We start from the raw sequence: 117,216 nt of genomic DNA on the forward strand, positions 1-117,216 counted from the left end.
ACGTTTTTTTTTTAAAATCAATACATAAAGCACATGTATTGATTTGGGAAGGCTAAATACTTATTTTCCACCATAATTTGCAAATAAATTCATTAAAAATCCTACAATGTGATTTTCTGGATTTTTTTTTCTCTCATTTTGCCTGTCATAGTTGAAGTGTATCTATGATGAAAATTACAGGCCTCATCTTTTTAAGTGGGAGAACTTGCACAATTGGTGGCTGACTAAATACTTTTTTGCCCCACTGTACTTACAATTCTAACAGCTTTTTTGTTAGTAGAGCATTTAACCGTCTTAAAATACAGTTCAATTTCTTTTTGTAGGGTACGACAATGTGGTTTTCTGTTTGTAAATTTACATTTGTGTATATGAAATTTGGCCAAAAGAATAATGAAATTAATTACATAAAAATGTTTCAGCTTATTTCTATTGTATGTAAAGAATCCAAACAGTACATCTCTCCACAATAGTATAAAATCTTCATAAATGTGTTCAATTATAAACCTACTGATGTCTTGCCACAGTTTTCTTACATGCATACAATGCCAAAAAAGATGCAACACTGTTTCTGGGTGGTCATTACAAAAGGAGCAATTTGAGTTGGTTTTCCTTAAACTTCTTCATATAGTGGTTGGCAGGATAATATTTATGAATAATTTTAAAGGAAACATCCTTAATTTTGTTAACAAGTAGGTATGTGTGTGGCAACATCCAAACTTTTTTTCCAACAGATATTATCAAAAAATCCATTCCAATAAGGCATGACATAATGTATAGATACAACATCCTGCTGAAACAAGGATCGTATCTCTCTGTTGTTGAATGGACCAAAAGAGAAACAAATCTTTCCTACTGATGAGTCAACAGGGTCGATAGAGGGTAGGCTCTGAGGGTCAGGTCTTGACACGTTCCTGAATAACATAGCAACACCTGTGGGAATGGCATCTAAAACAATTGCAAAATCTTTAGGTGTTACAGGGACCTTGTAAAGTGATAAGAATTCTTTATAACTGAGTAAAAGACCCTCTGCATTTACCAGTTGGCTCACCAATAGGATATTATTTCAGAACCAATATTCTAAAAACAGAGGTATTTTTATACAATATATCCCGATTATTCCATATATAATATCTGTGTGGAGAAAAATTGTGTTTATAAATTAAGGACCATGACAAGAAAACCTGCTGATGAAAAGCAGAAAGTTTCACTGGAACTTTGTCAATATTATAATTGCAAAACAACATGAAGTTAAGGCCACCAAAATTAGAGAAGACATGATGAGGAATACAATTCCAGATAGAAATGGGTCTTCTTAGGAATTGTTTTATCCAATTGATCTTAAAAGTATTATCTAAAGTAGTAAAGTCCAGAAAATTCAGTCCGCCATTCTCACAAGTGTTCATTACAACAGTTTTCCTAATGTAATGGGTACGGTTTCTCCAAAGAAAATTGAAAAGCATCTGGTCTATCTCCTTGCTTATTTTACTGTCAAGATATAAAGATAGAGCACCATATGCTAGTCTAGAGATACCTTCAGCCTTGGTTATTAGGACTCTACATTTTAAAGATAAGTCCCTCTGTAGCCATTATTTAGTTTCTTCTGGGTTTTTTAAATAAGAGGGTTAAAATTTAGTAAGCCTCTAGACTTCTGATCCTTTGTAATGGTTATGCCTAAATATGTAAGTTCTTCTTTTACTGGAATACCATAATATGAAGGTATCACACAATATTTGACAGCTATGAGTTCACATTTATTAATGTTAAGATATAGACCAGACGCTTTGGAAAAGGATTGTAAATCACATTGATCGATATGGGAATTTGGTTAGCGTCTTTCAGAAAACGTGTAGTATCGTCAGCCAGCTGGCTTATAATAATTTCTTTACCAGCTATGGAAATACCTTGTACAGGACTATTATTGAAAGAATTTGAAAGAAGTTGGGTGATTAATAAAAACAGGTATGGAGAGATAGGACAACCTTGCCTAATTCCTCTCTTTAACTCAAACCTAGGTGAGGTATGCCATATTTCAATTTGATAGAGCTGTTACCATTTGCATAGAGAGTCTTAATAGCCTTACAGAAAAATTCCCAAAGCCAAGTGTCTCAAGGGAGTGGAAGAGAAATTGATGCTCTACTGTGTAAAATACTTTATAAAAATAATATGACGCTATCCTCAGATATTAGGTCTGAGTAGTCAAGTATGTCTAATACTAGTCTGACATTGTTAGAAATATGTCTGTTCCTCATGAAGCCAGACTGTGTTTCATCAATGATTGCATCCAGGACTTCTTTAATTATTTTACATTTACATGACATTTAAGTCATTTAGCAGACGCTCTTATCCAGAGCGACTTACAAATTGGTGCATTCACCTTATGACATCCAGTGGAACAGTAGTGCATCTAAATCTTTTAAGGGGGGGGGGGGGGGGTGAGAGGGATTACTTTATCCTATCCTAGGTATTCCTTAAAGAGGTGGGGTTTCAGGTGTCTCCGGAAGGTGGTGATTGACTCCGCTGTCCTGGCGTCGTGAGGGAGTTTGTTCCACCATTGGGGGGCCAGAGCAGCGAACAGTTTTGACTGGGCTGAGCGGGAACTGTACTTCCTCAGTGGTAGGGAGGCGAGCAGGCCAGAGGTGGATGAACGCAGTGCCCTTGTTTGGGTGTAGGGCCTGATCAGAGCCTGGAGGTACTGAGGTGCCGTTCCCCTCACAGCTCCGTAGGCAAGCACCATGGTCTTGTAGCGGATGCGAGCTTCAAGTATTTTTGCAAGTAGTAAGGCTAATATCTTATAGTCATTATTAAGAAGACAAATTGGGCGCCAGTTATCGATGAGCAGCACTTCCTTTTTAGGCTTAGGTGTCAGTGTTATTAACCCCTGACTCATTGTAGGAGGAAGAACATTGTTTTTAATACTCTCGAAAAAGACTTCAAATAGGAAGGGAGCTACTTGTTCAGAAAATAATTTGTAAAATTCTGATGTAATTCCATCAACACCTGGTGATTTATTGTTCTTTAGATGCTTGATAGACTCTATAATCTCTTCAACTTTGATGGGTTCATCACACTGTTTAGATTCTATATCACTGATAGAGTGAACATTATTCAGTGAGTTAAAAAACAACTGTGGATTACTGACAGTACGTAGAGCTATACAATTTTCTGTAAAAATTGCTACAGTATTTAGCGATTAATTTTTGGTCATCTGTAATAACACCATCAATGTTTAACTTATGGTTAGTGTTATTTCTAGAGTGAAATTTCTCAAGTCTAAAGAAATAGGATGAATTCTGTTCTCCCTCATCAATCCATTTTGTCCTAGATCTAATAAAGGCTCCTCCTGCTTTTAATTTATATATATTATCCAGTTTATTTTGTAACTCAATTAGTTCCATCTTCTCCTCCCCCAAGAGGTCAGCTGGAGACCTCTGAGAAAGGGAAGTTATCTTAATGATCACCTTTTCCTCCTCAGCTCTTCTGGTCTTAGCAAGATTACTACCACATTTTCTAAGATATTTGGACACCTCAAATTGAAAGAGCTCCCAGTTCTTGCAATAAGATTTTTCTTCACAAGCCCGTTCCCAAAAGTGTGAGAGCAGATCTTCAACCTCAAATGTAACTATATCATTATTTAATAATGAGCTATTTAGCTTCCAGTAGGATGCTCTACCAAGGTTCGTATCAGGGGTAAATATTTTGATCTCAATGTAAATAGCCCTATGGTCTGTGACAGTAGTACAAATATTTGTAGTAACACACTCACTATCAATACATTTGGATATAAGCCAAAAATCTATTCTGAACTGTCTGGAACCTGTTTTGTTACTCCAAGTGAATGATCTTTCAGCCGGAAACCTCTCTCTCCATATATCAGTAAGATCAAACTTTTCCATAAAAAGTATTAAACCCAAATTCTGATTGGTTGGCCTACCTGGGGGCCATCTATCAGTTGAATTATCTATTGTAATGTTAAAGTCCCCTCCTATCAATAATAGCGAATTGGGAAATTTAGATAACCAATTAAGTATTTCTCTATAGATTCAAGCAACTTATCATTCTCGTGTTTGGTGTTGTACCTGTAGAAGTTTACAGTAATGAGCGTAATGTCATTGTAACTGATCACAAGACAAATAAAGTAACCAAAGGGGTCACATTCCGAGTGTAGAATATTACCACCAAAGGTATTTTTCATTGTAGTGACACCAGCAGAGCGTTCAGATCCATGGGAAAGCCAAATATCGTTGCCCCACTGTGACCTCCAGAAGTTGGCATCAGCCGAAATTGAGTAAGACTCTTGAAAAAAGCAAAAATCTGTTCGAAATTGTTTAGCAAATAAAAATAAGGCCTTGCGCTTCACATTGTTTCGTAACCCCCTAGCGTTAAGAGAAACTATAGACAAAGACAAAACAACAAAGATTATATAAAAGTATAAACTGTAGTAGGATGAGTCAAAGACGTAGGAGCAGTGAACGTAAACGATAAGGAACCGAGATCTGCACCATTTAAGTCAATTTAAAGTGAAAATAGCTTATTCCATAACCTTTGAGCTAGACGTTATCTGGCTTTGAAATTCAACTTAACTGAAAACTATGTTCAAGACCAAACCAAGGGTTCTTGTAGTAAGAGAGACTAAAAACCCTCTTTAGTGTAATCAGGAACTATTCTGAGAAATAAAACAACAAATAATTAATTTAAATAAAAGGGTACCTACTATTTTAAGTACATATGAAAACTGATCATTAAATAATTGAATAAAAAATGTTTTACATATAAACGTTCCTAAGACCTTTTTTGGAAATAAGTATTAATAACTAAATAGAGCAATAATCGTGTAAAGTCAGAGCAGACCTGTATGCCCTTTAAAACAGTATCTTAGTTACTGTATACATAAAAAAGAAATACAGCTTTCAATTTTCTTCGTAAGTTTGTAAACAAAATAGGTCTTCTGGTCAAGAACAAACTAATAAATTGAAGTACCTGAGTATTCCTGAAAAATAGTCACCTGATGCTTGTTCGGTAAACAACATAAGGAAAATGAGAATACCATGGCTGAAACCATCAACCTGTTCCTTCTGGTGAGATTTTAGGGAGGAATATGGATTTCTGAACCGTTGATAATTGACAAACGTTTATTGCGCCTGTGTGCTGCCCCTCTGATGATGTCTAATTTGATAAGGGGCGGTTTCATCCGGAGCTGAAACTGCAACGTTGTCGCAGAGCTTCAACGCAATTGGCTGGTTGCTAATGAATACTAGCTACATTTTATCTGGTTGGTTGGATTCGAACGCCCCCCTGACGTTTAGTGTTGCACAGCTGAGCCTCATTTTAAAGGGAACGCGGGAACTGGGTCAAGATTAAGATATTTTAAAATCAACAGTGGCAGTATTTCAATCTTCTCGATGAGGACTGGAGGCCCTGTGGGGCCCTGTGCTGCACCTTTGGCTTCGGCCTCTACAGCACCCACTGCTGCATCCAGCACAACCTTCCCGGCAACATCAGAGGCTCTGACTCCACCACCTAGGGGGGTGCCTACACTCAGCTGTTCGATGGGAGAGCCCTGTCCACAGCCTCTGACATGTTTTCCTCCTGCTCATCCAAATCCCCCTCGCCCCCGTCTGGACTACCCTTCCCGGTCTGGCCAGACTCGTCGTCTTCCCTGACCACCCTGCTGAACGAACCTGTGGCCCATCATGTATTCACCTTCTCCTGCCAGCTGAACGATCTGCTGCCGGCTTTGGCCCTCAAGCTCCAGCAGCTAGAGAACAGCCAGACCATGACCATGGTCACTGTAGTCAAGACCACAGTATTTCTGTTTTAAAGTATAGTGTATGTAGTGATTTCCTATGAGCTTGGAAGCCATGTGTGCTATGTATTTTCATTGAGGGGGGTGGGCTGAGTGTCGGTTTTGGTGTTCCATGTGTTAATCTTCCATGAGATGTTGGCACTGTCCTGCACTACATTTGTATAGCCTCCATGGATTTTTGACTCGCCCATCTCTTTATGTAAATTTGATCTTTAACTATTTGAATCAGTTATCAATGTTGGATTCATGAATGTCATGTCTAATTTATTTTTTTCATTTAAATTTGTGATACTTCTGCCGCAAAGTAAGCTTTTTTTTTTAAATGCACGTTCCTGTCACTGAACTAGTCTTTCTTTTTTTTTGTTGGTCTGCGTAGGCTTTCTACCTATTCCGGTTTATTTGGCCATCAGGCTTTACTTTAGATTTGTTTCATAAACCATGTTCTCCAATGGCAACTTTTCTATCAATGTGCTTGACCATTTTGGGACGCAACCCTCAGGCTGTGTGGATTCGAATGCACTCCTTTTACTAAAGACATTATTTTATCTTCCTGGCTCTGCTGTTGCAGATGCATATTTAAGGATCTACTTGCAGGTTTCCTCTGAAACTTGGCATTCAACCAAGTCTCTCTGGATAAGCACATCTAAATGAAAATGTCATGTAAATGTATAATTGCATAGGCTCACGCATCTATCAAGACTAGTATAGAACTTACAATGACTATTTGGGCAATTCAAACAGACTGTTTGATTCGAAAATGTGTTTTTAGGCGCCGTATGGATGATGGGACGCAATTGCGGCGCCCCGGGATACGCAGATGCCAAATTGAGCTCATTATTGCTGTGCGCCTCTATTTTTGTAAAGATGTGGATGGCTCTGTATTGATAGGATAATACAGGACCTCCTGTCAACCAAACGCACCCGCCTCTTGATAACTTCCTTCACAACAGCGCTGCTCAGCGGCGCGTAAGAAGTGTGAATGCCCTGACTTCTGCAGAGTCCATATTACCCTTAATACTGCACAGCCAATGCAGACCTAGCCCTGCGTCGTTAGGGTTTGGCAGGGGTACAGTCCAGTTGGTGGAGGTAATACCTTAAAATTGGCTGCCAACCGTAATAAAAAAATAAAATCCACAGATGAAGAATAAGTAGCGGTTGTGGGAGTGACGCACATTTGAGTGACATCGAATTGGACCAATCTTTGGAAGGCTGGCTTTCCGGAAAATGTCGGCGCAACCGAGTGAGGTTCCTGTGTGCGGTTTAGAGCGATAACCTTGCAAATTCATACCGTCCAGTTGCACCAGTTGGTAAGTGATTTTGTCGCATTGAGCTACAGACTGTTGGCATTGTTTTCGTATAAACTTTTAATCGTCGCCTGCACGAATCAAGATAAATTGGCTAGCTAATGCTAACAGATCATATTCGTTAACTAGTAAGCTAACTATACCAGCAAGATACACATGTGTGGTTATTTTGCAGGTCTCTCTCCTCTCTCTGCGGGTCTACCGGGACGCTGCCGTGAGCATGGAGGAGAGGCGCTTCGCTGAAGTCCCCAGAGAGTCTGTCAAACTCATGGCTGAGAGTGCGGGAGTGGAACTCAGCGACGATGTGGCTGCATTGTTGGCTGAAGATGTCTGCTACCGGCTTAGGGAAGCCACACAGGTAAACAATTAAACCGGTGCCAAATCGATGTTGATTGTTCGATGTCGTGAGGGCCAGGAGTTTTCCCTCACCATTTGTTCTGACCAGGATGAACTCTGAGCCCCATTCATAGGTAAAGTATGTAAAGTTGGCTATTTGTAGATATTTGTTTGTCTGATATGACTTTGACCAACACAGAGCAGCTCTCAGTTCATGAGACATGCCAAGAGGAGGAAGCTGACAGTAGAGGACTTCAACAGAGCACTGCGCTGGAGCAATGTGGAGGTGAGAGAGTGCCTACTGTTTTATTGAATGTATACATGCAATTAGTGTACTAATCATTAGGAACACCTTCCTACTATTGAGTTGCACCCCCTTTTTCTCTCAGAACAGTCTCAATTCGTCAGGGCATGGACTCGACAAGGTGTCGAAGGCGTTCCACAGGGATGCTGGCCCATGTTGACTCCAATGCTTCCCACAGTTGTGTCAAGTTGGCTGGATGTCCTTTGGGTGGTGGACCATTCTTGATACACACAGGAAACTGTTGATAGTGGAAAAGCCCAGCAATGTTGCAGTTCTTGACACAATCAAACCGGGTGCGCCTGGTACCTACTACCAAAGGCACTTCAATCTTGTTTTGCCCACCCTCTGAATGGCACACATACACAGTCCATGTGGCAGTTGTCTCAAGGCTTAAAAAACATTATTTAACCTGTCTCCACCCCTTAATCGACACTGATTGAAGTTGATTTAACAAGTGGGGTCATAGTGTTCAGCTAGTCAGCCTGTCATTGAAAGGACAGGTTTTCCTAATGTTTTTACACTCAGTGTACACATTGTGTGAGCCTGTTTCAACTGAATCCTGCTTGCTGGGTGATGTCTGTCTTTATTATTGTTACTCTAACTGAACTCTTATCTGTACTGTCTTCTCTTTTTACCAGGCCATAGCTGGCTACGGTGCGCAAGATGCCCTACCTTTCCGACCGATCAAGGAGGGCGAGCTATTCTTTGTGGATGACCGTGATGTCAACCTGGTTGAACTTGCCCTGGCCACCAACATACCCAAGGGCTGTGCAGAGACCATGGTGCGAGGTATGACCGCCGATGCTTGTTATAGAAATGCGTCTCACTGACTTAGTAGATACTAACCCGCCACCTGCACATCAATAGTCAAATCGATACTCATTCTACTTGTAAGAGATTTAGTAGAATTTATGGTGACTATGATTTGTTCTCCTACTAGTGAACGTGTCTTATCTGGATGGGAAAGGCAACCTGGAGCCTCAAGGTACAGGTAAGGGCTCAGAGTAAATTTGAACGTTGGGTGATATTTACTCCCATGGCTTTTGCAGAGTGGTTGATCCCTCCTTTTACTCTCCTTCACAGTTCCCAGTGCTGTACAAACTCTCTCGGAGGATCTGCTCAAGTACTACCAGCAGATCACCCGGGCCATACTAGGAGAGGACCCACACCTTATGAAGGTACAGTTTTGTCCTGGCGTCGACATATGATAGAATACATTAGATTGGAGAAACTTGAAATCGCTCAAACATTTTAATCCTTTGTGGATTAACTATTTCCTCATCAGGTGGCTTTGCTGGATCTCCAGTCCAACTCCAAGATTGCTGCCCTCCTGCCATATTTTGTATATGTCATCAGTGGGGTATGTTATACTTATTTGAAACACAAAATCTCACGTCATGGATGCATTCAAATCTCCAGTCGTTTAGTGCCTATAGGGCAATGAGTTTTTCCTGACCAGGAGAAACTCTAGAAAAAATAATCATACAGTAGCCTATAACTATGCCCTGGATTTGATCCTCGTCAGGAAAAAGTCCTGACCGTATCTTTACTAAATGTAGCTATCGCTGTACTTCATATCTACCCCTCTCTCCACTCTGCCCACCAGGTGAAGTCTGTGAGCCACGACCTGGAGCAGCTGAACCGTCTGCTGCACATGGTGAAGAGTCTGGTGCAGAATCCCTACCTGTACCTTGGCTCCTACGTGCGTAGCCTGGTGTCCAGCGTCATGTACTGCATCCTGGAGCCGCTGGCCGCCTCCATCAACCCCCTCAACGACCACTGGACTTTAAGGGACTACGCAGCACTTCTGCTCAGCCACATCTTCTGGTATGACTGACCACCCATAAAGATGCACTATATATACCGTACAGATATGTACAGTAGAATGACTAGACTGTGGACAAAGCCCCTCAGACCATGGCAGTTTGACTGATACACTTATTGGTTCATGAGGGGAAAAAAACAAAGGCCTGCACACTAATGCTCCTAATACCACCTTTAAATAATGTTTTGGTCAAAAGTGGACCATCTTAGTCTCTGTGACACTGTAAACAACAGAATCACGGCCATCTTGACGTAATTCTCTCCAAAACATGTCTTTGTCAGGACCCATGGAGACCTGGTCAGTGGTCTGTACCATCAGATTCTGCTGTCTCTGCAGAAGGTTCTGTCAGACCCGGTCCGCCCGCTGTGTTCTCACTATGGAGCTGTCGTGGGGCTACACGCACTCGGGTGGAAGGTAACTACGTTTCCTCTATCTTGATCGTCTTTGAGTGAGAGTGTGTTTTCTTTAGTTTCTGTTGGTTTATTTTTAGGATCTTTGCTGATCACTGTCTGTGTCTTTTGTAGGCTGTTGAGCGGGTGTTATATCCGCACCTGCCAGCCTACTGGGCTAACCTGCAAGCTGTCCTGGATGATTACTCCGTCTCCAACGCCCAGGTGAAAGCAGACGGACACAAGGTCTACGGAGCCATCCTGGTAAGTGCAGCAGACCAGTCATTGAGTCTAATGTGGTAGGTTTTCTGTGACGCGTACTAGAGAATGACCGTTAATCGGCCAGGCCGATATAAATCGGGCCGATATTTGCCTTTTCTAGTCTTTCGGCCCTTCTCTATTGGCTTTGTCGACAATCCCTCTATATAGTAAAGCTGCTGCTATGCCAGCTGCCCCTCACTGCTTGAGCCACGAGAACTGCCCAATGCTGAGGCATGTCTAGCTGGGAAAATCAGCAGCAGCAAGATAGCTCATTCACCAACAGAATGGTGTAGTATTGGTGAATTGACACAGTGGCTCCTGTTGCTAATATTCATTTAGTTAAATAACTTATAATAAGGCCAATGTCTACGTGTCTGGACATGCATGCAAGCAAGCTAAGCAGATAGCAAAAATTACTATAACCAACCCTTTAATTTGTGGTGTTAGCTAGGTGGCTATATGACACTTGACATTGTTGTCATTCAGCAGATACTACGTACTTACATTAGTGACTGCATACATTTTCCATACTAGTCCCCCGTGGGAATTGAACCCACAACCCTGGCATTGCAAGCGCCGGGCTCTACCTACTGAGCTACATGGGACTACTATGCTGGCTAGCTGTACATGGTACTAAGATATCAGATAGGAGATAATAGCCAACGTCAGCTGGTTCTCATTTTGAACATGCACCATTTTCGGCGGCGGAGCCCTCTGACTTGCGTTGTAGCGTTAGCTATTTACTGGTGTGCTGATCTGACCAGCAGCTATCGGATCTGTAAATTGACAGTTGGTAGTCGGATTAGATTGTTATCACAATGGGGAAAGAAGGAAGTGTCTTAAAATGCCCAAATGAAGGTTGTCAATAGGTCTAGCTGCCTAAGAATCTTCCTCCTTGTTTATGGAACAAGAACACTTGCATTGAAAATATGTTTTTTTTTATATTCTCAAACTAACAGCAGTGCCTATGTCCTTCCATACAGACATGACACTCTTTTGAGTGATGCTTTTTGTCAAATGTTGTTCATCAGTAGGCTAATATGAGTCCAAAATGGAAGGCTAACAGATTGTTTGTCATCTGTAGCACCGTACACTCCACCGATCAGCCAAAACAAGCTCAATAACTCAATGCATGCACACGCTCCTATCACCTGTATTGTGAGTAGGCCTATGCCATCTCCATTAACCCAGTTGATCAAGAGATTTACCATTCAAATAAAATTATTGAAATTGTTATGTAATTAGATTGGTAAAAATAACGTCAAATGTATGGTTTGATTTAAAAATGTATGCATTAATGCATACACGGCTGTCTCTGGGAAATGTTGTCATTAAAATGTTATATTGTAATGATATTGAATATCGGCCTAAAATGTTGGCCTCGTTGAGGCCCAAAAAAATCGATATCTGCCGTTCTCTAATGCAATCAAAGCTTTCCAAAGTAATACAAGAGATTCCCAATAATGTATTGTCACGAATTGCATTTATGTTGCGCCTTTCATCCGATCTCAAAGCGCTTTACATTTTTTATGTTGGTAACACACCCTATCAACCTCCACTGTGCCCACTAAGTACCAATCTCCCCTCTGTCCTGCAGGTGGCGGTGGAGCGCCTGCTGAAGATGAAAGCCCTGTCTCTGTCCCAGCCAGCGGAGGGGATCAGCAGCGCCCAGCCGGGCTCTGGGGCGTGATGGGTTTCAGGGTGAGTTCCCCCGGGCTCAGCCCCCCTCCAGAGCCCCTCTCCGAGGCCGCCCTGGGCATCGCCAGCCATCTGCAGGGACCTGGGGGGGCTGGCACCCCCTGGGATGACTGGACCCCCGTCCCCCTGCCCGCCATGTACTGTGAGCTCTACTCCTTCTTCGGCGACAGCCTGGCGGTACGCTTCAGCACGGGCCCCAGCTTGGGAGGTTGCCCCCCGTCAGCCCCCTCCCAGCCCCCTGATACGAGGAAGGAGCCCCCTGGTCCCGCTGCTAACCCAGACACCACGCGCAAGATGCCTCAGCTCACTGCTAACCTCAACATCAGCCCCCGGCAAGACGGGAGCCCTCGCACTGAGCCCGCCCCACCTAGTCTAGCTGCCACTGCTCCAGGAAGGTAATGTAGCATCTGTATAACTAGTTATATTATAGGAGGGTGTGAGAGGCACAGCTCTCACTCATAAAGTAAAAAAATATCCTTTATTTATTTAGATTGCATACATTAACAGTACAATTTACAATGCACTTCTGTGCAAATAAATTATGATTTCTATTGCGTCTTACACATTGTCCACATTGCTTAGTAGTGAAAAAATGCCAATTTTAAGAAGTGATCATGAGTGATGTGATCAGAGCGGGTGTCTCGCAGACCATAAGACAGCCTGTTTTAATCACACCATAGAGAAACCGGAGAAAGAAAGACAACCAGACAGCTGGTCCAGACAGAAAGCTGGTGTCAAACACTCCACACACATTTAGAACAAAAAAAGAAGTTCTTATGTTTTTCTGAAGAATATATACAGGTAACAACCAAAATAAAGGAAACTCAGAAAGTCAGAAAATCTTTGGCGTTGACAGAAATAATGGACAACTGGGTGTTTTTTATACATGATCCACCCTAAGCATGATGGGATGCTGTTTGCTTAATTAAATCAGGAACCACACCTGTGTGGAAGCACCTGCTTTCAATATACTTTGTACCCCTCATTTACTCCAGTGTTTCCTTTATTTTGGCAGTTACGTGTACCTTTTGAAGGCTGAAATGATTTATCTACTATAGCTAACATGTTCCTTTTACCTCTCTATTTCCTTCTCTCAGGTCCCTGGCTCGCTCTTCCTCCTCATCCTCCATCCAGCGCAGAAACTCCTCCTCCCGGCCGGGACAGCGCTCAGCGGGTCCATCCCGCGACGTGTTCACCAAGGCCCGTTTCCCCCCTCCTCAGACCGGACCCCCCACATTCTCCTTCCTCATCGGGGGACGTCAGATGGGCCGGCGCTGCCAGGGTCGCCGCTTCCAGACCAGCTTCAGCTCTCCCCCACCCCTGTCCACCGTACCGCCCCGTGCCTACGCCCACAAGCTGCCCGTCATCGGGAGGGTTGGCAAACCGGTGCGCCGCTGGACCTGCTCCCACTACTCCCTGCACCTGCCCCTCTGAGAGAGAGAAAAGTGAGACTATGGTTGGGGGTCAAGCCCTTGGAACAGGCTGAGGCTACCTCACTGCTCAGTAGTGCAGGTGGAGTTCCCTAAATCCTCCCTCCCTATTCGGCCTATGACATAAGAGGTAGACTAGGACTAGAGGATAGGCACATTAGGTGGGAGGGACCCTACTGGAGTCGCATAAGAGACACTGACTCATGTACACATTGTTCTAGAGCTCCGATTTTTTTTTTTTCCAACCTGAAAATCACTGACGTCATGATTTGACCTCATTTGTTCTTGAGTTCCCAGTTGTCTTGAATGCACCATAAGGACGCTACTAGTTTGACAACTTCAGACTATGGGCCTGGGGTGTGTTGAATAGTGGAATCCATGGGTATGGAAGGAGTATTCGCACCGAGCTGAGAGCTTGACACTGTCTTAAAACATGGACAATATATTTTCTACCATGTACCTGAGTAATTTTACCAACCTGTACATGTATATGGACGATAGCCAATATCCTAAAATAAATATCCTTACAATATTACACATTTTCCACATTTGTTATTTACAGTGAAATTCAAACTTGATATGTTTGACAGCTTTTTCCTATTTAATTTGAGTTAATTCATTTCCAGAATTGACATTCTATGGAGTTCTCAATGAGTGGAATGGTGTTTGAATTGTGTTTTTAAATATTTAAAACAAGTGGCTCACCTGCGTCTGAGTGTTTGGTTACCTCCACTAGCGATACACAGCAAGGTCAGTCCGACAAACAACCATGGTCTGTTGGGTCGACTCGTCCCAGAGGTTCTGTCGGAAGCATGCCTTCTGGTTCCTGCTCCTCAGCTACGTCCTCTTCACACTCTTTGGGGGTCTGGTGCTCATGGCTATTGAGCAGCCCCAGGAAAACAAGCTCAGAGCACAGGTCCTTGAACTCCGAGAGAACTTTCTGAGAGACAACTACTGCGCACCGGAGAGCAGGCTGGATACAATTATCGTGAAAGCGTCCTTTTCTGCTAATCGAAACATTGCTGTCTTAGATGCACACAGAGATGATTGGAGCTGGGATTTTATCTCGTCCGTGTTCTTTGTGATCAATGTTTTGACTGTCCGTGGTAAGAAGAACAAATAAATAAAGCTAGTTGATTCCACAGTTAGATTGATGTACATTTTATGATTTATTGTAAGGGCCAAATAATCACATATTGAACCACTTGAATAGTTCTCTCATGTGCAATGTAGTTTATTGAGGATAGTGTAGGCTACATCCTGTTGCCACAGGGCAAAGTCGGATGCAAAAATTAAAAGATGGCTTTAGGGCCTATGTAGATGTGTGCACACGTCTCACAACTACCCTAGTAAAACATGCTTTACGTTACTTGTTTCACGTGGAAGTCAAAATCCCTGTAAATCCACTTTTTTTATGCCAACTGTTTTCCCCCAGGTTATGGTAACTCCAGTCTCCTTTCTGATGACGGAAAACTTTTCTGCATCTTCTACTGCCTGCTGGGAATCCCCCTCACCCTTTTTGTCCTCTCCTGCCTGTCTGACCTCATGCTGCCCATCCTTACCCACGGCCCTGTGCGCCACCTCCAGACCTACTGGGGCCTGCCCTACGGCCGGGCAGTGCTGCTCCATGCCAGCCTCTTCTCTCTGGTCCTGGTGATACTCTTGTTCCTGCTGCCCGCTACCAGCCTCTGCTACCTGGAGCCAGAGTGGAGCTTCCTGGACACCCTGTTCTTCTGCGTGGTCACCCTCAGCACCATCGGCCAGGGGGACTACCTACTGGGGAAAAGGCACAACAAGGCGACCAAGGAGTGCATGGAATTCCTCACCTCCTGTGAGAGTAGCCATAGCAGAGATGGGGTCAATTCAATTTATACTTTTTTTTTTTTTGCAGATGATTTCAGAATTGGCAGTAATCAAGATGGAAATGGAATTGACCCTAATCCTGCCTGGTCCTCCACACAGGCTTCTGCTTCCCCTCTTGTCCTCACAGCTTTGTGATAATCGGACGTATGAGACGGATACATCCGATTATCACAGTCTGACGTTTTTTTGTCTCTCCACAGGTTATTTAATGGCTGGCATCGTGGCGATTCTGACTTTCCAGGAGACTGCCACGGAGGTGCCACAGGTCCAAGCAGTGTTCCGGCTGTTCTGTGGACCCCAGGACAGAGAAGTGAAGGGAACAGACGGGGATGAGATGGTGCTCAGTGAAGAGGACTCTGGACCCAGAGGAGCTCCAGTACACTCTCCCTGACTCAATTGTCCTCTGGAACCGCCTGCACCCCTGTCTCCTGATCAGCCGAATCCCCATGATCCTGACCCCCAACCTATCCTGTGGTAGCCAGAATACTGTTCCTAACTCCCACCGTTAGCATTCAAAGACGTTGAAATAGATGGGTGAGTGATTTGACTATGTTGCTAATACATTAATGTATTTGTTTTGTATAAGAACTGTAAAAGTTATTTGAATTGGACCTCTAGTCTACATGTTAGCTGCTTAAAGGGATACTTTGGGATTTTGGCAATTTATCTACTTCCCTCGAGTCCGACGAGCTCGTGGACACCAGTTTGAAGAAAGTTGCTGGCTAGCACAATTGCTAGTTACTAGTGCTAGCGCAATGACTGGAAGTCTATTGGTATCTGCTAGCATGGCTTCCAGCCATTGCACTAATGCGAGTTAGCATTGGCTTGCGAAACTACTTCTAACTTCCTCCATACTGGACAGAGACATAAAAATTGTGTCCCCGAGTTCATCTGACTCTGGGGAAGTAAATAAAGGGCTAATTGCCAAAATCCCGAAGTATCCCTTTGAGGTCATTGTTGATTTGTAAATCAAATAATATATTCATATTGCGTAGATGGTATTGATTTTAGACTTCCTATAATAATGTAAATCAGGTGATGAGTTTAAAACATTTTTTTTTAATGATTGTAAACCCCTGATAAAGGGTTGAGTTTGTGTATTCTGGTTATTTGAATTGTACAATACAGTTTAGTGTGTTTTTTGCGAAGATGAAAAGTGATTGTAATATCTGAGAAGCCAGACAGTCTTAAGTACTAATAACAGACATCTGCATCTGCAGGGCCAGTTGTTCTATCTTTTGTCATATAGACCCATTTAGGTAAGGTGTCTTGAGAAACAAAGCATTCCCATTTCTCCCACTCCATACCATGACTTAAAATGAAAATAATTTTATGACGTATTCCAAAAACAATTGTTAGTATCGAAGTCCTACACTTTCCTATTACAAGTGTTCGTCAACTAAATGACTTGCCACACAGTCAGTCCCTGATGAATGTAATGGCTTAAGACTGTCATGATCATGAATGCACTAAACAGGTGAGGTCATTTGTTTTCCTGTGTCGTTTTTACCCACTCTTATACTGGGCATGCTCTGTACATGTTTATTTTTTGGTTGCACCTTTCACTGAATAAAATCGTAAATGTACCATATCTTTTGAGTGGAGCTCTCTGATGATCCTTTGCCATTGACAGCAGCCCAGTTAGTGACAGCAGCCCAGTTAGTGTCAGCCCTGCCCTGCTACGACTCTGTATGAAATAGAGGGGGCCCACGGAACACGATTCAGAGCCTGTGCCTTGTACTGGCACCCTACCAGGCAGCCTTTCAGGCATCCTCTATAAACATATCCACGGTAGTGCTTATTGGGTCATTTAGAGGACCATGAATTGAGGTGGCGGGTGGTGTCTTCCTGGTTGTTGTTGTGCCCCAAATAATCCTATATCCAATCTCTCTCTTGCTAAGATTTGTAACAACAAGCCATGTTTGAGAGCATCAATTCTGCTTAGTAGCTGACGACCAACTGAGCAGACTGACTGATCTACAAATCATAATTAGTAGTTTTGAGGGATGGGAGGTGATCGGTAGATCAGCCAGTCAGACTGATCAGAGTTGATGCTCTCAAACACAGCTACTCTCTTTCATGGATTAACCGTCCCGTCATGTGCCGCCCTTTGCTGCCTGAGTCACAGGTTTGCAATCCCAGTTGTCCCCATTTAGGTTGTGAGATGAACAGGCTGAGGCTGGTATGCACTGGTCAGAAGAACTACGGCGGAGGGATCCCCCCCAACGCACACCCCTGATTGGGTCGCTCTTATGTATGAGCACTGTGCAACTGTGGGTCACGTAGGACCCCCATGACACGGTGGACAATCTGTCACTCCCTCTGACACATACAGTTGAAGTCAGAAGTTTGCATACACCTAAGCCAAATACATTTAAACTCAGTTTTTCACAATTCCTGACATTTAATCCTAACAAATATTCCCTGTTTTAGGTCAGTTAAGATCACCACTCTATTTTAAGAATGTGAAATGTCAGAATAATAGTAGAGTGATTTTATTTAAGCTTTTATTTCTTTCATCACATTCCCAGTGGGTCAGAAGTTTTACATACACTCAATTAGTATTTGGTAGCATTGCCGTTAAACAATTTAACTTGTGTAAAACGTTTAGGGTAGCCTTCCACAAGTTTCCCACAAGTTCGGTGAATTTTGGCCCATTCTTACTGACAGAGCTGGTGTAACTGAATCAGGTTTGTCGGCCCCCTTGCTCGCACACACTTTTTCAGTTCTGCCCACAAATGTTCTATATGATTGAGGTCAGGGCTTTGTGATGGCAACTCCAATACCTTGACTTTGTTGTGCTTAAGCCATTTTGTCACAACTTTGTAAGTATGCTTGGGATCATTGTCCATTTGGATGACCCATTTACGACCAAGCATAAACTTTCTGACTGATGTCTTGAGATGTTGCTTCAATACATCCACCTAATTTTCCATCCTCATGATGCCATCCATTTTGTGAAGTGCACCAGTCCCTCCTGCAGCAAAGCACCCCCACAACATGATGCTGCCACCTCCGTGCTTCACGGTTGGGATGGTGTTCTTCGGCTTGCAAGCCTCGCGCTTTTGGGGAGCCATGACACAATTTTCTGGAATTTTCCAAGCTGTTTTAAGGCACAGTCAACTTCGTGTATGTAAACTTCTGACCCACTGGAATCGTGATACAGTGAAATAATCTGTAAACAATTGTTGGAAAAAATTACTTGTGTCATGCACAAAGTAGATGTCCTAACCGACTTGCGAAATTTGTGGAGTAGTTGAAAAACTAGTTTTAATGACTCCAACATAAGTGTATGTAAACTTCCGACTTCAACTGTACATGCACACACACGTACACAGAGACTGGGGATTCCCAACCAGGTGGTGACATTATCTAACTCCTAGCCTCATGGGACACAGACTGGTGTCTTGCGATTGCTGCTGCATATAATGTAGCTATTGACACAGCATATGTCATAGTGCACTCTCAAAGACCATAGGTAGTTTAGTGCGATATTTAGAGGGGAACACGGTGATCTGACTGTGCAAAATCTGATCTGGTGCCAGGAATATATAGCTGCTCTTTTAATCCAAGAACACTTGATTGTATATATTGCAAAAGCCCTATATGAACCCTTATATCCTATAGGCCTCAATTAGTGTTACGATATTCAGTGACCTTGTTAACATTTTTCCAGTGCGTCTCTGGGTTCTCGCTGTCACCATCCCCTTCATTTTGATGGACAGCCGGCAGGTGTTTGGCCCTGCATGTCTATATTTATCAAGGAGGGGACTATGGGACATCGCTCTGCATGCTGCAGTGGCTCTGATCTCTCCATGACTCATATAACCACCATGTTATTTTCCACCCCTAGAAAGAGAGGGACATTATGGCCTCATCCCTTTTCTCAGTCAACTATTTAGTTGACAACTTTTGGAATTCCTCTCAATTCCAATGTGAACTGCAGTTTCAACTTTGTCACATAGAAAACGTTTGTGACAGGTAATCAACTTGGCCCAGAGTCTAATTAACAGCCTTAACGATTGCTCTGACGACCTCTTGTGGCTGAGACTTCCAGCCTATTCATCCTCTACCAATTATGGCAACTAACCTGGACAGCATCCTTATTTTAAAGGGAGCTAGGTCAATCTCGTCAGAGACATGACACGTTGTACCCCATTTTGGCTCTAAATCCTCCATTTGAAGTCAGCTGTCTGCATACAGTTGCCCTGAAGTACCATTTCTCCCAGCACATCCTGTGGACCCAGGTGGTACTGAATGACACAAGTGGGGCCCTGCAGCTGGAAAATAGGAAGTGCAGCGACCAATAGGTGACCCACCCAACAGGAAAAAGATTGTTGTGGAAACACATTACCTCTAAATAACCTGTCTAGATGAGTTAACAAGGGAGTGGGGTGGGTGGCAATAGCACTGAGCCTTTATCTAAAATGTTTTATGAGATTGGAGAACACATTGGGAGGAAACTTAGACCATTCCTCCATACAGAATCTTTCCAGGTCCATTCCAATGGGTTTCCGAGACTGAAATGGCCATTGCAAAATGTAGATTTTTGTTGTCAATTAACAATTTCTTTCTGGATTTGAATGTGTGCTTGGGGTTATTGTCTTGCTGGAAGATCCACTTCCGGCCAAGTTTCAGCCTCCTGGTAGAGGCAACCAGGTTTTGGGCTAAAATATTCTGGTACCGGGTAAAGTTCATCATGATACCATTGAACTGAACAAGGGCCCCAGTACCAGTGGAAACAAAATAGCCCCATAACATCAAATATTCACCACCACCATATTTTACGGGTAGGGTATGGGGTTATGTTCTGCATTTTCATCCTTATTTTGACGCCAAACCCACCACTGGTGTATGAGGTCAAAGGGCACTATTTTCATGTCATCTGACCACAGCGCAGGTTCCAATCCAAGTTCCAATGCCGTTTAGCAAACTCCTGCCGTTTACATTTGTTGGATGACATGAAAATAGAGCCCTTACACTTTTGTTCTCAGGGCCAGTAATAAACTCCCCAGCTGCCTGTGTCGGTCGGCGTTGCACCACAACTTATAAATAAACACCAGAGTAAACTGAAAAGTCCCCTGCTACTAGGTACAGTGTACTGTAGCCTTTGGTTTGCTGTTTGAAGGGACTAAGCAAGAACATATTGCCCTGACATGTTTCCTGGCCCCCCAAATATCCGGTTCTTACATGTTTTTTTTTTAGGCTATTGGTACCTATTGAATACCTCTTACCACACCTCAGCAAAGCCAGGACCATAGTGGGCTTATTACCATGGGGTTACATTGGCATGTCCCCCTCCCCAACCCCTAAACACAGTGCACCCTTGGACTCAAAAAATATATACATTGCTTCCCACACTCATCTCAAACAATGGACTAGCTAAAGTTGCAATAATGCTTTCCTATTTTTCATACTTGTATTATATTTTTAAACCAGTAGAATATTATTTAAATAACATATTGGTCAAATGTTGTTTTTTAAATAAAGTCATAGGCTACAAGTGAAAATACAATACCTCAATTGATGTTTAATAAAAAGTGTTATTGAATGAGAAATTGTTATATGTTCATATCAACGTTTTTTTTGCTTGGGGTGTCGTCTGTCTCACTGTTCGGATCTGTCGTGGCGTGCGTTTGTTTTGCCTGAATTCTGTGTGTGACATTCGGGACATGTGAACACCAGTCAGACTGTTGAACAGTGAGTGAACATTGACTGTCTTTCTTTCGCAGCAAACGCAAGTGCTGCGGCAACAGACTGGTGTTTCCCCAAGCAGTGAGGGCAGAGGGGAACTGTGGAGAGGATTGAAACCAATGTCCCTTGAGAAAATAACATTATAGTCTCCAAACATGACTTCAGTTTGGAAGAGACTTCAGCGTGTCGGCAAGAAAGCCTCGAAATTCCAGTTTGCGGCGACTTTTCAAGAACTGACGGTAGAATGCACGAAGAAATGGTAAGTGAATATAATTGACATTTTAGTCATTTAGCATACGCTCTTAGTCGTATCTACAGCAAATTACAGGAGCAATTAGGGTAAGTGCCTTGCTCAAGGGCACATCGATAGGATTTTCACGTAGTCCGATCGAGGATTCGAACCAGCGACCTTTCGTTACTGTCCCAACGCTCTTTACAGCTGGGCTACCTACCGCCCTTTACTGGATTTAGCCTTGATAAAGTTGTCATGTCTGAACCGATAAAACAACCTCGTGGGGTTTGAAACTTTTGTCACCTTGTCCTTCATTTCCTTGTCCCCTGCTTGAGATGTAATTTAATCAGGTCATACTTTCAGGTTCACATTTGGTTTGTGTGCAATGCGCAATGATATGTTTGTTGTCCGTTTCTTACCGCTATTACATTGACTCCCCCATTTTTGTTGATCGTACACGTTTATTGCACAGTGCACAATGCATGAATATACTGTAGCCTACAGCTTTCTTCAACAGTCACTTCCGCATTTGTCCTCATGCTGTTTTCCCATTCTAATCATCGTCATGCGACAAGCATCCAAATTGAAATTGTTGTTTGGAGCGTAAGCATAACATATTTTGTCCAAATGTGCCTAAGCTTTGACGTGTCACAGGTGTAAATAGATTATGACGATGTCATGCATATAACAGGCGTAAATAGATGATGTCATAAGTTAGAATATGATAACATCTATTTAGACCTGTTATATGCATGACATCATCATATAGCACCTGTAGTGAATTGTTTTCCCTGTTCCAATCAGGTGATATTATTCTTAGAACCTATGTATGTAATTGTTTTATTTATCCAGGTAAGTTGACTGAGAACACATTCTCATTTACAGCAACAAGGCATGAATGAGCCAATTGTAACTGGGGATGATTAGGAATTTAGCCAGGACACCAGGGTTAATAGCCCTACAATAAGTGCCATGGGATCTTTAGTGACCACAGAGAGTCAGGAGACCTGTTTAACATCCCATCAGAAAGACAGCAACCTACACAGGGCAATGTCCCCAATCTCTACCCTGGGGTATTGGGATATTTGTTTTTTAGACCAGAGGAAAGGGTGCCTCCTACTGGCCCTCAAACAGCACTACCAGCAGTATCTGGTCTCCCATCCAGGGACCAACCCTGCTTAGCTTCAGAAGCAAGCCAGCAGTGTGACACTGGGTGGTATGCTGCAGTGCTGAAAGTCCTCTTTCAATGGTCAGGTGTGTGAGTGTGCACATTCTTGTTCCATGCAGTATAGAGTTAATATGGGTGTCCTTTTCCCCAAAGGTCACATTATACAACAGCAGCTGGGCTGTGTTTCTTTTACACTATTCCACTTTGGCTTTCTGTGTCCTCTCTGTTTTAACTGGGCCAGTTGTCCAAATTCAGAGGAGTGTGTTTATTGAACAGTTAACTTAATCTCCATTTATTATTTAAGTAGTTTTACCTTTTTATATAGGCCTATTTTAGACTGGCATGTTGCCTTAGCTCCAGGAATTCTCGTCATTATAGACAATATAGTCTGTGTGTACTGTACGGTACAGTATTTCAGGGGCGCAACTTTCACTGTGGTCAGGGGGACTTGACCCCCCCCACATTCTGAAATTGTATTTTTGGCCCCCCCCAGTTTCATCATTGCTCTGTGATACAAAAAGTGGCAACGGTGTGCTTTAGGACCATGTGGACACCTCAGTGCGGTCGGGTAGGCTGTTTGGCGATTTGAGCCGGCTGGATTTAGGACTGCGCGGACCCCACAGAGCATGCAAACAGAGGCAGCTCTTGTCTGGACCCCACAGAGCATGCAAACAGAGGCAGCTCTTGTCTGTGTGTGTTATGCTTTTTCTCCGAGTTGTAAAAGCAAGCAGAGCAGAAACTGGCTACTCTTTATTTGACTGTTGTAGCTGGCAAGGTAACTGCTGTTTGGAAGAAGAAGAAAAAAGATTCCTAGTGCTGAGCTAGTAGTGTAACTGACATGTATCTTTAGCTAATGTTTCATCCCCTCTCGATTTAAGTTCTGTCTGAAGTGAATGAACTAGTTAGCTAACGTTAGCTAGTTAGTATCTACCACAGCCAGTTCAGCTCTAGTCTTGAGCTATCTGTCAGGTAGCAGTATCTAACAGCTGTTGTGTGTATGGAAATGTTTTGTCCTGTTTCAACAGAAGTAAATTAACTTGGCTAGTTTTCGCCAGATGATGTAGCTACCATTAGAGAGAGCCAAAAGTTGGCTAATGTTAGCAAGCTAGCTCACAAACTTTAGCTATTATTTTTGGCTCAATAGACCTGAATCAAATGATGAAACCAGCAGCCAAACAATTGAAGACCGATATTATTCTGACGTGCAATGTGAGGTTTTTATTAGAGTCAATATAGCAATGCAATGTTATTTATCTGTCAGTTTCCCGAGGTAATTCCCTACTTTTCACACTGACATGGTATTAACAGCTCTACAGGCTTCGCTGTTATGGTGCACATCACTATGCTCATCATGTCTTAGCAGAATGAGATGGTGACAGGGTCAGACAGCAAGGGAAGACCAGTCCACGGCGCTCAGGTGAATTTTGCACTATATTATAACAATCCGTGAATGGATACAAAGTCCTGTCTTGAGTTGATGGGTAGACTATAGTCAGGGATCTGAGAATAATGGTCATTTCAATTATTGAACCATTGATTCTATTCTTTGATAATACAATGTATAAATGTACACCAAGGTCATCTTTTGTCGTGCTTCATCTGAGCAGCATCAGATGGTGACAGCAGGGTCAGGCAACCAGGGATGGTCAGTCTGTGGCGGCATTGAGGTGAACTTTTGCAAATGCAACTCTTTATTCTCTCTGTGTGGGCAAAAACTGGACAAGCCAGAATCTTCAAAGATTGAAACTATTTAAAGGCAGTCTGACCCCTAAAGTTGATTTCGAAACTGTATTAAGGGTTGATAGTGTCAGTATTGTTGATAATGAATGGATACAGATATGTTTGAAAACCCCAGCCATGTTCATATCATCTCACACATAAATTACTGCAGTTTAAGACCATCCATAGAGCATACTATTATGCCAGTGGAACTGAATATCATGCACTCAGACATGTTATTCCTCTGCTGGAGGTGTAAAACACAAAAGGGGACATATTTGAACATGCTATGCTCTTGTGAAGGCTGGCTGAATTCTGGCAAAGTGTATGTTCTTACTGGAGACTGTCATCAGAAGAAACTGTCACCTAGCATTTATAGGGGCTAAGAAATGCGTTGCCGTTAAATTGGAATGTTGGTTATCTTCCCACAATGTCACAATGGATAGCAAATTTATTTTATTTTATTTAATCAGGTAGGCAAGTTGAGAACAAGTTCTCATTTACAATTGCGACCTGGCCAAGATAAAGCAAAGCAGTGGAGTAAAACAAACATACAGTCAATAATACAGTAGAAACAAGTCTATATACGATGTGAGCAAATGAGGTGAGATAAGGCAAAAAAAGGCTATGGTGGCAAAGTAAATACAATATAGCAAGTAAAACACTGGAATGGTAGATTTGCAGTGGAAGAATGTGCAAAGTAGAAATAAAAATAATGGGGTGCAAAGGAGCAAAATAAATAAAATAAATACAGTAGGGAAAGAGGTAGTTGTTTGGGCTAAATTATAGGTGGGCTATGTACAGGTGCAGTAATATGTGAGCTGCTCTGACAGCTGGTGCTTAAAGCTAGTGAGGGAGATAAGTGTTTCCAGTTTCAGAGATTTTTGTAGTTCGTTCCAGTCATTGGCAGCAGAGAACTGGAAGGAGAGGCGGCCAAAGAAAGAATTGGTTTTGGGGGTGACTAGAGAGATATACCTGCTGGAGCGCGTGCTACAGGTGGGTGATGCTATGTTGACCAGCGAGCTGAGATAAGGGGGGACTTTACCTAGCAGGGTCTTGTAGATGACCTGGAGCCAGTGGGTTTGGCGACGAGTATGAAGCGAGGGCCAGCCAACGAGAGTGTACAGGTCGCAATGGTGGGTAGTATATGGGGCTTTGGTGACAAAAGGGATGGCACTGTTATAGACTGCATCCAATTTGTTGAGTAGGGTATTGGAGGCTATTTTGTAAATGACATCGCCGAAGTCGAGGATTGGTAGGATGGTCAGTTTTACAAGTGTATGTTTGTCAAGTTACATATCACTAGATTTGATTTATTACAAGATTAAGGGTATACTGTGCAACTTTCATAAGGTCTGGATGCCTTTGTGGAATACTGTACAACAAAAGGAGTCTGTTGTGAAAACATGCCCACGTCAGGGGAGATAGCTATTTAGGCAATCCCTAGCTGCTGGGCTGCTCAGTCCTGGCCCTGGGGGTCTTCCATACTGCTGGTTCTCACTCTGGCCTTGGCCGAACACCTGAAACCAATAATACATGTTTTACTAAGATTCTAAAGCTGAGTGGTGTGTGTTAGGTTGGGGGCTCTGCAGGGCCGCGGACCCCTAGGGGCAGGACGGGGCGATCCAGCTGTATTATGTCAAGTAAAGAGAGCTCTACAGCCCTATTAGTCCAATGACATGAGTTTACAGCGCCCTCTGTACTTATTGGGAAAGTGAAGCATATTGTCTTTTGTCTCTATACTCCCAAAAGTTTGATTTGGAAATCAAAACAATGACTTTGAAGTTAAAGTACAGACTGTCCACTTTAATCTGAGGGTGTTTTCATCCATGTCAGGTGAACCGTTTAGAAATTACTGCACTTTTTGTACATTGTCCCCCACCATTTTAGGGGAGCAGAAGTGTTGGGACAACTTCACTTGTATGTTTATTAAAGGAGTAAAAAGTAAGTATTTGGTCCAGCATTCATAGCACGCAATGACTCTACACATTTGTTTAGATGCATTGTCTGTTTGTTTTGGTTGTGTTTCCTATTATTTTGTGTCCAATAGAATTGAATGGTAAATGTATTGTGTCATTGTGGTGTCACTTTGATTGTAAATAAGAATATAATATGTTTCTAAACACTTCTCCATTGATGTGGATGCTTCCATAATTACATAGAATACTGAATGAACCGTAAATAATGATGAGTGATGAAAGTTACAGATGCACAAATATCATACCCCAAAGACATGCTAACCTCTCACCATTACAATAACAGGGGAGGTTAGCATGTCTTTGGGGTATGATATTTGTGCATCTGTAACTTTCTCACTCATCTTTATTCATGATTAATTCAGTATTATATGTAATTATGGAAGCATCCACATTAATGTGGAGGTGTTTAGAAACATATTCTATTCTTATTTACAATAAAAGTGACACCACATATTACATTGTGTAGAAATTCCGCAAATGTGCTTTAGATGCCCTGAAAAATTTCGAATTTTAAGCAGGGACTGTATCTCTTAGTAGAACCTAACCCTAATCTACTCATGTAATCGTTTGCTCACGTGGAGTCAGGCTGGCGAGGCTGCGTGTTTTACAGCCCCACCGATGGCATGATGCTTTCTGCTAATTCAATCAGTGAATCGGATGAAATGCTGCATATGACTGCTCTGCACGGTAGGTGCGCGTACACACTAGAGGTCGACCGATTATGATTTTTCAATACCGATACCGATTATTGGAGGACCAAAAAAGCAGATTACGATTAATCAGCCGATTTTTATTTAATTTATTTGTAATAATGACAATTACAACAATACTGAATGAACACTTATTTTAACTTAATATAATACATAAATAAAATCAATTTAGCCTCAAGTAAATAATGAAACATGTTCCATTTGGTTTAAATAATGCAAAAATAAAGTTTTGGAGAAGAAAGTAAAAGTGCAATATGTGCTATGTAAGAAAGCTAACATTTCAGTTCCTTGCTCAGAACATGAGAACATAGGAAAGCTGGTAGTTCATTTTTCTGCTCTTTTGCACACCAATATCTCTACCTGTACATGACCATCTGATCATTTATCACTCCAGTGTTAATCTGCAAAATTCTAATTATTCGCCTACCTCCTCATGCCTTTTGCACACAATGTATATAGACTCTCCTTTTTTCTACCGTATTATTGACTTGTTAATTGTTTACTCCATGTGTAACTCTGTGTTGTCTGTTCACACTGCTATGCTTTATCTTGGCCAGGTCGCAGTTGCAAATGAGAACTTGTTCTCAACTAGCCTACCTGGTTAAATAAAGGTGAAATAAAAAATAAAAAAATTAAATTAAATTAACATGAGTCTTCAATATTCCCAGGTAAGAAGTTTTAGGTTGTAGTTATTATAGGAATTATAGGACTATTTCCCTCTATACCATTTGTATTTCATTAACCTTTGACTATTAGATGTTCTTATAGGCACTTTAGTATTGCCAGTGTAACAGTATAGCTTCCGTCCCTCTCCTCGCTCCTCCCTGGGCTCGAACCAGCAACACAACAGCCACCATCGAAGCAGCATTACCCATGCAGAGCAAGGGGAACAACTACTAGAAGGCTCAGAGCGAGTGACGTTTGAAACGCTATTAGCGCAGGCTAACTAGCTAGCCATTTCACTTCGGTTAAACAGCGCAATGCTTGACGCACAACGAAGAGCTGCTGGCAAAACGCACGAAAGTGCTGTTTGAATGAATGTTTACGCGCCTGCTACTGCCTACCACCACTCAGTCAGATACTTAGATGCTTGTATGCTCAGTCAGATTATATGCAATGCAAGACACGCTAGATAATATCTAGTAATATCATCAAACATGTGTAGTTAACTTGTGATTATGATTGATTGTTTTTTATAAGATAAATGTAATGCTAGCTAGCAACTTACCTTGGCTTACTGTATTTGCGAAACAGGCAGTCTTCTTGTGGAGTGCAACGAGAGAGAGGCAGGTCGTTATTGCGTTGGACTAGTTAACTGTAAGGTTGCAAGATTGGATCCCGCGAGCTGACAAATTGTCGTTCTGCCCCTGAACGAGGCAGTTAACCCACCGTTCCTAGGCCGTCATTGAAAATAAGAATGTGTAGTTGCCTAGTTAAAAAGGTATAAAAAAAACTTTAATCAGCAAATCGGTGCCCGAAAATACCGATTTCCGATTGTTATGAAAACTTAAAATCGGCCCTAATTAATCTTCCATTCCGATTAATCGGTCGACCTGTAGTACCCACACACACACACACACACACACACACACACACACACACACACACACACACACACACACAGCAATTATGACAGCATGGTTTTAACTTAAGTCAGCTCCTATGCATGCATGTTATGTGCACACAGCCAGTGGTACTGTGGTTCCTGTCTGGGCTCTGGCACTGCAAGAGTTCCATTATTACTCACACCTAGCATGTAGCCTACTTCCAAGCTTTCGCTTGCAGACGAGCCTAGCTCTCTGTCTGTCTCCTCATTGTTGTCGTCTACACCGACTTCACTAGTATCAGCATGTTAGGCCTATGCTCTTGGGATGGCAGTCTATCGAACCGTCCTACACGTATTCAGTTCGATGATAACATCCTTATTTACTGTCTAATTCTAATGATATAATAATCAAGCCTGGTGAGTTTAATAACCTCTTATTCATAGAAGATGACGTGACACTTATGACTGTTTGATTATATGGAATGAACACAAGCATTGTTATGTGTTGGGGGCGGCAGTTAGCCTAGTGGTTCGAGCGTCAGGCCAGTAACCGAAAGGTTGCGCCATCCAATCCCTGATCTGTCAAGGTATTAAGAAATATATATATATGTCGTCGTGAACAATGCAGTTAACCCACTGTTCCTAAGCCGTGTTTGTAACTAAGGATTTGTTCTTAACTGACTTGCCCGTTTTAAATTTTAAAAACTGTCTGCAGGTGATTGTAGTCTGTATGTTTTGAGGATCTGACTCTTAGCTGCATACTGTGGGCCTGCTTGTTCATCAATACTGTCATGTGATGCTATGAAACCACAAACCTCACGTCACATTATTCTCTCACAACGAGCCTCAGCAGCCCAGGTCTGTAACAAGTGTCGGTCATGTGCACATACTATGTTTCGGCCTACTGTGTTCACCAAAGTTCTCCGATAGTTCAGGGGTGTGTTTTTGTTGTAATTCAGACATGTTAAACCTGTTACATTGTGGTTTTGGTGTCTGTTCACATACAGAGTATAGCAGGAACCAGACCATAGTGTTTGGGTGTTCTGGTTGAGGTTACCATGTTACCATTGGTATAGCTACCCATGTAAACACAGTTTCAGTTTCATCAGCATGTTGAGTGACCCAATTCGATGACAGGTCAGTGCCAAGCTCTGGTTGCTTTTCGACCCTTACGCCTCTCATGTATTTCACAAATAGGTACTGTCGTGCAACACATCTGTGCTTGAGTTGGGCCGGGTGCTCACCGCCGCCTCAAATTGTCCACTGCGTGAGTACCGGCACCTCTTCTAGAATATTGGCTCTAGAGAACTACAGGCACCGTGCAATTCATCAAGAGTAGACTGCGGTGTGTAACTATGCTAGAGCGCGTGGCTGGCAGGTATATGGGGTAGGCGGATATTTGGCTGGCGGTGGGTGAACTGAAGCAGCAGTTACCTAATGGTTTAGACCAACCATTCTACAGGTCTATTTCTGTGCCACCCCACCTCCCCACCTTTCCCCCAGCCCCTTCCCTTCCACTGTGCCCTTTCTCTTCAATCCTTCCGTCTTCTATAACTGGCCTGCAACACGAGAACGAGGCCCTGTCAGACTGTTCACACTCTGCCCTTACTCTCTCTCCTCTCTATATGTTTTCTATTCTCTTTCCCTCTGACAACAGAAATACAATGCTGTGAAAAATGATATGCTCCCTTTCAGATTTTCTAAATACTTGCATATTTTTTGACACTGAATGTTGTCAGATCTTCAACCAAACCCTAATATTAGATAAAGGCAACATGAGTGAACAAATTACACTAAATGCCGATACTCAATTCATTTATTTCATAAACTCAATTATACAACACCCAATGCACCTGTGTGAAAAAGGGGCGGCAGGGTAGCCTAGTGGTTAGAGCGTTGGACTAGTAACCGGAAGGTTGCAAGTTCAAATCCCCGAGCTGACAATGTACAAATCTGTCGTTCTGCCCCTGAACAGGCAGTTAACCCACTGTTCCTAGGCCGTCATTGAAAATAAGAATTTTTTCTTAACTGACTTGCCTAGTAAAATAAAGGTAAAATAAAAAAAATTGCCCCCTTACACGACTGGTTGCAACCAAATGCTTCCTGTAGTTGTTGATCAGTCTCTCATGTCTCAAATGTTGGGCTCCTGAATGGCACAGCGGTCTAAGGTACTGCATTTCAGTGCTAGAGGTGTCACTACAGACACCCTGGTTTGAATCTGTGATTGGGAGTCCCATAGGGTGGGTCACAATTGGCACAGGTTTGGCCGTAAATAAGAATTTGTTCTTAACTGACTTGCCTAGTTAAATAAAGATAAAATAAATGTCGCCATGGAGGAATTTTGGCCCACTCAGTGACATTTGTGGGTTTTCGAGCATTTCAGGTCCTGCCACAACTTCTCAATCGGGTTTCGGTCTGGACTTTGACTAGGCCATTCCAAAACTTTTAGCAGTGTTGCTTTTCAGACATTCTGATTTAGACATGCTTGTGTGTTTTTGGATCATCGTCTTGCTGCATGACCCAGCTGCACTTCAGCTCACAGACGGATGGCCTGACGTTCTCCTTTAGAATTCTCCGATACAGATCAGAATTGATGGTTCCTTCAATGATGGCAAGTCATCCAGGTCCTGAGGCAGCAAAGCATCCCCAAACCATCACACTACCACCACCATGCTTGACCTTTGTTGGTATGAGGTTATTGCTGTGGAATGCAGTGTTTGGTTTTTGCAAGACATAACGGGACTCGTGTTGTCCAAAAAGTTCCACTTTTGACTCATCTGTCCATAGAACATTCTTCCAGGAATCTTGATGATCATCCAGGTGCTTCCAGGTGCTTTTTTGACAAACTTGAGTCAACTTTTTGGATGACATAGGTCCCGTTATGTCTGGCGAAAACCAAACACGGCATTCCACAGTGAGGACCTCGCACAACGGTCAAGCGTGGTGGTGGTAGTGTGGTGGTCAGAAAGGGGGGGAAATACTTTTTCAGGGCACTGTATAGTTTTATTCATGGGCAGCTAGACTTTTATGTAACTATGTTCATTTTAGCATACTTCAAGACGTATCAGTGCATTCTGTTTCACTTCAACATGCAATTAGCCTGTTGCTTGTTTACCTTTTCGGAGTCGCCGGACTGACTGTATGCGAACAGCAATATCTTGCTCACTCACTATTGGTTCTTGTTGTCGGGAGTTGGCAAAGGTAAACAATACAATGCTATTTCACGTCCCTGCAAAGAATATCTTCTAGGATTACATAATTGCTGTTCTAGTCTAGAACAGATCTGTTGAGTGACAACCCTCCTTGTGTGACATACATGTAGGAGGTTGCTGGCTGAGGCTGGAGACAAATTGAAGTATTATGCCCTGTGGTGGTTGCTAGGGCCACACCCTCCATTGATAGGGCCCTGAGGACTGTAAACACAGAAGAAGAAGAAAAATGCCCCAGCTGGGTCATGTTCAGTAAGAGTAAACGTTTTGAAATGGGGATGTACAATCTGAACTTGTCCAATAAGAAATGTTGTAAAACGTTTTGCTATGATATGCCCTACTGAAAATGCCCCAGCTGATGTCTCCCATACTAGAGGAACTATAGGAGGCTGCCACTCAGGTCGTAGCAGGGAAGTTAGTTTGTCGAAGTTGATCCGATTATGGAGCTCATTCTCTTCCTCTGAGATGTCTGTTAGTCAGAGCATTGAACAGAGTCACAAGATGTAGGTTTTTGCCCAAGCTGAAGCCCACCCCCCCCTTCTCTGTTTTTTTTTTCTCACAGCAGTGTGTGTGTGTGTGCTTGTGCGTGCATGCGTGCTTGTTTGTATTTAAGAGAAGGCCAACTGGTCATGTCTTGAGCTTTTATCTTTGTGCCTCTTAAATTCCAACACTACATGGGGGGGGTGTATTTCTGATGGCTCTAAAATATAGCCATGTTCCAGACAGTCTAGCCTATGGACTAAAAGCATTTATCAGTATTAGTATGTGCATCGATACTGTTCATAGTATGTGCTTACATTCAACATGACTGTGCCATGTTATAGCCTGAAGGAACAGGATGCACAGAGAGCTCAGTCCTGTAAACGATCCTGTGCTAAATACCGGTATTTTCCTATGTAAAGAATACCTCAGACTCCAGTTGCGGCCTATTTCGGTCCTATTATACGGGTTAGGAAACCAAATACTGCATTATCAATGGAAACACTGGTCGACACTGAAGTCCCTATGTACTTATGTAGTGTTTATATACGTCTGTACAGTCATTATATGTTGTCCTTTCTCTACTTACAGGCAACCAGACAAACTGAGAGTGGTATGGACCAGGAGAAACAGACGAAACTGCACCAAGGTAATATGGGGAAAGCTACTTCGTTCAGCAAGTAGAGGAGTGGCATGTGTAGCCTATTTGTCTAACACTTGTCATCATGATGAAGTCTGAGAAGGCACCAAATGTATGTAGCCTACCTGAGGGTGTGTAGCCTGTAAGGGGAATGGTCAGATTTGCTTGTGTCTGAGGAAATGGAACCATCTAGATGCAGAAGTGTATAGCTATGAGATTTGAGCCAAGCCATAGATACATCTGCCTTTATTCATCACAGTTATAGCTTTATTAATCCCATCACATGAACTTCTAGTAACATTCAGCACTCTATGAGACACACGTGGCTCATTCAATATAAAATGCATATGGTCAGCACATGCTCTGGTCCTTTCCCTGACCTGGGCTTTCCAATCCTCAGCTGCATGGATGGCAGCCGGGCATCAAGAACCCCTACAGGGGCACGGTGGTATGGCAGGTGCCCGAAAACCTGGACATCAATGTCACCCTTTTCAAGGTATGGCATCTCAACCCTAGGAAGATGTGTGTGAATGATTGGGAAATCATTTAGATGAATCTGCATTTGAATTGTCAAAACATTGTTTCCTTATTCTCAAAATCTCTCACATTTAGGAGCCGACTGCAGACGAATTTGAAGACAAGGACTGGACGTTCATCATTGAGAATGTGAGTGAATGAATGTTTCCATCAATTCTGAATTCCATTTTTAGTCAAGGCGGATTCATGGAATACGTTTGACAGAGCTGTCAAGGATGACATGGTACATGCTACCCAAAAATGTCCTGAATTAAAGCATCTTATATACTGTGAAGTGAAATACATTGGATTAAAAACAGCATTACTTTGAAAACATACGATTGGCTAATGATCCCTGTCTTTTGTCCTTCTAGGAGACTAACAAGGGCCACAGGAAGGTGCTGGCATCGGTGGACGTCAACATGAAGAAGTTTGCCAGCGCCACGCCTGCCCAGTACGACCTGACGCTGAAGCTCAAGCCTCTGTCGGTGAAGGTGGTGGAGGCCACGCTCAAACTGACCTTGACCTGCGTCTTCCTCAAAGAGGGCAAGGCCACGTGAGTCACCATTTATCTAATCAGTGAAGTTTATCATAGGTTTACCATATTATGTTAAGTAGATAATAACGGTAAACCTTTAAATAGCCTTATGTCAAGAAGAGAGAGGTTGAGGTACTAAAACAGGGGTGTCTAACTTATTTTGCCCTTGGGGGGGGGGGGGGGGGGCATTTCATCTTCAACCACGAGGTCAGGAGGGCCTCACGGATTTTGCTGTTAAAATGTGCAAAAAATAGTCCTCTATCCATCGTTTTGGGAATTTTCAATGCTCCTTGACTGTCTAGTGATTATTAATGAGCTGGACTGTCAAGAAACTATGAATATATGTCCATTATAATTTCTACACAGTTTCGATTTGGTTTTAGTCACTATTTTTCTTCTCCTAAAATAATAACTGTGTGTGTACATACAGTGGCAAGAAAAAAGTATGTGAACCGTTCAGAATTACCTGGATTTCTGCATAAATTGGACATCAAATTTGATTCATCAAATTTTCAACTATTTCAACAATAGACAAACTAATAACACACAAATTATTGTATGTTCTTGTCTCTATTGAATACATCATTTAAACATTCACAGTGTAGGTTGGAAAAAGTATGTGAACCCCTAGGCTAATGACTTCTCCAAAAGCTAATTGGAGTCAGGAGTCAGCTAACCTGGAATCCAGTCAATGAGACAAGATTAGAGATGTTGGTTAGAGCTGCCTTGCCCTAATAAAAACAGTCACAACATTTGAGTTTGCTATTCACAAGAAGCTTTGCCTGATGTGAACCATGCCTCGAACAAAAGAGATCGCAGAAGACCCAAGATTAAGAATAGTTGACTTGCATAAAGCTGCAAAGGGTTACAAAAGTATCTCTAAAAGCCTTGATGTTCATCAGTCCATGGTAAGACAAATTGTCTAAAAATGGAGAAAGTTCAGCACTGTTTCTACTCTCCCTACGAGTGGCCGTCCTGCAAAGATGACTGCAAGAGCACAGAGCATAATGCTCAATGAGGTTAAGAAGCATCCTAGAGTGTCAGCTAAAGACTTACATAAATCTCTGGAACATGCTAACATCTCTGTTGACGAGTCTACGATACGTAAATCGCTAAACAAGAATGGTGTTAATGGGAGGACACCAGGGAAGAAGCCACTGCTGTCCTAAGAAAAAATTGCTGCACGTCTGAAGTTTGAAAAAGTGCACCTGGATGTTCTACAGCGCTACTGGCAAAATATTCTATGGACAGATGAAACTACAGTTGAGTAGTTTGGAAGGAACACACAACACTATGTGTAGAGAAAAAAATAAAAAACATCAAAACCTCATCCCAACTGTAAAGTATGGTGGAGGGAGCATCATGGTTTGGGGCTGCTTTGCTGCCTCAGGGCCTGGACAGCTTGCTATCATCAACAGGAAAATGAATTCCCAAGTTTATTAAGATATTTTGCAGGAGAATGTTAGGCTATCTGTCCACCAATTGAAACTCAACAGAAGTTGGGTACGCAACAGGACAACGAACCAAAACACAGAAGTACATCAACAACAGAATGGCTTCAGCAGAAGAAAATACGCCTTCTGGAGTGGCCCAGTCAGAGTCCTGACCTCAACTCGATTGAGATGCTGTGGCATGACCTCGAGAGAGCAGTTCACACCAGACATCCCAAGAGTATTGCTGACCTTTGTAAAGAGGAATGGTCCAAAATTCCTCCTGACCGTTGTGCAGGTCTGATACACAACTACAGAAAACGTTTGGTTGAGGTTATTGCTGCCAAAGGAGGGTCAACCAGTTATTAAATCCAAGGGTTCACATACTTTTCCCACCCTGCACTATGATTGTTTACACTGTGTGTTCAATAAAGACATGAAAACGTATAATTGTTTGTGTGTTATTAGTTTAAGCAGACTGTTTGTCTATTGTTGTGACCTAGATGAAGATCAGAACAAATTTGATGACCAGTTTATGCAGAAATCCAGGTATTTCCAAAGGGTTCACATACTTTTTCTTGCCACAGGTGTGTACTATATATATATATATATATATATATATATATATATATACTTACAGTGGGGCAAAAAACTATTTAGTCAGCCACCAATTGTGCAAGTTCTCCCACTTAAAAAGATGAGAGAGGCCTGTAATTTTCATCATAGGTACACTTCAAATATGACAGACAAAATGGGGGGGAAAAAATCCTGAAAATCACATTGTAGGATTTTTAATGAATTTATTTGAAAATGATGGTGGAAAATAAGTATTTGGTCACCTACAAACAAGCAAGATTTCTGGCTCTCACAGACAATGTGATTTTCTGGATTTTCTTTTTCTCATTTTGTCTGTCATAGTTGAAGTGTACCTATGATGAAAATTACAGGCCTCTCTCATCTTTTTAAGTGGGAGAACTTGCACAATTGGTGGCTGACTAAATAGTGTTTTGCCCCACTGTATGTATGTATGTATATATATATATATATATATATATATATATATATATATATATATATATAGTACACACCTACTCATTCAAGGGTTTTTCTTTATTTTTACTATTACTCACTTCTTTAAGAGGCTCCTCTGTCCTCCACTCGTTACCTGTATTAATGGCACCTGTTTGAACTTGTTATCAGTGTAAAAGACACATGTCCACAACCTTAAACAGTCACACTCCAAACTCCACTATGGCCAAGACCAAAGAGCTGTCAAAGGACACCAGAAACAAAATTGTAGACCTTCACCAGGCTGGGAAGACTGAATCTGCAATAGGTAAGCAGCTTGGTTTGAAGAAATCAACTGTGGGAGCAATTATTAGGAAATGGAAGATATACAAAGACCACTGATAATCTCCCTCGATCTGGGGCTCCACGCAAGATCTCACCCCGTGGGGTCAAAATGATCACAAGAACGGTGAGCAAAAATCCCAGAACCACACGGGGGGACCTAGTGAATGACCTGCAGAGAGCTGGGACCAAAGTAACAAAGCCTACCATCAGTAACACACTACGCCGCCAGGGACTCAAATCCTGCAGTGCCAGACGTGTCCCCCTGCTTAAACCAGTACATGTCCAGGCCCGTCTGAAGTTTGCTAGAGAGCATTTGGATGATCCATAAGAAGATTGGGAGAATATCATATGGTCAGATGAAACCAAAATATAACTTTTTGGTAAAAACTCAACTCGTCGTGTTTGGAGGACAAAGAATGCTGAGTTGCATCAAAAGAACACCATACCTACTGTCAAGCATGGGGGTGGAAACATCATGCTTTTGGGCTGTTTTTCTCCAAAGGAACCAGGACGACTGATCCGTGTAAAGGAAAGAATGAATGGGGCCATGTATCGTGAGATTTTGAGTGAAAACCTCCTTCCATCAGCAAGGGCATTGAAGATGAAACGTGGCTGGGTCTTTCAGCATGACAATGATCCCAAACACACCGCCCGGGCAACGAAGGAGTGGCTTCGTAAGAAGCATTTCAAGGTCCTGGAGTGGCCTAGCCAGTCTCCAGATCTCAACCCCATAGAAAATCTTTGGAGGGAGTTGAAAGTCTGTGTTGCCCAGCAACAGCCCCAAAACATCACTGCTCTATAGGAGATCTGCATGGAGGAATGGGCCAAATACCAGCAACAGTGTGTGAAAACCTTGTGAAGACTTACAGAAAACATTTGACCTCTGTCATTGCCAACAAAGGGAATGTAACAAAGTATTGAGATAAACTTTTGTTATTGACCAAATACTTATTTTCATCCACAATTTGCAAATAAATTCATTAAAAATCCTACAGTGATTTTCAGGATTTTTTTCTTCTCATTTTGTCTGTCACAGTTGAAGTGTACCTATGATGAAAATTACAGGCCTCTCATCTTTTTAAGTGGGAGAACTTGCACAATTGGTGGCTGACTAAATACTTTTTTGCCCCACTGTATATACACAGTTGAAATTGGAAGTTTGCATACACCTTAGCCACAATCATTTAAACTCAGTTTTTCACAATTCCTGACATTTAATCCTAGTAAAAATTCCCTGTTTTAGGTCAGTTAGGATCGCCACTTTATTTTTTGAATTGTGAAATGTCAGAATAATAGTAGAGAGAATGATTTATTTAAGCTTTTATTTATTTCATCACGTGTGTGTGTGTGTGTGTGTGTGTGTTATTACTCAAACCACCCTGTACTAAACAGTTTACCACATTATGTAAAGTTGAAAAAGCCTTGAGCCAACTGTCTTTCAACTAAGCTTACAGTTAAATAACACACTGTGCAATTCAAGTAGGTATGTAGTGCATAGGTACAGTATATAAACGTTTGAGTTGGCCATTACTGACCTGTATACACTTGTATAGTGAGTTGATGATGTCCAATGGTTAGTCATAAACTGTCATTTAGACAATATTACTGGGATGAGTCATAAGGCTCGTTGCTTCCTTTCTCCTCTACAGAGATGAGGACATGCAGAGTCTGGCCAGTCTGATGAGCCTGAAGCAGAGTGACATCGGCAACCTGGATGACTTCAACGATAGTGACGAGGAAGAGGGCGGAAGAAGAGCCAGCATCGGAGCCAGCTTGGGAGCCGCAACTCCCGTCACAGGTAGTGGTCTCAGCAGACATTACACAAGTCATCAGTGTTTTCATGTTCCGAGATCTAGTCTAGGTTTAGAGAAAATGTGTCAGAGACAGAGACACTCAAAATGCTATGGTCTGGAATACTGCCACGCTGATAAATACAGTAGCTATATACTAATCTTGCATACACAATGAAAAAACAAGAGTATTTATCCACTTCATGTGACAGTGATGCATATACAGTTGAAGTCAGAAGTTTACATACACCTTAACCAAATACATTTAAACTCAGTTTTTCACAATTCCTGACATTTAATCATAGTAACAATTCCCTGTCTTAGGTCAGTTAGGATCGCCACTTTATTTTAAGAATGTGAAATGTCAGAATAATAGTAGAGAGAATGATTTATTTCAGCTTTTATTTCTTTCATCACATTCACAGCGGGTCAGAAGTTTACATACACTCAATTAGTATTTGGTAGCATTGCGTTTAAATTGTTTAACTTGGGTGAAACATTTCAGGTAGCCTTCCACAAGCTTCCCACAATAAGTTGTGTGAATTTTGACCCTTCCCCCTGACAGAGCTAGTGTAACTGAGTCAGGTTTACAGGCCTCCTTGCTCGCACACGCTTTTTCAGTTCTGCCCACACAGTTTCTATGGGATTGAGGTCAGGGCTTTGTTATGGCCACTTCAATACCTTGACTTTGTTTTCCTTAAGTCATTTTGTCACAACTTTGGAAGTATGCTTGGGATCACTGTCCATTTGGAAGACCCATTTGCGACCAAGCTTTAACTTCCTGACTGATGTCTTGAGATGTTGCTTCAATATATCCACATAATTGTCCATCCTCATGATGCCATCTATTTTGTGAAGTGCACCAGTCCCTCCTGCAGCAAAGCACCCCCACAACATGATGATTTTACCATTATGTCAAGCAAAGATGCACTGAGTTTGAAGGTAGTGCTTGAAATACATCAACAGGTACACCTCCAATTGACTCAAATCATGTCAATTTGCCTATCCGAAGCTTCTAAAGCCATGACATCATTTTCTGGATTTTTCCAAGCTGTTTAAAGGCACAGTCAACTTAGTGCATGTAAACTTCTGACCCACTGGAATTGTGATACAGTGAATTATAAGTGAAATAATCTGTCTGTAAACAATTGTTGGAAAAATTACTTGTATCATGCACAAAGTAGATGTCCTAACCAACTTTCCCAAACTATAGTTTGTTAACAAAACATTTGTGGAGTGGTTGAAAAACGAGTTTTAATGAATCTAACATAAGTGTATGTAAACTTCCGACTTCAACTGTAGTAACAGGTAAACAAAATTATCATAGGAGATGTTTACTTTGCACATATGATTGCCAGCCATATGAGGTGTGACAATTCTATTTTAAGCATTTATGTTTAAAAACATTGCTCAATACACCAGCATAGCATGTTGCTCCACTCTCCAGCCTCACACCTATGTCTCAACTACGGTGGCCCAATTTCCCTGTTCTACATTTTCCCTTTCAAATATATGAACGCCAAGAAACTCTCTTTCCACGCCAAGCTTCCCTTTCCATAGTATATCCATTTAGTTTCCTTCCTTTTCTTTCCTTTTCCTTTAATTTAATATGTTCCTTCCTTCCTTCTTTTTACTTTGAAAGCCTCCACAAGAAGAATACGTGATCAGGCATGGAGACCTGTGATTGACCCAGAGGCCACAGGTAACTTCCTGTTTCCTCCCCTGCTCCCGCCTCCTCTGAATCCCGATTGGACTTTTGCCCTATCCCTTCTCCTTCTATATAACATCCCATCCCTCATTTGAAATTATGATATTCATGGGTTATAAGTATTTCTCTAAATATTGATCATCAACCTATATACATAATTTGTATGGTTTGATGAATCATATCTACAGTGAGGGGGAAAATTCATTTGATCCCCTGCTGATTTTGTACATTTGCCCACTGACAAAGAAATGATCAGTCTATAATTTTAATGGTAGGTTTATTTGAACAGTGAGAGACAGAATAACAACAACAAAAATCCAGAAAAACGCATGTCAAAAATGTTATGAATTGATTTGCATTTTAATATAGGGAAATAAGTATTTGACCCCTTTGCAAAACATGACTTAGTACTTGGTGACAAAACCCTTGTTGGCAATCACAGATGTCAGACGTTTCTTGTAGTTGGCCACCAGGTTTGCACACATCTCAGGAGGGATTTTGTCCCACTCCTCTTTGCAGATCTTCTCCAAGTCATTAAGGTTTCGAGGTTGACGTTTGGCAACTCAAACCTTCAGCTCCCTCCACAGGTTTTCTATGGGATTAAGGTCTGGAGACTGGCTAGGCCACTCCAGGACCTTAATGTGCTTCTTCTTGAGCCACTCGTTTGTTGCCTTGGCTGTGTGTTTTGGGTCATTGTCATGCTGGAATACCCATCCACAACCTATTTTCAATGCCCTGCCTGAGGGAAGGAGGTTCATCAGAGAAGAGAAGCATCAGAGAAGCATCAGAGCTGCATATTCTTCTGTGGCTGAACTGACTTCCAGGGAGACTTATAATTGGACGTGGATGAACGCTGTCAACATACAGTATATATATATTTTTTACTTAAAAACATTTTCATGACCATGTTATTTTGATTCATTTATTAATTCCATTTCATCCTTCCACAAGATATAGTCCCGACACAAATCTAGGGTTGCTAGAGACGCGACCCAGTCATTCAGTCTTTTTGTTCTGTATCTATGGATGCGACCCAGTCATTCGTTCTTAACTGGCTGGCAATGTTCTTATCCCTTACTTGCTCGCTAGCCAACTACGGCTAACTTACAGTCACGTCCAAAATTGCAGCCAGAATAACAGTAAAGTAGCTGCATTTGCATTTGTTTAAGCTGTTTGCTAGTGACATTTATTTGGGTACATCCATAACATTGAGTTAATGAGGTGCGATTTTGACTGGCATGAAAAATGTGCTCACTCATCAGGACACTGTTGTTCAGAGGAGCTAGCCAACAACACAGCTACAGTAACACAATCACTGCAAACTGAAGCTGGAAAGAGTGCAAATTAGCTGCATTTCGTTTGACCTTTTTTCAATTGACCTTTTTTTGTATATATCCATAAAAATGATGCCAGCTGATTCATGTTTTCGACTGGCGGCCATGGTGGAGAGTTTGGAATCTGATTTAATGATTGATTGCTTCTGTGGACAGGTGTCTTTTATACAGGTAATAAACTGACATTAGGAGCACTCCCTTTAAGAGTGTGCTCCTAATCTCAGCTCGTTACCTGTATAAAAGACACCTGGGAGCCAGAAATCTTTCTAATTGAGAGGGGGTCAAATACTTATTTCCCTCAATTAAATACAAATCAATTTATAATTTTTTTTGTCTCTCACTGTTCAAATAAACCTACCATTGAAATTATAGACTGCTCATTTCTTTGTCAGTGGGCAAACGTACAAAATCAGCAGGGGATCAAATACTTTTTTCCCTCACTGTATTAAACCGAATGGATATTAGCCAATTAGGTTTCAAATGAAATGTTATACCTCATTACATTCTCATATTAAATCAGATACTCTCTGCAAGGGTAAATTAAGCAAACAAATGACCAGTCGTTTAAATCACTGTTTGAAGTGATGGAATCTGATAATGTTCAAATGTATGGTTACACAATACAGAGTCCTAAGGTGTCCATAGGAGCTGAGCTTTTTCTTTTAAATTCTTCTCATGTATAGTATCAAATGTACTGTAATTAAACTGTGGGACTGAATGCTGGGGCCTAACCAATAATTATTGTCCCTGGCACATAGAAATAGGGTTTAATCATTGATAATGAAAAGTTACAGTGTTACAGAGTTACAGTGTGAAAAAACGGTAATTCGAGCAACTGTACAGTTTGACTGTATGGTATGAGTATCCGAGTACTATCACTCTCCATTGCTCATATGCTTTCAATCTTCCCCTCTTCCCTTTTCTCACTTCCTCTTCCCTTCTGTTTTCACTTCTGTTTCCCCTCTCTTCTCTTCCTCAACTGAAATCTCACTTATCTTCTCATCTCTTTTTTTACACCACTTTCTTTCTCTACTTTTCCTGCCGTTCTATTCTGTTTTCTCCTGCATTTGTCCTCCCTTTTATCCTTTGCTCCTACTCTCTTTTCCATCTTCCTTTTTCTGCCCATCGCCTCCCCACCCTCCCACCCCATCCTCATCTCTCACCCAGCTGCCAGTAAGATGGATTGGAGTAGCTCATCTGGCACTGTGTCTACCATCTCACTTCTGTCACGTCCTCCTCTGCCCGTACCCCTCGACCCCTCCGCCCTGCCTCCCGCCCCTGCCGCCCACTCCCGACTCACCACTGGCCCCGCGGGCACCGCTCAGCAGCCACGACCCTCCCCCTATGCCTACCAAGTGCCAGCCTTTGTCCGCGCCCACCCACCTGCACTGCCCAAAATCTTCCAGCCCGCTGCTGGCTCAGGTACCGGCAGACTGACTGACTGACTTACAGACAGACTGATTCACGGTGATAAAGCTGAAATAAATACATTTCAAGCTGAAATCCGCACAAGGTGAAACAGCGCAACTGTTCGCCCCCAGCACATTTGTTATTGTTTTGTTGGTGAAACGTAGGAGATGAGCATCCAGCATCGTGGTAAAAAAAAAAAAAAAGAATCGCAGTACATACTCTGCTGTTCTATCGCACGTGCAATGATGTCTGAGGGGGGGGACTGTCTTGTTTTGAAGTTCCTTTGTTGTTGTAACATCACAAACGGACGTGGCAGTTTCACCAAGTACGGATTACAGCTTTAGTCATAGGCTACCCCTATTGTAATAACTAAAAGCAGCTTTTATTCAAGGTAAGGATACCTCCGAGGGATACCCAAACATTTGATTCTTTGAGTTTTGTTGTTTGGGTATTCTGACTCACGGGAACACAGTAAAGGGGTCATTACCATGTTATGCCATGTACAGTCAGGTCCAAAATTATTGGCACCCTTGAGAAAGATGGGCAAAACAAGACTGTATAAAATAAATACAAATACTGAGCTATATTCTCCATTTTTGGGAAATTATATTATTTTATGCTAATAGAATTGCTCAGAGAAAGAGATTTTGTTTAACAAGTAAGCTTTTTTTCTAAAAAAGATCGGGCTCAAAATGATTTGCACCCGTTTTCAATTGCTTTCAATATCTCACCTTGCGAGGATAACGGCACTGAGACTTTTTCTAAAATGTTTTGAGATGGGAGACGACATTGGGAGGGATCTTAGACCATTCCTCCATACAAAACCTTTCCAGATCCTTGATATCCTTCATCGGTGTTTATGGACTGACCTCTTCAATTCAAACCGCAGGTTTTCAATGGGGTTCAAGTCCAGAGACCTAGATGGCCATTACAAAAGGTTTTCTGTTCAATTAACCATTTCTTTGTTGGTTTTGATGTGTGCTTGGTGTTATTGTCTTGCTGGAACATCCACTTTCAGACAAGTTTCAGCTTCCTTGTAGAAGCAACTAAGTTTTTGGCTAAAATGTCCTGGTACTGGGTAAAGTTCATGATGCCGTTGACCTTTACAAGGGCCTCAGGACCAGTGTACGCAAAATAGCCCCATAACATCAAAGAGCCACCACCATATTTTACAGTATGTAATGGGTTATTTTCCACATATGCAGAACTCAGAAAACTTTAGGCGTTTACATTTGCTGGATGACATGGAATTAGAGCTCTTTGATTTGAAGATGGCAGTCCATAAGCACAGTGTCACACCCTAGCCATAGAGACGAGAGGCTTTTATTCTCTATTTTGGTTAGGTCGGGATGTGACTAGGGTGGGCATTCTACTTTCTTTATTTCTATGTTTTCTATTTATTTGTGTTTGGCCGGGTGTGGTTGTCAATCAGAGGCAGCTGTTTATCGTTGTCTCTGATTGAGAATCATACTTAGGCAGCTTTTACCCACCTGTGCTTTCTGGGTAGTTGTTTTCTGTTTTGTGTCTGCACCAGACAGAACTTTCGTTTTGTTCCATTTTGTCTCAGTGTTCAGTTTAAATAAATGATCATGAACACGTACCACGCTGCGCTTTGGTCCACTCCTTCTTCATGCAACGATGAGCGATTCTGAATGGAGGAATGGAGGAATGGTCGAAGATCTCTCCCAATGTATTCTTCAATTTCATCATTTTTGAGGGGCTGATAACGTCACGGAAATGTTGCGCGCATCGATGTAGCCAGAAGGCATGAATAGATAGCAACAATGATAAGAAGCTGCCATATGGGAAATCGTAGGTGACTCGCTTCAGGTCATTGTATTTTGTTAGTGATACCATGTCTTGTTTTGACTGATGTCATGTCTAAGCTAATATGGCAAACATTTGCTAGCTAACCAACAACTGTAACGATGTGTTTGAGAGACAACAAGTGCTCATTGTGCAAATGTATTTGTTTTCGTTAAAAACGTAAAAATATAGTTGAATATAGATGAAATTGTCAAGGCTCAGGAGAAGACCCAGATGAAGACAGTTTCAAAGTAACAAAAGTTTATTACAAAAACAGCGGGGCAGGCAAACGACGGGTCAAAGGCAGGCAGAGGTCAGTAGTCCAGAACAGAGTCTGAAAGGTACAGAACGGCAGGCAGGGTCAGGGCAGGCGGAGGTCAGTAATTCAGGGTGGTATAACAAGGCACAGAATGACAGGCAGGCTCAGGGTCAAGGCAGGCAGAATGGTAAAAGACTGGGAAAGCTAGAAGACAGGAACTAGAGACAGACAGGAGCACGGGGAAGAAACGCTGGTAGGCTTGATGAAAAACTAAACGAACTGGCAATAGACAAACAGAGAACACAGGTATAAGTACACTGGGGATAATGGGGAAGATGGGTGACACCTGGAGGGGGGTGGAGACAAGCACAAAGACAGGTGAAACAGATCAGGGTGTGACAGAAATATAGTTTATATGTTGTCATGAGTCTAAGACAACCCCATCTGTTTTGCCCCAGAGATGCGCACGTGTTGCTTTTGACCAACCCGTCTATAGAAATGTATTGAAAACAGGGCTGCCAATCATTTTGACCCTTATCTTTTTTAGAAAAAAAAATGAATTACTTGTTAAACAAACTCTCTTTCTCTGAGCAATTGTATTAGTATAAAATAATATACATTCCCATTGTTTTGAGCATATATATAGCTCGGTATTTGTATTATTCATGATTTACAATCTTCTTTGCTCATCTTTATCAAGGGTGCCAAACATTTTGGACCTGACTGTATCTTTCTATGGTCTGAAGCACCCCCTGCTGTTTACATCATTAAAGCTATAGCAAGATTGGGAAAAACATGTCGACACATTCCTTGAGGAATGAACTGAATGTCCTGAATTACCTTGAGTCTCTAGAGACACACATGGGTCTGGAATAATTATTTTCTACACTGATCGAAATGCCAGGCATTAAATGTTTATTGCAGAGATTGCCAGAGGCAATTGCTTAATTTCCATAGCAACTGCCTTAGCTCGCAGTGAGTTTCTTCATCAAAGCGGTGTCATACTGTATTTATGGTTTCTGGCGTTGGTCCATGACTGTTGCTAGGGAAGTGAGATCACATTTAAGAGTTGTGGAGTAGTTTAGTTTACTCAGGCCAGTTTCAAGAGAAAGCATGTACTTTTTTTACATTTAATATTATTTTTTATTTTTTTACATTTAGCCATGCTGAATGACACAATTGTTCTACTCTCTGCACTGGTCAAGCTTGATTCTAATTTCTCAGCCCCTCTTTACTATGCTTTCTGTTTCTCATTGTCTGCCCTCTCCCTTTTCCTTCACTCCTCTCTTTCTTCCTCTACTCTCTCCTCTACCGTTTTCTCTCAGTGCCCATATCTGTAGGCCGGAGGCCCTGTGGCTTCCAGACTGACCCGGCCATTGACCCTGCCAGTCTTGCTGAGGGCCGTGTGGCCCCTGGTCTCCCCACCTTTTCTCCATCAAGACCCCTCTCAGCCTCCTTCACTGGGCCTTCCTCCTCTTCCACCTCTCCTCTCTCCTCTTCACCCTCTGCCCCATCTTCTTTTCCACCTCCCTCTTTCTCTGATATTCCACAGACAGGTACTGCATGCACAGAAATTGATGGGATAGTTTCAAGGCATTTGTCATTAATTTCAATTTACTGCATGGATGCAATTTGTCTTTGATTCTGTAAGTTATCTCTTTTGTCTGTAGTTGCTGTTCATCACCATCTTCTTTCCTTTCATCTTCTCTACCCCCCACATTCTTCTTTCCATCCTCCTCTCTTCTCTCAGCCACCTATGCTGCTGCTCGCACCAGTGCTTGGAGACCCCAGAGCGTCCCCTCCTTCTCATCCTCCTCCTTCTCTTCCACCACTATCGGCACCTCCCCTCCTACTTCCCAGCCTCTTCCTGTCCCCTGTCGGCCCAAAGCATACATCACCTCTCTGGCAGAGCCAGGCTCTGCCCTCACTAGGCCTACCAGCCTGCCCTCAGCTCCTGAGACAGGTACGACACAGGCACAAGGCAAAAGCATATGGAGTAATTTCAGTGCCAACAGAAATTATATTTAAATTCCAACATTTTGAATTTGTATTAGGATATTGAATTGAAATGTAATATTTTTGAATTTGTAATGCACAAATGTAATCATTTAATTCATAAATTGGACTTGTATTTAATGTTTTGAAACTGAATTGAATGAATATTTAATTCAGTAAAATAATTCAATTACAATTTAATTGAATATTCCAATTCAATATTTATATATTCAGTTTCAATATGGAAGATATTTCATTCATTGTCTGTGTATCAAGTATAAAAACGATATATTCAAGTTTCATATATTTCACTTCTCCAGTTTTCAAATTCAGTTCAGATTCAAAACCAGAGACAACATCCTGGTACTTTGCCAGCCAGGAAATGTGGAGGAGCACAGAGAATCAAACGCTCTCTCTGGTAACCAGAAGTTTTTGGCAGTTTCTGAATTTGTTTTCTTCCTATGAATTTGGCTCTAGCTATAAGCTATTAGGATCCCATTCCTGAAAGCTTAGACTCGCTGGAACATTTATTTTAATTATTTTATTTTATTGAACCTTTATTTAACATGGACCTACCTTCTGTTCCCATCTATGATGATCACAGGCCATGCAGGACACGTCAGAAAGGATTGTCACAAAAACAGCAATTTGGTTGAATAGTTGAATAGCCCTGTCATAGCCCTTCTAAGGATACCCTTTTCACTCCCTATACAATCTTGCTTTTGTGACTGACTGGGTTCGAACCAGGGGCTAACACAGTCTTATGAGATGCAGGGGACCTGGTTTTAAACCAGTCAGTCACAAGAGCAAGATTAAATAGGGAGTGGAAAGGCTATCCTTAGAAGGGCTATGTCAGGGCTATTCAACTATATTCTTAAGGGGGCCAAATTGTGTCTTTAAAGCATAAAAAAGCTCTTTACCTGACTCGCTTTTCAAAGATGGCTAGAATTGCACACATTTTGTGCTTTTGTAGGAAGCAACCACTCTCCCATTGTTGACTAGAAATTTGCTATATAGTGGCTTGCGAAAGTATTCACCCCCCTTGGCATTTGACCTATTTGGTGCCTTACAACCTGGAATAAACATTTATTTTTGGGGGGTTTCCATCATTCCTTCAATTCTGACCACTTTCCCAGCCCCTGCCCCAGCCCCTGCCGATGAAAAACATCCCCACTGCATGATGCTGCCACCACCATGCTTCACTGTGGGGATGGAGTTCTCGGGGTGATAAGAGGTGTTGGGTTTGCGCCAGACATAGCATTTTCCTTGATGGCCAAAAAGCTACATTTTAGTCTCCTTCAATGTTATCTTTGGTCTCTTTGTTGCCGCACTGATTAATGCCCTCCTTGCCTGGTCTGTGAGTTTTTGTGGGAGGCCCTCTCTTGGCAGGTTTATTGTGGTGCCATATTCTTTCCATTTTTTAATAATGAATTTAATGGTACTCGGTGGGATGTTCAAAGTTTCAGATATATTTTTACAACCCAACCCTGATCTGTACTTCTCCACAACTTTGTCCCTGACCTGTTTGTAGAGCTCCTTGGTCTTCATGGTGCTGCTTGCTTGGTGGTGCCCCATGCTTAGTGGTGTTGCAGACTCTGGGGCCTTTCAGAACAGCTGTATACATACACTGAGGTCATGTGACAGATCATGTGACACTTAAATAAAGTCCATCTGTGTGCAATCTAACTAATTATGTGACTTCTGAAGGTAATTGGTTGCACTAGATCTTATTTAGGGGCTTCATAGCAAAGGGGGTGAATACATATGCATGCACCACTTTTCAATTTTTTTATTGAGAATTTTTTGAAATAAGTATTTTTGTTTCATTTCACTTCACCAATTTGAACTATTTGTTTATGTCCATTACATGAAATCCAAATAATAATCCATTTAAATGACAGGTTGTTATTCAACAAAATAGGAAAAACATCAAGGGGGATGCATACTTTTGCAAGGCACTGTAACTGGGCTAACAACTCACTAACTAGCAAAGAATATAAACAAAATGTGAACTGCAGCTCTCGCTTTGATCTCAAAACAAGCACATCCACTCGCGACCGCTCATGCTGTAAACACAGTCCAGTTCAAAGTGAATCGCCTACTGCAGCTATGATTGGTTTATGGTGCAGCGGTCTGTGTAGAGTACGTGCCTAAGTCGTGCCTGTCAATACAATAGAATCCTACTCCAATGTGTTCTGCCTACGATAAAATCTCTTGCAGTTAGTTTTGCATAGTTTTTTCTGTTTGTTTGTTACATTGACACTTTCAATGTAACAAACAAACAAAAAAACGATTTGATTCGATCATAATTCCCACAGTTGAGCGAAACGTTGATATTGTTAACTAAAGGGGAAACTAGAAAGTTGAGTGAAGTTCAATCTCGTCCTTTTCTGGGCAGGCTGATGTTTCTTCTGGGCTGCAGTCCAGTGCGCAACTTAGAGGGAACATTGCATGTAGCCTATATCATGTGCAGTAGGGTTTCCCACATCACTACGTATGTTACTCCTGTATATCAGACAACGTAGGGACTATTCTGTTGACTGTTTTCTCTCCCTCTGTTTATTCCAATCTGAATACCCTTTCTATTCCAATATCTTTTCTAACCACCCATATACCATCCCTCTATTTCTCCCTATTCTCCTTTCTCCTGTCCCTCTTTCTCTCAAACTTGTGCCTTATGTTAATCCCTTGTTTCCTCTCCCTCCCTCCATTCTACCCCTTCTCATCCCTCCCTCACAGTACCCTGGCAGAGTGAATGGAGACCGCCCAAATCCCAGGCCCCTCTGGCCCAGCCAGCCCTCTCCCCCAAATTTCTGCACCCCTCTCCCCCTGACCCAGTGGAGCCTGTGACCCTAGAGCAGACAAAGCGGACCATGGAGACACCATGTAATCCTGCTTTCTCTCAGCTTGATTCCTACATGTCATTCTCCCTTGATGTGTCCCATTCTTCCATGTTGCAGTCTCCACTCCCCTTACCTCCCCCTGTGCTAGCCCCATCTCCTGCATCCTCCTCTCTCCCCACCCCTGATTACGCATCTGACCCAATTGGAGCACCTTACCGCACTCTTGTGTCCTCATCCCCCCCCCTCGTAACCTCCTCTGGCTCTGATGTCCCTGTCCTCACCCCTGCTTCTGCGCCTGCCATCGTCTCTGATTCTTCCTCATCCACTCCCATTGATGTTAACCCTACTCCCATTACCTCTGATGACCCAGCCCTTGCCCCAACCGCCACCCCTGACCCTTCCCTATCCTCTACCCCTGATCTTTCCTCTGATCCCACTGTTCCCACCCCTGGGCTTCTTACTGCTTCTGACCACACCGCTGCCCAATGTTATGACCCTGCTCCTGGTCCCTCCCCTAATGCTATCGGCGCTTCTCCGTGTGCTGCAGATCCTGCTTCTGCCACTGTCTCCCAGTCAGGTACAGATCTCGGTGAGATTCAGCCCAAAGCATGGACATTGGAGAAATGCTTGCCTAACCAGTCTACACAATTGTACTTTGATCCAAACTGGTTGAAACGCTTATGAATCAAATTCTTTCCTCTTTCCTCCCTTCTCCCCCCTTGTCTTTCCTTCCTTGTCTTCCATGTGTCCTCTCTTTTCTCTCTCTTTCTCACTGTCAACCTCAGCTGCGCTCCAGACTGCAGAATGGATGCACCAGGTGGTTCCCACCATGGTCCACCCCAATTTGAAGAGGCTGGTCTCCCCTCCTCTGGAGCTCCCCCACTCACCCTTTCCTCTCACCCCCTATCCTGTTCCTTCTCCTGTGCTCTCTGCTGGCTCTCAGACTCAAGTCCCCACTGCCCCCCTCCCAGCACCAGTCACTACTCCCCAAGAGACAGGTATACAACCTGAGGCGACAATGTCCTCATGTTTAATAATGGGGACATTCATGATAGAATGCTATGATGATAACATGTCTTCCCTTGTCAATCTTCACACGAGAACACTTGGCACCTAGCGAGTTGTTTTGGTTGTAAACAGTCTCTTGCTAATTGTTGTTGATTGTACGAATTTTAGGTTAGCAATTAAATGTGTTTCCTTCATTCGTTGTTGGTTATTGATCACGTCACGGCTGCCAAGCTAACTCTCCCGTTAAGATAATCAGGTCTAACCTTGTCCTATCTTTTCCCTTCTAGAGATTCAGAGGCAGTTGAGCACTCTGACAGAGGAGGAATACACCACTGCCACAAGTCCCAGTGAGTAGGACCTTAAGCAACCACAATGCCTTTTTAGGAACATCCCTAAATCTATACACAGGGCCAAATCCTAACTTGAGATCTGTGTACTTAACTTAAAATTATAGGGCTCAGATCTTCAAGTCAGGATTTGTCCCCACAGCCAAGACGGTGTGTACTGATGCCGTCAGATTAAGCTTCACGATGTACTCCTCTGTCATCCCTTCTAGCCCGCACTGCTGGAATGATCAGTATTGCCAATCAGAGGCCAGACCCGTCAACATCCTCACTTGACCCATTGGCTAAGCCCTTTGAGACAAGAGCTTATGCGAGAAGTTGGGGGGCGGACTCAATGTTTGGAATGGAGTTTGTCCAGGGAACGGCAGGGTGAGTGAATTCAAAGGTTACACTGCTACAGAGGGTGGTGCTCATTATTTATGCTTGGAATGGCTGGTTTGGTTTTAACCTGACCATCTTCATTCAATGTCGATGGTGAGCATGGTCTGTTTTTTTGTTGTTATTTTTTTTGCATGATGGAGTTTTGTCAGACAAAGATGTAAGATGACACAGTAAAGGCCACTTTGAAAGACAACAGTATGGTAAATTGAACGTATTGATAACTGTGACGAGTGAATTTCACATTCCTACTAACTTGAAAAGGCCTAAAACTATTTAGTGGTAGGTCAGGAATACAGTAACCATCCGACTTCAAGGAAATGTCTTGTGTAACAATTATTCTTGTCAATGCTGTGGTTTTCCTAGTTTTGCTGTAGTCTGTGTACTCTTCTTATTAGTTATAATGGTGACATAGATACAGTGTCTTGGATAACTGTCTGAGTGAGTTGTGTTTGAGTCTAAGGCAGCTGTCATGTTATTGCACAAAAATCTTGTGCTGTCTGCGATCAACATTGCATCAACACCACTGCACTGAGGCTAGGTAACACGGTCAACATCGATAAATCCATGATAATCGAACATTTCAATAAGCATTTCTCTATGCCTGGCCATGCTTTCCTCCTGGCTACCCCAACCCAGCCAACAGCTCCGCACCCCCCGCAGCTACTTGCCCGAGCCTCCCCAGCTTCTCCTTCACCCAAATCCAGATAGCAGAGGTTCTGAAAGAGCTGCAAAACCTGGACCCATACAAATCAGCTGGGCTAGACAATCTGGACCCTCTCTTTCTAAAATTATCCGCCACCATTGTTGCAACCCCTATTACCAGTCTGTTCAACCTCTCTTTCGTATCGCCTGAGATCCTTAAAGATTGGAAAGCTGCCGCGGTCATCCCCCTCTTCAAAGGGGGTGACACTCTAGACCCAAACTGTTATAGACCTATATCTATCCTCCCCTGCCTTTCTAAAGTCTTTGAAAGCCAAGTTAATAAACAGATCACTGACCATTTCAAATCCCACCGTACCTTCTCCTCTGTGCAATCCGGTTTCCGAGCTGTTCATGGGTGCACCTCAGCCACGCGCAAGGTACTAAACAATATCATAACCTCCATCGATAAAAGACAGTACTGTGCAACCGTCTTCATCGACCTGGCCAAGGCCTTCGATTGTCAATCACCGTATTCTTATCGGCAGACTCAATAGCCTTGGTTTCTCAAATGACTACCTCGCCTGGTTCACCAACTACTTTGCAGACAGAGTTCAGTGTGTCAAATCGGAGGGCCTGTTGTCCAGACCTCTGGCAGTCTCTATGGGGGTATCACAGGGTTCAATTCTCGGGCCAACTCTTTTCTCTCTATATATCAACAATGTCGCTCCTGCTGCGGGTGATTCCCTTATCCACCTCTACGCAGACGACACCATTCTCTATACATCTGGCCCTTCTTTGGGCATTGTGTTAACTAACCTCCAAACAAGCTTCAATGCCATACAACACTCCTTCCGTGGCCTCCAACTGCTCTTAAACGTTCGCTGCCCGCACCCGCCCGCCTGACTAGCATCACTACTCTGGATGCTTCTGACCTAGAATATGTGGACAACTACAAATACCTAGGTGTCTGGATAGACTGTAAACTCTCCTTCCAGACTCATATCAAACATCTCCAATCCAAAATCAAATTTAGAATCGGCTTTCTATTTCGCAACAAAGCCTCCTTCACTCACACCGCCAAACTTACCCTAGTAAAACTGACTATCCTACCGATCCTCGACTTCGGCGATGTCATCTACAAAATAGCTTCCAATACTCTACTCAGCAAACAGGATGCAGTCTATCACAGTGCCATCCGTTTTGTTACCGAACTCCCTTATACCACCCACCACTGCGACCTGAACGAATTCCAAAAATCGCCGAAACTGGAGACATTTCCCTCACTAACTTTAAACATCAGCTATCTGAGCAGCTAACCGATCGCTGCAGCTGTACATAGTCCATCTGTAAATAGTCCACCCAATCTACCTACCTCATCCCCATATTGTTTTTTATTTACTTTCTGCTCTTTTGCACACCAGTATCACTGCTTGCACATCATCATCTGCTCATCTATCACTCCAGTGTTAATCTGCTAAATTGTAATTACTTTGCTACTATGGCCTATTTAATGCCTTACCTCCTCAAGCCATTTGCACACACTGTATATAGACTTTCTTTTTTTTCTATTGTGTTATTGACTGTACGCTTGTTTATTCCGTGTGTACATTTACATTTACATTTAAGTCATTTAGCAGACGCTCTTATCCAGAGCGACTTACAAATTGGTGCATTCACCTTATGACATCCAGTGTAACTCTGTGTTGTTGTTTGTGTCGCACTGCTTTGCTTTATCTTGGCCATGTCGCAGTTGTAAATGAGAACATGTTCTCAACTAGCCTACCTGGTTAAATATAAGCGAAATAAAAAAATAAAATTGCTATTTTATTTGTCCTAAATTGTTGGCATGGCAGAGTTCCTAAAAGTTGTAATTATAACCATTTGTTTGCTTTGGCACTGCAAAGCTAGAACTACATATTTTGTCACTCAGGATGCATGGCCACTGTAGCAATGTATCCATCTGAAATATTGAGATTCATTGGAAACTACCTGGTTGTCAATAGTGAAACCAAAACGATTGTATCAGTTTCTGGTAGGCAGATTTATAGTGTATCAAGTTTCCTCAAGCTGCAATGCTGTTGCAATAGGCCGTCATTGTAAATAAGAATTTGTTCTTAAAAACTTACTTGCCTAGTTAAATAAGCGTAAAATGTAAACATTTTAAATACATAGAGAGATCTCTGCTCGTCTTGGCCCAGTGATTGTCGTACATGATTTACTTTTTTTGACTGAGCGCTTGCTGGTTGTCTACTTTGTGTGCAATTTAGTAGTATGCTAACTCTAGAAGTATGCCAAAGAATTAAAGTAAAATCCTTGGCAAAGATTGTGCTTGTGCCCCTTACAGTAGCACCTCTGACCGTGCTTGATATGGGGAACCTTGCCTGCTTTTCACTGCGTTGTTGCTATGGAGATGCAATCTCCCCCCCCTTCCTTGACCTCTGAACTCTGACCTTGATTTGTTTGTCCCTCAGACCTGAGAGCATGACCCCTCTCCTGCCCTTTAGCCCCCGAGCACCTTCTGATCCGGGGCTCCAATATTTTGAGATGCCAAAACCGATGGCAAAAAGTCAGGCAGAGGAGAGGTCAATCAGGGCACTCCCAGTTCCAACACCCCAGCAACCTCTCCCTTTTGCACCCATGCAAAGGCCTGGCTTACCTGAGCCCACAGTCACATCCATGAAGTCACTTGACAGAACGAGGAGTCACTTGAACAAGATGTCCATGCAGATAGGGACACCGTTAGCCAAACCAGAGCCTGAACGGATTGTGACAGTAACCAGTGGGCAGCAGAGGATGATGGCCCCGCCCTCCCACCTCGCTGAGTTGCAGACCACACGGCCGTACAGAGTGTCGCAGAGGGGTCTGCCAAAGGAGAAAGACCCAAAGAAAGAGCAGGGGCAGACACTGGTCCCTAAGAAAGATGCTCCTAAATATTCTCCCAAAACAACAAGAGGTTCAAGATGTTCAAAAGAACAAGGGGTACCCATGGATTGGGGGTAAGTGAGGCATGGTGCACAATCACTACATACCCCTGTTCCTCAATGTGTCAGTCATTCAACTAGTTCTAAAATATGTTAGCATGTCCTGAAGACATGTAGTACTTATGTACGTTATAGGTTTGCATTTCAATAAATATTAAGGGCTGGTCCCACTAGTTATTTAAACACAAGAACATGTTTTGTAGTTCCCAGTTGGCACCTTTCCTCTGACATATATCCTTGGTGTCCCCTGTCCCTTTAGAACTAAAAGTATGGCTGCCTCGCTGCCATCTTGTCCAAAAGTGTCCAGTTACCCTGGTTTCCCATCCACATTGATTAGGAACAGATATAAGGCCCGACCCGAAGAATGGCCCATTGATAAGAGTCCATTATGGGAGAAGCCCCTGAAAGGAACACCAATTATCACCCCTGCCCCTGAAACATCGGATGAGGACCAGAAAGTATTGGAAAGTATGGCTTCCATGTTGCCAAGTTGTCCAAGGGTAGCCAGTGTTCCTGGGTTCCCCTCAGCACCTCCACCCAAAACAGAAAGACCGGCATCACCACCCAAAACAGAAAGACCAGCATCACCACCCAAAACAGAAAGACCAGCATCACCACCCAAAACAGAAAGACCAGCATCACCACCCAAAACAGAAAGACCAGCATCACCACCCAAAACAGAAAGACCAGCATCACCACCCAAAACAGAAAGACCGGCATTACCACCCAAAACGGGAAGACCAGCACCACCACCCAAAACACAAACGGAACCAAGTTTGGTGAATCTAGTGCCAACTTGCACAAGTGTATCCAGTGCACCTGGTTTGGCCTCCAGGAAACCAAAAGAGACTGAAGAGACTGAAGGGGCTGAGGCTGTAGGTTGGAGGGTGGATAAAAAGCTGAAATGGGAGAGACCACATGATGAGAAGACGGTTATTGAGCTTTCGTCGTCAATTGCTTTAGACCAAGTGTATGGAGACAAAGAAATGTTGAAACGTATGGTAGTGCTTGTCCCATTTTGTCCAAGTCAGAGTAATATTCCTGGTTTTCAATCTGTTCCAAGGCCCAAAGCTCAGGTTGTGCCAAGCATGGTTAACATAATGCCAACTTGCCCAAGGGTATCTAGAGTTCCTGGACTGCCAACCATAGACCCGGCAAAGACAGTAGACTGGCCAGTAGATACAAAGGCTCTGTTTAATAAGTTACCTAAAGAAGTAGAATTATTGATGGTCCGTTTAGAGGACGTTGGCACAGTTTATAATGATTGTGAAAAGGTCAAGAAAATGGTGGATCTTAAACCATCCTGCCCCAAAACAGCCAGTATTCCTGGCTTCCCATCTGAAACAATGCAAGAGCCTACTAAATTGTCCAATGTTGGGACAAGAAAGTTTTCTGAATCTGAACTGAACATGGTTAACCTTCTGCCTACATGCCCTTTAATGGCCAGAGTTTCTGGTTTACCCTCTAAACTGCCAATTAAGTCAGATAATGTTGACTGGCATGCTAACAGTAGGCCTATTTTGGAGAGACCATTGAAGAACAGAGCACTTTCTGTAGCGCAGGAAATGCGACAAAAGGACAAAGAACTTACCAAAAATATAGTAGATATGTTACCATCTTGCCCGAATAAGGCCAGGATTCCAGGTTTACCCTCTGCATCTAGGCAGAAGCTAGTAGACACACCAAGTATGACCAGTCTTCTGTCTACATGCCCTAGACTTTCTACGGTTTCTGGTTTACCCTCCAAACAGCCAATCAGTTCTAGAGATGCTGATTGGCTTGTGGACAGAAAGCCACTGTGGGAAAAGCCATTGAGGAAAATGGATGTGATGATTCAACCAATTTCTTCCGCTCTTACCATTGCATATAAAGACAAAATGATGTTGAAATATATGGTAGCCATGTTACCATCGTGCCCAAGGAAGGCCAGTATTCCTGGCTTTCCTTCAAAACTGAAGCAGAGGCTAGGATCCCCAAGAATGATCATGAAGTATGATCTTCTTCCGACTTGCCCTAAACTTTCCAAAGTTTCTGGTTTACCCTCTAGACATCCAACTGAGTCAGAACCTGACTACTGGCATGCTATCAGACGGCCAATAATAGAAAAGCCATTGAGGAAAACAGTTGAGCTGATCCCTTCACTTTCTGTAGCACATGCAACGTCATATGAGCACAATGAACTTGTGGTTCCTCTCTTACCATCTTGCCTGGAAAAGGCTGGTGTAGAATCTATGCCAAGTCAAGAGTCAAATATCCTCAGTCTTCATCCTACTTGCCATAAACTTCCCAGAGTACCTGGTTTACCCTCTAGACTTCCAAACAATTCAGATGATATTGACTGGAAAGTGGACTGCAGTCCACTGTGGGAGAAGCCATTGAAGAAAAGAGAAGGACCTTTTTTACAAGATCAGGAAATGGCATTCAAAGACACTGAAATTCTGAAAGACATGGTAGCCATGTTGACAACTTGCCCAAGGAAGGCTAGTATTCCTGGCTTCCCATCTGCACCAAGGCAAGAGCCAAGTATGGTTAACATAATGCTTACTTGTTCAAGGGTATCTAAAGTTCCTGGATTGGCAACTATAGAACAGACACAAATAGTAGAATTACCAGTTGACAAAAAGTCACTGTCACCCAGAGAATGGCATGATGAATCAATGTTCCATTTGGAGAATGATGGCAGAGTCGATCATAATAGTGAAGTGGTCACAAACATGGCAGCTCTGAAACCATCCTGCCCAAACGCAGCCAGTATTCCTGGCATCGCCTCAGCATTAAGGCATGAACCAAGCATGGTTAACCTTCTGCCTACTTGCCCTAGATTGGCCAGAATTTCTGGTTTACCCTCCAAACACCCAACAATGTCTAGACATGAAAATTGGATTGTGGACAGAATGCCAATCTGGGAGAAGACATTGAGGGAATTGGATGTAACGATTCAACAAATTTATCCAGCTCATGAAACATATATGGTAAAACATATGGTAGCTATGGTACCATCTTGCCCCAGGAAGGCCAGTATTCCTGGCTTCCCTTCTGCACCAACGCAGGAGCCGAATATGGTTAACCTTCTGCCTACTTGCCCAAGACTGGCTAGAATTTCTGGTTTACCCTCCAAACAGCCAAATAAGTCTGCAAATGTTGAGTGGCATGCTAACAGCAGGCCACTCTTGGAGAGACCATTGAGGAAGAGAACAGCATGTCTAATGCAGGAAATGCCACACAAGGACAATGAGCTAATGAAAAATATGGTGGCCATGTTACCATCTTGCCCAAGGAAGGCTAGTGTTCCTGGCTTTCCATCTGCACCAAGGCAAGAGCCAAGTATGGTTAACATAATGCCAAATTGTCCAAGGGTATCTAGCGTTCCTGGATTGGTAGCTATCGAACAGACACAAACAGTAGAGTGGCCAGTTGATAAAGAGTTACTGTTGCCATCTAGAGAAAGGCCAGAAGAATCAATGTTCCATTTGGACGATATTGACACAGTCTATCATGATACGGAAATTGTGAAAAATATGGTAGCTTTGTCACCATCCTGCCCCTGGAAGGCCAGTATACCTGGCTTCCCCTCTGCACCACAGTCGAAGCTAGAAGACACACCAAGTATGATCAGTCTTCTGACTACTTGCCCTAAACTTTCTAAGGTTTCTGGTTTACCCTCTATAGAGCGAATCAGGTCTAGAGATGAATATTGGCTTGTGGACAGAGTGCCACTATGGGAGAAGCCGTTGAGGGAAAGGGGTGTGCCAATTCTAGACATTTCTCCAGCTCATGATAAAGATCTGAAACATATGGTAGCTATGGTACCATCTTGCCCCAGGAGAACCAATGTACCTGGCTTCCCTTCTGCACCAAGGCAGAGATCAGTAGAAACCCCAAGTATGGTGAATCTTGTGCCTACTTGCCCAAAGGTATCGACTGTTTCTGGATTGCCAGCTTTGGATCTGAATCAGGCACCAGATTGGTCAGTAGATAAAGATTATTTGAACATTTCACCAAGAAAAAGGTCAGGATTATTCAATAATTTTGGCACAGTCTATAATGATAGTGAAATGACCAGCACCATGCTTGTTCTTACACCATCCTGCCCAAGAGCAGCCAGTATTCCTGGCTTCCCCTCTGCACCAAGGCAAGAGCCAATTATGATGAACCTTCTGCCTACTTGTCCTAGATTTTCCAGAGTTTTTGGTTTACCTTCTAGACATCTGCATAAGTCTGAAAATGTTGTCTGGCATGCTAACTGGATAACACTTTTGGAGAGGCCATTTAAGAAAAGAACAGTTTCTTTGGTACAGGCAATGCCACATGACAACAAAGACGTTACAAATAACATGGTAGATATGTTACCATCTTGCCCGAAGAAGGCCAGGATTCCTGGTTTTCCCTCTGCACCACATCCCAAAGCGGAGGTAGATCTTAGTATGTTGAGTCTTGTTTCTGCTTGCCCAAAAGTTTCCAGTCTCCCGGGTTTCGCATCCATTGAAGGGCCTACAACATTAAAGTGGCTTGTTGACCCCAAGCCTATGTTTGAACACTTGCAAAAGAAGGAAGAGGAAGAAGACATTTTTCCAAAAGACCGACCAAATGAAGACACTGAAAAAATGAAAGCAATGGTTGCTTTGGTGCCATGTTGCCCAGTAGCATCCATGATTCCTGGTTTCCCTTCTGCACCACGCAAAAAGACTGAGGAGACACCAAGTATGATGCATATTGTTCCCTCCTGCCCTAAAACTTCTAGTCTCCCAGGTTTTCCATCCATTGAGGGGAATAGGGAAACAGGGTGGGTAGTTGATGAGAGGCCATTTTACAAGAGACCACCAAAGGAGAGGAAAGTCATTTTTGACAGCTCAAAAGCAGACAAAGAGGAAATGAAAATCAACATTCCTTTGAGGCAATCATGCCCTCATGCTGCTCGGATCCCTGGCTTCCCATCTGCACCACAACCCAATAGGTTGAGTCTTGTTCCCATGTTCCCTAACGTTTCCAGCCTACCGGGTCTCGCATCCACTGAGGGGGTTACAACGTTAGAGTGGTTTGTTGACCCCAAGCCTATGTTTGACCACTTGCAGAAGAAGGAAGACGTTTTTCCAAAAGACGGATCACAGCAAGACATTGACAAAATGAAAGCAATATTTGCTTTGATGCCATCTTGTCCTGAAGCATCTGTGAATCCAGGCTTTCCCTCTGTACCTGCGAAGAAGTTTGCAGACACACCAAGCATGATCAGTCTTCTGCAGACTTGCCCTAAAGTTTCTAAAGTTTCTGGCTTACCTTCGAGACTTCCTATCAATTCAGATAAAGATGGCTGGTGTGCAGACAAGAGGCCACTGTGGGAGAGGCCATTAAATAATAGAGGCACACTATCCTTTTGTCCAGTGCAAACATTATCATTCAAAGAGAGAGCGATGATTACAATTATGGTGTCTATGTTACCACCTTGCCCAATAAAAGCCACCATTCCAGGCTTTCCCTCATCGTCACGGCACAAGTCGGATAGGGCTCATGTTAAGGTGATCCCAAGCATGGTATGTCTATGGCCTACCTGCCCGAAATATTCAAGGGCTTCAGGTTTCCCCTCAAGACGTCCATCCAAGGCAGGACATGATGGCTGGCATGTTGACAGGGAGACATTTTGGGTTAAATCTTTGAGGAAAGGAGAGGGGCTTAATCTCCAGATTTCTCCAGTTGACGATATGTCATTCAGAGACAGAGAAATAATGACAAGTATGGTACCATCATGCCCAGCCAAAGCCACCCTTCCTGGCTTCCCATCGGCTCCACAAGCCAAAGCCTCTCACGTTGAAGTAGAAAAAGAGCCATGCATGACTTCCCTTTTCCCATCTTGTCCGGAAGTGTCTCGTATCATTGGTTTTCCTTCAAGACAATTGATCATGTTGGATGATGGTTATGTAGAGGGCTGGCCGATGGTCAAGAGTGTAGTCTGGGAGAAATCACCAACGAGGGTTGCTAATACTCTGGAATGCTCTCCATTTGAGGGAGACTGTTGTTACAGAGACAAAGTCATGATAAAGGCAATGTTATCTCTTATACCATCATGTCCATGTTTTGCTTTGAATCCAGGTTTCCCATCTCTTCAGATTTGTCCATCTGAGAAAATGTCATTTAGAGACAGAGAAATATTGACAAGTATTGTGCTGTCATGCCCAGCAGAAGCCACCCTTACTAACTTCCCATCGGGTCCACGAGCAAAAGATGCTCATGTTGAAGCCGAGAAAAAGCCATGCATGACTAATCTTTCCCCATCTTGCCCGGAAGTTTCTAGTATAATTGGTTTCCCTTCAAGACAGTCAGTCATGTCTGATCACGCTTATGTAGAGGGCTGGCCGACAGTCAAGAGTGTACTCTGGGAGACACCACCAACGAGGGTTGCTAATACTCTGGAGACTCTGGAATGCTCTCCATTTGAGGGAGACTGTTGTTACAGAGACACACGCATGACGAGGCTCTCTGTGACTGTACTTTCATCACCAGTTATGAGTAGATTAAAAGATGACAAAGAGTTTGACAGACATATGATGGCCCTGGAGCCAACATGTCCAGAAGAAGCCAAAATACCTGGTTTTCCCTCTGCCCCAAGACCCAAGACAAAGCAATACATCACTGCTACAGTTAAATCATCATGCTCCAATGTTGCCAAAGTCTCTGGCTTTCCCTCTTTACAACCAGAGAAAGTAGATAAGGTTTTAGTAGAGAACTGGGCTGTGGAAGATGGACCATTATGGCAGCAAACACAGAAAGAGATTCCAGCTATTGGAGTCAGTAGATCAGATGATGCCAAAGGAATGGCAGCTATGTTACTATCTTGCCCAAAAGACGCTAGTATACATGGCTTTCCATCAGCACCATGGCCTATAGAAGAACAAGAGCCAAACATGCCCAGTCTTTTGTTAACTTGCCCAATGGTTACACATGTCCAAGGGATTCCATCCACAAAGACGCAAAATCAAGAGGATCCTCCAATTCATCAGTGTCCTGTGGAGGAGAAGCCATTTTTGGAAAAGTCACTGAAAGAGAAAACAGTGCAGTCTCTGGCTCTCACTCATGATGAATTAGAGAAGGGAATTGTGTCTATGTTGCCATCTTGCCCAAGTGAGGCCATTGACCCTGGCTTTCCATCGACACGTTGTCGAACGCCTCTCGACAGTGATTCGTCTATAAATCAACAGTCAAGTCGAGGTGAAAGGATGGAATGGGCAGAGGAGATATATGACTGCAAGGAGGGCCACACAGAGCTTAGCCACAAACCCAAACTAATCAAATCAGTGGTGAATGAGAACAAACAAGAATTTAAACATGGCTCAGTTTTGGAGAGGCTCAAGGAAGAGGGTGTCATTCAGACCAGATATGAGGCGCAAGAAGTGGGCATTCTAGAAAGAGGGTGAGTGAGTGGGAGTAGGAGAGCAGACTATTCTAAATCTGCGTTATGGCACTTTTGTGAGACTTTAAAGCACATTTCTCTGCCTGTCAGTTGCCTGTCAGATAGAGTATGAAACACTTGCATTTCAACTCTGTTTTCAGACACTTGCACTGCCGAATGTGGCACTCCATTCCTACAGACATGCCATTGTTCTTGACTGTCAGAGAGAGGTGGGTTGTGTTGGTTTGCTGCAGGAGTGCAGCTGTTCTCGTTTGGCTGCTTACAATAATGCTTGTGCACCATCTCCTCCACATCTGACTGACACTACTGTGTTTTTGCACTATTCTTGCAAGGTGCATGCCCTGTGCTTTTCACTGTGTAATTCTTCCCATTTATTTGGTCTCTCACTTCCTGTCACTCTCTTTCAGCCCTTCGTGTCAGTCTCCCGCTCAAGGGGGACAGCCATTACCGTATGGGATGGGAGCAGCTGTTGACAATGAGCCAAAAGACATTTCACACAGCCAGATGGCGTGTGAGGTTGTGGCACTAGTAGAGTATCAAGTTGTAGAAGACTTGGACATGATATGTGAGGAAGAAGCAGTAGATGAAGTCTCAGAGTCAGTCTCCGGAATAGAGCATTCTGGGAAGGAAGAGGTTACTGTGGCTAGGCAGGTGAAAGTTTATGAGATGCGGTAAGTGTGAAAGGGCCACAGCGCTCAACCTCACTACCTGCCAGCATGGTGATGGTTTAGTTGTGTTGATCTGCATGGTGTTGCATTCCTATGGCTGTTTTTGGAGTTTGGATTTAACATAACTTAAACAGAGCAGGAATGGTATGAAATCGTATATTGTAAGATTTGTGCTTCTAGACTTAATTGAATTTGCCAATATTTTGCAATATCAGTTACAATTTTGATGAATATATATACTGAACAATAATATAAAAGCAACATGTAAAGTGTTGGTCCCATGTTTCATGAGCTGAAATAAAGATCCCAGAAATGCACAAAAAACGCACAAAAAAATGTTTCTAAAATGTTGTGCACACATTTGTTTACATCCATTAGTGTGCATTTATCCTTTGCCAAGATAATCGATCCACCTGACAGGTGTGGCATATCAAGAAGCTGATTAAGCAGCTTGACACAGCCTGACATATTACACAGGTGCAACTTGTGCTGGGGAAAATAAAAGTCCACTCTAAAATGTGCCGTTTTGTCACACAGCACAATGCCACAGATGTTTGAAGGTTTGAGGAAGTGTGAAATTGGCATGCTGACTGGAGGAATGTCCACAAGAGCTGTTGCCAGAGAATGTCATGTTAATTTCTCTACCATATGCTGTCTCCAACGTAATTTTGGAGAATTTGTCACTGCGTCCAACCGGCTTCAGAACCAAAGACCATGTGTAACCACGCTAGCCCAGGACCTCCACATCCGGCTTCTTCACCTGCGGGATCGTCTAAGACCAGCCACACGGACAGCTGATTGTAAGTCGCTCTGGATAAGAGCGTCTGCTAAATGACTTAAATGTAAATGTAATGAAACTGTGGGTTTGCACAAAAAAATCATTTCTGCACAAATTGTCATAAACGGTCTTGACCTGACTGCAATTTGGCATCGTAAATGACTTCAGTGGGCGAATGCTCACCTTCGATGGCCACTGGCACGCTGGAGAAGTGTTCCCTTCATGGATTAATCCCAGGTTCAACTGTCCCGGGCAGATGGCAGACAGCATGTATGGCGTCGTGTGGGCGACCGGTTTGCTGATGTCAGCGTTGAGAACAGAGTTGCCCCATGGTGGCGGTGGGGTTATGGTATGGGCAGGCATAAGCTACAGGCAACGAACACAATTGCATTTTATCTATGGCAATTTAAATGTACAGAGATACCGTGACGAGATCCTGAGGTCCATTGTTGCGCCATTCATCTGCCGCCATCACCTCATGTTTCAGCATTATAACGCAAGGCCATGTCGCAAGGATCTGTACACAATTCCTGGAAGCTGGAAATGTCCTAGTTCTTCCATGGCATGTATACTCACCAGACATGTCACCCATTGAGCATGTTTGGGATGCTGTGGATTGACGTGTACGACAATGTTGTCTAGTTCGCATAGCCATTGAAGAGGAGTGGGACAACATTCCACAGGCCACAATCAACAGCCTGATCAACTCTATGTGAAGGAGATGTGTCGAGCTGACTGGTTTTCTGATCCACACCCCTACCCTTTTTAAGGTATCTGTGACCAACAGATGCATATCTGTATTCCCAGTCATGTAAAATCCATAGATTAGGGCCTAATGAATTTATTTAAATTGACTGATTTCCTTATATGAACTTTAACTCAGTAAAATCTTTGAAATTGTTGCAAGTTGCGTTTATATTTTTGTTCAGTATACATTTTTGCAAGCATGGTTTTAAAAAATCCTTTACATTTGATTGTGTGGTGTTTATACACCTAGATTGACTTTATCTTGATTGAAATGTTTGCATTATTAATTGTAATTGTTGTGAATGGTCAGATCATGTTTGAGCATGAGTTTTGGTTTGTGTGTGATTGTTTTAGATGGTCATTTCCTATTGATTGCTTTGTTCTTAGTTGAAAACGCTGCTTTCATGGTTGTTATAGTCACCTCTGACCTTGGTTTACCCTCTCCTCAGACCTCAAAATATGGCTTCATCATCACCAAGAGTTGCCAGTGCACCAGGGTTTCCATCCACTCAAGCGTCCTTTTCAGAGGCTCAATTGGAAGACTGCCCAGTGGACACGAGCATATTATGGGAGAAACCAACAAAGGACGGTCCACAGCTGGCCATAGATAGATCAAAAGAGGAGAGAGACATGGTGAGATTTATGGCAGATATAGTCCCATCTTGCCCAAGAACTGCCAGCATTCCAGGCTTTCCGTCTACACATCTGTCCAAAGAAGTCGAGGTAGAGAGGGAACCTAACATGGCAGATCTATTGCCAAGAGTGGCTGGCACACTCACATTCCCTTCTCTTGAAAGTCAGGTAGAGGAGTGTACAGTCAACACTGAGGCAATTTGTGAGAAGACAGTGAAGGGGAAAGAAGGGGTGACCATTAGGTCCAGTCCACATTTGGACAGATTACAAGAAGAGCTAATGAAACACATGGTAACTGTGGAGCTATCGTGCCCTACTGCAGAAAGTATTCCCGGGTTCCCCTCTGCACCACACCCCAAAGCTGAGGTAGATCTAAGTATGTTGAGTCTTGTGCCCGCTTGTCCTAAAGTATCCAGTCTCCCGGGTTTCGCATCCACTGAGGGGGCTGCAACATTAGAGTGGCTTGTTGACCCTAAGCATATGTTTGAGCACTTGGAGAAAAAGAAGAAGAAAGAAGAAGAAACTGTTTTTCCAAAGGACAGATCAAAAGAAGACAGTGAAAAAATGAAAGCAATGGTTGCTTTGATGCCATGTTGCCCAAAACCATCCCTGATTCCTGGTTTCCCATCTGCACCACATCCAGAAGCTGAAGTGGGGACAAGTAGTGTGAATCTTGTTCCGATCCTGCCCTAAAGTTTCTAGTCTCCCTGGTTTTCCATCCATTGAGAAGGATAGGGAAGCAGGGTGGGTTGTTGATCAGAGCTCATTGTTCAAGATACCATTAAAGGATAGGAAAGTCATTATTGACAGCTTAAAGGTAGACAAAGAGGAAATTAAAACCAACTTTTCAATGCGGCCTTCATGTCCTGACGCTGCAAGGATCCCTGGCTTCCCGTCTGCACCACAACCCAATATGTTGAGTCTTCCCACTATCCCTGAAGTTTCCTGTCTCCCTGGATTCACATCTACTGAGGGGATTACAACATTAGAGTGGCTTGTTGACCCCAAGCCTATGTTTGAGCACTTGCAGAAGAGTAAGAAAGAAGAAGTTTTTCCAAAAGACAAATTTAGGAAGGAAGACATTGAAAAAATGAAAGCAAAGGTTGCATTGGTGCCATGTTGCCCAGAAGCATCCATGATTCCTGGCTTCCCCTCTGTACCGCAACCCCAAGAGATATATTTTGAGCCAACTATACTCAGCCTTCTTTCATTGTGTCCAAAAGTCTCCAGTATTGCAGGTTTCCCATCCCGTCAGCAAACTGACAGAAAAGATTGGCACACAGATCTGCCTGAGGATCATCAGCCATTTTGGGAGAAGAAAATGAAGGTGAACCCAGATTTGAAAATGGAAAGGTCAGAAAAAGATCAAGCCAAGATGAAAGGAATGGTGGCTCTGGTACCATCTTGTCCCAAAGTAGCTCACACTCCTGGTTTCCCATCTGTATCACAACCCAAAGAGGTATATTACGGGCCAAGTATTGTCAGTCTATCATGTCCAAAAGTCTCCAGTATGGCAGGTTTCCCATCCCGTCAGCAAACTGACAGAAAAGATTGGCACACAGATCTGCCCCAGGATCATCATCCACTATGGGAGAAGAAAATGAAGGTGAAGCCTGTTGTTATAATGGAACGATCAGAAATATACAAAGAAAGTATGAAAGGAATAGTGGCTCTGGTTCCATCCTGTCCCAAAATGTCTCTGGTGCCTGGTTTCCCATCTGTACCGCAACCCAAAGAGGTCTATTATGGGCCAAGTATGATCCGTCTATCATGTCCAAAAGTCTCCCGTATTGCCGGTTTCACATCCCGTCAGCAAACTGACAGAAAAGATTGGCACACAGATCAGCCTGAGGATCATCAGCCATTATGGGAGAAGCAAATGAAGGTGAAGCCTGTTGTTATAATGGAAAGATCAGAAATAGACAAAGAAAGTATGAAAGGAATAGTGGCTCTGGTTCCATCCTGTCCAAAAATGTCTTTGGTGCCTGGTTTCCCAACTGTACCGCAACCCAAAGAGGTCTATTATGGGCCAAGTATTGTCAACCTTCTGCCATTGTGTCCAAAAATCTCCAGTATTGCAGGTTTCCCATCCCGTCAGCGAACTGACAAACATTATTGGCACACAGATCTGCCTGAGGATCATCAGCCATTATGGGAGAAGCAAATGAAGGTGAAGCCTGTTGTTATAATGGAAAGATCAGAAATAGACAAAGAAAGTATGAAAGGAATAGTGGCTCTGGTTCCATCCTGTCCAAAGAGGTCTAAAAATGTCTCTGGTGCCTGGTTTCCCATCTGCGAACCTGCAACCCAATCTGCCTGAGGTCTATTATGGGCCTGTTGTTATAATATGATAGACAAAGAAAGTATGAAAGGAATAGTGGCTCTCCATCATGTCCAAAAGTCTCCCGTATTGCCGGTTTCCCATCCCGTCAGCAAACTGACAGAAAAGATTGGCACACAGATCAGCCTGAGGATCATCCGCCATTATGGGAGAAGAAAATGAAGAAGAAGATGATGTTATCGATGGAAATATCAGAAAAACAGAAACAAGATATGAATGAAATGTTGGCTCTGGTACCATCTTGTCCGAAAGTGGCTCGTATCCCTGGTTTCCCATCTGTACCACAACCCAAAGTAGTATATTATGGGCCAAGTATTGTCAACATTCTTCCATTGTGTCCAAAAGTCTCCAGTATGGCAGGTTTTCCATCCCGTCAGCGAACTGACAGCAAAGATTGGCACACAGATCTGCCTGAGGATCATCAGCCATTATGGGAGAAGCAAATGAAGGTGAAGCCTGTTGTTATAATGGAAAGATCAGAAATAGACAAAGAAAGTATGAAAGGAATAGTGGCTCTGGTTCCATCCTGTCCAAAAATGTCTCTGGTGCCTGGTTTCCCATCTGTACCGCAACCCAAAGAGGTCTATTATGGGCCAAGTATGATCCGTCTATCATGTCCAAAAGTCTCCCGTATTGCCGGTTTCCCATCCCGTCAGCAAACTGACAGAAAAGATTGGCACACAGATCAGCCTGAGGATCATCAGCCATTATGGGAGAAGAAAATTAAGAAGAAGATGATGTTATTGATGGAAATATCAGAAAAACAGAAACAAGATATGAAAGAAATGTTGGCTCTGGTACCATCTTGTCCGAAAGTGGCTCGTATCCCTGGTTTCCCATCTGTACCACAACCCAAAGTAGTATATTATGGGCCAAGTATGATCGGTCTATCATGTCCAAAAGTCTCCAGTATTGCCGGTTTCCCATCCTGTCAGCAAACTGACAGCAAAGATTGGCACACAGATCTGCCTGAGGATCATCAGCCATTATGGGAGAAGAAAATGAAGGTGAAGCCTGTTGTTATAATGGAAATATCAGAAATAGACAAAGAAAGTATGAAAGGAATAGTGGCTCTGGTTCCATCCTGTCCAAAAATGTCTCTGGTGCCTGGTTTCCCATCTGTACCGCAACCCAAAGAGGTCTATTATGGGCCAAGTATTGTCAACCTTCTGCCATTGTGTCCAAAAGTCTCCAGTATTGCAGGTTTCCCATCCCGTCAGCGAACTGACAAACATTATCGGCACACAGATCTGCCTGAGGATCATCAGCCATTATGGGAGAAGCACATGGAGGTGAAGCCAGTTGTGATAACGGAAAGATCAGAAATAGACAAAGCCGAGATGAAAGGAATAGTATCTCTAGTACCATCTTGTCCGAAAGTGGCTCGTACCCCTGGTTTCCCATCTGTACCACAACCCAAAGAGGTATATTATGGGCCAAGTATCATCTGTCTTTCATGTCCAAATGTCTCCAGTATTGCAGGTTTCCCATCCCGTCAGCAAACTGAAGGAAAAGATTGGCACACAGCTCCACCCAAGGAGCATCAACCATTATGGGAGAAGCAAATGAAGAAGCTGATTTTATTAATAGAAATATCAGAAAAAGACAAACAAGAAATGAAAGGAATGGTGGATCTGGTACCATCATGCCCTACTGCAGCAAGTATTCCTGGCTTCCCCTCTGCACCACATCCCAAAGCTGAGGTAGATATAAGTATGTTGAGTCTTATGCCCACTTTCCCTAAAGTTTCCAGTCTCCCTGGTTTTGCATCCACTGAGGGGGCTACATATTTAGACCCCAAGCCTATATTTGAGCTCTTGGAAAAGAAAGAAGAAAACATTCTCCCAGAAGACGGATCAAAAGAAGACATTGACAAAACAAGAGCAATGGTTGCTTTGGTGCCATGTTGCACAGAAGCAGCCGGGATTCCTAGCTTCCCCTCTGCACCACAACCTAAGAAGGAAGTAAATAGTGTGGATTTCACACAATCGTGCCCCAAAATCTCCAGTCTACCAGGTTTGCCAACTACGGCCAAAGTCCCGACAGGAAATTCGCAGGTTGAACAGAAGCATCTGTTTGAGAAGACACTGAAAGATGAGACCATAAGAATCCAAGATAGGTCAGCAGAATTCAAAGGAAATATGAAAAATATAGTGGCACGTGAGAGTCTCACTCCTGGGTTCCTGTCCTTACCACAACCTAAAGCAATGGAAGAACAAACCATGTCTGCTCTACACCCATCTTGTACAAATGAATCTACAGTAGCTGGATTACCTTCTAGACAGGCAATTGAATTAGCTCTGGCCCGGGGAGAAGAATCTGTGAGTTCTATGCAGCCATTGTATGAAAAACCCTTGAAGGATAGGTCAGAGGATACTGTACTTTCCAAGCCTGACCTAGGCAGTGCAGTTGGAGATGAAGGCCTTAAAACTATGGTTGCACTGGCACCATCTTGCCCCGAGGCAGCAAGCGTTCCTGGTTTTCCATCTGTGCCCCCTCACAGTCCAGAGTCTGTAGAGGCACATGGTAAGACGTGTGTGGTTAAGAATGTCATATTCTATTTCCAGTGACTCACATTGCAAGTGGAAAGCAACATTATTTTGCTTTTGGTTTTTAAGAGACAAGTATGCAGACAAAGGAGAAAGAGGTTGCTGGAGAACCAGCAGAGTATGTTCTAGATAAGGGGTAAGTGTTTGAGCATATGACTTTCTGCATGGATTGCAGTGGTAGTGGTAGTGATGTGTTGTTGTTTGTCTTATTTGGTCTGCCATGGCCACTGGAAAGCCAGGTATTTGAGCTCTGGAAAATCTCTGAACTAACTGTCCAGGGAAAATCTCACTTTGAAAAGTGAATATTCTGTTGACTCAAACCCAAATAATGTTGTCGACTGATCTTATAATCGTATTTGTGGCCAATGCATAAATGAGAGAGAGAAAAATCCCACCGGTAACTTCTATCTCAAACAGACTGTTTCAAAAGTGCTTGCTCTGAGCTGGCCAATCAGCGGTCTACTCGCATGAATATTTTCTATGACCGGTACACACCATTCTGTTGTTGGGATACGCCCATACCATTCCAACAGAGAAAAGCTGCTTTATAACATACTTAATTATCATTTTTGGAAGGAAAACTATTTCACTCTTATTGTAATTCATTCTAGGAATCTGGAAACACTGAAAAGTTCGTTTTAAAGACTGCATGGCTTTTGGTCATTTTCAAGATGCTCTGCATCTGAGATGCGTTTTAGGTCTGTGAGCCTCTTACATGGCGGTCAATAATGATGGATTGAAATTCTTACTGAATTTGTGACTGGTGAGTCATTGTGGTGCATGCCAACGACTGTGTGTTTTTCTGTGTGTGGCATGGATTCTGTGGGGATGTTCTTTTCAATGTTCACCTCTCATGTTAGTGTCCTCAGCAGCCCACAAATAGAGAAGTCCACACCTGAGGAGATCCCAAAGCCCTCAGCAGTGTCAGAACCAGAGCTAGTCTTGGGGTGGGAGGTGCTGGAGGCTGATGGTTCTGTGGCAGAGAAGCCAGAGGAGGCCTCTGGCCTTCTACAGAATATTGTTGATGTCTTCTCCAGAGGGTAAGTGGGAGATTGGTGTGAGGCAAAATGTGTAGTGTGTTTTCTTTTTAGAAAGTAGAAGCATTCTGACTCATGAGTCCACTGAAGGTTATTATATTCACCAGTATCACAGTCATGTTCACTAGAGTTGTTTAGATTTCTGTTTGCATGTGATGGCGTTTTCTATTTTTGATCTTCATCATGGATTGAAAAATCACAGTTTGGTTCAATTTTAGAACTTCGAGCAACTTCCGTATGCGATTAATAAAATCAATTTCTTGATGATTGAAGTTTGAGCGATCTGTGTTTATTCGCCTTGATTTCTGAGGAGACTTGAGACGTTGTGTATGGTTGGCATGCTCCAAATGTGTATCACTCTTGTTTTAGGGTTCAATCCCTCACTTACTGTTAGTATCCCTCTCTCACAGTTATGAAACAGTAGCAGCCATTTTGGGTCCGTCTGGTTCACCTCCAACAGAAGATGTAGACAGTGGTGTTGTGGATCCAGAGGACAGTGCAGTCCCATCAGAGAGTTCCTCTGATCCTGTCCCAGATATATCTATCCTTGTTCAGGAAGCAGTGTCTGGAGAGGCACCGCATGTTGAGGGTGAAACCAATCCAACTATAGAGTTCCCAACCACACCTGAGCCATCCTTGTTGACGGTGGAAGACAAGCAATCCAACTCTCCATCGGCAGTGAGACAAGACAGTGAGGATGGGTTCATTGGAGTCGAAGGCCCAAGCAGTATGAGAAAATGGCCGCCGTTGACGGAGGCTGACCTTACTGAAATCTCCAGAGGAGAGTTTGTGGTAACTGGGGAAGAAGAGGTTACCCTTGACTCATGGGCACAAATAGGGGAGAAGTCAACATTCAAAGTGCAGGATGATGTTGAAGTTTTTTCAGCAAGGTCACCTATCGAGACAGAATTATCACCTTCATCACACCTGGACAAGGGGTGAGTGTCATGGCAGCAAACCCGTCTCGGAACTATTTGCCTGCACGGCTTGAGAATCCAAATTCGTTTACTTGCAGTTGTAACGTTGTCTCTTGTTCGCATAATGTTTTGCTCAGCAATGCTTGCTACTCAGTGAACTGTGATGGACAAGTCTACAGTACAGAATGTTGGATGGGTTTAAGCTGCTTCTTGACGCTTAAGACACTTGTTTGTGGGTGCAGGTCATCAGTGTCTTTGCGCTGTTTATGCTGCTATGTCAGACGCGTAACAAATATATGTGTGTGAGCGCATGTTTGTAATTCAAGCAAAGGAACATGGACGATTTGTATGAGTTAATACTGGTCACTGTGTTGAGTTGTTCTCTTGTAACACTTCAGTGTCTCCTCTGTGGACTTGGGTTTGCAACTGTCTCTATGTAGTCATTTGCTGGCTTATGGAATGTAGCTTTTGTGAAAAATCATTGTTGAAAGGTTGTTTTTTTTGATAATATAATTAAACAGAAAAACGTTGTTTAAAAGTGAGAAGTGAGGCCTGGAATGGAATCTAATTCTATAGCAAGACCTGAGTCATGACTGTATTTTTTTTTCTTTAAGCCCCCAACACACAATCACAGAAGAAGCCTCCGGCCCTACCTCACAACCTACTGCAGACAAGTTGCTGGTAGAGGACAAGTCTGAAGAATATATAGTACCCATACCAGATAAACCCTCTGATGATCAGACTGTCACCCCAGTCACCTCAGTTGAAACACAATCAGAAGTTGACCCCCCTCAGAGAGGCAGAAAGACAAAAAGATCCCTTCCACGAGAGTCTCAACAAAAAGCAGATGGCCAAGGAAGTGTGGCTACCCAGGATGTCGCTGCACAGGTAACGACTAAACTGGTCGCTCCTCATCGTGTGAAGAAAAAAGAGGGAAGTCTTCCTCCAGAAACTCAACAGGAAGCTGATGATCAAGGGATTGTATTTAATGTAGTCCCTTCACAGCCTCTAAGGAGAAAAGACAGCCTCAGTCCAGAGCGCAAACAAAAATCTGAGAATGTGTCTGCACAGAAGCCCATTGATGTAGTCACTTCCTGCTGTCCGAAGAGAAAAGACAGTGATCTTCTAACAGAACCTCTAGAGAAAGCTGATGGTCATAAGGGTTTCGCTGCCCAGGCAGCTCCTCAGGTGGTCCCATCACGGCCTGGCAGTAAAAGAGACCGTAGTCTTTCAACAGAGCCCCAACAGAAAGCTGAGGCCCCTGTCCAGGTGCACACAGAAGTGGTCCCTCCTTGCCGTACTAAGAAAAGAGACCGTAGTCTTCCAGCAGAGTCTCCGCACCGACCTTTGAGGAGAAAGGAAAGCTTCACTAAAGACACATCAACACAGGCAACTAGCCTGGTCCCACCTCCACGCCCAAGGAGAACCTCTAGAGCCTCCAGTGCAGAACCTTCAGAGAAACTTGGCCAGGGAGCCACTGAACTGATTCTACCACAGCCAACTCGGAAGGCTGATGAGCCAGAGAATTTGATTGCCCAGGCGCTCACCAAGCTGATTCCACCTCAGCGCACAAGGAAAGCGTCTTTCTCTACCGAACATCGACAGAAAGCTGACGATTTAGAGAGTGCTACTGGTCAGGTCACAACTGTTCCCCTTACACCAGATCATGTACCGACAGAGTCGTACACAGACTTTGGTGTGAGAGAGACTGCCCCCCTCTTGATCATCAGAAAAATAGCCCCGCCAAGGCGCAGCAAGAAAACAAATTCTCCCCCAGTGGAATCAGGCAAAGCAGATGTGGTTGTAGAGGCCCTGAATGCTGCCAACCAGGGGTCTGCAGCACCATCCCAGATAGAGGATCGGATGATAGACTCGATTGAAAAGGTTGAGACTGAGATGCAGTCTCAGAAAGTCACAGAAATGGCCACTGAGCCAGTTGAAGATAAGCCACACTTTGAAGGGGTTGCCGTGAATTTGACAGTAATTTATAGGCCTCTCATTGACAAGTAAGTTCATGTATTTCATATTGCAGTACACCTACTGTAATCTTAAAACAGTATCAAAGCAATTACTGTACAATGACATACCATACAATACCGTAGAATTGACTGTATTATACCGTGAAAAAAAGTCAATGCCGTAATAGAATGGATGAATGAATGGATGGATGGAGGGAAGAATGAAATTCATTGTGGGGATTTGGGTTTGTATTTCACATGATTTTACTGTAATTACATGGGATGGGTGCGAGAAGGTTGCCTGCTAGGTAATGTGTTTACATATCGCAACATATCAAATAAATATTTGGTGTTTTATATCACTTCCACTTCTAGAGGCCTTAACAAAGGCTTCTAAACAGGCTATGACTACAGGGCAAAACAGACCAAAAGGACAAGGCAAAATGCTTGTTGCAACTCCAATCCCGTCCCCTATATATTTTAATTTGATGGGGCACTACTACCACATACCAGTTCAATTGGTACAGCTCTCTCTATAACAGGTGCAAAAAATATAGCCTCTTACAAGACATGCCTCAAAATATGTTAATGAGCCAGAAACAACAATACCATGCACCCACTAGTGGTCAAATGGTTTTTGGCGCTCCCAAAATACAGTACGGTACTGTATTCTTTCGAATGGAATTACAGTACCATTCAAAATACACCAATTATTTCCCCACCCACAACACTTTCCCACAATGCACCATAATTTACATTATAACTGCAGTGTCATGCTTCACAGTATTTTACTGTTGATAATACCCCAAATTAGCGCATAAATTACAGTTTTCCATTACAGTGCAGCTCAGAAGGTATCGACAGAGGACACTGCGCCAGAAGTAAAGACTGAGGACAAGCAGGAGTACTTACCAGTCCCAAAGCCTCGTGGGAAACGAGACCCGACCCCACCTGTCCATTTAGATGCTACAAGACCAAAGACCTGGCATGCCTCTAGTGGGGATGACAACGATTCTGCCAGAGAGAGAGGACGTTCACTTGCAGCCTCAGCCTCTGTGCTGGAACCACCTCGACGCAGCAAGAGGAGCAGTAGTCTTCCTCCCGTACCCCCTGGGTGCCAGCCTGCAGCATCTGGTGAGGTGGTGGTTGCTCCTCTGCGTAGGAGGAGGAGTAGACTAAACATAGAACAATCAAGCGTGCCTGTTCCAGTTCCCCGCTCGAAAAAACGCCTCAGTTCCTCTTTCTCCGATGGAACTCCTTCAATGGACTCCTCATTCACTAGGCAGACCGATTCCCTTGAGGGCTCGTTGTCTCTCTCTCAGGAAGACAAACAAGTCACCAGTCAGGAAGCCACAGAGGGTTCTATATCATTAACCTCAAGCATGGTCTCCGAAGGGAGCTTTGTCACAATTCTTCACTCAGAGGAGATATCACCAGAAGTTATTGTCTGTGAAAAGGGACTGGAGGAGAGTGGGGAGAGCTGGACCTTCACAGATAGCGCTATGGTCAATGTGGCTTTCACAGATACTGTAAGTGAGGACATTGAGAGGGGTTCAGAGGCAGAAACTGTCTTTGAGAAGGGACTGGAGGAGAGCATGGAGAGCTTGACCTTTACAGATACTGCCATTGCCACTGAGTCCTTCACAGAAACCCCTAAGTTCTTTGCAGACACTGTTAGTGAGGACATTGAGAGGGGATCAGAGGCAGAAGTTCTTGACCAGACCTCTCCAACCACTGCTACACCAGCTGAGGACGACTGGTTACATGTTAAGGGAGCCAACGAGACAGAGAAGATGGAGATAGAGCGAAAATACATGGGGGTTGAAGAGGTGGACTTTGGCTTTGAGTCAGTAGACGTAGCTGCCGGTGGCTTAGATGAAGAGAGGTACTGTATGTTATGTTGGACACACATGTGCAAAAGAGTGGTTGCGTGACGTGTTTACATTTTTGATTGCATTTACATGTAGGGGAGAGTGGGGTAAGTTTAGACATTAACGATCAGCATCACTCCGTCAAGGGAAATAATGTATTATTTCTAACAAAGATATTTACATATATTTCAGGATGTTGTGTATCCCTGGAAATAATCAGAATTCATGTAAACATGACCGTTTTGAAAACATAGCTTGTCCAAAAAAGTGGTAATTTGGCACAACTTACTCCGGGTATGGGGTAAGTTGAGCCGTGGGACGGGGTAAGTTGAGCTGTGGGACGGGGTAAGTTGAGCTGTGGGACGGGGTAAGTTGAGCCGTGGGACGGGGTAAGTTGAGCCGTGGGACGGGTTAAGTTGAGCTGTGGGACGGGGTAAGTTGAGCCGTGGGACGGGGTAAGTTGAGCTGTGGGACGGGGTAAGTTGAGCCGTGGGACGGGGTAAGTTGAGCCGTGGGACGGGGTAAGTTGAGCCGTGGGACGGGGTAAGTTGAGCCGCGGGACGGGGTAAGTTGAGCCGTGGGACGGGGTAAGTTGAGCCGTGGGACGGGGTAAATCAAGCCGCCTACAAATGTCTGTACTGAATGAAATATTACCACTACCTTTTTAAAATCATGTCTATCTTTATCTCCCAAACACAATTCAACACAATCAAAAATTGCTTTTTGTCTTTTAATCATTTTAAGCATCTTTTAACACAGGCTTAACACCGAACAAACACTTTGTACTTTAAAAAAAAAACGTATAACATAAGCCAGGCCCTGTTGTTACCTCATACCCCAGTGATAATGCCTTGCATTATGTCTGGGAAGAAAACACTTGCCAATGGCTCAACCATTGGCTCAATTTACCCCAACCATGGCTATTGGCTCAACCATTGGCTCAATTTACCCCAACCATGGCTATTGGCTCAACATACATTTTGACTATATTTTCCCATACAGCTTCAAGGATGCATTTTCATACTAGGTTAAGGACCGCATATTGAAGCTTATAGAGACCCCAACTGATCTTTAAAGATATCCTTTTGGTTTAGATACAAGCATCATGAAACCTCTAATGCAATAAATGAGTCTTAGTGGGAATCCTAACTTGCTTTGTACTTTTTCCCATGTGGGTTCTTTCTTCACGTACTCCATGGAATGATGACCTCTTCCTAAATCTTTGGTATAATGATTAGAAACAAGGGTCCTCAACTTACCCCTTTAGCTCAACTTACCCCTTTAGCTCAACTTACCCCTTTAGCTCATCTTACCACTCTCTACTACTGCTACTATGCATGCATGAAAATGAACTGTTTGAGAATATGCCATATATTTCATCCATTGCAATTGTTTTAAATGTGTTGCTACTAAACAGTTTGAACAACAAAATCCAGAGCAAAACATTGTTGCTGCGTAGCCAAGTCATATTAAATCCCTGTCTTTCTCTTTTTTAGGCTGCAGGAGGCAGCAGAGGAGCCAACAACGCCTGAACGCAGACCTGCAAACTCTCAGGAAATGGGTCAAGACAGTGCTGCTTCTCCAGAAGTACGCTATTTATAGTCCTATCAGTTGACCAATCTTCCACCATCCATTTTGTTTCATCATTGACTTATGAAATGTTTACCCTTACCACCATCATAAATGTTGACTCCTTACCACCATCATAAATGTTGACTCCTTACCACCATCATAAATGTTGACTCCTTACCACCATCATAAATGTTGACTCCTTACCACTATCATAAATGTTGACTCCTTACCACCACCATAAATGTTGACTCCTTACCACCATCATAAATGTTGACTCCTTACCACCATCATAAATGTTGACTCCTTACCACCATCATAAATGTTGACTCCTTACCACTATCATAAATGTTGACTCCTTACCACCATCATAAATGTTGACTCCTTACCACCATCATAAATGTTGACTCCTTACCACCATCATAAATGTTGACTCCTTACCACTATCATAAATGTTGACTCCTTACCACCATCATAAATGTTGACTCCTTACCACCATCATAAATGTTGACTCCTTACCACTATCATAAATGTTGACTACCACCATCATAAATGTTGACTCCTTACCACCATCATAAATGTTGACTCCTTACCACCATCATAAATGTTGACTCCTTACCACCATCATAAATGTTGACTCCTTACCACCATCATAAATGTCGACTCCTTACCACCATCATAAATGTTGACTCCTTACCACCATCATAAATGTCGACTCCTTACCACCATCATAACTGTCAATTTTGTCAATGACAAAACAACACTTTTTTTGTAGTTATTGCTGTGTGATACCTGGTCATTTCTATACCATAAAATGAAGTGCCACCTAGATTTAACTCCGAATTGACCTATTATATTTGATCTCGTGTTGTTTTAGGGCCTCATGGCCAGTCCTGGCCTGGTCACTTCCAGCCAGTCACTACTGGAGTGGTGTCAGGAGGCCACCAAAGAACACAAGGGGGTCAAGATCACTAACTTCAGCACATCCTGGAGGAACGGCCTGGCCTTCTGTGCCCTTCTACACCACTTCCACCCGGACAGGATGTAGGTACCGTCTGTGGAGAGCTTAGACATGAACATAAACAGGCATTATGTTATGGTTTCTTTAACCTTTGAAAATGACATCATGATCATTTTTTTGTGTTAACTTGTTTCCTGTTCTTGTGTATCGATTTTTTTTTCTCTCTTCGCTACTTAGAAACTTTGAGATGCTGGACCCTTATGACATCAAGCGCAACAACAAGAAGGTGATTTCCCACATGTTATTTCGGCGTGTGATAATCAGTCAATCAGTATAATGTGCTAACCCATCATTTCCTAGGCCTAGAATTGTTATCATGAAGTGTTTAGCACCTGAACATTTTACCAGTGGTGGAAAAAGTACCCAAAAGTAAAGATAAAAGATCATAGAAAATGAGTCAAGTAAAAGGGAAAGTCACCCAGCAAAATAGTACTTGAGTAAAAGTTTTTGGTTTTAAATATACTTACATTTTTGAGTGCGTTTACTGTAGGGGAGAGTGGGGTGAGTTGAGCCATTTTTTACATTCTGCATTACTCCGTCAAGGGAAATATAATATAATTTCTAACAAAGATATTTACATATATTTCAGGATGTTCAGGATATATCCCTGGAAATAATCAGAATTCATGTAAACATGACAGTCTAAGTCTCAAAAGTAAAAGTATAAATAATTTCTTATATTAAGCAAACCAGACGGCACGATGTTCTTGTTTTATTATTTTATATAGCCAGGGGCACACTCCAACACTTATGGTTAGTGAGACCGACAGATCAGAGGCAGTAGGGATGACCAGGGATGTTCTCTTGTAGGTGTGTGAATTGGTAAATGTTTCTGTCCTGAAAATGTATGGAGTAAAAGTACATTATTTTCTTTCGGAATGTAGTGGAGAAAAAGTAAAAGTTGTCAAAAATAGAAATGGTAAAGTACAGAGACCTCCCAAAAATGACTTAAGTAGTAACTGAAAGTATTTTTACTTAAGCACTACTGCATTTTACCCATCCACCCCATCTCCTCTTTAACCCCCAGGCTTTCGACGGCTTTGCTGAGCTGGGCATTTCTCGGCTGATGGAGCCCTCAGACATGGCCCTCCTGGCCGTGCCTGACCGCCTCATTGTCATGACCTACCTCAACCAGATCCGCACCTACTTCTTGGGCCAGGAGCTGAGCGTGCTGCACATAGAGGCGGACAGCAGCGAGTCCAGCTACGGTGTGGCCGGGGAGAGCAGGGAGGTTCCCGACCCGGAGGCTGCTGCACGCTACTGTCAACGGATCCAAGATGAGACCCTCACAATGAACACCAATGGGGGCGCTGCAGAGAAGGAGGCGTATAGTGAAACTAAGGGGGGCACCAATGGGGACGTGGTCCCGCCCCCTAGAACCAAACGGCTACAGGCTGCAGGGGCAGGAGGAGGGGCCCAGGCCCCCGTCGCACCCCCCAGGACACACTTCTTATCTGCCAAGTCTGGGTTCTCCCAGCTAAAGGATGCAGATCTGGTTAAGAAGCGGCGGTCGCAACGCAGGTCAATAGACGAGGCAGACACACCCGAGGTAAGCGGCCTACGATCTCTCTCTCTTTCTCGCTCCTCTCTCCACTTTCTGCCACTTAATCTGCTATCTTCTATCTCTCTCTCTCTCTCTCCACTTTCTGCCACTTAATCTGCTATCTCTCTTTCTCCATCTCTGAGAGTGATTCCTTTGTTGTATTTACAGGTTGCTACAGGTCAGGAAGAGGGTGGAGCTACCAGAAGGAAATCAGAAACAGGTACGTACAGTATATTGATTTTGTATGATGTTATTGGAGTTTACACCCACACCGACTTACTGAGTCTCCATTTTCCCAGGAACTTTGATTGCACAACACCCATCAGAGGTGCAGTGGCTAGGAGAGCGAGAGAGAGAGAGAGAGAGAGAGTACAGACACAAGTCATCACAGTTTTCTTTTCTGTACTTGGCTCATCCACCCCCTGGGCATTGGCATCACTCACTCTAATTACTTTGATGGTTTCCTGTCATTAGGATCAGTCCTTGGCCTATCACACCATGCTAATTGCCTCTTGCCATCGCAGTCTAGTTTGCCACTTTAATGCTTGTCTAGTAATTACTCAGTGGAGCTAATGCATTATGCTCCTATGTATTTCCTTACACTGTGCTTGTGTGTATTTTCCATATAGAATGGGAAGCTGGTGAAGAAGGACGATCGGCTGAGGAGGGGTGCCAGGTCTGTCACTTTCACAAATCCCTGCCTGCCGCTGTCGTAAACACTTACGTGCATCAAGGAAATACCAATGTTCTGTATATGAAGGAAGTGTGTGTGTGTGTGTGTGTGTGTGTGTGTGTGTGTGTGTGTGTGTGTGTGTGTGTGTGTGTGTGTGTGTGTGTGTGTGTGTGTGTGTGTGTGTGTGTGTGTGTGTGTGTGTGTGTGTGTGTGTGCGTGTGTGCGTGTGTGTGTGTGCCCAGGACTCCAGCCAGTATGCACTGAGTGAGATGAAGGCCCTGGAGACGGAACAGAAGCACATTGACAGCAGGGCAGACATAGTGGAAAGGAGACTACGCCGACTGATGGAGTCAGGTGATGGAGGGAGGGTGAAGAAAGAGAAAGAAAAATACCCTTGAATAAATGTTCAGTATTTTCAAGGCTTCTTCTTTATAATGATGCCCTCTCTGTCTCCATACATGTAGGTAGTGACAAGATGCAGGAGGAGAAGCTGATTCAGGAGTGGTTCACTCTGGTCAACAAGAAGAACGCCCTCATCAGGAGACAAGACCAACTACAGCTACTGTAAGATCCACCATCCCCGCCGTGTTCTCCACCGTTACCTTGTGCTTTAAACAACTCTGACATATTATAGATCCGTTACATTGATCTGACCAATAGTTATTCCGCTCCACAGACAAGAAGAGCAGAACCTGGAAACGAGGTTTGAGATGCTGAACCGAGAACTGAGAGACATGATGGCTATTGAAGGTAAAACTGCAGTACCGACATACTGAGCTACAAGATTCATGGTGCAACTCTTTGGTCATAGTGACATACAATAGCAAAAATCTGTCTTAAAGCGCGAATCCTTAATTGAAACAATAACAATGTTTTTCCCCCTCCCCTGTTTTTCTAAAAAGCTAAGGGATGGGGCTGGATAAATGTAACCCCTCTCAAATTCATAGACAGGGCTAATTATGCAATGACTGACCATACATGAGATCAAATGTATAGTTTTTAACCATGTTTTGAGGCTTTACATTTATGTTGTTTACAAACATTAGAGTAAAACACGCTTATGGGGTTCGACAGTTGAACTAAGCTCACGAGGCGTTTATAAGTTCTATTCTTCAAGAATCAATGGGTATATATATCATCAATTTCTAAGTCCAAAAATGGATGTAGCAGCTAAGGATTCTAGCTTTGAGTCTGCAAAGGAAATCTGAAGTATGGCGGTAAGCTTTGGGCGTGTTTGACTCACGCTAGTTCATCTGTTTGGAAAAGCCAGACCTACCAACTGTGCCAAGTGGTATCTGCCCTCGAGTTGGTTTGAGGAAGTGATCCTTTCTTTAATGTCATAATTTATCTGAATCCTTTATTTACTTCCAGTTTCATCATTAGGTTCTAGATCTTTAAAGAGGTCCTCCCGAGTGGCGCAGCGGTCTAAGGCACTGCAGTGCTTGAGGTGTCAATACAGATCCGTGTTCGATCCCGGGCTATGTCGCAGCCGGCCGCGACCTATAGAGACCCAATGACGCGACGCACAATTGGCCCAGAGTCGTCCGGGTTAGGGGAGGGTTTGCCCGGCTGGGATGTCCTTGTCCCATCGCGCTCTTGCGACTCCTGTGGCGGGCGTGGCGCAGTGCATGCTGACACGGTCGCCAGGTGTACGGTGTTTCCTCCGACACATTGGTGTGGCTGGCTTCCGGGCTAAGTGAGCAGTGTGTCAAGAAGCAGTCCGGCTTGGCAGGGTCGTGTTTCGGAGGACGCATGGCTCTCGAACTTCGCCTCTCTCGAGTCCGCACGGGAGTTGCAGCAATGGGACAAGCCTGTAACTACCAATTGGATATCACGAAATAGTAGAGAAAAAGGGGTCAATTTATTTTATATATATATTTCATTGATCTTTAAAGAGAAGTTTAAAAGTAAGCTACAGGGGATTCTTGTTATGTTTCACACACTATTAGAATGTTATTAGAGCAAGGTGAAAGCCAATAGAATAAAAAAAGGAGAAAGACCAAGAATCCAAGAAAAAGCTGGTCATGGAACTAAATTGCACATTGGCAACGCAACAACTCTTTTTCTACTCTGTACCACCCTCAAACCTGTATCACTCTGTCCCTGTCTTCCTCTCCTCCACTCTTCCACTCCCTTCTTTCTGTCCTCCAGAGTGGCAGAAGACAGCGGCCCATAAGCACAGGGAGCAGCTGCTACTGCAGGAGCTGGTGTCTCTGGTCAACCTGAGGGACGAGCTGGTCCACGACATGGATGCCAAGGAGAGAGGGTGAGACAGCCATGTCTGCATATTTGGCCCCTCAAGTTTATGAGCAAAAAAAACAACATTTATTTATTTTCATGGTTGGACATAAAAGACTGTAAAAAAGACCAGGAAATCAGCTGCAAGTTGTTTTAATTTTTGCAATCTGTTTCCAAGTATTCCCACAAATAATAGAGAAACACATGATCATATACAAGTTTCTACGCAAGGTTTGAAATCCTTATGTTTTAGTCAAATATTATATCTGTTTGGGCTTCTTGTGGTCCATTTACAGTCTACAAATGATTTGTAATTAAGTTCTGGTCCCGACCATCCGCTCAAGATAAAATCGTCCCACAGCTGAATCTAATTGATGATCCCTGCCCTATTTAGTGCACTACTTGTGCCCCAGGTCAAAAGTAGTGTACTATATAGGGAATAGGGTGCCAATTGGGACGTAGTCCCCTGGCCCAGCTGAGTCACACATGCTGAACACACACAGCAAAACACTTGACACCCTCTGCTACACATAAACCACAGGTGTATCCATCTGTTAATACTGTATTTGTGGTGACAGTATGCGATGGGGTGAATGAGATATCAGGTGTCTTTGTGAGCTTTGTCTTCCACTGCCACACGGTTGAACCTAAGTCCGATAGAGGGACTATTTGCTATGGGACTACTGTTCTAGCAGGTCTATCTCCCTGTCCTCTGTGCCTAGGGCTCTGGAGGAGGATGAGAGGCTGGAGAAAGGCCTGGAGCAGAGACGCAGGAAGTACAGCAAGAAGAGCAAGGAGGAGAAGTGTGTGCTGCAGTGAGGCCTGGCGCTGGACACACCTGAACCAGGCAGCCCTGTGGAAGGTCACCTGGGTGCACTTTGGGACTGATGCTGTATGTGTGTGGCTCATGACATCAACACTGCATGGAAGAGATTGAGAACAGTGTTATGCGACTGCACTAAGAGGACGGAAAACGATGTTCGCCCCTCCCCCCACACCCCTCCATGATATGACTGAGCCTCAATCCAACCTATGACTGGTTATGATCAGTCGCTTTGCTCTTCAGATTGTGTTTTGATTGGATTGAAGTGTTTTTCTTGACACGCATTTTTCAATATGGATGCAGAGTTTGTGTGTACCTGTGTTTGTGCGTGCGAATGTGTGCGCTGATGCGTGTCATTGTGAGTGCAATCTATGACTGTATGGCGTTATTTTGTGTATTAACGTCGGGTCACAAAGACATATCCCTAACTAACCTATCACCAGATAGTTGCCTTACTGTAGAATCTGTTACAGTAGTGTATGGTTTCATGGGTTAACGTATAAAAGGTATTTTCCACTGAATGGAATATTATGGACGGGACAGGGCTCCAGTTACTATATATAACAAAGACCAACTTTAGGCCCATGCAGCAGGTGGATTGATTCACCCGTCTTCACCTACAGTTACATGAAACTGACAGGAGCGGTCTGTGATTTATTGCCAATTACAATGGAGAGATGGACGGGAAGTACTCAACTTGTGCCAAACAAATATTGCCAAAAAAGGATCTTTCTTATTTCTTGCAGTGTGTTGGCTTTGCCCCGTGCAGACGGCACACAGCAAACATCTGTTGTCTTGATTGTTTATCGACGCGGATGTCGAGGAAAGAAGAAAACTGACATTGTCGACAAGGTCTTGGTATGGAAGATGTTAAATGTTTACTTGCAGGGCTCCAACGCTCAACCAGAGAGGGAGATTGTGGGGAGGAAAGGGAAAAGAACTGTGGAGTCTATACGGTAGCAAGTTTCGTACCCTACAGCTCGGTGTCTGAAAGAACAAAACCGTTTTAACTTATCCAAAATCATTTATGGTTTTATTTATTGAATAGGTATTCAACAGATAATCTTACAGATCCAGCCTTTTGACCAGACCCATATTTATTTATTTTTATGACTGGAAGTAGGAACTTTGTTTCAGGTCTGGATATGTTTATGCAGTGAGTTTGAGTTCAGTTACTGTTTTGTGACATTAGCCTTGTAATGTCTTGTTTTCCATTGATTGGGTTTTGTTGTTTTATTAATTCAATGAATTGACGCGGAAGCTGTGGAGTCTGAAAAGGAAATGATCTAAAATACTAGAGAACAGCAATATTCAGAACAGAAAACATCAGGCAAATGCATGCTTTGTAGTATTACTATATATAGTCTTATGCACGTGGTTATGACAGAGGATGTAATGTGCAAAAGTGTATGCAGTAAACAATTAACCCTAAAAAATATTCTAAGATTAAAACACCAGCACTTCCTTACTGCAGTATTACTATCATTTGGCCAAGATTGGACCAGAGGTTGATATTAGCTTGACCTCTGCGGAGCAACCCACCAGAGTAAAAACTAGACTCTGTCCTGAGTGATTTTGGGATGCCATTTGACTGAGAGTGAAAAAAAAATTGACGGTGAAGTGTTTGAACTTGTGTTCCAGTCTGTGCCTCCTCTGCCACCCTGTTGTTAGTTACTGTGGTAATGTTTACTATTCCCTGTGTGAGTTTGAGAAATGTGCTTTTGAGTTTTCTGAAATAGCTTTTTGGGGATTTTTTTTGTGTTTGTTTTAATGTTACGTACATTTGCACTATTTGTAATGTTTGGAAAATAAAAGCTATTTTGGATGACTCGGAGAAACCACAATGCGTCTATTTAATGCAACATTTTTATATGGATATCATTCATGAATCCTTACACTTCAAGGTGGATACATACAGTCATGGCCAAAAGTTTTGAGAATGACACAAATATTAATTTCCACAAAGTTTTCTGCTTCAGTGTCTATAGATATTTTTGTCAGATGTTACTATGGAATACTGAAGTATAATTACAAGCATTTCATACGTGTCAAAGACTTTTATTGACAATTACATGAAGTTGATGCAAAGAGTCAATATTTGCAGTGTTGACTCTTCTCTTTCAAGACCTCTGCAATTCACCCTGGCATGCTGTCAATTAACTTCTGGGCCACATCCTGACTGATGGCAGCCCATTCTGGCATAATCAATGCTTGGAGTTTGTCAGAATTTGTGGGTTTTTGTTTGTCTACCCGCCTCTTGAGGATTGACCACAAGTTTTCAATGGGATTAGGGTCTGGGGAGTTTCCTTGCCATGGACCCAAAATATCGATGTTTTGTTCCCCGAGCCACTTAGTTATCACTTTTGCCTTATGACAAGGTGCTCCATCATGCTGGAAAAGGCATTGCTCGTCACCAAACTGTTCCTGGATGGTTGGGAGAAGTTGCTCTCGGAGGATGTGTTCCATTCTTTATTCATGACTGTGTTCTTCTGCAAAATTGTGAGTAAGCCCACTCCCTTGGCTGAGAAGCAAGCCCACACATGAATGGTCTCAGGATGCTTTACTGTTAGCATGACACAAGACTGATGGTAGAGCTCACCTTCTCTTCTCCGGACAAGCTTTTTTCCAGGTGCCCCAAACAATCGGAAAGGGGATTCATCAAAGAAAATGACTACCACAGTCCTCAGCAGTCCAATCCCTGTACCTTTTGCAGAATATCAGTCTGTCACTGATGTTTTTCCTGGAGAGAAGTGGCTTCTTTGCTGCCCTTCTTGACACCAGGCCATCCTCCAAAAGTCTTCGCCTCACTATGCGTACAGATGCACTCACACCTGCCTGTTGCCATTCCTGAGCAAGCTCTGTACTGGTGGTGCCCCGATCCCTCAGCTAAATCAACTTTAGGAGACGGTCCTGGCACTTGCTGGACTTTCTTGGTTGCCCTGAAGCCTTCTTCACAAAAATTGAACCGCTCTCCATGAAGTTCTTGATGATCCGATAAATGGTTGATTTAGGTGCAATCTTACTGGCAGCAATATCCTTGCCTGTGAAGCCATTTTTGTGCAAAGCAATGATGTCGGCACGTCTTTCCTTGCAGGTAACTATGGTTGACAGAGGAAGAACAATTATTCCAAGCACCACCCTCCTTTGAAGCTTCCAGTCTGTTATTCTAACTCAATCAGCATGACAGGGTGATCTCCAGCCTTGTCCTCGTCAACACTCACACCCGTGTTAACGAGAGAATCACTGATTATTCCTCCTCCAAACTTTACAGTTGGCACTATGCATTCGGGCAGGTAGCGTTCTCCTGGCATCTGCCAAACCCAGATTCGTCAGTCGTGCTGCCAGATGGTGAAGCGTGATTAATCATTCCAGAGAATGCGTTTCCACTGCTCCAGAGTCCAATGGCGGCAAGCTTTACACCACTCCAGCCAACGCTTGGCATTGCACATGGTGATCTTAGGCTTGTGTGCGGCTGCTCGGCCATGGAAACCCATTTCTTGAAGCTCCTGACGAACAGTTATTGTCCTGATGTTGCTTCCAGTGTCCGTTTGGAACTCTAGCGAGTGTTGATTTTTGTGTGCTTTAGCACTCAACAGTCCTGTTCTGTGACCTTGTGTGGCCTACCACTTCGCGGCTTAGCTGTTGTTGCTCTTATACATTTCCACTTCACAATAACAGCACTTACAGTTGACCGGGGCTGCTCTAGCAGGGCAGAGATGTGACAAACTGACTTGTTGGAAAGGTGTCATTCCATGACGGTGCCACGTTGAAAGTCACTGAGCTCTTCAGTAAGGCCATTCTATCGCCAATGTTTGTCTATGGAGATTGCATGGCTGTGTGCTTGATTTGATATAACTGTCAGCAACAGGTGTGGCTGAAATAGCAGAATCCACAAATTTGAAGGGGTGTCCACATAATGTTGGCCATGTAGTGTAACTTTAGCCATGAGTGAGCATAGGCATGCTCCGTCTACTTACTATCATGAAAGCCAATGCCAGTGTCAGTGAACCAATGTGTGGTTACTATTTTCATTCATGTTGTTTTTACTCATTAACTTCCACTGAGTTTGTCCTCATTGGTAGTCTCACTAACAGGCCTTGCAGTGCCTATGGGCACCATGAGGATTCAGTTAGTCCAGTGCACAGAGCTGTAGGCCTAGAACTCTAAGGGAACAACAATACAAACTGTGTTAATCTGAAGGAACGAGGGATACCTAGTCAATTGTACAACTGAATGCATTGAACTGAAGTGTGTCTTCCGCATTTAACCCAACCCCTCTGATTCAGAGAGGTGCCCCATTTAAGAAAGGTTGATTAGATTGGGTGCTGGATCATGTTGTAATGTGTTTTCCTGTTAGATAATGGAAAAGCAGGACTGCCCACTCCTGACACAAGATCTTGTAACCCCTTATTGTCTTACGTCAAAGAATTATGTACTGGCCAAGGTGTACCTTTCTGTGTACCGCTCTGACCTCACAAGCAAACAAAGACTCAACAAGCTATAGAGAACCTTTTGTATTTCAGTTGTTTATTAAGATTTTTTATTTTATTTTTCAAAGTGTAAAGAGAGCATTTGAAAATACGAAAGAGTGAGGGATTATAAGTGAGAAAAGTTATCTTTCCTATAAACAATTAATAGTTCATTTTGTTTACTCATTTAGGAAGCAGGCTCAAACCGCTCAAATGGAGTGTTTTTGTATCAGGATAAGGTAAGACCCAGATTCAGACCGTGACGAAATAACAATGTTGATTACAGCAACAGAGGCAAAAGCACAGGATGGCAGGCAGGCAGGCAGGCAGGCTCAGGGTCAGGCAGAGTGGTCAGGCGGGCGGGTTCAGCTTCAGGACAGACAAGGGTCAAAAACCAGGAGGGTGAGAAAAAGAGAGGCTGGGAAAAGACAGGAGCTGACAGGACAAATGCTGGTAAGCTTGACAAACAAGATGAACTGGCAACAGACAAACAGAGAACACAGGTATAAATACACAGGGGATAATGGGGAAGATGGGCGACACCTGGAGGGGATGGAAACAATTACAAAGACAGGTGAAACTGATCAGGGCGTGACACTTTGGCTACACAGTGTTCCTCACATACGTCCCCCAAAGCCACAAAGCTTTGTCAACATTAGAAATATTAGTTATATTACCCCATGTACCAGAAACCGGGACCCTATCCTCGCTGCTTCAGTGTATATGGGATTTGAGGAACAACCCAACTAGCCCATAACTTTCTGAGAACCGTATGGTTATTTAGCATACAACCGCCCCACAACTTTCTGGGAATGGTGCAGGATAGTTGCTTGGCTTTGGAGCATTCTCAGCACATTTAAGGAACTTGACAAACTATTTTCTTGGTATTTCATTAATTTAAAGCTACAATATGTAACTTTTTGGGCAACCCGACCACATTCACACAGAAATGTGAGTTATAGATCTGTCATTTCCATTGAAAGCAAGTCCAAGAACCGGTAGATATGTTCTATGTGTGCTATTTCTATGCTTTCTGTTTCTAGGTTTCATTTTTGCGTATTTTACTTTCGGTTTTCTACACCAGTTTCAAATAGATGAAAACATTAGATTTTTGGTTATGGAAAATATATTTCACAGGGGTTTGGATGGTACAATGATTCTCTACACAATGACTGCTTGTTTTGTCACATAAACTGAAATTAGCCTAACTATTCAAATTTTAGCAACTAGGTAATGGCGGAGTGATTTCTGCATATTGCACCTTTAACAGAAAGTTTCCTAAAAGTTCAAATGTGGTTACATTTCATTTCAATTTTGGTAATGTTCTAAAACTGGTTTAACATTGGGAATGTTCTCAAATTGTTGCAAGAATGTTAAGAAACAACATTGCTCTGTGGCAATTTCAGTACTAAAGCATAACGTCTCCTACAGGTTTTCTCATGGTTCTATTTAAAGTAATGTTCTCAAATTGTTGCAAGAACATTAAGAAACAATGTTCTGGGCCTCCCGAGTGGCTCAATGATCTAAGGCACTGCATCGCAGTGCTAGAGACGTCCCTACAGACCCGGATTTAATCCCGGGCTGTATCACAACCAGCTGTTATCGGGAGTCCCAAAAGGCGGTGCACAATTGGCCCAGCGTCATCTGGGTTAGAGGGGATTTGGCCGGGGTGCTTTACTTGACTCATCGCGCTCTAGCAACTTCTTTTGGCGGGCCGAGTGCCTGCTGGCTGACCTCGGCCGTCAGTTGAATGGTGTTTCCTTTGTCACATTGGTGCGGCTGGCTTCTGGCTTAAGTGGGGGGGTGTGTGTGTGTGTTAAGAAGCGAGGTTTGGTGGGCCATGTTTCGGGTGACACATGACTCGACCTTCGCCGCCCGAGTCCATTGGGGAGTTGCAGCGATGAGACAAGATTGAAATAGGGGAGATAAAATAAATAATTAAAGTCTTATGTGAGATTTTCAGTGCTTCAGCATAATGTTTCCTACAGGTTTCCTCATGTTTCTATTTAAAGTCATGTTCTCATATTATTCAAAGAATGTAAAGAAAACTTTCCATAAAAACCACAAGAACACTTTAGTAACGTTCAGAGAAGAAAACTTTTGTAAAGTTCAGAGAATGTTCAAAGAATGTTATTTAAAATCATATACATTTCCTTCTCAGCATGAACAAAATGATCCTCTATCTTGTTAAGTGTGTTGGTCGCGCCCACTAATTGGCCACACCTGATCTTAATGGGTGCATGTTTCCTATGAAATGGGGTATTTTTGAATAGACTAAAATTAACAGCTTTGCAGGCATTAACAACGATGGAATGCTAGCTTCATCCTGGAGTTAGATCAACTTGAATTTTTCAGCAGGGACATATACAGGATGCTACCCTCCATAGCATAACATTCACTCCAGATCAAAACTCCAAACCTACAACACTAATTAAGGACAAAATTACCTGGAAGTATAAATATACCATCCAACCAGGAACTGAGACAGACCAGATACAACTTCAATTATCACTGAGGTGTGAAGTGAGTGGTTTAAACCCTTTGAGCCCAACAAATGGCAGGCTACCCCACCAAATACAGAGGCCTTGAAGCCCCCTCATGCTGTTCAGAGACCATCCACTGGCCTTTTTCTACAAGAAATCTGCCCACAGAAATAAAAGCTTCTCCCAAGTGGGTGTGTCACCTACTCCCATTGTCTGCTGCACTGCTGCTTGGATTCCATCTGGCAATCTGTTCACCGTCTGCCCTGGTTGTCTTACCCTGTCTGGTACAGGTACCCATACCACACTTCCCCCTCTCTCCTTAGCTTTTGCTCGCCTCCAGCACACAGGCATTGTTGGGTCGAGTGACTCTGAACTTACAATGGCTAGCCCCAAGTCATTATATATTTTTGGTGCATTTTGGTATTTGCCTCATGACTCCTGCATGCTTTGTTGACTGAATTTTCTTGTTTACCTAACCGTGGGACAGAATATGTTTGTTCCCACACTCGGGATTCTGACTCTCTATTGGTTACAATGACTTTTGGCCTCCCACTCTAGTCTAACCACCTCTCACTGATAGAGGAAATTATGGTTGAAATGACTAATTATGTATACATTCCAATCAGAACTGACTAGTCCAAATGTTATAATGTACTGTACATGTGAATTTTCTCTCTTGCTCCCTTTCCCAATTGTATATAATGTAGTCAGGAGTTTAGTAACAATGCCTTAGTTCATTCAGTTGTACAAATCTCCTGGTGGTGGGAACGGGCCATCTCCAGATTGTCGGGAATGTTGAATTATGCTGACTGGCCTTGACTTCGTGCTGATAACGCGAGGGCTCAAGAGCTAGAGGGGCCCTCTGTTTGTGAAATGGAACGTTTGGAAAACGCTGACGTCATTTTCAGTTTATAACCTGTGGAAATGTGTGTAAGCATTTAGTACTCTCTGGAATAAAACGCTCTTACCTGGCTTTTAAGACTGGTCTCGATCTACTTCATGCATAATTAATGAACTTACACCTCATTAATGAATTAGAAACGAGTGCGAAATTGGTTTTGGCAATAAAACATAAAGGAATTTAGAATTCCTCTATCACTCACCGGCTTTGTATTCATGTTACCTGATGAAATTGCTGTATAATATGATCTTGTTGCCATCTAATGCAAATTCTATTCTCATCAATAAATACTGCAGAGTGCTCCCTGTCCTCTGCCGTGCCTTGATTGTAATACTGTTGATGATTTCTGGAAATGTGCATGTACAACCTGGTCCATCTACTGTTGCTAGCCCCAATTCTGACTTGTGCTCTGATATCTGTTTCACTGATTTCTGCTCTCGTAAAAGCCTGGGTTTTCTGCACATTAACACTTGAAGCTTATTAACGAAAATGGATCAATTGAAAGTGTGGGTTCACAGCTCCAATCCAGATGTGTTCGTCATTACTGAGACGTGGTCAAGAAAGAGTGTTTTGAATACTGATGTTAAACTTTCTGGTTATAACCTTTTTCGGCAAGACAGATCTTCCAAAGGTGAGGGAGTGGCCATCTTTACCAAGGATCACCTTCAGTGCTCGGTTGTCTCCACCAAGTCTGTTCTCAAACAATTTGATTTGCTGGTTTTAAGCATTAAACTTTCAAATAGCTCTTCGTTGACTGTTGCTGTGTGCTATCGACCTCCATCAGCACCAGCCTGTACCCTACCTGCCCTAAGCTCTCTCCTGGCCCCATACACTAAGTCTGAATTTGTCCTGCTAGGTGACCTCAACTGGGACATGCTTAAACTACCTGACCAAGTCCTAAAACAATGGGACTCCCTAAATCTTTCTCAGATGATTAGCAATCCCACAAGGTATGACTCCAAACATACAGAAAAGGCTACTCTCCTCGACATTATCCTCACAAATAATCCTGATAGGTATCAGTCTGGTGTTTCCTGTAATGACCTTAGTGATCACTGTTTTACAGTCTGTGTTCGTAATGGCTGCTCAGTGACACGACCTGTCCTGATTTGTCATTGACTGTCACGTTCTGACCTTTATTTCCTTTGTTTTGTCATTATTTAGTATGGTCAGGGCGTGAGTTGGGGTGGGCAGTCTATGTTTGTTTTTCTATGATTTGGGGATTTCTATGTTTCGGCCTAGTATGGTTCTCAATCAGAGTCAGGTGTCATTAGTTGTCTCTGATTGAGAATCATACTTAGGTAGCCTGGGTTTCACTGTGTGTTTGTGGGTGTTTTTTTTTCTGTGTCTGTGTTTTTCACCACACGGTACTGTTTTGGGTTTCGGTCATTCCATGTTTATTGTTTTTGTATTCAGTTGTTCATGTGTACTATTTCTTATTAAAAGAACCATGAACACTTACCACGCCACATATTGGTCCTCCGATCCATTTCGGAAGAAGAGGAGGAAATCCTTCACATTGACGCTTGCTAAAAAGCTTTAATGAGCAAGCCTTCCTTCATGGCCTAGCCTCTGCAAATTGGTATAGAATCAGCTTGATTCCTTTTTTATATTTTCAGTGATATTGTTAACAAACATGCCTCTATAAGGAAAATGAGAATTAAAAACAGGTTCAGCCCCTGGTTCGACCGTGATCTTGCAGAGTTACTCCAACTCAAGAATTGCATTTGGCGAAAGGCTCGGCACGCGCATACTCATGCTGACTGGCTCTCGTTTAGGCAAATGAGAAATAAGTGCACTCAGGCTATCCGGAAGGCCAAAGTTAGTTTCTTTAAGGAGCAGTTCTCTCTCTGTGGGTCTAACCCCAAGAAGTTCTGGAAAAAGCTTAAAGACCTAGAGAATAAACCCTCCTCCTCACAGCTGCACATGCCCCTTAAAGTTGATGTGGCTGTTACTGACAAGATGCACATGGTAGCTTCCTGAGTGGCGCAGTGGTCTAAGGCCCTGCATTGCAGTGCTAGCTGGGCCACTAGATATTCTGGGTTCAAGTCCAGGCTCTGTTGCAGCCGGCCGTAACCGGGAGACCCATGGGGCGGCACACAATTGGCCCAGCATCATTTGGGTTAGGGGAGGGTTTGGCCAGCAGGGATGTCCTTGTGCACTAGTGACTCCTGTGGCGGGCCGGGCGCCAGGTGTACCGTGTTTTCTCTGACACATTTTTGCAGCTTCCGGGTTAAGTGAGCATTGTGTCATGAAGCAGTGCGGCTTGGTTGGGTTGTGTTTCGGAGGATACACAGCTCTTGACCTTTGCCTCTCCCGAGGCCGTACGGGAGTTGCAGCGATGAGACAAGACTGTAACTACCAAATGGATACCACGAAATTGGGGAGAAAAAGAGGTACAAAAAAAAGAAGCACACTTCATTAAGTCAGAATTCCTATTTGATTCAGCCTTGCCCGTCCAACATTTCCTCATCTCCCACCCCTTTTAATGCGACTAGCTCTGATGCTCCTCCCTCTTTCTCCCTTGCCCCACTACAAAATGTCTTCCTGCAGGCGGTCACTGAATCCGAGGTGCTAAAGGAGCTCCTTACACTTGACCCAAAAAAAACATCTGGGTCAAATGGTTTAGAGCCTTTCTTCTTTAAGGTTGCTACCCATATAATCCCCAAGCCTATCTCTGACCTTTTTAACCTCTCTCCTCTCTGGGGAGGTTCCCATTGCTTGGAAGGCAGCCACGGTTCGTCTTTTATTTAAAGGGTGTCACATTCTGACCTTAGTTCCTTTGTTTTGTCTTTTGTTTTATTTTTTTTATTTTTTTATTTCACCTTTATTTAACCAGGTAGGCAAGTTGAGAACAAGTTCTCATGTACAATTGCGACCTGGCCAAGATAAAGCAAAGCAGTTCGACACATACAACGACACAGAGTTACACATGGAGTAAAACAAACATGCAGTCAATAATACAGTATAAACAAGTCTATATACGATGTGAGCAAATGAGGTGAGATAAGAGAGGTAAAAGCAAAAAAAAGGCCATGGTGGCAAAGTAAATACAATATAGCAAGTAAAACACTGGAATGGTAGATTTGCAATGGAAGAATGTGCAAAGTAGAAATAAAAATAATGGGGTGCAAAGGAGAAAAATTAATTAATTAATTAAATACAGTAGGGAAAGAGGTAGTTGTTTGGGCTAAATTATAGGTGGGCTATGTACAGGTGCAGTAATCTGTGAGCTGCTCTGACAGTTGGTGCTTAAAGCTAGTGAGGGAGATAAGTGTTTCCAGTTTCAGAGATTTTTGTAGTTCGTTCCAGTCATTGGCAGCAGAGAACTGGAAGGAGAGGCGGCCAAAGAAAGAATTGGTTTTGGGGGTGACTAGAGAGATATACCTGCTGGAGCATGTGCTACAGGTGGGAGATGCTATGGTGACCAGCGAGCTGAGATAAGGGGGGACTTTACCTAGCAGGGTTTTGTAGATGACATGGAGCCAGTGGGTTTGGCGACGAGTATATGAAGCGAGGGCCAGCCAACGAGAGCGTACAGGTCGCAATGGTGGGTAGTATATGGGGCTTTGGTGACAAAACGGATTGCATTGTGATAGACTGCATCCAATTTGTTGAGTAGGGTATTGAAGGCTATTTTGTAAATGACATCGCCAAAGTTGAGGATTGGTAGGATGGTCAGTTTTACAAGGGTATGTTTGGCAGCATGAGTGAAGGATGCTTTGTTGCGAGATAGGAAGCCAATTCTAGATTTAACTTTGGATTGGAGATGTTTGATATGGGTCTGGAAGGAGAGTTTACAGTCTAACCAGACACCTAAGTACTTGTAGTTGTCCACGTATTCTAAGTCAGAGCCGTCCAGAGTAGTGATGTTGGACAGGCGGGCAGGTGCAGGTAGCAATCGGTTGAAGAGCATGCATTTAGTTTTACTTGTATTTAAGAGCAATTGGAGGCCACGGAAGGAGAGTTGTATGGCATTGAAGCTTGCCTGGAGGGTTGTTAACACAGTGTCCAAAGAAGGGCCAGAAGTATACGGAATGTTGTCATCTGCGTAGAGGTGGATCAGAGACTCACCAGCAGCAAGAGCGACCTCATTGATGTATACAGAGAAGAGAGTCGGTCCAAGAATTGAACCCTGTGGCACCCCCATAGAGACTGCCAGAGGTCCGGACAGCAGACCCTCCGATTTGACACACTGAACCCTATCAGGGAAGTAGTTGGTGAACCAGGCGAGGCAATCATTTGAGAAACCAAGGCTGTCGAGTCTGCCGATGAGGATGTGGTGATTGACAGAGTCGAAAGCCTTGGCCAGATCAATGAATACGGCTGCACAGTAATGTTTCTTATCGATGGCGGTTAAGATATCGTTTAGGACCTTGAGCGTGGCTGAGGTGCACCCATGACCAGCTCTGAAACCAGATTGCATAGCAGAGAAGGTATGGTGAGATTCGAAATGGTCAGTAATCTGTTTGTTGACTTGGCTTTCGAAGACCTTAGAAAGGCATGGTAGGATAGATATAGGTCTGTAGCAGTTTGGGTCAAGAGTGTCCCCCCCTTTGAAGAGGGGGATGACCGCAGCTGCTTTCCAGACTTTTCCCACCAGTGTTTCGTGGGTGATTGTTTTCTGTCTCTGTGTGTTCCACACGGAACTGTTTCGGTTTTTGTTTCTGTCTTTCTATTTGTTATTTTGTATTTTCGTGTTCAGTGATTTTGTTCATTAAAACATGACGAACATGTACCACGCTGCATATTGGTCCGATCTCTCATACTCCTCGTCAGAGGAGGACGAATCCCGTTACAAAGGGGAAGATCAAGATGATCTTAACTGTTATAGGACAATTTCTATTTTGCCCTGCTTTTCAAAAGTGTTGGAAAGATTTGTCAATAATCAACTAACTGGCTTTCTTGATGTCTATAATATTCTCTCTGGTATGCAATCTGGTTTCCGCTCAGGTTATGGATGTGTCACTGCAACCTTAAAGGTCCTCAATGATGTCACCATTGCCCTTGATTCTAAGCAATGTTGTGCTGCTATTTTGATTGACTTGGCCAAAGCTTTTGATATGGTAGACCATTCTATTCTTGTGGGCCGGCTAAGGAATATTGGTGTCTCTGAGGGGTCTTTGGCCTGGTTTGCTAACTACTCCTCTCCATGAGTGCAGTGTATAATGTCAGAACATCTGCCATCTCAGCCACTGCATGTCACCAAGGGAGTACCCCAAGGCTCGAACCTAGGCCCCACGCTCTTCTCAATTTACATCAACAACATAGCTCAGGCAGTAGGAAGCTCTCTCATCCAATTATATGCAGATGATACAGTCTTATACTTAGCTGGTCCCTCCACGGATTTTGTGGTAAACGCTCTACAACTAAGCTTTCTTAGTGTCCAACAAGCTTTCTCTGCCCTTAACCTTGCTCTGAACACCTCCAATATAAAGGTCATGTGGTTTGGAACGAAGAATGTCCCTCTCCCCACAGGTGTGATTACTACCTCTGAGGGTTTGGAGCTTGAGGGCTTTTGCATTTTGATAGGCCATCATTGTAAATAATAATTTGTTCTTAACTGACTTGCCTAGTTAAATAAAGGTTAAATAAGTAAATAAATTAAAAATCATGGTGGTGCAGTGGACTAATTCCATGGACAGAGAACTGAATATTATAGGCTCAAATCTCACTGATGCTGTGTCACAATTACAATAATATATTTATTTATTTTACCTTTATTTAACTAGGCAAGTCAGTTCGGTTACTTTCGGTTACTAGTCCAACGCTCTAACCACTAGGCTACCCTGCCGCCCCAAATGTGTGTATGTATGCATGCCTAAGGAAATTCATTTCCATGTGTTCTATCTGCACGTATAGTTAAGCTAGCAGTGTTAAAAGTCGTATTGAATAATTCAGTGAAGGTTTTAAGGAAGTTTTTCAAAAACCTCCCATTTTTTCCCTTTCTCAGTGTTAATAAAACCTCCCGGATAACTTTCAAGGAACCAGAATAAAAGGTTCCCAGAACCTCCCTGCAACCTAAAAATAAAGTTCCCAGAACAGGCATTCTGTTTTCAGAATGTTTAAAAAAGTTTTACCGGTCTGTAAACATATGGCTTTATGTGAAACCAAAAACATTATGTTCCCACAACTTTCAAGGAATCAAACGTGCTAGCTTGGCCACCTCTTCATTGCTGGAGGACAGTGTGTTCTGATTTCTATTGGCAGACGTTGAGAAGACTTTGAAGTGTGCAGACAATGTCGGCCATCAGGTAGAATGTTGTACTTTGGTGATGGATATATGGTGTCGGTACCTTTTGCGCAAACATTCCTCTGAAGAAGGTAAGTCACTCATGTGTTCAAGCTCCTCTCAATGCAATTCACTGTACTGTAGGATATAGTGTCACGTTTATTAGATTAATAATCGTTTCCTTTTAAATTGTTCTTGTTAAATTGTTAAATTGTCGTATCCTAATGCTAATTAAATGATAATGCCAGAGAAGCCGATGTTTGGAGGATATATTGGCATGGTGTTGTTAGGCCTGAGAGGTTACCAACATATTGAAATAATGATTGATATATTATCATTAAAAACTTTATTTTGATTAATTTATTCATACTATTTCATCCTTCCACAAGATATAGTCCCGAAACAAATATAGGGTTTCCATTGGTCTTGTTGCCAGAGACGCGACCCAGTTGTTCAGTCTTTTTTTTCTGTATCTACTCCATGGACACAACCCAAGTGTTCAGTCTTTTGTTTCTATATCTACTCTGTGGACATGACACAGTTGTTCAGTCTTTTGTTTCTATATCTACTCTATGGACGCGACCCAGTTGTTCAGTCTTTTGTTTCTATATCTACTCTGTGAACACGACACAGTTGTTCAGTCTTTTTTTTCTGTATCTACTCCATGGACACAACCCAAGTGTTCAGTCTTTTGTTTCTATATCTACTCTGTGGACATGACACAGTTGTTCAGTCTTTTGTTTCTATATCTACTCTATGGACGCGACCCAGTTGTTCAGTCTTTTGTTTCTATATCTACTCTGTGAACACGACACAGTTGTTCAGTCTTTTTTTTCTATATCTACTCTATGGACGTGACCCAGTTGTTCAGTCTTTTGTTTCTATATCTACTCTATGGACACGACCCAGTTGTTCAGTCTTTTGTTTCTATATCTACTCTGTGAACACGACACAGTTGTTCAGTCTTTTTTTTCTATATCTACTCTATGGACGTGACCCAGTTGTTCAGTCTTTTGTTTCTATATCTACTCTGTGAACACGACAAAGTTGTTCAGTCTTTTTTTTCTATATCACCTCTATGGACGTGACCCAGTTGTTCAGTCTTTTGTTTCTATATCTACTCTATGGACACGACCCAGTTGTTCAGTCTTTTGTTTCTATATCTACTCTATGGACACGACCCAGTTGTTCAGTCTTTTGTTTCTATATCTACTCTATGGACGTGACCCAGTTGTTCAGTCTTTTGTTTCTATATCTACTCTGTGAACACGACACAGTTGTTCAGTCTTTTTTTTCTATATCTACTCTATGGACGTGACCCAGTTGTTCAGTCTTTTGTTTCTATATCTACTCTATGGACACAACCCAGTTGTTCAGTCTTTTGTTTCTATATCTACTCCATGGACACGACCCAGTTGTTCAGTCTTTTATTTTTATATCTACTCTATGGACACGACCCAGTTGTTCAGTCTTTTGTTTCCATATCTACTCTATGGACGCGACCCAGTTGTTCAGTCTTTTGTTTCTATATCTACTCTATGGACACAACCCAGTTGTTCAGTCTTTTGTTTCTATATCTACTCTATGGACACGTCCCAGTTGTTCAGTCTTTTGTTTCTATATCTACTCTATGGACACGACCCAGTTGTTCAGTCTTTTCTTTCTGTATCTACTCTATGGACATGACCCAGTTGTTCAGTCTTTTGTTTCTATATCTACTCCATGGACATGACCCAGTTGTTCAGTCTTTTTTTTCTGTATCTACTCTATGGACGCGACCCAGTTGTTCAGTCTTTTGTTTCTATATCTACTCTATGGACACGACCCAGTTGTTCAGTCTTTTGTTTCTATATCTACTCTATGGACGTGACCCAGTTGTTCAGTCTTTTGTTTCTATATCTACTCTATGGACACGACCCAGTTGTTCAGTCTTTTGTTTCTATATCTACTCTATGGACGCGACCCAGTTGTTCAGTCTTTTGTTTCTATATCTACTCTATGGACACGACCCAGTTGTTCAGTCTTTTGTTTCTATATCTACTCTATGGACACGACCCAGTTGTTCAGTCTTTTGTTTCTATATCTACTCTATGGACGCGACCCAGTTGTTCAGTCTTTTGTTTCTATATCTACTCTATGGACGTGACCCAGTTGTTCAGTCTTTTGTTTCTATATCTACTCTATGGACACGACCCAGTTGTTCAGTCTTTTGTTTCTATATCTACTCTATGGACACGACCCAGTTGTTCAGTCTTTTGTTTCTATATCTACTCCATGGACACTCTATGGACACGACCCAGTTGTTCAGTCTTTTTTTTCTGTATATACTCCATGGACTCTCTATGGACACGACCCAGTTGTTCAGTCTTTTTTTTCTGTATATACTCCATGGACACTCTATGGACACGTCCCAGTTGTTCAGTCTTTTGTTTCTATATCTACTCTATGGACACGACCCAGTTGTTCAGTCTTTTGTTTCTATATCTACTCTATGGACACGACCCAGTTGTTCAGTCTTTTTTCTATATCTACTCTATGGATGCGACCCAGTTGTTCAGTCTTTTGTTTCTATATCTACTCTATGGACACGACCCAGTTGTTCAGTCTTTTGTTTCTGTATCTACTCTATGGACATGACCCAGTTGTTCAGTCTTTTGTTTCTATATCTACTCCATGGACACGACCCAGTTGTTCAGTCTTTTTTTCTGTATCTACTCTATGGATGCGACCCAGTTGTTCAGTCTTTTGTTTCTATATCTACTCTATGGACGCGACCCAGTTGTTCAGTCTTTTGTTTCTATATCTACTCTATGGACATGACCCAGTTGTTCAGTCTTTTGTTTCTATATCTACTCTATGGACGCGACCCAGTTGTTCAGTCTTTTGTTTCTATATCTACTCTATGGACGCGACCCAGTTGTTCAGTCTTTTGTTTCTATATCTACTCTATGGACGCGACCCAGTTGTTCAGTCTTTTGTTTCTATATCTACTCTATGGACACGACCCAGTTGTTCAGTCTTTTGTTTCTATATCTACTCTATGGACGCGACCCAGTTGTTCAGTCTTTTGTTTCTATATCTACTCTATGGACCCAGTTGTTCAGTCGACCCAGTTGTTCAGTCTTTTGTTTCTGTATCTACTCTATGGACACGACCCAGTTGTTCAGTCTTTTGTTTCTGTATCTACTCTATGGACGCGACCCAGTTGTTCAGTCTTTTGTTTCTATATCTACTCCATGGACACGACCCAGTTGTTCAGTCTTTTCTTTCTGTATCTACTCTAGGGACATGACCCAGTTGTTCAGTCTTTTGTTTCTATATCTACTCTATGGACGCAACCCAGTTGTTCAGTCTTTTGTTTCTATATCTACTCTATGGACGCGACCCAGTTGTTCAGTCTTTTGTTTCTATATCTACTCTATGGACGCGACCCAGTTGTTCAGTCTTTTGTTTCTATATCTACTCTATGGACGTGACCCAGTTGTTCAGTCTTTTGTTTCTGTATCTACTCTATGGACACGACCCAGTTGTTCAGTCTTTTGTTTCGATATCTACTCTATGGACGCGACCCAGTTGTTCGTTCTAAATGTTCCATTGCCTTACTGGCTGGCAGCATTCTTATCCCTTGCTTGCTAGCTAGTCAACTACGGCTAATTTACAGTCAGGTGAAACAGTGCAGACAGAATAACATCAGTAGCTGAATTTGTTTAAGCTGTTTTCAAGTGACAATTATTTGGATACATCCAGAAGAATGAGCTAATGAGGCACAATTTCGCCTGGCATAGAACATTTTCTCTCTCATTAGGACACTGTTGTTCAGAGGAGCTAGCCAACAACACAGCTAACACAATAACTTCAAACTGAAGCTGGAAAGACTGCATTCTAGCCGCACATCGTTTCGTTTTAAATTTTTCCATGGACATTTATTTGTACAGTATATTGATTATGTCTAGATGCTTTTTAAAGTGGAGATCAAGTTTATAATTTCCCTGCCTGGGATGATGAGACAGTGGATTGCCCCGTGAGATGGAACAGAGTAAATAGGCATTTTAACATCATATTATTAGCCGGTGGTAACTTGTGGAATAGACACTGGATTGGGTCCTTAAGTCATCAGCATTCAGGATTAGACCCACCCGTTGTATAATGCATCGTAGTTTACTAGGCCTACATTACACTGCTAAGATGAATACAATCATCATTTTATTCAAAATACAAATATGAAAAGAAAGTAGGGAAAGGAGTTGTCGCTACTGTAAATAGACTGTCTGTGCGCTTCACAGTATTTTGATTTCATGCCAGACCACATTTTTCGACAGCTCTAGCACAAAGGTTTCTGATGTAAAAAGGGATTTACAAAATACATTTGATAGACCGCTGCGCCACTCTGGAGCACAATCAAAGGCACTGCATCTCTGTGCTAGAGGCATCACTACAGACCCTGGTTCGATCCCGGGCTGTATCACAACCGGCCGTGACCAGGAGTCCCATAGGGCGGTGCACAATTGGCCCAGCGTCGTTAGGGGAGGGTTTGGCCGAGGTCTGTTGTTATTGTAAAATAAGAATTTGTTCTTAACTGACTTGTTAAATAAATAAAAATTGAAGTGTGCTTTGTTATTTTTTGTGATACATAGATTGATATATGGGAACATAGACAAACTGGATTGTGCACCATTTTGAAGGGGCCAACGTATACTGGTCCTGGTGAGGAAATTGTGATATTTTGATGATGATGGTGATGAAGGATTTCTTTGAACAAATCTTGTAAGTCAATCTTATCTGATTATGTACTGTATCACGAAATAGAAGAAAGCACACTTCAATCAATCACATTTATTTTGCAAAACCATTTTTACATCAGCAAATTGTCACAACGTGTTCTACAGATATCCAGCCTAAAACCCACAGTTAAATAGAGGGTGCAAGCACTTCAAGACTGTAAGATCAGATGGCTTTTCATGTTATAGGAAGTCGAGGTTTGTGGGCGTGGTGGCAAGGGGGGTGGTAGTCAGGGAAAAGTCCAGGGCACGCCAGGTAATCAGCAGCACAGGATAGGCAGTACGACCAGGTGGATTGGGGACAGGCACAGCCAGGAATCATCAGGCCAGGGTGCCCTCAGGCACAGAGAGAGCAAGACAGAACAGGGTGATTAGCGGGAGCATTCAGATCCAATTTGTTTTATTGATATTCATATTTTTTGTCTATCAATTGCACTTTTTATGAACATATAATTTAATGCACCAATCATTACATTAATTGCATCTGGGGTGAAAAATACATGTATTCTACTTTAAATCTCACTAACTTTATAATTTGACTTAATAAATGTTTCATCTTTCTTATTAAAACTGTGAAGGGCTTTACAAAATAAATGTGATTGATTGATTATGCTCCTGAGTGGTGCAGCATTAAAACTGCATTGTTGGTTAAGGACTTGTAAGTAAGCATTTTACATTTTATTTAACCTTTCTTTAACTAGGCAAGTGAGTTTAAGAACAAATTCTTATTTACAATGACGGCCTACCAAAAGGCAAAAGACCTGCGGAGACGGGGGCTGGAATTAAAAATAAGAATATATAACATATAAATATAGGACAAAACACACATCACGACAAGAGAGACAACACTACATAAAGAAAGACCTAAGACAACAACATAGCAAAGCAGCAACACATGACAACACAGCATGGAAGCAACACAACATGACAACAACATGGTAGCAAAACATGATCGCAGCACAAAACATGGTACAAACATTATTGGGCACAGACAACAGCACAAAGGGCAAGAAGGTAGAGACAACAATAGATCACGCAAAGCAGCCACAACTGTTAGTAAGAGTGTCCATGATTGAGCATTTCATGGACACTCTTGATTGAGCGTTTCACCGTAAGGTCTACTACACCTGTTGTATTCGGCACATGTGACAAATAAAATTTGATTTGATTTGAATAATATTCTGTAAAAGGGTTTCATGCCAAACAAAACAGTACATGCAGTGGTGCCTGGAGAACTGTGTGTATACTCTAATTTTGTCACAATTCTTCCAAACAGCCCAACCGGTGAAGGAAAGGCACTCTAAATGACCTACAATGATTAATCCCATGTTGGTCTTTCACAGTCAGGCCAACCCAAGCTGTAATGTGCAGGAGGCTAATAGTAGGCCTACTATTGAAACAGATAAACTGAGTCAGAAATTCTCAAATTTTGTTGTTTTTCTGTTAGAACATATATATTTTTTTAAAGTCCATAATAATGCATATACCACATCAGGAGACCACTTTTGAGGTCTGGGAAAAATCTAATAAATTGCATTTTTTGAGAGTAGTTACCCTTTAATTCAAGTGTGAAGGCACCTAGTGCTATTGTTTGATTAGTGGTGTTTCTGTAGCACATGAGATGGAGTTTACAAAAGAAGTCGGCCACTTTCTTGACGCGAATTATCATGACATCATTCTGAAAGATAACTAGCGACAAAGTAAGCTATGCCTAACATTTCATTAATAGAGAAGGCTTTTGGGAAAGCCGTTCCATCTACCAGAAGACAGTTAGGCCTATCATTAACATCACTATATTTGTCCTGTTCCTTAATTGTTTGAAACCTGGACGTTTTACTTCATATTATGAGGCATGTCTTACCTTGCCTTGCTTCAAAGTAGCCTATAGCCAAAATTCCACCATAGAAACATGGAGGCAATTCTTTTCATAAAGACTTACTCATATGCCTTCTCCTGTTCTATTGGTTTTGTTTCAACATTCTTTCATTGTCTAGCAGCCAAAGGTATTAGCCTAATCACATTAGCAACCCACAGTGGTGTGTATTCAAGGATGCCAAGGGAAGCCTGGCTTCTGCAGAAAATGTACCAATTAAATCATTCATTTGCAAGAGTCTGAATGTATCTCACCGGAGTGAGCGAAACAGTGCCCCTCTGTCTCTCTACGTGTAGGCCATCTATCTGATGCTGTCTGGTCCTAACAAATATGACATTGTTACCGCCTGTAGCATTGAATGCAAGAGAAGCCAGTGAGCATTTGGCCTCTTTTGACAAAAAAAAAATACAACATTTGCCAATCAGCAATGAGCTAAACTGAGTGAGCTTAACTGAGCGGGCTCAACTGTGAATGGTCCTGGCGCACCAAAAATAAAGTGTCAAGGGCAGCCAGCTTGGATTTGGCATCTCTCCTATCAAATTGCATTAAGAGCATACGTCATTCACAGAAACAACTTGAATTGTTGTGTTGTTGTCCTCTGGCGGCTAGTTAGCTAATTAAAATGGGCCCTTTCCTAAATTGGCAATGGATGGAAATAGGAATTTGGACTTGTGGTTTTACTTAATTCTCCATACTGGCCAATGATTATAACGGTGACTCTGATCCAACCATAAATTCATACATTGTTGTGCACCTGGTCTGCTAAAAGGATGGACGTTCAATATGTAGCTAGATGTAATAGGCTAATGTTAACTAGCTAACGTTGCCTAGGAAGTTAGGCTAGCAAGCATTTTAACAAGGTAGCCTAGGACAACAAAAAAGTGTGTACTGTATGACAGTGATAGACCGTTTCCACAACATGAAAGAGAGGAGGATGGCATTGGCATTTCTCTACAAGTAATGTGAGTCAACATGTTTTTTTTCTACTTGCACACACACAGAAATTAGAACCATGGACAACCACAACATATATAGCTTACGTTGATTGGACTACATTTTTGTTAGGTATCTTTTTGTTGTCACTGTATTAGACGAAGCATAGGTGATTTGATGATATTGAAATGTTGCTTTATCTTGGCCAGGTCGGCAGTTGTAAATGAGAACTTGTTCTCAACTGGCCTACCTGGTTAAATTAAGGTGAAATAAAAAAAATCTCCGTGGTTCTAAATATAGTTGTTAAGTGGTCCAAAAATGTCGGAAACATGAACTTGCTTGACCATGCTATAGGTCATGTAACTGCCTGTTACATGCAATAAGCTTTTGTGGAATTCACCGGACGGATGTTGCTCTCTGGTTTTGTGATGAAATAAAGGTGTGGTTGAATTTATTCCGCCACAGTGTGTTATTGTCTCTGCCCTTAGGCCTATATATCACGGTCGCATGGCATATGAACTAACAGGTTATAAAGTAAATAATGCAATTATCACAACACATATTTGTAATATTTCTTGTCTTCCTTAGCACAGTGTTTTCCTGCTAATTGAATTTTGTAACATTCACGTGTAGACAGTGTGTACATTGCTGCGCTGAAAATGTGAAGAAATAATAGTTTATCAACATTTTAAGCTAACACATTCCAATCTGTTCCACCAACCCTATTAATTGATATGGGGTATACCTCCACTACACTACTTTGATACGAATAAGTATCAGTGGGGAATTCAGTATATATAAGTAGGTATATAACGTATACCTGCGTGTACCCTCCACTACACCACTGAATACATCTAATTAAACACATATTATTTTGAATCTATCAGACAAGGGATGAAAAAACAGACTTCTGCAACTTGATGGCTGAACACCATATGCAACATCTGGGACTAGCATTAGCCACTCTAGCATATTTTATTTTTATTTTATCTTTATTTAACTAGGCAAGTCAGTTAAGAACAAATTCTTATTTTCAATGACGGCCTAGGAACAGTGGGTTAACTGCCTGCTCAGGGGCAGAATGACAGATTTGTACCTTGTCAGCTCGGGGTTTGAACTTGCAACCTTCCAGTTACTAGTCCAACGCTCTAACCCCAGCATAGTTGTGGAAAATGGGGGGGTAACCCCCCCCCCCCCCCCCCCAAAAAAAAACCCCATTCCCAACACTTTCCCTAGCTGCCACTGTCATCACAACTTTTGTAGAAATTTCAACAAAACGATTTTGTGGTAAGTTGATCAAATGTTTTTACATTTGGAAAAAGTTGTAGATATATGAAGTTAGATCTAAAATTGTTATTATGGTGGTGAGGACAGCACTTTTGAAGAGCAACCAGGCATCTTTTTTAAATTTTTTTAATTTTACCTTTATTTAACTAGGCAAGTCAGTTAAGAACAGATTCTTATTTTCAATGACAGCCTAGGAACAGTGGGTTAACTGCCTGTTCAGGGGCAGAACGACAGATTTGTACCTTGTCAGCTCGGGGGTTTGAACTTGCAACTTTCTGGTTACTAGTCCAACGCTCTAACCACTAGGCTACCCTGCCGCCCCAGGTCAAATGGTCATCCCTCATACTGACGGGATGAGGTCAATATCCTTCCAGGATACCCGGGCCAGGTCGATTAGAAAGGCCTGTTCGCTAAAGTGTTTTAGGGAGCGTTTGACAGTTATGAGGGATGACCATTTGACCTCAGACTCATTACGCACGCAGGCAATGAGGCAGTGATCTCTGAGATCCTGGTTGAAGACAGCAGAGGTGTACTTAGAGGGAAAGTTGGTCAGGATGATATCTAAGAGGGTGCCCATGGTTACGGCTTTATGATTGTGCCTGGTAGGTTCCTTGATAATTTGTGTGAGATTGAAGGCATCTAGCTTAGACTGTATGACGGCTGGGGTGTTAAGCATGTCCCAGTTTAGGTCACCTAACAGTAAGAACTCTGAAGATAGATGGGGGGGGGGTCAATTCACATATGGTGTCCAGGGCACAACTGGCGGCTGAGGAGGGGTCTATAGCAAGCGACAATGGTGAGAGACTTGTTTCTGGAAAGGTGGATTTTTAAAAGTAGAAGCTCTAATTTTTTGGGCACAGACCTGGATAGTATGACAGAACTCTGCAGGCTATCTCTGCAGTAGATTTCAACTCCGCCCCCTTTGGCAGTTCTATCTTGTTGGAAAATGTTATCGTTAGGGATGGAAATTTCAGGATTTTTGGTGGCCTTCCTAAGCCAGGATTCAGACATGGCTAGGACATCTGGGTTGGCGGAGTGTGCTAAAGCAGTGAATAAAACACATTTTGGGAGGAGGCTTCTAATGTTATCATGCATTAAACCAAGGCTTTTATGATTACAGAAGTCAACAAATGAGAGTGCCTTGGGAATGGGAGTGGTGCTGGGGCCTGCAGGGCCTGGGTTAACCTCTACATCACCAGAGGAACAGAGGAGGAGTAGGATAAGGGTACTGCTAAAGGCTATAGGAACTGGTCGTCTAGTGCGTTCGTAACAGAGAGTAAAAGGAGCAGATTTCTGGGAGCGGAAGAATAGATTCAAGGCATAATGTACAGACAAGGGTATGGTAGGATGTGAGTACAGTGGAGGTAAAGCTAGGCATTGAGTGACGATAAGAGAGATTTTGTCTCTAGAGGCACCATTTAAGCCAGGTGAAGTCACCGCATGAGTGTGGGTTTGAACAAAAGGGCTAGCTAAGGCATATTGAGCAGGGCTGGAGGCTCTAGGGTGAAATAAGACAAGAATCACTAACCAAAACAGCAATAGACAAGGCATATTGACATTAGTGAGAGGCATGTGTAGCCAAGTGATCATAGGGTCCAGTGAGTAGCTAGGCGAGCTGGAGACACGGCGATTCAGACAGTTAGCAGGCCGGGGCTAGCAGATGGGCGTCAGGGGGATGTCGCAACGGGCGAGCCTGTTGAAACCCCCTCGAACAGCTACTTCGGCAGACCAGTTGTGATGGATCGGCGGGGCTCCGTGTCGGCAAGCAAAGGGTCCAGGCCAATTGGCATAAAAGGGATTGAAGCCCAGGAAATGTCTGATGGATCTCTTCGGCTAGCCGGGAGTTGGGCCTAGCTCCAGGCTAGCTCCAGGCTAACTGGTGCTTGCTTCGGGACATAGACGCTAGCCAGGAGTAGCCAGTCGGATAGCAGCTAGCTAGCTGCGATGATCCGGTGTAAAGGTTCAGAGCCTGCGGTAGGAATCCAGAGATGTGATAGAGAAAAATCTGTCCGATATGCTCAGGGTTGATATCGCTCTGTGCAGACTGGAAGGAATTGACCGGGCTGAGGCTGGCTGATGTCCTAGTTAACGGTGATGACCGCTAGCAGTGGCTAACTGACTACTAGCTAGTAGCTAGTTAGCTGGCTAGCTACTGATGGGGGTTCCGGTATAAAGAATAGCAGATCCATACCACATTGGGTGAGGCGGGTTGCAGAACAGTATGTTGAAATTGAGATTAAAAATATAAAAAATATATATACGAAATATATACTTAGAAAACGATATATACACGGGACAAGACAAAGTCTGACTGCTACGCCATCTTGGAAGAGAAGTCTCTAGTCTCTGACTAATATGTGTATTATAAATAATTACCTCTCCCCTCCTCACAGTTTGTGCCCCACCAGAGTTTCCTGCGCTTCATGGTTGACATTGCAGTAGGGATGGAGTATCTGAGTTCGAAGGGGTTTTTGTACAGGGACCTGGCTGCACGAAACTGCAACTGCATGTGAGTCCACCAGGGGATGCCATTCAGTCAGTGTACATACATGGGAGCCCCACATAAGGCCTCCTTGTTCAAAGGAAGACTGCATCTGCCCACACCATTTGTATTCAGCTTGGACTTACTTTGAGATGGACGCTACCAACAATTTCAATGAGGATGGATAAGGGTGTTCAAGGACATAGTATAAAGCCATAGATATTAGAATTGTGGGATGGATGGATACAGTTGTTGGAAACTCAATTGATACAAAGCAAGCCATAATGAATAGGCCTACAGTTGATCATGCAATGTTGAACATGTTTTCTTTGTTGCTGTAAGTACATGTATGAAAAGTGTATAATGTAGTTACATTTACATTACATTTAAGTCATTTAGCAGACGCTCTTATCCAGAGCGACTTACAAATTGGTGCGTTCACCTTAAGACATCCAGTGGAACAGCCACTTTACAATAGTGCATCTAAATCTTTTAAGGGGGGAGGGGGTGAGAAGGATTACTTTATCCTATCCTAGGTATTCCTGAAAGAGGTGGGGTTTCAGGTGTCTCCGGAAGGTGGTGATTGACTCCGCTGTCCTGGCGTCGTGAGGGAGTTTGTTCCACCATTGGGGGGCCAGAGCAGCGAACAGTTTTGACTGGGCTGCGCGGGAACTGTACTTCCTCAGTGGTAGGGAGGCGAGCAGGCCAGAGGTGGATGAACGCAGTGCCCTTGTTTGGGTGTAGGGCCTGATCAGAGCCTGGAGGTACTGAGGTGCCGTTCCCCTCACAGCTCCGTAGGCAAGCACCATGGTCTTGTAGCGGATGCGAGCTTCAACTGGAAGCCAGTGGAGAGAGCGGAGGAGCGGGGTGACGTGAGAGAACTTGGGAAGGTTGAACACCAGACGGGCTGCGGCGTTCTGGATGAGTTGTAGGGGTTTAATGGCACAGGCAGGAGCCCAGCCAACAGCGAGTTGCAGTAATCCAGACGGGAGATGACAAGTGCCTGGATTAGGACCTGCGCTGCTTCCTGTGTGAGGCAGGGTCGTACTCTGCGGATGTTGTAGAGCATGAACCTACAAGAACGGGCCACCGCCTTGATGTTAGTTGAGAACGACAGGGTGTTGTCCAGGATCACGCCAAGGTTCTTAGCGCTCTGGGAGGAGGACACAATGGAGTTGTCAACCGTGATGGCGAGATCATGGAACGGGCAGTCCTTCCCCGGGAGGAAGAGCAGCTCCGTCTTGCCGAGGTTCAGCTTGAGGTGGTGATCCGTCATCCACACTGATATGTCTGCCAGACATGCAGAGATGAGATTCGCCACCTGGTCATCAGAAGGGGGAAAGGAGAAGATTAATTGTGTGTCGTCTGCATAGCAATGATAGGAGAGACCATGTGAGGTTATGACAGAGCCAAGTGACTTGGTGTATAGCGAGAATAGGAGAGGGCCTAGAACAGAGCCCTGGGGGACGCCAGTGGTGAGAGCGCGTGGTGAGGAGACGCCACCTGGTAGGAGCGACCTGTCAGGTAGGACGCAATCCAAGCGTGGGCCGCGCCGAGAGTTTTGGAGAGAAAGAGTCTGGTCTGTAGTTGTTGACATCGGAGGGATCGAGTGTAGGTTTTTTCAGAAGGGGTGCAACTCTCGCTCTCTTGAAGACAGAAGGGACGTAGCCAGCGGTCAGGGATGAGTTGATGAGCGAGGTGAGGTAAGGGAGAAGGTCTCCGGAAATGGTCTGGAGAAGAGAGGAGGGAATAGGGTCAAGCGGGCAGGTTGTTGGGCGGCCGGCCGTCACAAGACGCGAGATTTCATCTGGAGAGAGAGGGGAGAAAGAGGTCAGAGCACAGGGTAGGGCAGTGTGAGCAGAACCAGCGGTGTCATTTGACTTAGCAAACGAGGATCGGATGTCGTCGACCTTCTTTTCAAAATGGTTGACGAAGTCATCTGCAGAGAGGGAGGAGGGGGGAGGGGGAGGAGGATTCAGGAGGGAGGAGAAGGTGGCAAAGAGCTTCCTAGGGTTAGAGGCAGATGCTTGGACTTTAGAGTGGTAGAAAGTGGCTTTAGCAGCAGAGACAGAAGAGGAAAATGTAGAGAGGAGGGAGTGAAAGGATGCCAGGTCCGCAGGGAGGCGAGTTTTCCTCCATTTCCGCTCGGCTGCCCGGAGCCCTGTTCTGTGAGCTCGCAATGAGTCGTCGAGCCACGGAGCAGGAGGGGAGGACCGAGCCGGCCTGGAGGATAGGGGACATAGAGAATCAAGGGATGCAGAAAGGGAGGAGAGGAGGGTTGAGGAGGCAGAATCAGGAGATAGGTTGGAGAAGGTTTGAGCAGAGGGAAGAGATGATAGGATGGAAGAGGAGAGAGTAGCGGGGAGAGAGAGCGAAGATTGGGACGGCGCGATACCATCCGAGTAGGGGCAGTGTGGGAAGTGTTGGATGAGAGCAAGAGGGAAAAGGATACAAGGTAGTGGTCGGAGACTTGGAGGGGAGTTGCAGTGAGGTTAGTGGAAGAACAGCATCTAGTAAAGATGAGGTCGAGCGTATTGCCTGCCTTGTGAGTAGAGGGGGAAGGTGAGAGGGTGAGGTCAAAAGAGGAGAGGAGTGGAAAGAAGGAGGCAGAGAGGAATGAGTCAAAGGTAGACGTGGGGAGGTTAAAGTCGCCCAGAACTGTGAGAGGTGAGCCGTCCTCAGGAAAGGAGCTTATCAAGGCATCAACAAGCTCATTGATGAACTCTCCGAGGGAACCTGGAGGGCGATAAATGATAAGGATGTTAAGCTTGAAAGGGCTGGTAACTGTGACAGCATGGAATTCAAAGGAGGCGATAGACAGATGGGTAAGGGGAGAAAGAGAGAATGACCACTTGGGAGAGATGAGGATCCCGGTGCCACCACCCCGCTGACCAGAAGCTCTCGGGGTGTGCGAGAACACGTGGGCGGACGAAGAGAGAGCAGTAGGAGTAGCAGTGTTATCTGTGGTGATCCATGTTTCCGTCAGTGCCAAGAAGTCGAGGGACTGGAGGGAGGCATAGGCTGAGATGAACTCTGCCTTGTTGGCCGCAGATCGGCAGTTCCAGAGGCTACCGGAGACCTGGAACTCCACGTGGGTCGTGCGCGCTGGGACCACCAGATTAGAGTGGCCGCGGCCACGCGGTGTGGAGCGTTTGTATGGTCTGTGCAGAGAGGAGAGAACAGGGATAGACAGACACATAGTTGACAGAAAGTTGACTACCTGTCATAATTGCTGTGTGTGTGTGTGTGTGTGTGTGTGTGTGTGTGTGTGTGTGTGCGCGTGCGTGCGTGCGTGTGTGCGTGTGTCTGCGTGCCTGCCTGCATACGTGTGTGTGACTTTCCTAGGTTGGGGGATGACTTACGTGTGTTTGTGTGGCTGACTGTCCAAGAAGATATACAGCAACAAATACTACAGGCAGACAGTGGCCGTCCGCATGCCGGTCAAGTGGGTGGCCATAGAGAGCCTATTAGAGTCCATCTTTAACAGCAATAGTGTCGTGGTAAGTCACACCTGACTCGGATGACTAAGAGATCACTGGCATCTGACTGACTCATAAGTAGTGCCAGGAGTTTTTCCTGACCATGTGACCTGTCCATGAAAAGGCCTGACTGATTCGCTAGCAGAGGCTGATCATAATGAATGCATGTTTATAACTGGCTGTTATATCAAATCATGTTTAAATTGAAGAAAGTGTGTGTGTGTGTTCGTGTGTGTTTGTGCGTGTGTCTGTCCCTCTACTACAGTGGTCATTTGGGGTCACCATGTGGGAGATAGTGTCCAGGGAAAGGACACCGTATCCTGGAGTCCACAACTATCAGCTCCTGAAGATGCTGAACACTGGACACCGACTCAAACCACCTGAGTGTGATGAGAAACTGTGAGTTCTCACTTTGTTCTAGTCTAGTTTAGTAGTGTGACATCACATGTTATGTTGTGTAGCTCAGTGCATGTTCACAGCAGCTGATGCTAGTTTTGTGACCATAGATACTGTAGCCATTAGCCACTGTTTGCAGTTGAATGTGTGAGTGCAATAATTCATTGAGAACTATGATTTATATTTAAAGGAATATGAACATACGTTAACATATTTTTTTGCACCAACGTTCACACATAATTTGCTGTATTTAGTGATTCACCCAGTTTTCAGATTCACAAAGAGTTGTTGACAACTTTGTAAAAATAAAATAAAAATGTTTTTATGTAACTATGTAACCTTTATTTAACTAGGCAAGTCAGTTAAGAACACATTTTTATTTACAATGGCGGCCTACCCCGGACGACGCTGGGCCAATTGTGCACCGCCCTATGGGACTCCCAATCACACCCGGATGTGATACAGCCTGGAATCGTACCAGGGACTGTAGTGACACCTCATGCACCGAGATGCAGTGCCTTAGACCACTTGGGAGCCCCAAAGTAACATGCTGCTGGTTTCTCCCCTTAATATTTATTGGCTAGCTTCGCGACCGCCCCTGTAATTCAGCCCTTACTAATTAAATCAATGTGAGCCTTAAGCACAATAGGCTGTAACTGAGTGTTGAGCATGTACACAGAGGTGACATTGTCTGTGTAATTAATCAGATGTCCCCCCTGCCTCTCTCCCTCCCCTTCTCTATCTCAATCCATCTTCCTTTCCCTCTTTCTGGTACTGTACTGTCTCACTTTTCCTTTGTTCTGTCTCTCTCCATTTCTCTTCTTCTTTCTGCACTATATATGTAGTTATCTCTCTCCCCCCAGGTATGAGGTGATGCTGAGTTTTTGGCACATGGAACTGGGACAGAGGCCTGGTTTCAGGGAGCTTGGGGAGAGGCTGAAAGCCCTTCTGTGTGAGCTGCCACCGCTGGAGGCTAGCCAGGAGGCCCAATACATAAACCAGGGCCTGTAGGCTGCCAATGGGGTGCCAACGAGCACGGAGGACACAGCGGCCTCGATTTTTGAGGAGGGCACGGTAGGGAACATGTACCTGCCCACCCCTGTGGGTTTGTGGTTACTGCTAAAACTCCACCCAAGAAAGAGGACGAGGACTCACCCAAGGAAGAGAAGGAGGAGGAAGGATATCTGTTGGGTATTAAATGTGGATCTGCTGTGAAGACAGTGGATAATGAAAGAGCTGTGGGTGTTTTTATAGATGCTTTTTGTGACAGATAATCTATTCTTTAAACCGTGCTCTGGTGTTTTTGTGTTTCAGTCAGTTTGGTGTTTTATGTTCTGTCAACTACAGTAATCCAAGCGTGTTTGAATGTATTTATTCAATGTGTTAGCTCTGTGGTTAGAGATCAGTGCACAACTCAACATATCAAATATCAATCAATTCAAATCACCTTAACACTTTTATATGGTTTAGTCTAATCTTGATTATTGTCCAGTCGTGTGGTCCAGTGCTGCAAGGAAAGACCTGGTTAAGCTGCATCTAGCCCAGAACAGAGCGGCACATTTTGCTCTTCATTATAATCAGAGGGCTGATATAAATACTATACATGCCAGTCTCTCTTGGCTAAGAGCTGAGGAGAGACTGACTGCATTACTTCTTTTTCTTATAAGAAACAATGTGTTGAAAATCTGAAATAGTTTGCATAGTCAACTTACACACAGCTCTGACACACACACTTATCCTACCAGACATGCCACCAGGGGTCTTTTTACAGTCCTCAAATCCAGAACAAATTCAAGAAAGCGTACAGTATTATATAGAGCCCTTATTGCATGGAACTTCCTTCCATCTCATATTGCTCGAATAAACACCAACCCTGGTTTAAAACCCCCCCCCAGATAAAGCAACACCTCACGGCATAACGCCTCTCCCCTGTTTGACCTAGATCGTTTGTGTGTATGCATTGATATGTAGTGTGCCTTTTTAAAAAAAATGTATGTATGGAGTACTGTCCTTGAGCTGTTCTTGTCTATTGATGTTCTGTGTTATGTCATTCTGTATTATGTTTCATGTTTTGTGTGGACCCCAGGAAGAGTAGCTGCTGCTTTTGCAACAGCTAATGGGGATCCTAATAAAATATGTACAGTGTATCTGTGTGTGTGTGTGTGTGTTGCAGGCAGATTACAACAGCTGGGCATTACTAGCCTAACGACTCACACTAAATAATTCCGCTACTTTGTGGTTCGCTACATACTTTAGTCTGAGACTGCCATCATTGAAGTCGTTTGTGGTGACGAGGGGCACGAGGAGCATTGTACAAAACAAAGTAATCAGCGATTGGATTTTCTCTAACCAATCAGAGTATCAAAGCCAATGACGAATTTTCAAACCACCGCTTTGCCCGCGTTTCTGGCTGTGGCCCAATCCATCCGTTTCTGGACCAATCAGACGGCCCCGAATTTGGTGAAGGGTCCGGGAGGTAATGGGCGGATTCGATTATGCCGCGAGGCACCGGTCTATTGCCCTTGACAGTGAACAGGCAAAAGCAGTGAGGGAGGAGCGCCCTTCTCAATTCGAACAGTAATCTGCGCTGCTAGGTCATGTTATGAACATCTTTTACATAAAATATATGTTTGAATTTTCAAACTAGTTTTCATTAGGAAGGCAGATGAAGCGTTTTATCAAAAGCAATCACTTTGGCATGTGAAAGCACATAATCCTACACATTACTCCACGTGCTTAATTATACCACTTTTGTCACAGGCTTTGAATGGGACACCTGGCTCACGCCTGGGAGTCAGCCCTTGTCCAAAAATAATGTAACCAACTTTCACCAGGTCCTGGATTAATCGAATCCCCTCACTGATATAATGGCGCAGGAGAAGATGGCTCCCGTTTTACGGGCTCTGAACCAATTCGCATTATTTGTAACTTATTTCGTACATAATGTTTCTCAATGTCTTGTATGACCGAAAAGAGCTTCTGGATATCAGAAAAGTGATTACTCACCTCATACTGGACAAAGATTTTCGCATGCGAAGAATTTACTTCAGACACCGGACAAGGCCCAAATCCACATAATTTACATGAAGAAGAGACGGTCGGGTCGTAGTCGGGGTGCCTTGTAAGAATCCGGCGAGTGGGTAACCTGCCTCTACCATCAGTCCTATTAGCCAACGTGCAATCATTGGATAATAAATTGGATGAGCTCCGATCAAGACTATCCTACCAACGGGACATGAAATACTGTAATATCTTGTGTTTCACCGAGTCGTGGCTGAACGACGACATGGATAACATACAGTTGGCTGGGTTTTCCGTGCATCGGCAAGATAGCACAGCTGCCTCCAGTAAAACAAGGGGTGGTGGTCTGTGTCTATTTGTCAATAACAAACAGCTGGTGCACTAAATCTAATATTAAGAAAGTCTCAAGGTTTTGCTCACCTGAGGTACGGTATCTGTAGCTGTCTATTTTCCACCACAGACCGATGCTGGCACTAAGACTGCACTCGATGAGCTGTATAAGGCCATTAGCAAACAAGAAAATGCTCATCCAGAGGCGGCACTCCTAGTGACATTAATGCAAGGAAACTTAAATCTGTTTTACCTCATTTCTACCAGCGTGTTACATGTGCAATTAGAGGGAAAAAAACTGGACCACCTTTACTCCACACACAGAGACGAGTACAAAGCTCTCCCTCGCCCTCCATTTGGAAAATCTGGCCATCTCTATCCTCCTGATTCCTGCTTACAAGCAAAAACTAAAGCAGGAAGTACCCGTGACTAGCTCAATACAGAAGTGGTCAGATGACGCAGATGTTAAGCTACAGGACTGTTTTGCTAGCACAGATTGGAATATGTTCTTTGATTCTTGAAATGGCATTGAAGAGTACACCACACCAGTCACTGGCTTCATCAATAAGTGCATTGATGACGTCGTCCCCACAGTGACTGTATCTACATACCCCAACCAGAAGCCATGGATTACAGACAACATCTGCACTGAGCTAAAGGGTAGAGCTGCCACTTTCAAGGAGCGGGACACTGACCCGTACGCTTATAAGAAATCCTGCTATGCCCTCTGACAAACCATCAAAAAGGAAAAGCGTCAATACAGGACTAAGATTGAATCGTACTACACCGTCTCCGATGCTTGTTGGATGTGGCAGGGCTTGCAAACTATTACAGACTACAAAGGGAAGCACAGCCA

General features: G+C 43.2%; 3 protein-coding genes across 10 annotated transcripts; all 3 read left to right on the plus strand.

Annotated features, from left to right (window-relative positions):
• The first annotated feature begins 6,721 nt into the window (after positions 1-6,721).
• LOC115138184 (TAF6-like RNA polymerase II, p300/CBP-associated factor (PCAF)-associated factor) lies at positions 6,722-13,885 on the plus strand. The gene is given in 13 exon segments (XM_029674739.2): positions 6,722-7,110; positions 7,283-7,465; positions 7,643-7,729; positions 8,386-8,536; positions 8,688-8,738; positions 8,831-8,925; positions 9,033-9,107; positions 9,354-9,574; positions 9,854-9,986; positions 10,097-10,225; positions 11,820-11,901; positions 11,904-12,315; positions 13,018-13,885. Coding segments are annotated over 12 exon segments (1,911 nt in total). The 5' UTR covers positions 6,722-7,110; positions 7,283-7,327; the 3' UTR covers positions 13,355-13,885.
• Positions 13,886-13,987: 102 nt separating this feature from the next.
• Positions 13,988-16,804, plus strand: LOC115139082 (potassium channel subfamily K member 1-like). Its single transcript, XM_065025533.1, has 3 exons — positions 13,988-14,456; positions 14,786-15,181; positions 15,414-16,804. Exons 1-3 carry the CDS (start codon positions 14,120-14,122, stop codon positions 15,602-15,604), a joined length of 924 nt encoding a protein of 307 aa, XP_064881605.1. The 5' UTR covers positions 13,988-14,119; the 3' UTR covers positions 15,605-16,804.
• A 4,114-nt stretch (positions 16,805-20,918) lies between these two features.
• Positions 20,919-85,524, plus strand: LOC115138185 (EH domain-binding protein 1-like protein 1). Of its 8 annotated transcripts, XM_065025537.1 has the most exons (24): positions 20,919-21,166; positions 32,542-32,599; positions 32,991-33,086; positions 33,203-33,256; positions 33,481-33,662; positions 38,077-38,225; positions 39,860-39,919; positions 42,427-42,681; positions 46,060-46,290; positions 46,485-46,697; positions 50,868-50,927; positions 51,137-51,293; positions 74,800-75,843; positions 77,326-77,416; positions 78,276-78,442; positions 78,597-78,645; positions 79,447-79,968; positions 80,131-80,182; positions 80,592-80,638; positions 80,878-80,989; positions 81,100-81,199; positions 81,312-81,385; positions 82,787-82,901; positions 83,596-85,524. In XM_065025537.1, exons 1-24 carry the CDS (start codon positions 21,063-21,065, stop codon positions 83,690-83,692), a joined length of 4,089 nt encoding a protein of 1,362 aa, XP_064881609.1. In that variant the 5' UTR covers positions 20,919-21,062; the 3' UTR covers positions 83,693-85,524. The 8 variants fall into 8 exon arrangements, with proteins under 8 accessions (XP_064881609.1, XP_064881613.1, XP_064881610.1 ...); XM_065025541.1 differs by lacking the exon at positions 74,800-75,843; XM_065025538.1 differs by lacking the exons at positions 42,427-42,681; positions 46,060-46,290 and having other exon boundaries at positions 20,923-21,166.
• Positions 85,525-117,216: the final 31,692 nt, after the last annotated feature.

Source organism: Oncorhynchus nerka, linkage group LG12, assembly GCF_034236695.1.
Source record: "Oncorhynchus nerka isolate Pitt River linkage group LG12, Oner_Uvic_2.0, whole genome shotgun sequence".
Taxonomy (NCBI): Eukaryota; Metazoa; Chordata; class Actinopteri; order Salmoniformes; family Salmonidae; genus Oncorhynchus; species Oncorhynchus nerka.

Excerpts from the sequence above, each read along its gene's own strand:
- LOC115138185 (XM_065025534.1), top strand. The coding sequence starts at position 55,198 with ATGGCTGCCTCGCTGCCATCTTGTCCAAAAGTGTCCAGTTACCCTGGT. Across the intron at positions 62,331-62,470 it reads GTGGGCATTCTAGAAAGAGG|ACACTTGCACTGCCGAATGT; the intron begins GTGAGTGAGTGG and ends CTCTGTTTTCAG. Across the intron at positions 62,540-62,737 it reads TTCTTGACTGTCAGAGAGAG|CCCTTCGTGTCAGTCTCCCG; the intron begins GTGGGTTGTGTT and ends ACTCTCTTTCAG.
- LOC115139082 (XM_065025533.1), top strand. The coding sequence starts at position 14,120 with ATGGTCTGTTGGGTCGACTCGTCCCAGAGGTTCTGTCGGAAGCATGCC. Across the intron at positions 14,457-14,785 it reads CAATGTTTTGACTGTCCGTG|GTTATGGTAACTCCAGTCTC; the intron begins GTAAGAAGAACA and ends GTTTTCCCCCAG. Across the intron at positions 15,182-15,413 it reads CATGGAATTCCTCACCTCCT|GTTATTTAATGGCTGGCATC; the intron begins GTGAGAGTAGCC and ends GTCTCTCCACAG.